At 48.5% G+C, this 144,179-nt stretch overlaps 1 protein-coding gene and 1 non-coding gene across 2 annotated transcripts; one reads left to right on the top strand and one right to left on the bottom strand.

Moving 5' to 3' along the window:
• Nucleotides 1–39,442: 39,442 nt before the first annotated feature.
• KCNK10 (potassium two pore domain channel subfamily K member 10) lies at nt 39,443–117,873 on the bottom strand. Its single transcript, XM_066341370.1, has 7 exons — nt 117,685–117,873; nt 110,896–111,230; nt 91,551–91,668; nt 80,629–80,789; nt 47,038–47,224; nt 42,904–43,046; nt 39,443–40,322 (listed from the first exon to the last, which is right to left on the bottom strand). Exons 2-7 carry the CDS (start codon nt 111,118–111,120, stop codon nt 39,702–39,704), a joined length of 1,455 nt encoding a protein of 484 aa, XP_066197467.1. The 5' UTR covers nt 111,121–111,230; nt 117,685–117,873; the 3' UTR covers nt 39,443–39,701.
• TRNAS-GGA (transfer RNA serine (anticodon GGA)) lies at nt 77,841–77,916 on the top strand. Its single transcript has one exon. It is a non-coding gene; the product is annotated as a tRNA-Ser (tRNA).
• Nucleotides 117,874–144,179: the final 26,306 nt, after the last annotated feature.

The following is a 144,179-nucleotide window of genomic DNA, read 5'->3' as shown; positions in this document are numbered from 1 at the left end:
TTCTTCAGGTTAAAGGAAAAACAGAGCTAGATTCTCAGTCAAGAAATTTCAGTCACCAAGGAATAAGAAAGAAAGAAAAGGATATTACAAGTTTCACACTATAGTTCTTATAAAACCAGGGTCTTCTTACCAAGATGCCCAGTGGCCCTCGTCCACTGTCTTTTCCGAACACACGTTGCTGTAGTTCCTCCCATTGCTAACTTTTTGGCTTTGGGGAGGCAGGAGCCTGTCTCCTATGCTTTCCCACATTGTCAAAAAATTGCAATGTAATCTAAAAGCAATTTTAAAAATTGTGTTAGTAATAAGAAATCTGACTAGCCCTAGAGGAGAAAGATGAAAGGAAGGAAAACCAGATTTTGATGGCTGGGTTTGAAAGGAAGGAAAAGACCTTATAAATCTGAATTTGGGTTCTTCCCCAGTGAAAGGCAACATGAGCACAGCTTTCACAAAAGCACTGACCAGCTATCGAACAGCTCCCTCTGGGTTTAAATTACTTAATAATGTAATTGGCTTTGAGCCTGAGAAGTACATTGGAAGTACATTGGCCAAAAGAACCTAGGACCCCTCACTTCTGAAAGCCTGCTCATCTGTTTCTCCTGCGCCAGCTTCCACGAGGAAGTGGTATGATTTGGGCAATCCCTTGTCATCTGTAGAAGAAAGGACTATCAAAGAACAGCTCCAATAAAAATCCTTGGGGACCTAAGTGACTCCTTACTATTCCCTGGAAAATATTCTGAGACTTTCACATGGAGCTGAAAGCAAAGAAAATAACTCTGAAGTTGAAATATGATCAAGTAGAGCAATTTGAGAAAGGAAAAGACTGAACCAGGACCATCAGCATAAATGACTATTGATCTGTCTGTCACGAAGGAAGCTGTGGAAGCTTCTTTATTTCTTGTTTGTGCTTACTTGCAAAGCTCTTACGAGCTCTGAGAAGAAAGAGGGAACTCTTGGAGCAGGTGAGACAAAACCTCGTCTACTTTCGATTCTTCGTATGAATACACATAATAAAAGACTTTCTAGGTTCTTCTTGGGGGAAGAGTAAGTAAAGGTATCCAAAAAAGTTCCCAAAGTCATCATTGGCTTTTGACTGTCCACAAAGCTCAATTTAATCCTTTGGACCCTCCGAAGTGAGTCCCTTCCTGCAGAAAAAGCAGACTGAGCAAGCACTGGGTTGTTAATCCCAATGGGAAGAAAGGGAGCAATGTGAGTCCTTGAAGAAGGACTGAAAAACTACGTGGGAAAAAATCCAAGAAGAGCCCCAAAATTCTTCTCCTGGCCTTGATTAAGGCCAGGTGGTCTGAAATGGGGCACCCCATGCTACTCTTGCCTTGGAAAACATTATGTTTTCGTTCCCTTCAGGTGAATGCTTGCTTACCCTTAACTCTCCAGAGCACAGATAGACATGTTGTGCCTGAAACGGCCACTATCTTGGTAGGTCTTCAAAATGAAGCCAGTGTGGGTGAGAAATATAAACGAGCTGCATTGGTCATTTGGAATGCAGATTTTTATCAGGTTTCTACTGGGTTTAACTGGGTATGATGTAATCAGGAAATGGTTCTGTTAAAGCCCACCAATCCCTGGGAGAGAAAGATTTTATCATTTTCAAGTCAATTTCAGCCATTAAGAACAGTCCCACCTTTAGGAATTTAAAGATCCAATCCAGACCGTTGTGAACCCAAACTTAAACCTTGCATCCAATTGGAACTTCTTTACACACCCGACTCAAGCTTGATACTAGGTTTGGGAGTCAGTGTATGAAAGGGGGCTATTTTCTGGCCTTCTCTCTTTGCAATTTTTCCGACCCCACCTCACTCCCTCCAGTGCCTGCCTCTGGGTTCTCCAGATAGGAGGGGGATGAGAAGAAAAAGATCAAAGGAATTTGTTACTTAATTGATGTTGTTTGCACTGTTCTCTTGGCTCTTAAAGTGCCTCCTTCATATAAATACTGGCTTCATTTTGTGGGTGGCAATTACGGGCGTGTTGAAGGCCACTCTAGGGGATGTCCTGTTGCACCATCTCCTAACTCTCTAACCCAATTCTCCTCTGACTGAGCTCCTGTGGCCGCAGCCCCCTCAGCGCCCGTCCTATTGCCCCTCAAAATTGTATAAAAGCAGCTTACTCAGCCAACTTGCTCTTCTTGTTTACTGAACCCAAGATGGCTCCCAGAAACCTATAAAATGGTCATCCTTCTAGCAGACAACACCAAAGTCTATGAGAAGTTCTTTTTTATTTTATTGGGTCTTCTTTGTTTGGCTAATGAATGGGAGCTAAAAGCAGCCACACTTCCTCTTCTCCTCTCTTCTTTTCCCCCCAGGAGGAGACCCATAAGCTGCCTTTGCTCATACAAAGTCCCTTCAAAATAATTCACACAAGAAATTCCAATCTTCTGACTCACAAGGTAAAACTTAGATGACAGGTACAAGTGTTCAAAGGACAAGTCTGGTTCTTTGGCAAGTTCTGAGTAAATGGGAAGTTATTTATATAGCCCGTTTCTTTCTAATTTAAGGCTTTAGCAAAAAGTTCAGTGTAGAGAAAAAAAAGACTCTCTTTTCATAGGCCATTACACAGATTTTGCCTCTTTTTGAATGAGGTCTACTTCTACCACAATAAAAAAAGAAAAAGTCTAAAGATGAGGTGACTCCTTCAGTTTTCTCCCCTCATCTGTATTGGACTTCCCTAAGGCTAATGCCAAGGAATCCTCAACACTGGCCTTCACTGTCCTCAGAGTCACATGTCCAGCCCCATCATGTATACTTGGATCTCTCCACATGAGGTTGGGTCTTGTTCCACCAAAGGAACACCAACCAATTTTCAAGGGTCTTTTTAACACTTAGATGATTCTTCAAACCTTTACGCCCATAAGGCACTGAAGCATCATATACAGACAAGAAATAGAAAATCCTTAACCAGTAACCTATGTTAGCTCAGGAAACAAGAAATATTTCTTCTAACCCCAAAGAACATCATCAAAAGTAATCAACTTAAGACACATCAAAAGTTCAGGAAAACATGGAACTTTATGACTAATGTCCACTCCCGGTTACCCTCTTGTGATTTATTGAGAGCAAAATGTTTGTCTTATCCAAGCTCAGTTTGTGTGCCTGGCTCATGTTACATCCTAGCGAGATAGACTACAGCAGACACAAAGTAAATTTTATAAGTTTTATTGCAGACCTGCACAGGGACTGCAGGCAACCCATGCAAGGAAGCACTGCAGCCCCCCAAACCTGCGCAGGGACTGCAGGCAACCCACGCCTCCAAAGAGACTGGAGCACTGCAGCCCCCCAAACCTGCGCAGGGACTGCAGGCAACCCACGCCTCCGAAGAGACTGGAGCACTGCAGCCAACCAAACCTGCGCAGCCAACAAACTGCGCAGGGACTGCAGCCCCCCAAACCTGCACAGGGACTGCAGCCCCGAGCTTCTAAAATGGCTCCTTTTTATAGGGTGGCTGTCTAGGATGAGCAAGCATCATACAGAAGCTGATGTGGCTGTTAGTCATTGGCTAGGGAGGTCGTGCGCAGTTACGGGGGGGGGGGGTATTACTCAGTGGAGAATTTCAAACATAAACTTCTGATAAGGGTCTCTGACTCAATGCAGGATGTTGCTGAACTCTTTGTTCTCAGCGTCACAGGGACCTTGTACACTCTTGGCAGCCCCAGCATTCAGTACTCCCTGAATCTAACAGCTCACCTGCCCCTTGTGTTGGTGTGACATCAAGAAATGTAATCTGAGTATCACTCCCCAAATGAGGAGACACCTAATATGCTCAAGAAAAGAAAAAAGCCACATCCGATATCTTAAGCCAAATATAGACTGTTTCTAGAAATTGTGTTATATTCAATTGTCCACAGATAACATAGTGAATATGATAGGGATAACAAAGCATGGCAAATGCTTGAATTTTCTTACGCATTAAAGCACTTGAAAGTTAGAGTGGTGGGGATATACTATAACCGTAGTAGAGGCAACTTTGACTCTTGCAGAGTTTCCAGCACTGACAAAGCACGTGCACATAGAGATGATCAACTGGGGTCCATTCTGAACACTCAGACACATGGTCACCAGTTATGGTGATCACGAGAAAGACGTGGTGAGTACGAGACGGAGGAAGAGGAAGACCTGAGCCTCACCTAGGGCACACCTCTAGAACACTTGCCAGTCTGGTCCAGCTCCTTGCTATCAATGGAACAAAAGAGGAAGAAAAAAAGCTATGCCCTACATTATCCAGCACCTCGAGCATGGCCAGCTCCACATGTCATCTGACTGGTGACCAGTCGAGGCCAGCCATTTGCATTCCAGCTCTGTTCATCATGCTCACGCGGACAGCTGCCCAGCCTCAGGATTCCCATGACCTCCAGAACCCTAGCCTTTTCTCCCCTTTCAGCCTACTCTTATTCCCTGGGTTCCACGTGTCAATCTGTTTTCCACATTTAAACCTTTTTTAAAGGGCTTATAAAGGCTCAGATTTTGAGGGGAACTCCCCAGTGTTGCCAGGCCAGTCAATTCCTCCCTCACCTTCCTATCCTCCTCCCACTGAGGACTGTGTGAACCAAGACAGGACCAATCCGAGAACGTCACCCCTAACTGATTCACATCCTTTAAAATGCTAGTCTTTTCCCAACTATATTCAACGCTATTTGGAGTTGACGCTCAAAATACTTAACAATGGGTATATAGTGTGGGCACCAAACAATCAGAACGGATTCCAACAGTAAACAGTCTTCACCAAAGGGCTAGTGCATGCCCACTGAATATGGACCCCAATATAAGGATGAGGAGACTTAGGTGTGTGTGTTGACCAGTGACCTTTCTTCTTTTGTTAGCCCTGATGTGCTTCAGAAGTCCCACAGCTGTCCAGGGCAAGAGCTAGCTTGACTGACTGCATCCTTCAAAGAGGAAAACTCCTCTGTGTGGGAACAAGACATGCCTACCTCTACTTTTTGTGGAGGGTTTTTTTTGGGGGGTGGAATTGTTGGATTATTTTAGACATTCAGGGAATAGCTTTCTGTAAACAAACATCTCCACATCTAGAAGTTCATCAATTGTATTTTTCTGAAACAACTTTCCTTCCCAAGGACAAGCCCCTTCCATATTGCCATCCTACCACGAACTACTAAGAAGTTCCAAGGAAACCCATCACTCTGAACTGCGGCCCCTTCTACACTCAGGGGGCTCAAGGAAAACGACGCCAGTCCTCACAGATTGTCCACTTTGACCACCGCAGTGGGATTGTGCCAACTGTGATCCCTCTCCAAACAAGATAGGCAGACTGGCATCAAAGGGAAAACCACATCAAATAAAGATTCTTAGATATGAATTCTATTTCAGTAGGCAAAATAAGAAGTCCTAGCAAAACACCAGCCATTGCCTGGAGACAAAAGCCCACCCCCGGAGGTGGCGGGGAGCACAAAGTATCGCCAACACCAGCTCGCAATTAATCTCAGCAAAAGGTTTTCTTCAAATGTCTCTATTAGAGGCTAAGTGTACCCTAAATATACTTGAAAGATGAGCTGTGACTTCCTCACATCCAGTGTAAGACCAGGACCAGCTCAGCAGCACTTGACATTGAGAAAGGGCACTGACTGTCTCAGCCCGTCAGCGTTCCATGTCTGCTGAACTTGTCTGGACTCTGTATATTTAAATACACACAAACACACCAATGTCTCTTCCCTCAAAACTATCCATACATTTCTTGAATATTTTTTTCACTATTGATTTGGTATAACAAAATATGTTTACATCGGGGCACCAAGTTTTGTTGCAAAACTGCATTTATAAACCTCCCTGTTTTTAACAGAATGTCTTACCACTTTTGAAGCTTTGGACTGAAACACATACATATATATATGTATTTAGTCCAAGTCACTGAATTAACCCAAAAGGTCCTGGGGTCTGCCAATGCAGAGAAAGTTATCACTTGGAACCTAGGGTAAGTTGGCCTTATCAGAGACTGAGGGCCTTTCTCATTTAAGTTAGCATTTTTGGTGAGCATCTCTGGGGTATATAATAAGGCCAATCTGGTTAGATTGGTTAAAGAATAGTTCCAGCCTGATTGGGAAAAGTTTGCCAGGTTTTCCTTCTGCTCCTGTTCAACTTGATTCTCCATCTCCACGACAGTAAGCATTCATTTGTATGAAACAGCCAGCACCTCATCTAGTCTGTTTCCAAACCGAACCTGCCGGATCTGAAGAAGTAGAGGTTCAATCACTCTAGTTTTTCCCACATGTTACATCCAAGCGCATGGCCCATGTAGTGGAGCTCAGCTTTAGGTTTGCTGCCTGTAGACTGACAGGGGAGCGTGATACCCGTCCATGGTGGCTAGGATACCATCCTATGCCTGAAAACACCCTGGCTGCCATCCCAACCTGTGAGCCACAGGACTGACCCCTGAGCTCCCACACATCCCCTGAAACAAGTTCACTATCTCTTGTGTGTGCGTTCTACTTCAGAGGGCATTCAGGGCCCCTGCACCCTTGTGTATCCAACACACACAATCTTTATGTGACCCCAGGTCATAGAACTGAGTACCCTGAGTTCCAACAGCAGTCTGATTCTCCAATCTGATTCTCTAGATTAGCTGCTCTGGGCAAGGGGTATGCAACATAATTTAATGACAAAATAACCTAGACATGTTTTCTTTGAATATATGTACCCTGATTTATTAATGTCATCCCATTACCATTAATAAAAATTTATTTAAAAAAAAAAAAGAACAGAAATCATGGCCTTAACCAACCACCACAAGCAAGTCAGGGCTGCACAGTCAGCAGTGGGTACTCTCTGCTGGAAAGTGGGTCCCTAATCTTTTCTCCCAGCCCTCCCTTGGGCCAGATCCAGATATAGAGCAGAAACCCCCTCCTCCTTTGGACGCCTTTCCCAACTTTCCCCACCACAGCCAAGTGAGGAGACCTCATCCCTAGGACTCAGACGCCCAAAGCAATTCACCTTCGATTCACCTTCTGCTCCAAATGGACTGCTATGTCTAGTAGCCGTGACCTCATTGAAGGCAGGGCTAAAGTTTTGATAATTTCTATACAACCTTAGTGCAAATATGGTACCTAGCACAGAGAAAGAACAAAATACATGTCAACTGAAAGAATTTTGGATGAACGAGTAATAAAATGAATGAGCCTTCTTATCAATAATAGACAGCCCATCTGGACTTCTCAGTGTTTCCCTAATTTCCATGACCTAGATCCCTCTTCATGATGACAGCTTCCCAGGAATGCTGAGCAGCTGTAGCCACCTCGCTGAACCTCAGCCGTAGGCCTCTGTTGCTTAGTGCCCTGGAACCCACCCTACCCTACTGGTGATAGTGGTAGGATGTCTAGTGCCACCCCAGCCCTCCTGACCACTCATGAGCTTGACCATGTCTCACAGAAAGCCTGTTGTCTGGTCACGCTAACGAATTCTGACATGTAACACAGTACCCCATTAAGGGATGATATAAGCAGGTACCATCTTTAGAACAGCATTGACACATGTCTCCTGAAATAATATTCCAAAAGGAACTGACTGTGTTTCATAAGTAAAAAAGTTCACAAGCTATGGAAGAGAGGGAGAGCATTGTATAATACACCCAAATAACAAGTTCCCAAACCCTTTTAAAATTCTTAACCACTGAACACCAACAACAATAGAGAATTGCATCTAACCATGACTACAGACAGGTTTTGCCATATTCTGTGTAGTTTGTCCCAGTGCCTCATGAGAGTCAATAGGTAAATAAATAATCAGGGAACTTTCAGTTCAGAAGAGCCCATTCCATTGAAGGGAGACTTGGACGATTGCCAGGGCCTGAATATGGGACCCCACCATCCTGGACTTTCCAAAACAGTCCTAATTTCAAATATTCAGTCCTCAAAAAAATTTTTCAACACTTATTCATCTAAATGGCATCTCCTGGATTATCTCGCACAATAAAAGTCTATGTGTCTTCGTTTGAAGGTTTGTAGAGAGTGGTACCCATTGATAATTCCCAGTAGATATCCTCTAACCACACACTCTGTGAGGAGCCCCTCACTAGGTAGATCAGAAGGGAGCTTCTCAAGCTTTTCTGAGAATCCTCAAAGTCTGTGAGCAACATTCACCTTCCGGCAGGAGTGAGTAAATACTAAAGCAGAAGGCTATATATAACGAGCACCCACATCAGGAGAAAGAGAGCAGAGGAGGCGTTGCCCTTGGACAAGTCTTACCCAAAGGGTAAGAAACCAGAAGAAACTCTGGGCACTGGAAAAGTGCAACCACTGGCAACTCAAACGGAGCTGCCTACTAGGATCACTGAACACCTCTTTGGGATCAATGGGGAACACATTATTTCAGGTATGAAGTACCAAACTACCCAATAAGGTGTATCCACAGAGTCTCTAAATTGGATTGCCCAGGCACCCAGGATTCTAAGAGGATCATTTAGGAGAATGTAGCTCCTCTGGCTCTTCCTTCATTGGTCACTCATAGGCCTTGCTCTGGCCATTGCCTGTGTTAGCACAGTCCATCTTTCTAAGTTATGAGTTTCGTACATTTATTCTTCTGGGTCTGATTGCTGGCACCTTTATTTTTGGAAATGGTCATTCAGCTTTGCCATCTTCCCTAATTCATGCAGCTGCCTCGGGACCAACAGAGTACAGGCCATCACCCTTCCATTCATTTTGTTGGCGTTAACCCAGCTGGTAGGGTTGTATCAGTTGCAACCACCTAGAAATGTTTCTGCATTCACCACATAGCTAGCACATCTCTAAACTTAGCATTCAGTAAGTATCACAGTCTTTGAGTAGCTATGAAAGGCATCTATCCATCGATCCATTCATTGTCCTCCAGCCAGAGTCCAGTGAATAGATGGCATGTATTCTTGGGAAAAAAACCAACAATCTTGTTACATGCCCCCCAAACAAGAAACCCAATCTTCTAATGAATGGGAAGTTGACACAGCTCACTACATTCCTCCACCCAGACCACCCCTTCTGACATAGCGCAATCAGATCCTAATATTCCCATCTTCTCTGTGGCACCTGGCCACTTCCTTACAGAATTCTTAAACACCTTCTTGTGTGAAAATTAGAATCCATGGATTGGAACCAAGGAATTTGAGATTGTATGCCATGCTTTTCTTTTTTATTTCTGTAAAAATGACCCATAGCTTTCATCAGCTCTCATAGGGATTCGTGACCCAAGTGATATAAGGTATATTCCACTCAAGTAGGTGTAGCCCTCTGGCTCTCCATGGAAAGTGGAAAATAAAACTGTGCCTTCCTGTGCCAAAGCAGGAAACCACTGGCAGGAGCTTTTGGAGGTAACCCACAGCCTTCCAGTCCTGTCAACCTCCATTCACAGGCACGCACCCCATCTCTCTCTGGGCACCCCTATGTCTGACTCAAGTCCCAGCTTATTTCCCACACATTCTGGGGATACAGTTTGGAATCTCTGACTCCCTCACTGGGGAAGCATCTGCTCCCGTAGACACCATGGACAGTTTGGTACCTACTTCTACCAAAAAGAGCACAGACCAGAGGTGCCGTTTCGGGGTGTCCCCTTTTTCCAACTTCAGAACACCTTTCCACTGGGGATCCTGGAACCACATGTTGTAGTCTGCCGGTAAGAGGGCAGCCAAAGGTTGGGGAAGGGGCATGTGCCTTGTCCCTGAATGTTTAAATGCAACTAAGTGCACCTAGGCAATTCTCTGCAGAGTATGTTTAAGACCATGGCAAGCAAGTGGTTCATCCAGAATAACTCTTCTGCTTCTTTTCTTTTGAAGAGGTGAGGAAGCAGAGACAGACTCCCACATGCACCCTCGATGCAGGGATACTCTGCTCATCTGGGCTGTTGCTTTGTTGCTCAGCAACTGAGCTATTTTAGTGCCTGAGACAGAGGACACTGAACCATCCTCAGGGCCCGGGGACAACTCTCTCTAGCCAATCAAGCCATGGCTTCAAGAAGAGAAGAAAGAGAGAGAAAGAGAGAAGGATGGGGGGGGGGGGAGACACAGGTGCTCGTTTCTCCTGTGTGCCCTGATCAGGAATCGAACCCAGGACTTCCACACAATGGGCAAACATTCTATCACTGAGCCAACTGGCCAGGGCACCCTCAACTCTGTCACTCCTTCTATGCCAACTGCCCTCTCCTCTTCGTCACTGCCACTCTAACTCACCTCTCTTCTCCTTTTCCTTCCCCTCTCTTCATCATCACCCAGATCCAAATATAGATCCACAAAGTCTGGGCAGGAAAGTGGGGTGGTGCTGGGTAAGGGAACAGAGGTAATAAGAGATTCCAGGTCCTAACTCTTTATTCCGCTGCCAGAAACCCCAGCAGGCTGGGGTTTTATAGAATGAAGATGGCAGAGATCTGTGTAAGTCAAGTCTGCAGAGCTCATCACATCTTCACTTTTAGACCATAACATGCCCCTCTTTCACTCACCAGGAGAGACATGTGCAATATGCTTTGTCGTTCTAGCCAGGCAGCAGATCAGGGGAGAGTCCAGAGCATCTAGAGTCCCAGGACCCGTGCAATATGCTTTGTCGTTCTAGCCAGGCAGCAGATCAGGGGAGAGTCCTTAGCATCTAGAGTCCCAGGACCCGAGGTTGCCATCTGGCTATAAAAACCTGAATCACTGAACTGTGGGTCCACAGAATCAGCTCATGCAAGACGACCCACACCCCCACAGCACCCTCCGGGCCTCCCACAACCCTGATGCCCAAAGGGGTTGAAACATGAGTCCTAAAAACATTATCCGAATCCAAATTCACACAAATTGAATTGCTGCAGCCCTTTCCAGACATCTGGCCTGGGCCTCGGTGCTTCAACACTGGATGCCAGGAGAAGCGGGGCAACAAGAAGCCGAGCACCCCTCAAAGACAGCGCCTTTATCAGCGGGACGCCATGAGAAACCCGAGCAGCATTCTGCAGGGCTCTGCTCCTAGTTTGCTCTGCTCCTAGTAAATATTCCTTCACTCTTTCTAACCCCAGATGCCTGTGTCTATACCCGTAAAGCTCATCAGACCATGACGAAACGCCTCCCAGATGAGAACGCTCTGGGACGGCCAGGGCAGTGTGGCTGCCGAGGGGAGCTTAGCAGGCACAGGGGCTTCTCCAGGCAGGACTGGAAAAGCAGAATACCCGCATCCTTAAGACAGTCTAACTTGTCCGCAGCCAGCGGCTCAGCCCACACACGTTTCTCAGGAAAGGAAGCTTGTCTAAAGTTCAATGAACTGATGCTGAAAAGAAATGGCCTGTGTAACTGACAACAGAGACAAAGGAGGACAGAGCGCCCACTGAGCCCGGGACGTGCCTTTTAGCCACGTTTTCTGCAGGTGGAATCGGGTCCACAGCGGTTCCACCCTGGCTCAGGGGCTCTGCTCACGAACCCTGCACCATGAAGGACAACTACAGCCACTTGCGACTTTGGTCCTCCGCAGGCAACCACGGTCATCACCCAGCAGGCACGACCCTTGTCGCTAAGAGCGGGACAACTAGCTAAACTCCACTGGGACGTGCACGGGTGTGTCGGGATGGCAGGGTGAGCCCTGTACCCCGGAAGGGGAGGGGACAGGAAGAAGAATCGGACTCGGAGCCGCAAGTTAGGAAACGGCAGGAAGAGCTGGCTATCGGGGAGGCCAACAAGCCTGTGGAGTCAAGCCAAGCCCAGACCCCGAGAGGGCCCTTCCTTCTCTACTGTGTTCACCTAAGCATTATTGTCGCCCAAGTCCTGCCCAGACAGAGCACACACTCTATGTGAGAAGACATTTCGGCCCCTGATGACGGAGTGTGAAGTGTGATCCTGGAAGCAGAGGAGGAGGCGGTGGGGTCATGCGATCCAAGGCCCCAATCATAGGAAAGATATTCTGCCATTAACGGGCTGACTGCCAGCTGCCAAAGTCCCTTTTCCTATTTGTCAGGGACTCAGCTAGGGTCATGTAGAACTGAAGTCGTAAGTCCTCAATTCAATGCATTTCCCAAGTAACACACCCACCACCAAGCCATTCGCCTCTCCCAGGGGCAAAGGCAGTAAGCCCAGGAGGAAACCCAACACAAGGAGCCCCCAGGGGCCTCCACGATTGGCCGACCTAGGAACCCCGATATAATTTTCACCCTCTCGTACTCACTCTCAACATCAGAAGAAGGGGAGAAAATCTATTTAAAACAGTAAGGGATTGCAATTGCTTCTGCCTTCTAGAGACATGGCATGACATCTCCCTAAAAAGAGTGTATCTGCAGAGGTATCAGTGAGATGGGCCTCTTGGGATGTGACAAGTGAGGCCACTGAGCTAGCCCTGCTCTTTGGCTTAATCTAGATGAAGACTGACAGATGCTCTTGGGAGAAATGGGAGGCAAGGAAGTGTTTCCCGGGACCTGGGGCGAGATGTGGCCCATGACAGAGCCAGAGCCTGGCGGAACCAGTAGATTTTGTCTCCTAGTCTATGAAATTATGAAGTGCTAACATTTGTACTGACCCCAAACATTCAGAGAGGAAGCAGCGAGGCTTCATTCTGGGGTGACAAAGGCAAAAAAAAACCAAAAAACTAAAACTAAAAAAAGAAGAGTCAGAAGAAGCCAGGGAAAACGAAAGCTAGCATTCGGTAGGGTCTGGACATGAAAAAGGGAAGACCTAGAGAAATTCAAAGCTGACGGAAAGCCCCTGGATAGATTCGAGAGGGCTCTCGGGACCTCAGGGGCCCGCAATGAGAATTCGCATCTGGTCATCTGGAGACTAAAGGAGAGAGCTCCGGACCTGGAAGGTTAGCAAGACCACAGGTCAGCTCACCCTGGGCCTGCTTTCTCAGTCACCTTCACGCCTCCTGGTACGCCTCCATGGCGCCCACTACCCTCGGGCTCAGCCAGAAGTCTGCTCCGGGAACTCCGTTCTGTTCACGCTGAGTTAGTCACTGTCCCTGACGCTGGCAAGTGTCCTTGTACCTTCTGGGTCCAGACGTTTTCATCCTCGCTTTCCTGGAGCACCCCCACCCCCCGCCCCCACCCCCGCCCCACCGAGACCCTGTGGCTCCCTCTCCTGTTTGCATGGAGGGCCTTCCTTCTCCTCCCCGGGGTTTGCTCACGCCCCTTTCTTAATAGCCGACCCACCCCAGAGCGGGGACCCTTCGCGGGCCCTTCGCACAGCTTTCCTGTTCAGTGCCATTTCATTATAAAGGTGTTCATTGACGTGAACATTGTATTTCCCCCCAGACTCCTTAAGCGATCAAAACACAGAAGGAAATACCCACAACTTTTTTTCTGTAGTTTGCAGGGGGAACATTGCCAAAATACTCATCCATCTTCGTCCTTCTAAAGCTCTGTCTCCAAACTATTTGACAGTCAGGAGGCTACCCAATGACGGCACAGACTGGCCAAGTCAAACTAGCGCCATTTGAAGGCACCCTTAATTGCAACCTGACAGGAAACATGTCCTACTTTTATTTCCTAAGTCTCGGTACAAATTTTTATTTTACCAGTCTACCACAGCTACATTGTGAATTAGTTCCCTGACGCTGTACTTCTAAGTATTCTGCTCCACCTAAGCAGGAGAGACCCTCACAGGGTTCAGGGCAGAAAAATACAACAAGGAGTCACGTCAGGAAAAACTGAAAGTCCCATACTGGTCAACATAAAATATGATTCCCCTAACCCGCAACCTGGCGTGTTATTTTCACGTGCCTAATCAAAACACAGAAGCAGCATCAGAGAGGTCCAAGTAAACGCAGGTCAACTGGGACTGTGTCACTTACTAGCCATGTTTACCTGGGGCAAGTTCCCGTATTTTCTCTGAGCATCAGTTTCTGCATCTGTAAAATGGAATTATTCTCCCTGGAAAAGTCCTTGAAGACTTTAAGTATATAATGGATGTCAAGTAACGAGCTGAGTGTCAAGAAGCAAAGAGCGGGTCCTTAATGAAGGTGACGGCCCTCCCCTTCCCCCTTCCCTCTTTTCCGCTCACCAGACTGCTTCCCTTGTTCCTCTGACATGAAGACTGTTTCCCAGTCTGAAGGGGACAGTGTTTGAGAACCGGCTTGGACTTTTATTTTCCATGTCCCCAAAACGTCTCAAAAACCCCATCCTTGCATTCCAATGCACGGAGATGACTTTGGACCTCCAAATGCCTGACAGTCAATACACGAGCTTATCTTCTGGCAAATGAAGCTGTGAGTGCCAACCCCTCATTAGCACTACTTTCTGTAACACTTGGGTTTGCCATGAGTTCTAACATCATCGATGCTCCCTGGCCTCATCCCACCCTGATGCTCTGCCTGCCTCCACTGAGCTAGCTAAGTTACCTCTTCCAGAAAGAAGAGCAAGTCAACCAAAACACCAAATCCTTGCATCATTGGACAGTAGGCCACTGGTGGGCAGACTGGGGGGAAAAAATTTAGACCTTCGTGAAGCCCTAGAAAATTGAAGAGATCATGACATTTGGGAGAATGCAATTACAGAATCATTCATCAGACCATGAGGCATCCTGGACTGGGTTGTTTTCTAAGCAGACCTGTCACAAGTAGGCATCAGCCCTCCTGAAAGGAAATGCTCTGAGCGGGGAATTCATGCATGGGCGTATTCAACGTGTACTCCTTGAGCACCTGCTTCCCCGTGGGCCCAGAAGATGTAAAAATGAATCAAACAAGGTCTCCGTCCTCAGGGAGTTCTTGGCTCTTACGGCTCTTACAGGGTGCCAGTATGTAAGCAAATAACAGTAACAGAAAAGGGGGTAGGAAAGCGCTCCCAGGAGAAGCAGCATCTGAGTTCATCCGTAAAAGAAGACACGGAGTCTGCCAGGGGCAGAAAGTTGGACAGGTCATTTCAGGCGAAAGAAAAGGAAGAACAAAAGCCCACCAGGTGAAGCAGCAGAACACACCCAGAATGTGTGGGAGGTTTCTCTCCTATGGCTGAGAGCCGGGAGCCCCCAGGGAGGCCGGACAGCGAGGCAGCATCGGGGCCACAGGGCAGGCCCGCGACGGTGCCCAGGAGCAGGGACAGAACCCCAGGTAGGTGACGGGGAACCACAGGAGGAGAGAGGCAGCCTGAACCGCCTCTGGCTGTTGTACCCTAGTGAAGGGTGAGCTAAGAGAAGAGAGGCGCCACTTTGCCTTCTGTGGGGTTCAAGCCTCAGGGAGGGGGAGCTGGGCAGCAGATACCCAGCACACTTCTGCTCAAGAACACGAACCTGCCATCTGCAGAACATCGGGCAGGGAGGGGTGGGATCTATTTTGCTGATCGCCCTTATGTCACACTTAAAGCTCGAGGGAGTAGGAGAGTGTGTAGATGACGGTGTTCGCAGCTTTAAGCTTAGACTGGAGATGATTCCAAATGATTTGGCTGAACTGACATCTGAACAATTCAGATGCTGTGAGCAAACTGTCAGCATCAACATGTTATCCATCTGCTAGCTCGGCTCGTTACTTGACATACATTATATAATGTGAGTCCAAAGAAACCCAGGGAGACAACTCTCGTCGAAGTATGTTGACAGAAAGGCAGCAGGGAGAGATGCCTGGCCTGACCTCCCAGGAGTGCCTAAAAAAGTCATCTAACGTCTATAAGATGAGAAGAATGGGCCAGAGAAACAGGAAGCTCTCCGTTCCCTAAGATGGTTACACCACTGTTTTTGGGAACAGTAGAGCTAGAGACTGACTTTGAATTCACAGAAATTATCTGCTAAGAAATGGGGTGTAGGAAGGATCTGGAAAGAGAAGCCTCCAGATGCTCTGCCTTCAGAAAAGGACCGACCGCCGGGAGAGGTCTGCTTAGCGGAAGCAAGTAACGCATTAAACGCAGGTGCCCATCTCTTCGCGTCCCGAAGATTCCACTTAAAAGTGGAATGTTGATGCCGAAATAAATAAATAAACAGGAGGGAGGTTTGTGCTTTTTAATACTTGGAAGACAGAAAAGAATTTTCCTCTCCTTAAACCCAAAGGGCCTCTGGGTTTCTTGTTTGTGCCTCTGGGTTCTTCTCTTATTCCACTATCTGTAGTGGATTTTCTGTACCCTCAACATTAATCCGCCCTTTTTTTTCAGAGTGAGAAAGCCCCATCGATATCAGACAATCCACCCATCTTGTAAAAAGCTACTCCTCCACCCTATGAACAAAAAGTGCTACCACAAGACTCAACGCCAGAGAGCTTGGCCCTATGTTCCTGGCCCCTAGCATGGAGCTTCTGCTAGCAAGGGGCTCCAATGAGCTGCCCCATGCCCAGCTTCTCCAAAGAAGGTGAAACTCCTTATGTGTGGTCTCGGGCAGGGTTGTGTCTGGCAGGACATACAGGTATATACAAGTTATACTTCTCCCACAGACAGCTCGTTTGAGAGAACCCCATAGCCTTCTGTTGTCCCAGGTACATTGACCTTATTAAAAACCTTGGGTCAAACTGCCACACAAAGGCCAAGGTCATTAATACCACCCGCTAGTGGGAACGCTAGGGGATAAACAGCATGACCTTCTCGGGGGAAACATTCTAGTTTAGCACCACAGATGTTCCCTGGGTCATGGAATACCCCTGGGAAAATTTTCTTCTTACACCAATTGTTGCCAGAGGTACTAACTACAATTTAAGAGATGTGTGAAATTTTGCATTGCTCAAGTAGAAACAAAGTCATCTTAAGCTGAAGTAAAAAAAACAAGGAGAGAGAGGAGGGGGGCTGAGCGAGAGGAAGAGGCCTTTGCTTCCCGCTCGTGCTCCAGGACCGTCCGGCTTCTCCCTCCATCAGCGCACGTTATTTCTATGTTTGTGAATTCCTCCCTCTCCAGCTCCCCACGTGCACTCTGTTATTCCGTGTTCCTTGGGATTGGACACCGCAGCTCAGGAAAAGGGACAAAATCTATAAAGGCAACATGGTCCTAGTTCATTCTGCAGCCAGTCATGACTGATTCAAAAGGTTTAACATCCATTCCCATCTTTTTGATGCCAAGGTGATCTGTGAGCCTTTCGGGCAGCCACTACGAAAAAAAGAGCAACATAAATATTCCCTAAAGCCTTTTTGTCAACTGATGGGAAATCTGACTTGTATGATCAAATGGTCCCAAGCTTTTTAAACCACCTACAGATTGTTACCCACAGTCACTGAAGACAGCAAGTGAGGGCAGTCAATTTTTACAAACTGGGATGGTTCTTTTTCTTTGGCTAGTTTCTCTCCCTACCCCATATTAACTTATATAAAATAGGCTTTGCATTTGAGACAGTTCCTAGAGGAAGACGGAAAGCAGGATAGGACATCTGAGAATCTCGGGAACAAGAACAAATGTGGAGTCTCAGGTCATTTTCAAAAAATGATACCTGGAGTCAAGTGTGTGCAACTGGACAAATGGCGGGACAACAAGATACAAAAACAACAAACCGAGTTGTCATCGAGTCACAGTCGTCACTCGAGGGCTATGAAGTTAGCATGCTCCTGAACTGAAGGGCCTTTTCTGTTCTTGTTCCTTATTTTAATTAGACCAGCAACTAGGGTTACACTCACTCCTTAGAAGATCTGAACTACATAGGATGAAGTCATTAAAAATCATATAAAAAAGGGCATTTATTAGTGTGACAAAATGGCATTCATTGCTCCATGTGCAAACAGGCAAAACAAGATAGTAGTATAGTAAAATAATAGAAATATTGTGTGCATTTCTATTTATAGGTAGGTCTGAGAGGGGGAGAAGCTAAAGATAAATCAAGGTATCAAGTTATCTTTGCACAGAGGTCACTACAGGTATATTCTGTTGCCTTTCTTAATTTTTATACTACTCAAATTTAATATTGAGTGTGCATATTTAAACTATTAAAGGACTTAGGCCCGGTCGGTTGGCTCAGTGGTAGAGCATCGGCCTGGCGTACAGGAGTCCCGGGGGGTTCGATTTCCAGCCAGGGCACACAGGAGAGGCGCCCATCTGCTTCTCCACCCCTCCCCCTCTCCTTCTTCTCTGTCTCTCTCTTCCCCTCCTGCAGCCGAGGCTCCATTGGAGCAAAAGATGGCCCGGGCGCTGGGGATGGCTCCTTGGCCTCTGCCTCAGGCACTAGAATGGCCCTGGTTGCAACAGAGCAATGCCCTGGATGGGCAGAGCATCGCCCCCTGGTGGGCATGCCGGGTGGATCCCGGTCGGGCGCATGCAGGAGTCTGTCTGACTGCCTCCCCATTTCTGGCTTCGGAAAAATAAAAAAATTAAAAAATTTAAAAAAAAAAAAAAAAAAAAAAAAAAAAAATATATATATATATATATATATATAAACTATTAAAGAACTTATTCTTTTAACTGCATAGGAATTTGGAATGAGATGAGGCCCAAGGATTATAGTTTTGATTTAGAGGAGATTCCTGGGTCCTTTGCCCTTCTCCTTCTAAGCAATCTGACCATGTATATGGTAAAAAGAATTCCTCATTTGACTTAAATCTGTTCCAAGCCCTCCATAATGCCAATGAGAGCATTTTTAGGGTGTCCCTTTGTGATTTCTGCAAGTGACTGAACTCATCTAGCTATAACGAGAGAGAAAGCAATGGACATGCACTTACTAGACATGGCTATGTTAAAAGGAAGGCACATGGGAATTCAAAACATTTCCTCCGAGGTTTCTGTATATTCTCACATGCTCCCACTTTGTCACCAACAAGGACTCTCTAAATTTGTGACTGCCAAAGTGATGCGGCTTTCATGTCAATGGTAGAAGGCCTGCTTCTTCACTATACAAACCATAAGCAGTTACAATCAGTGTGTCTCACTGCACTGCTATGCAACACAGAAGAGAAGGGCTTCCTGGTGAACAGAGGTTCCACTTTCATCCGCGGTCATCACCCGACTAGGCCCTCAGCAGCAGACCACAGTCAATGCCCTGCCTGCGGCCAGAATGCCACACGTGCACTAATGTTTCTCTTAATGGCTTTCCTAACTGCTGTTCTCTTAACTGCTGTCCAAAATGAAGCTGCTAATATGCAACAGGCGCTATCAAAACGGGTTTCTGTTTCTTCCTCATTACTCCTCCTGAAAACCCTATGGTCATTACCATTACTGGGTGGCATTTTGCATATGTAAACCTTAGGATGGGTACTAGAGCTGTCATACATGTCATCTACCTACATGTTTTTGTTTTCTTAGAAGTATCAGCAGGATTATTCCATACGTAGGTGGGACATAAAAGTGAAACTAAGAGACATTGATAAGAGTGTGGTGGTTACGGGGGGAGGGGGGAAAGGGAGAGGGAAAGGGGGAGGGGGGAGGGGCACAAAGAAAACTAGATAGAAGGTGACAGAGGACAATCTGACTTTGGGTGATGGGTATGCAACATAATTGAAAGACAAGATAACCTGGACTTGCTGATCTTTGAATATATGTAACCTGATTTATTGATGTCGCCCCATTAAAAAAATAAAATTATAATTAAAAAAAAAAAAAAAAAAAAAGAAGTATCAGCAGGAAGGCAGACTAGGTCACCAAGCAGATAGGGCAAATTCCCACAATGCCGGCACCTCCAAGAGGGTTCTTTGTCCTCTTTAATGGACTTTCAATGGCCTCAGTTTCTCTCTCTGGATTAAAACAGAATAGCTTCTGAGGTTGGCCAACCCTGACAGTCATAAATCAGATAGGGAAAAATAGCCAAACAATATTTGGGCCAACGGGCTTCTCTTAGCATGCCATTCTCTTATTGTTGCTTTTCCAGCTTTAATGTGTACGTGAACCACCTTGGGATTCCAAAAAAGGGCAGACCCCCCAGGTCTGGGCCAGGACCTAGGATTTTGTATTTCTAACAAGCTCCCGCGTGATGCTCATGACATAGCTGCTCCACAGGTCGTGCTTTGGTCATCAAGGGCCTTGGCCTTCCCAGCCTTGCCACCTTCTTGATCCCATTGGTCGAGATAATTCATTAAAACCAACTTTGCCTGATGGTGATCCAAGGTAAGCAAAATCTAATCTGGTGGTAAAGGTCTCACTCCTGACCAGGACCTTTGTGCCCTAATGACTCGACAAAATGCGGGAAGAATAGGGAAAAGCAAGAGAGACAGCAGTGGACATGCAGGGAGGACATAGCCAAGGTCCCACCAGAAGCTCAAGAGGCTTAAAAAAAAAAAAAAAGCAGCATAGGACTTTCTTTATTGAAGTTTCTCCCCCAAAACAGGCACCAAAACAGAACCAGAACAAAACTGAAATATCACTTCTTTATTTTCATTTCATATATTGATTTCTAGAGAGAGAGAGAGAGAGGCAAACATCCTGCTTCCTATATGTGTCCTGACTGGGGATCAAACCTGTGTATTAGGATGATGCTTTAACCAGACAGGCTGTCTGGCCAGGGCTTGATTTTCTTAACTACTTTCTCCTTGGAATCCAAAATGTCGGGGAAAAGGAGGATTATCGGGAGGAGAATGACATCATATTGCCAGTGCCTCTGTGGGCAATTTGTGCCTGCTGAAGGCATTAGGAAATCTGCAATGAGGCTCTCTCTCTCTCTCTGCATTCAACAAGAGAAATGCAATCGTATAGATAAAGGAATGAACGATAAGACAGGTTAATTCAATAGGCTACAGTAATGCGATGCCTTCGTTCTTAATTTCCAGTTTCATATATGATTCCAGGACATATATGAATTAGTATGCCTGGGCAAGATATATTTCCTTCCTTCCTAATGAAGCATGTGTACCCGGTTCTCCTGAGTCTACCAGAGAGACCCATTTATCAATGAGTGCCATTTTCATAAAATGGATAAGCATGGGCAGGTGTCCTCTGAAATCCCCACACCACAAAGCATCAAACTTAGAAGGGATCATAAACCCAGACTCGCAGACCCGCAGAGGACTCTGAGGCCCACAGTGACTTGTCCAAGTCCAACTCTCAGGCGAGGGAATATTCTACCATCCCAGAAAGAGGGGAGTCACCTGGGGAAGAGTCACAGCACCTCCACACAGTTTGGAAGTTTGGACTCCCTTGGGCCCAATTCAAAACTAAGTGGTAACTTGCATTCCCAGTTTGCAAGCTTCAGTGAAAGAGTAAAAAGGCCAAAGGGGGAAATTTTAGTAAAAAAAAAAAAAGTGTACTTCCTCTGCTGCTTATAGAAAGAGGTACAGAACCTGAGGATCTAGCTCAAATCACAGTCTCAGGGACAGGGACAGGAATGGAGTACCAGACTAAGGACTGAGCAATAAGTCTGCATAGCAGGGAAGGAGTTGACCTCTGGCTCCTACATGAAAGAGCGTGCTTTCACTTGAAGGATATTATTTTTTATTGTCCCAGATTCCCATAGTCAGAAGCAGAGATTTGGATCTGCCCAGATGGGCAAGAATTTAAGAATGAAGGTAGAGGGATGGGTTAGCATATATGCAAGATCTGTTACTTCCTGTAATTGTCCTGGTGATCTTTTTAAAAAGTTACTCAATGTCATAAAAAGAAAACATGAAAGACCGAGGGGTCCGAATCCCTAAGTGCTAGGGAAAGAATGTGTGTTGGTTGCCCTGACCTTGACTTCAAGAGATTTCTTGAGGAAGTAGTTTTCACCATTAAGATACAGAGGAATGTGATTGTAATACCGGCCTGAACAAAGATCAAGAGTGATAAAATCTGCTGGACGAGTCTAACTTAGCCAACAGCCAGACACTCTGTGGACTTGGCCAACCCATGAAAGAGCACCATCTTTGAAAAGCTGAATTCCAAGTGCTGGTCACCATCATCCATGACCCATCCAATTCTTCCTTTACATCAGCAGTGCAGGCTCACTCATTCTGCGCTCCTTCCTCCTCCTCCCCTCCCAGCCAATCCCCTTTCCATGGCTTGCCATCCTCTTCTGAAAGGACTCATAGTGAGACTCATAGGGAGTCCCTTCCTGACCCCTCCTCCCAACATAGTTGATGCCCTAGCCCCTTCCCTTCCAGCCCCACCAACACCCGTTGCCAGCCCTGGATCCATCCAAGCATTCTCTTCTAACTATACCTCGACCCCTGTGCTGCTCAGCACTGCTTGAGAAAGCCACTCCGGGAATCTCTGTCCCATACACAGCCACCTTCTCCCATTCCCAACCACAACTATTCCAAACCTTCACCACTCTTACCGAACCCCATTGCGTTCCCACCTTCCTGCCCTCTGCAGACAAACAGTCTGGCCTCCTACTTCAGTGACGAAAATCAAGCCCTGAAAAGGGTCAGGCAAAGAACCTTAATGCCAAAGAAAGTATCCAAATCTGAATCCATTTTGATTCCATCTCTTCCAGGGAACATAATCTGCTCTCGAGTTCAAGGCGATCTTGCCACCGGTGCTCTGCATTTATTCCCCTTTCGCCCCCCTTTCTGGGCCCAGACCCTGTCCCTCCCCAGTGTTTCTTCTCTCGCCATATTTTCAACCTGTCTCATCAGGTCCCCTTTGCACAGCTTTAAAACGTGCCCTGGTGCGTGCCAGCCTCGTTGAGAAGGTCCAGGTCACTCTACTGAGCTTCCTACCATTCCCCTCGTGCACCTGGCTCCATCTGCCCTGCCAAGGAGGCCTAAGAGCCGCCCTTGCTCCCTGTGCTGTCTCCTTTAGCTCACTTCTCTCTTCTCCGCTGCTGAAAAAAAATGCCCTGGAAAAGGTTATAGGTCACCTAAATAACAAACCCAGGCTTAACAGATACCTTTCAGACCTTACTTGAGTGGCCTAATGCTCCTATCTCAAAACCCCTGGCCCGCTTCTAGCGCCGGCTCTGGCCGCTGTGGTCCCCCTCTTCTGTCTCCCCCCTCCACCTGCTCCTCTGAGTTCTGTGGGTTTTGCTTTTTCCTTGGGCATGCCCCAAAGTTCTAGTCTTTTCACCCCACATGCTCAGGTAAGAGGGCTGCTACCACGCTCATGGCCTCATCTGGGAGGACCCAGAGGAAACCAAGTCCTTTTCTGACCATTTCCTGGTGTAAGTTTTCTAAAGACACTACGGGTTCCTCCTTTTCTGGCTCCTTCTTCCTTTCACACAAATTCCAACTTTCAAAGAGACAAGAGACCCCGCTCAGTCTGGAGGACTTCGTGTAGAAGATGATCTTAGTTAGAAAAGCTGAAGACTCGAGAGGAGGAAGGTCTCCACAAAAAATCAGAATGGGATTATTCAGGGCAAGGTAGAGGGTTTAGCTCTGGAAAGAACAGTTGTTCTTCTGAGAAAAACAACTCAGTGTTTCTGGATTGCCTACAGGTGCCAACAAGCACTTGGCATGTAATAGTTCGGTTTACCCACAATAATCTTATTTTTTTGTAGAAGAGAAAATACATGCCAAACAAGGTTAGTTAATATGCCCAAGGTCATAAAGCCCGTAAGTGCCAAAGTTGAGACTCCAACCCAAACCAGCACTCTCCAAAGTCATTGTCCCTATGGCACAAGATAAATAAATACACAAGGATCCTGAGGGAAAAGAAATGGCCTCGCGGAGAGAAGGGACATCAGGAGGTCTGACCAGCCTCTGAATGTGAATCTGACTGGACAAGGGAACGTCCCAAAATCTAGTCCGCTCAGAAGCGTGGGAGAATCTGTCCCCAGATCTAATCCACTCAGAAGCGTGGGAGAATCTGTCCCAAGATCTAATCCACTCAGAAGCGTGGGAGAATCTGTCCCAAGATCTAATCCACTCAGAAGCGTGGGAGAATCTGTCCCCAGATCTAATCCACTCAGAAGCGTGGGAGAATCTGTCCCCAGATCTAATCCACTCAGAAGCGTGGGAGAATCTGTCCCTCTGCCTCCCCACTCCCTCGCCCCTTCCTCCAGAACACCCAGCAGTGTTTCCCATCCAACGGATGGGTTTTTCTTTATTTAATGTATATGTTAAGTCTCATGTGTGGCCTTTTCCTTATGATTATATTGAATTTTGAGTGGAAAATTAAGACAAGAATGGAGAGTCTTTGTCCCTCCATCTGATTTTTTGGCTGTCTGTCCTCTTCTCCCCTCTCCCAACCGTCCTTGTCGCCTCCGGCGAGGGGGGAATTGTGGGCACGGATATTGCTCTGGGTCTCCGCAGCCTGGGCATCCAGCGCTCACAGCAGATACTCCCTGGGGAGCCTGGGGAGATCTTCCTGAGGCTTCATCTTGGCCACCGCCTTTCATCCTCATCGCTGATATTTTAAGTTAAAAATTTTAAGCATTTCTATAATTTGATTGGGCTCTTATGGGAGGGTGGAGGAGACGAGAGAGTAAAAAACAAAAAAATCCATATTTTTTTTCCTGGCTTTCTATCTAAATTTACTATGATTTTCCATCAGCCAAGACAGTGATTGCTCCCTTTTTGCTTAGCTCTGGAACTAGACTGTGCAGACCAGCGAGTGGGGGGGGGGGGGGGGGGGGGCCTCACGGGTGCGGGTGCGTGTGCGGGTACGGGACGGGCACCTGTGCACAGGCTGTGGGCTGAGGGCACTCTCTCAGAGGGAATAACCAATCAAACACTTTCTCTTTTCCCTAGAGAAAAAAGAAAAGAAAAAAAGAAAAACTATTTCTCCTGCAAGATTCCTTTCCCCCGGGGGCAATTTAAAACCCAGAAGCCAGATTCTCTCTTTCTGACAGTGAAAACGGGGAAAAGATGGACTAATGATATCAAAATCAAGACGGCTTCTAAATTTGGCTTTGGTTAGCTGTTCAATAAACACGTGTAGAGTGCAAGAGTAGTTGGAAAATGTTTAATTTAACCGAAGGGCACTAGGTGGATATTCTGTTTCTCTCTTCGTCCTAACAGATGCCTCCAACTAGACCTGAGGTGTGGGTGCTCCGCCTGGCAGGGACGCTGGTTCTTGCTCCCTCTGCAGGCCCTGTTCAGTCACAAGCTGCCTAAAAATAGCCACCTCTGTGCCAAACTCCTCAAAGCAGCTCTCCCCTCAAGCTTGTATTAAAGAACAGGCCTCCTGTTGTTCCCTTGGCAACCCTTTAACCCCGAGTCATTAGGAAGTTCATACTGAATGAAGCATAGAGCAAACCCCATAAAAATGACAGTAGAGGGGAAACGTTGATTAAAGTTAGAGAAATTTTATCTTAAGCTTGAGGTTCAAGGTGTACTCAGACCCAGAAAGTTTGGTGGAATTTCTGAAAAAAATTCAGTGGGCTCAGTTCAGTGGAGAAGAGATCTAAAATGCCCTACTTGGCTAAGACAAAAAGGGAAAGCCTGAGGCGGGGACAGAACAGTGTCCCCTAGTCCCTTTCCGCTGAGAGAGCCACTGCTGCTGTCTCTGCTGGGGACTCCAGCATTGAGTGTCGAGAGAAGCAGCCCAAATGACAGTTTAACGGAATGGAACTTTGGCGAAGGCAGGGTTTCAACCCCTGAATGGGGGGGGGCTTGAGGGAGGGGGCTTCCGAGTGTGCTCGCAGCACATCCCAAGTGAACCTGTCACTCTTGTCCCATAGTCACAAGATGTTTTTTTTGTTCATCTCCTACTTGATAATAAGCTATGTAATATAGCTCAGTGCTCCAGCTGAGCTTGGCAGATGGAAGGGAGGGAGGGAGGGAGGGAGGGAGGGAAGGAGGGAGGAAATAACAACTGGAAAGCCTACATACAGACACAGAGGAGCCAAGAACTTAAGATGGGCAGCAGGACCTGTCTCCAGTAGACAGCTGAAAGACCCAGAAAGTTTGGTGGAATTTCTGAAAAAATTCAGTAGGCTCAGTTCAGTGGAGAAGAGATCTAAAATGCCCTACTCGGCTAAGACAAAACGGGAAAGCCTGAGATGGGGACAGAACAGTGTCCCCTAGTCCCTTTCCGCCGAGGGCCAGGGCCAGAAGTTAGTGGAGCCTAGCGACAGGTGTCCCCCGAAAGCATGCCGAGTGAACGTCAAGTTCGCCTCGAAGTCCCTCTCCAGCTCTGGCAGGGGGCTGGGGACTCGACCTTATGGGGTTTCCTGTGACAGGCAAGTCCCTGTGACCCCATGACTGGGCCTGGCAAAGCAGACAGGACTGCAAGTTAGAGGCTAGAGGCAGAAGCAAAACTTGATCTTGGGAAGCGGCCTTACACTTCCAGCATGGGAGGCTCTCTGCACTGCTCACCAAACCGATGCTTTCTCCAAGACTAGTCTGCCAGTTGCTGACAGCAGCCACTGTATTCGGAGAAGAGCCGAGATTCAGAGTCTGCCCCCCCCCCCCGCCGCCGTGACCCATTCCACTGATGGTCTAGAGCTCAACCCCCAGTTCCCCAGCTGGAGACCTCCGTAACCCAGTGTGTAAGGAGGGGGGCTGGCTCCCCACTGAACACGTGTTTCCACTCTTCTTCCATTCTCTTCTGTGCTTACTAACGAAGGAGCCCAGCCTGGCTGACCTCACCTGCTGATTTAGGGACTCTTCTGTGCTCTCTAAGTAGAAGGCAAGCAGTCTGCAGTGGGAGGAATTACTAATGGGGTTTTGTCTGCATTTATGAAGAGGCAGTGGAAGTGGAGGGAAGAATGGGTGGGGGGAGAGAGGCAGGGAGAGAGGAAAGGGACGTAGGGAGAGGAGGGAGGGGCTGGCAGGGGAGCCGGCAAGGAGGAAGGGAGGGAGGGAGGGAGGGAGGAAAGGACGAGGGAGGAAGAGGGAAATTGGGGGAAGGGAGGTCCTATATACAGACATAGGTGAGAACTGGAATGCTCAGCAGCCCCTGTCTCTAGTCCACAGTAAAAAAAAAAAAAAAAAAAAAAAAAAAAATCAGAGCATTTGTTGAATTCATTTCTGAGAAAGGAAGACACTGAATCTAAGCCATAAGTAACTGCTCTGGAGCTGGCTGAAGTTCCTTCGACGGGAAGGTCAGATGTGTGACCTCACTTTTCACCCAGAGGGACTGGCAACGCTTTGTTCATCCAAGGACTCTTCCTTCATGAGGTCAGGCATGGTGTTCCCAACGTATTCCATGGGTCCATAGCTGAGTCCTCGTCCTGGCCCAGCAACCTTCAGCGCACGCGCACACACAGCCTGGGGGATGGAGTCCAAGTTCCTCCACGTGGTGGTTCAGGCTGCCCCACGCCCTCCCCTCGGTCTTCCTGTTCTAGCAGTACTCCGTGGCCCCCGGACCCGGAAGCTCCGTGCTTGCGCTCCTGGTTCTGATCTGCAGGGAACGCTCACCTAACCCCTACCCCCTGGGCCAGCTGCTGCTCACGCCTCTTCCCGAGGCCACCAGGACCTCTGCCTGCACAGTAGGTGGCAGAGGGGACCCTTTCCCGGGGCATGCCTCTTTCAGTGCACTGCCACATTTGAAGTCATTTATGGGTCTCACCCCCTTTGGGGCAGACACTGACCTCCTCTCTCGAGCACCACGCCCAACACACAGTAGGCATTCAGTAAATGTCTGTTGGGCGAAGGGGTAAATGAATGGTCACCTGCTCCCTGCACTGGAAACCCAGATATCCTTCAGAAAACGGAAAACAAAATTGGAAGCAAGCCCCTCTGTGTGCCGCTCCTCCCTACAATCTCTCGGTGGATGTACATTTTTGATGTTTTCTTCTTGCACCCTCTCCTTTTTCTCATTCCCCTTTGTCACTTCAATGGCATGCCAGCTCTGTGAACGTTGGCAGCAGCCCAAAGCCCTCACCCAGCCAGCCAAGCGGCTGCAGAGCAACATAAGGGGTACTGGCAAAAGAGTCACTCTCAGGGGGCCCGAGGGGTGATCTGAGAGGAACATGAGGGGCTTATCCCCATGGGGTGGCTGCTGGGGGCAGGACCAGGGGAATGTCACTTGGTGGTGACTGCTACAATTCTAACTCCCATTGTAATGGGTGGTTTCCCCACCTTGATTGCTTGCCTTCAGAATAGCTGGGCTAAGATGACTCCTGAGGAAAAGTTTGGGAGCAAGCAATTCAGGACTTGTGCATGGGCCCTGAATAGTAGGAACGGCAGCTAAAGCCTGCTCCCCCCCCCCCAATGCAGGGCTCAGGCAGCTGGAGCCTGCACCCCCCCAATGAAGGGCGCTGTCCCGCTGGGGGATCCCTGGGGAACCTGCTACCTGACAGCAGGGATGGAGGAGAGGACACTTTCAGAGACGGGGGGGGGGGGGGCACTTTTTATTAAAATTGTTCAGTAGTGACTGGCAGGGAAGGTTTTCCTGTCCCACCCACATGAGCCTAGGAAATGAGACCTCTGAGTGCTTTGTCCAGCTGGGGAGGACAGGTGAGGCAGGGCCAGTGCATGGTGGGACGGTGGCATGCAGTGCTACTGCTTGTCATAGCCCTGCTTAAAGAAGGGCACAGACCCTGCCTGAGTCTAGAGTCAGGTGGGTCCTGCACTGCAGCACCAACCTGCCCCTCCCCCCAGTCCCCTTCCCCTGGATCTCAGCCGAGGCACTGAGTCTCAGCATCTCACCCCACACCAACCAGTACCACGCACATGACCTTTACAAGGTCCAAATGGCTTCCCCTTGTTCGTACTGGTTTGACTTACCCGGCCTTGGAGCCCGTCAACTCCCCACAGCGAGCATTCCTTTTCGGCGTTGACTGCGGCTGGTGCCGCGCCAGGCCGGCAGCGTAGATCAGAAACGCTGAGCAGCTGTGGGAATCCCCACGGTCCCCGCCAGGCTCTGCTATCTCTGCCTCCCACCCAGTTCCACCCTCCTCTTGATTGAATGGGGGAAGGAGGTGTTTGCACATAGACGATGGGCCAAGGAAAGGATTAGGACAATTTAAGGAGAGAGAGAAACTTTTTAGACTCCACGGCAATCATGCAGCCTCCTTTGCCACATGCTGCTGACTTCTGAAATGTTCCTTTCCTCCAGGACAAGCTCCTCAGAGGCCTGCGGAGGGCAAGGGGGTGGAGGGGCGGAGAGGGGGGTCGAGGGGAGGAGGCGGCGGGTGTTTCTCTATTCCTCCCCTTCATGCACAAAGGCCTGTTTTCTGAGATAAGTCCTTCCTGATGTTGGCCAACACTGGTCGTGGATCTCTGATGCCAGCTTGGTGGGCTAGTGACGGGGACAGCAAAGGGGTGGGCCCAGGATAGGAAGGCAGGCAGGCCAGGAAGGGTCTGGAGTCCGGTTCTGTGACCCAGTTTGGTCATGGGCTGACTGGGTCCCTCTCTCCCCACAGGGAACCCGCAATTCTTCCCACACACACACACACCCTCTTTTCCTGAGGGGAGAGGTGAACCTTCCATCTGCCACAGAAGGAACAGGAAGGGACAGAAAGCAGGAGCTCAGCTGAGGGTGTTCTCTGCCTCTAGTGACAGGAAACCTCGTCCCCATCTCCTCAAAGAGGGATTATTCAGCCCAAGGCAACCCATGTATACGAAGCGTTTCTAGACCAGGAATCTCCCAGAAATCAGAAAGAAGCTGAGCTTCTGTTCCTAAGTAAGAAACAAGATGATCGAGGTGCAAGCCAAGAACAATTTAAAACAGGTGGTAAAACTCTTTACTTTCTGTCAATCGACATAATTTTATTTTGAAGACCCCTCCTACCAGGAATGTGGGAAATTCCACTTCCGTGGATGGCATGGGCTGGGCTCCTGGGGCCCTGTTGCTGCCCACAGCGCCCCTTGTGGCAAGGCTGACCCATCCTGCAATTTCTGCACTTCAGAGGTTACACACAGCCCCCTACCACTGTGTGGGACTTCAGACTTCTCTCTGCCCTGTCCCCAGACTAAGAAAATCTCTTTTGACTCAGGGAAACCTGTTTCCCATCCAAGTGACTATTTTTTCCTGCCAAATGAAACACTCCTGTGGGCCTAGTTTTTAAAATAGAGAAAAGGATACTCTTGCTGTTCTATCCATTCCTTAAGAAAATGAAGCCAAACCCTGGGACCTACTTGGCATGAGACAAGAGGGAGGGGGAAACACAGGGAAAGGGGAGAGAGGCTAATACCCCGGATAGTCCTCGTCACACTTGCTTTCAGAAGGAGTTACAATTTCTGTTGCAATCAGTGACTGGGAGAGCTCATCTTCCGTTCATTTTGAAGTTTGGCTTAGAGTTTGTGACTTCTTTCAGTCATTTTAAAACATGCCTCCCTTATCAGAAAATGTCTTTCAACAAGAGAATTTCAAGTGAGGATTTATTTGTATCCTGAGAACAAGCAGACCAATCCTGGATGATGTTACACAGCATTGTGCTCTGGACTGGAGCCATTCATGTTCCTCTGCTCCCTATAGTCTTTTAAGATGTTGCTTCTTACAGGAAGGCTGCTTTGACTGCCAAGGTGCACTCCAATCCTCATGCTCTCTGAATTTGTAGTGTGTTCTTATGATAATTCGTTTTATTTTTGAACCCAATGTCATACAGTCCTGTTATTGTTCTTCCTCTAACCAGACTGCAGGATTTTTCTTTCCAGGGCACATTGCACAAGGCTGCCTAACTCTACAACATGAGATTCTTGAGGTCAGGGACCAGGGCTTTTCCATCTCGACATCATTCTCTCAGGGCCTCGCGCACAGTAGGTCTTCATAACTGTCTGTAAAATGGATGGATGGGTGGATGGATGAGTGGATGGATGGATGGGTGGATGGATGGTACAATCTTAACCAATTACCATTGCATCACCATTAGCTACTTCTCCCATGCCCTGTAATAATTCAATAAAGAAATTGTTTCAGATTCATTTTCACTGACAGGTATAATACAACGACCCTTTCCTTTTTTTCCCCTGTGGAGTCAGGCAGCTAGCCAGAGGCCAGGATGTTCTTTAATGCACAGATTAATGTTCTATATACAATATTGAAATATACAGCCATAAATTAGGCTGGCATTATGCATATTTCTGTTTTCTTCCATTTGCAACTGTTGTTGTTGATTCCAGAATGTTAGGGTTCTCCAAGGTTTTTTTTTTTTTTATTTTTTTTCAAAGCAAACTTCTGTCTTACTAAAGTCTTGTACTTGTTCTTTGTCTCAGGTGTTTGCAAATAATTCAGAAGAGCCATTGATGTAGGCTGTTTATAGAGAACCATGTGGATTCCTATATTGGAAAATACTATAATGTTGTCATATTCCAAGTGAGGAAAAGTCCTTATTTATCCTGAGTGATTTCAAGCAATAAATGATGATCTTTGAATTCATTTACTAAATGCGTCTCGCTCAAATAGTGAGACATTTTAAATACTCTTTGAAATAAGTATTCAGACTGAGACATTTTAAGTACCTTTAGCTTTCGATCTTTATATTTTTAAATTGACTTCTAAGAACAAGTCATCAAAAGTTTGAACTCTCTCCCCTAAAGGCAAGGGGCGGAGGATATTGACTTAACTGCCACTGTCCTACAGACATGTATGCAATAGCATTTTCCACCTGGAGTCATTTTCTGGTAAGGGTGTTTGCACCACTCTGCTTTTCTGGGTTGCTGTAAGTTCATGCCAGTGACCAGGTTAAAGTTGCCATTCGGTCAGCATTCTGTCCCCAGAAAGGTCCCAAGGTACTTTCTATTTGCCTGGACCTCAACCCCTTGCCCTGGGATCCCCTCCCACAATGCAACCTTCTAGCCTCCCCTCCGGCTCACCCAGCCTTGGGTGCTCTTCCTCTGCTCCTACCCTTTGCAGAAATGCTCTCCTCAACAACATGGGTCTGAGATGCCTTTGTTCCGTGCATTGTATCAGACCCATGAACACAGTGAGGGAAAGGGAGCTCTCTCTAGTTCTCAACATAGAGAAGACGGACAATTACCCAAATGGAGCGACTATTGCTACCAAGGGATCCTTTGAAGGCTATCTCTAACCCACTCCGAGATGGGGAGGGAGGCTCCTGGGAAGCTGATCCCCAGGGCATGGTGACCCAGATATAGAGAACCTGTGAGACCACCCTCTGGGATTCTCAGGGCTAACTGGAGAGGAATTTGAGGAGCTGGACCACCTCAAAGCAACTAGGAAGGACCAGAGAAATATTATTTTGTGAATGTTGCTAGATCCATTCCTACAAGGCTCATCAGGAAGCCCTTGCAAAGAAGAGTATTATATCTAGGTACTTTGGGGTTCTCTAAGAAATGCAGGTTCATTCACTATTACTCTGGAAAATTCTTTAATGTTCAGCAAAAGGAGTCACATTACATTGCCTCTGTTCTCTGAGTGCCTAATGCTACTCGATTCTAAATGCTGTACACTCATGAAAGAATAAGAGAGAAAAAGGAAAATAATGTCTTAATATTATATTGAAGATGGTCCTCACCTCCTGGATCCGATGAAAGCATCTCAGGGACCTACCAGGATCATAGATCCTATGTTGAGAACTAGTAACCTTGAATATAGTCTTAAAATGAATTCTGAGAATGTTCCTGGATTAACAGGGAAAGAATTCTGTGATTGATGAAGATATCTGCCTTGGGCCCAGACATAACAAGTGGTGGCATATTTGTCACATATTTGACATCCCCACAAAGGGTAACATCATTTCATTACGCTCACAGACGTTCAAACTACCTGAATAATATTGATTCTAAAGTAAATATTCCATTATCTATACATCTAAATGAGAGCTATTCTTCACAAAGCAGTCATCTTTAGAGGCTAGTTGTTTCAACAACTGTCACTGTGATTAAAATGTTGGAGTTCTTTTTTTACCCAAAACTCAAATCAAACTGACCACTTTGTCTGCAAACTTGGTTTTGACCAAGATGGTACTAGGGGGTTGGATAAATTACTTACTCCACCAGTCTTGGCTCCAAATCAGTTCCAATTCATGAAAAAGTTAAACCTGCCTTGAAGGATGCACACGAGCTATTCATGGTTCCACCAATGATGGGCTCAGCTATGTCGTATTGGGTACCGTGCTCAGTGCTGGGAAGGGAAAGGCAGGGCATCATTCCTGCCCTGAGGAGCTGACAGTTGGCATCACACAGACAAGGAAACCAGCAGTTACAACCCAGTAGTTAAAATCCCGTATAGCGCCTGACCAGGCAGTGGCGCAGTGGATAGAGCGTCAGACTGGGATGCGGAAGACCCAGATTCGAGACCCTGAGGTCGCCAGCTTGAGCATGGGTTCATCTGGTTTGAGCAAAAATTCATCAGCTTGGACTCAAGGTCGCTGGCTCAAGCAAGGGGTTACTCGGTCCGCTGAAGGCCCATGGTCAAGGCACATATGAGAAAGCAATCAATGAACAACTAAGGTGTTGCAATGCACAACGAAAAACTAATGATTGATGCTTCTCATCTCTCTGTTCCTGTCTGTCTGTCCCTGTCTATCCCTCACTCTGACTCTCTCTCTGTCTTGGTAAAAAAAAATAAAAATAAAAATAAAATAAATAAAAAACCCGTATAGCAAGTGCTGTAGTTAAGGGGAGCTCCCGCGAAGGCAGTACCCCTTTCAGAGGGATGGGAAGGAGTGTGCTTGGCACCAAGGGACTTGAATGAGTCAGGTGGTCCTGAACTGGGAAAGGGGGCTCATCAGTGAGGAAGACTTTCAGAAGGGACAGCCTATGCAGAGACCTGGAGAGAGAAGACAAAATCCTGGGCCATTTGGATGGCTTGGCAAGGAATTCAGAAACGGTGGCAGCAGGCGTTGGTGTACAATGAGGCAAAATGCCTACCGGCCTGACAGACCAGCGCTGCTGGGTTTTCTCCTGAAGGGCAAGCATATCCATGACCAATCTGCATTCTAGAAAGATCACTTTGAGCTCCTGCCATGTGCCACGCACCGTGTCAGGTTTATAAAAACAATAAAAATATGAGCCAGCTCTGTCCCTGCCCAGCCCATGACCAGCAGTCGTGTTTGGGTTAGCCTGCGTGAGGTTACTAGCTTTGACTGTCATCACGTTAGGCCACTTGACCATTCCGCGCCACAGCCGGGAATTCACGGCTGACATCACGGCACGCCTTTCTCACAGGTGGGGAGGGGAGGCAGTGAGGGCAAGCCAGAAAGAACCGCGTCACTTTTCCCGAATGCAGCTGCATCCAGCAGAGCTGATTGACTGAGGTTGGGAGCTTCTTATTCCCTCCAAACCTCAAAGCCTTCACCTACAGAACGAAGAAACCCACCTTGTTTCATTCGGAAGACCCCCTGGCATGTTTGTAACCCCCCTAGCACAGAACCTGACACGTGACAGGTGCTCGGAAACAGTGGGCATTTTCTCTCCACGACTCATTATTTTGAGCCCATGGCTGACAGGCACACGGCAAGGGCAAAAGCAAAGACAGCCTGGAAATCTGGGCGCCGGAGGAGTGGTACACTGGACACCGGTGGACTGAGCACAACGTCCAAAGGCAGCGCCTCACCTGGGTCCCAGATGATGCGACGTCATGCCGCCCGGCCTCCGGGAGCCGGAGCACGCGCTGAGGACCAGATAAAACCGCAGAGGGGCACGCAACAATGCTGGCTGAAGACGCTCCTCTTGGGCTGCAGTGGGCTTGTCCACCTACCTGCAAGACTATGAACTGTCATGGGCTCTGCCCCAAGGAGCACATGTCAGCGCCCAGCCAGGCAGCAAGCCTGTCCCCAGAGGCCCTGGGGTCCGGAACGCAGATTCCAACCCAGCCGCTATCAACCACTGAGCCCCACGAAAGAAAACAGGACAGACATGGCATTGGATCTTCCAGAAGGTCTTTGTTGCAATTTTCTCCATCATTGAAAAAAAAAAAAATTACATCATCAAATAAAGACAGTAGCAGCACAGCTTATTGAAATGTTACAAGCAAAATCTGCTTTTTGTACTTTTCCTAAGAACATTATGAAATTCCCTCCCCCCGACCCCACATTATTTTCTGTAAAATGCCTTTTATTTTTTTAAAGCACCATGAAATCCTACAGAGAGAAAAATAGGTAAAACACCTCCACACATGGGTTTATCGTGGTCATTGTCCCCAGGGCCCCTGCCTGTGACTCAGGGACGGGGGGGGGGGGGGGAGCCTGAGGCTGGCATGTGGACTGGTTTGCATATCTCTTCTAGGCACCACAGCACCTCCCCCCTTCAAGCTCACCGGCCTGGTGGCAAAGGAGAGATTTTCCAATGACCCTCTGCAGCACAAGTCTGTGGCACCCACAGCGCGGGAGTCTTCTCGGGATTTTTATTTGTAATGCACAGGGAACATATTTGAGATTTTTCTCATAAAAACCAAGAACAGAAAGGAGATTCCAAACCTCTGAGGCACCTGTGAAATGATCATCACCTTTAGCAAAATCAGAGACACCTTATTTCTCACTGATGCCACAGCGCTGATGTCATGTGACTTAGCCCCCCCCCCCCCCCCAGGAGGATTGAGGTTACATGGATAGCAGACAGGAGCAGGGAGCACAGGGCGGCAGGTTTATGGAACAAGGACAGAGTGCCGGGCTTCCTGACGGCCGTGCCATTGGCCTGCTCTTCCAGCGGCCCTGTGCGGAATGAACAGTATCCACTGTGCCAAGTTAAAGTCAACTTTGTTTCTGAGAGTTACCGTTTTTATTTCCCTTAAGGCCATGACTAATTATTAGCTCTTCCGTCATTCAACCAAAAGCTCCCTGTGCTCACACAGCCACTGCTTTGCACACAATTGCATCATAACGGTGAGAAAGAATGGGCCCCGCTTGAAACATGAGCGGGATGGATGCAGAAAGCAGAGACGTGGAATGCAGCACTGGCTTTTGTTCTTTCCCTCTTCAGAGTCTCTGCAGGCTTGTTTTCCTGTGCCTTCCTTACGGTTCAGAATCCATGGTGCACATGGGATGGTCTATACTCTACTGTACATTCAAATCGGCCCTACCCAAATTCTGGCCCCGTTCTCACGTGTCCCCCAAACCAAGCACACAGATGAGCCGCGCCGACTCAGCCAGGAAATGCTATCATATCAGATGGAGGCAAGGGGGTGTTTGCTAATGTCGAGCACAACCAAGACTTTCAACACGAAACGGTCCCCACAGCACCCAAAGCAGCCATTTCCTGTGTGTGTGTACATGTGTACGTGTGTGTCTGAGTGAGAGACGCCTACAGCAAGTGAATTTATGAAGTAATCACAGGGAACCTGTACTGCCAGTAACAGCAAATAGCGACAGCTTAAAATTCTTCACATAGTCTTAACACCATGCAAAAAATGCCCGCATAGCACGAGCCCTCAGGGTGACAGTGTGTTGCGAGGGAGGACAGCCAGCCTACACAGGGCACGATGCTAGTTTGGACACCAGGCTCTCAAATACATCTGGTGTCCGTCAATCACCCAGAACACAAATCCCAAAGAGCAGGGGACTAAGCTCTCTTCTTAGCCTTAGAATGAGGGGACCCATCAGTCAGTATTCACAAATCCAGCTTAAAAACCTTCATAATAAGTTTAAGTCGTAGACCAGGGGATGTTGGTCAGAGAACTGCAGAACAAAGAGGGACTTTGACAATTATCTCTGTTCAACTCCTTCGACGTGCTGATGAGGTAACAGAGATTGTAGGCGAGGGGACAGAGGTACCCACAATCACAGGCTAGGACTGGTAGAGCACAGCCAAATGGTCCCAGTCACCTTAGTGGCAGGCCAAGGACTCCTCTACCTATACACACATTAAGGCCTGACCCCCAAAGCGATCAATTCCTAGAGTCTCAGTTGGGTTAGGGTAGGTACTGAGCTACAGTCTCTTCAAGTTATCCCTTGGCTGTCACCAATAAACTGCTGTTTTGGAAGAAAAATTCTGGACCTGATTATAGGTGAAGCTATAGACACTGGGCGTGTGCCCTTTCTGTGGGGCGGGGCGGGCAGGTTGGAAGGGCAGGGTTGTGCTGATAGGTGGTCAGACTCCGCAGCAGCTCTGCCTTCGCCACACGTTTTCGACATGCCATTGGGCCCCATCTTTAAAAACTACCATTCAAGCTACTTCAAAAGAACTGGGCACCCCCACATCTTTGCTTGTACACAGAAAAGCAGCCTAGCCTCTCATTCTCTCTCGGCTTCTCCTTTGGAGATTACATAGTTTGTCAAGCTCCTTGCCCATATACAACTAGCTCTATCTCCATGGCGAGGGGTGGGGGGGGCGACTCTTCTTTGATCTGATTCATCAGGGCCTTGCCTCATCTGTCCTCGGGGAGAGGGTTGTATATATTGGAGATTTCCCCACTCTCAGGCATGAGCTATTTTCAGTGCCTTTGACTGAGCTCACCTGGGAAAGCATCTATGCACATGCCATCCCCTGTTCTATTTGGTAGAGTATGCAGCTTAGTGTTTTGAATTGTTTGATTCCTGCTCTAGGCGGAGTTCCTGCAAGGTAAGCAAGTAAAGTGCGAAAGAGTGCTTTTGAGGGGCATTTCAACAACACAGAAAGGGTGCCACACACAACATTACCAAAACCAAAACGAGAATGACGTACAGCAAGCGTCTTCAAGGACAACATTTTAGGCCACATTCACACAAAGACCTTGTATCCTCTTGGTAGAGAGATCTCCTCCCCACCTCTGTCTGCTGTGCCCATGAAACTGGAAAGACACGTGTGCACACGCACATGCACTCACAAGGGTGCCCGCACTACATGGACGTTGTAGCAGAGTCGAAAGCAGACTGTGGTCAGACAGGTCGTGAACACCAGCTCCACTTTCTGGCCATTCTGTGATTACTGAGCTTCCCTGTGTGAGGGGTTTGCAAACATTTCCCACAGAGTGTCGCTGTGAGGTTTCAGTGGGCTAATGCCCATAAAGTGCCTAATCTAGTTCCTGGTCCACGGAAGCCAGCGGATCAATGACAGGGGAGCCTTTTGGACAGCTCCGGCTGCCAGGTCTAGAACTTTCACACACTGACTACCATAAAGAGGGTGCCAAGGAGTAGAGGGGTGCAAACCTAAGTGAATGAGACCCATGGACAGTTAAATCAGAAAGCTTTTCACTTGATAGGAGAGAAAATCCCAGTTATCTACCAATTTCCTGAAAAACACCTCTTCGGGCTGCAGTGATCCCATAGTCAGAACCACGGTCCACACCTGCACACACGTTTCTCAGTCGTCAGTTGACTACTGTGTGGACACAGGATGTCACCCGTGAGCCACAGCTCCAGCCCCATGGAGGCCTGAACCCAAACCCACCTTGCACAGGAAGGGCCTCGTCAAAGTTGATTCCTACTTGGCCCTTCCCCAAAGCAACGCCAGAACTTTAACTAGAGCCTAAGAGCTTGTGGGGCGAGGGGAGGGCGTCGCTGCCCGTGCTCCAGGCAACGGAGAGTTGTGCCCTTGGGAGAAATGGTTGGGAAGCGATCTCCAGGGTAACCAGCGGTCAAGGATGCGGTGGGTATAAATTTCCCTGGAAGTCTCCGCTCATCCCGCGATATTCTGATCAATCCCTTTGTGTATGAATCGTGTAAAATCCCCAAAAGGTGGCACTGAGCAGCAGAGGCCCATAACCAGCCGCTTGCTGTTGTCGCCAGGTCCGGTGCTTGAGTGTGTGGCCCAAATAGCTAAGTCTGAACCAGTATAAGGACCAGCCAGTTATGAAAAAAGCTGAGGCTCACAGAGGCTGGTTGCACTAGCACATATTTTTTCCCCCTCTCTGATAAAAATCCATTTGAAATCTTCCTCTCAACACTGATGTCTAGCCATTCCCCTGCTTTCCTTCGCCGATGTTCTAACCTTGGGGAGCAATTATCGTGTGTTTATTACTGTTGGCCTTGAAACAATCACATTTGTATTCCAACTGGTGTTGCAATGGCAGGTGTTAGATATAAGAAAACACGCAAGGAAAAGGGATGCTTTCAAAATAAAGAAACGCCCAAACGTAAAAGTAAAATATTTGAAATACTTTTTTTAAGTATACTTTTTTTTTAAAAAAAACGGCATTAATGGCACTTAAGCTGCAAGCAATTAAAACGACTCGATCGTCTTGTACAAGGGCTGGTTGAGGGAGTAGTTTTCCTTCTGTTTGGAGACAGCAAGATTGGCTCTCGTAACTACGTCTACCCTAAGACACCCAAAGGGACAAGAAGCCCTGAGATGGAATGATGCCGTGGTCCTCCTCGGTGTGTCTCAGACATGCAGGATGTCTATTTTTTTATAAAAATTTAGGATCAGCTAGACAGAACAGCAAGCCACTGGCATCATGCAAGGCAATAGTTTTGGTATTTATCCCCCCCGCTTAACAAAACGAGTTAAAGTTCCACTAGAAAAGTGAACATGAACATTTCAAAACCAGTTTATTCTCACCGCTGTATCCACTGAGGAAAATGCGTGATTTCTGCCTGCAACCATGCAGCAGCTGAGGTTGCGCTTTCCACCGATGCTTGCAAGCCCATTTGGACCACCTACCCCTGTGGGAAAGACCAGACGCAGTGGGCTTCTGTCCTTAGCTGAGGTGACATCCACAGTGTGATGTTTGTGAGGATTCTTTTTTCTTTGTAATGAGGAAAGCAATGGCACCTTCTCACCACGTGTGCTCTAATCGGCTTCCAACAAGTTCCAGGTGCTCTCGGGTCCCACAGACATTCATTTGGAGCTAAGAAAGACTAAGTACGCACTAAACGGACCAGAACGCAAGTTCAGTGCAACCTGCCAAATGTCAACTCAAAACCCTAGTTACAGGTACAAGTGTACCCCCAAATCCGGTCCCCTTCTGCGTGTGCACATGTCGCTAACGGAAGGTTCGGAAAATGAGACTCCACATGAAGGACACCTCTGTCCCCTCCAGAAGGCTGGCCTAGGGAACAGCTGCCCTTCCCTGTGTGCCATCCAGGGCGCACTGCACCCCACCCCACCCCGCCCCGCCCCACCCCTAGAGGCCCGCGACATTGGCAGCCACCACCTCCAGCGCAGGCGAACGCTCCCTGGCTGTCCTGCGGTCCCTCCCTATCAGAAGCAAAGTCCTTTGATTTGGCAGAGCAAGCTTTCTCAGTCCTTTATGGCACAGTGAAATATATTCTTCAATGCTATGTAATTCCAGACTAACGAGAAGTCTGTTTTAAGGCACGTGTCTCGGGGTGAATATATATTTTAAAAAACAAAAACAAAAACACAACGCTTCACCAAGTCCAACGTCCGGGACGTTCAGTCTCTGTCTTCAAGTAACGCGTTGTTCTCGTGCTCCCTGTCTTTGGTGTCCGTGGGGACCATGCCGTTCTCCAGCCCCGCGGGCTGCTGGGCGCAGTCCGTCAACATGGCCGTGCTGGAGTGGGCCGAGTTGCACATCTTGTCCGTCTCCCCCTCTTTCTTCTCCTCATCCAGGGAGTAATTGCGGAAGGTCTTGTAGATCTTCTGGACGTCCTCGGGCAAGGTCTTCTTGATGTCCTTGTTTTTCCTCTTGGTGAGCTTGGCGGTGGACCCGAACTTGTTGATGATGTTGTCCTCGGAGGCGCCCTGGCCGTGCTTGCTCAGCTGCTCGGCGCCCTTCAGGCGCAGGTTGTTGGGCCGGTTGTTGATGCTCTCCTGGGACGAGGCCTTGAAGCGGCCGGCGTCCAGCGCGGCGAAGACGGAGCGCTTCTCGGGGGACAGCATGTCGAGCGAGTGGGCGCGCTGGTCCAGGCCCAGGCGCCGGCGCTCCATGCTGCGGATGGTGGCGGCGCGCTGCAGCTTGTCGTGGATCTCCACGCTGAGCCGGCGCCGCGTCTCCCGGAACTCGGCCGTCACGTTGGCCTTCCACTCGGCCGCGTGGGCCTTGATCTCCCCCACCTGGCCAGGACACAGAAGAGCGACAGCACGCTGAGAAAGTCCTCTCTGCCCGGGCCCCAGCGCCCACAGCCCTTGGGTGTCCCAATGGGAAGGCTGGCTCGGGGCGGGGAGGGAGGGGCACGCAGACACGGGCGGGGGGGGGGGGGGGGGGGACGCTGCTTCTGCCCTGGTCCCTCCTGCCCCCTAACTACTCATCTCAAATCGGCTCGTGACTAATGTGGCTCAGGGAGGCACACCTGCTGGAGAACCCAAGGGAAGCCTGAGATTTGGAGTGGACTGAAGGACAGGCCAGTGGCATTCTGGGTGAGAAAGCCGTATTTTGAGTTGGACAGGCCTAAAGGGTTTCAGGGATGTGTCCACCCCCTCCTTAACAGCGCAGCCCCATTCCTTCTGCGCTGCTGGGGTAACCATGGCCAGCTGACAGAGGGCATAGGGCGGTGGTCGGCAAACTCATTAGTCAACAGAGCCAAATATCAACAGTACAACAATTGAAATTTCTTTGGAGAGCCAAATTTTTTAAACTTAAGCTATATAGGTAGGTACATTGTTATGAACTTAATTAGGGTGCTCCTAAGCTGGCCTTTGCGCCTGCACGTGGTATTTTGTGGAAGAGCCACACTCAAGGGGCCAAAGAGCCGCATATGGCTCACGAGCCACAGTTTGCTGACTGGTATAGTGAGATAAAGATGTGCACTTAGCTCAGTCCTACACACAAAGCAGATGTTCGGAAGGCCTTTGGCCCTTCCCTGTCCCTCCAGTGGCTTATCTGCGTAGGATGACCAACCTGTTCCAGTTAGCCTGGGACCCCTGATTTTAAAAGGTAAAGTCTTGCATCCTAGGAACTCCCTTAGTCCTGGGGAAACTGGGCCTGCCGGTCACCCTGTATCTGGGCCATGCTGTGGTTATGTGCTATCGGGCTTCACCTGGTTTAAGAAGACCCCCCCAGGGTGCCTGGTAACCAAATCTCCCTGGTCAGGGTGCAGAAAGAGGACATGCTCAGAGTGAGGTTCTGCACGCAGATCACTGTCACATCTCTGGGCTCTTAGTCAGCAGGGCAGACAGTACATCCCACGCTTTCCTATACAGAGAGGAATTCACACTTCTGCGTTGAGGAAAGTCAATATTTATGGTGCTACTTTCCCTTTTGTTATAGCCGATTTTCAGCAGTTCTGTTAGCTACCTGGGGAATCAGACTGGACAGAGGCTGCACTGCCAGTGTTCCTGTGTGCCAGGAAAATTCACATCGTGCCCAGGAATGAGACTGCACATTTCTACATTCAGCAACTTTCTCCTGAGCCCTTCTATATAGAATGAACAGTTGCTCTTAAAGAAGCTACCCCTCGGCCCTGGCCGGTTGGCTCAGCGATAGAGCATCGGCCTAGCGTGCGGAGGACCCGGGTTCGATTCCCGGCCAGGGCACACAGGAGAAGCGCCCATTTGCTTCTCCACCCCTCCGCCGCGCTTTCCTCTCTGTCTCTCTCTTCCCCTCCCGCAGCCAAGGCTCCATTGGAGTAAAGATGGCCCGGGCGCTGGGGATGGCTCTGTGGCCTCTGCCCCAGGCGCTAGAGTGGCTCTGGTCGCAACATGGCGACGCCCAGGATGGGCAGAGCATCGCCCCCTGGTGGGCAGAGCGTCGCCCCTGGTGGGCGTGCCGGGTGGATCCCGGTCGGGCGCATGCGGGAGTCTGTCTGACTGTCTCTCCCTGTTTCCAGCTTCAGAAAAATGAAAGAAAAAAAAAATAATTAAAAAAAAAAAAAAAAAAAGAAGCTACCCCTCCTTTTATTTCTTGGTCTTTTAAATCTTCTTACCTTTCTTTACCTCTTTCTTTCTCTTTCCCTTGCCTCTTCCTTTCTTATTTCTTTTCCCCTCTTCCTAAAAGAACTACATGGACTTTTTTTTTTAACTCACAAGATTCTACCTTTCCTTCCTAGGCTTCCTTTTCTTGCCTTTGTGTAAGTTTCCTGCACGTTTATATGCAGGAGTAAAGGCTGCACGCTCCTGGGGTATGCTTATCTACTCATTGGACAACCAGAAGGGGATACAGGCGACAGGGACCCCTTGAGTTCACTTTCCCGTGGCTGCCTACTGCTCAGTGACTTCAGTCTCACACAGAATCAAGAAAGATTCACGGTGTTCCAGCGCATTTCCACACAGACCCCGGGACCTGAAGGATAGGCAGGCTTTCTCAAGCTTTTTATGAATTTTCTAAGCCTCCCTCACGTATTTCCTGATGAGGGGAGACTGCACGCCTCCCTCAACCACAGTCGGCCTCTGCTGACTATATCAATATTTTTCTTTTAGTTTTCATTCCATGTTTCAAACTAAGGTATTCTTTATTAGCCTCTCCAAGATCCATGGGTTGGGGAGTAAGTCACCAGATTTTCCCACCTGCCAAAAAGGGACCCCAGAATAATTGTTACTCCATTTCACTTGGCTCTTAGGTAGCGGTTCCAGACCAGGAAGCCTCGTGAGCCCTTCGCTGAGTAAGAAACACTCGAGCCCACAGGATAGAGACAGGACGTTCTTGACACGAGCGCATCTGATCTCAGGAACATTTGTAGGATCTGGAAGGGGGTCCTACCTCTTCTTTTGTCTTTTTGGACAGAACCCGAAGCCAATCTCCGATCATACTGAGGACTGCTGCAAAGTAGGCGAGGCCAACAAGGATCCAAAACCACACTAGGGGCTTGTACCACTCCCGGTAATTGATGCCAGCATTTCCCCCTGAAAACAACCAGACGTTACTTTAAGCAGGATCCAGCAAATGGTCTTTGCAGAGCAAACAGAATCCGGTCCATGTAGCGGAGATGTCACCCCATCACTATCTAACAGTCAGCCATTAGGCCTGCTGCGTACAAGACGTGGCAGGCAGTGGGAGGCGAGCAAAAGACGTGTCCCGTCTCTAAGGAGCCTGGCTTGTGGATGATCTTCCTTTGCTACTTGACCACTCACCACAGCTCCCATAGCAAAAACATGTCAGTGGCCAACCTGATCTGCCTATTCTCCACCTGAGCTTGACAGTGAATGGCTTGAGCTGGAGGATCAGGCCCAATTGTCAATTTTTCTTAAACTTCTTTAAATTTAATAGAAATAAAACACCATGAAATCCTCCCAAATGGTTTGCAATGCATGGAACCGGGTTTTACGTTTTCTTCTTAAGCACACGTGCGTTTACCACGAGGCTTTACAGCATTTCCGAGACGTTGGTCCAAGCCATAGTGATTTACTGCTAACGGGGCTGGTGTTTACATGGTGCTAATCCAAAGGGTCAATTAGACTGAGTAATTAGAACCACCACGACCACGCTAGAACTAAAAGGGACCTTCCACGCCAGCCAGAACAATCCCTTTATTTTATAAATAGGGATTACAGAAAAAATCCATCAGACCAGACTGGCCAGTTGCCTAATTGCATTGACTGGCTGTTTTGTTGAACGAACCAGTCATTTATTCCAAATAATTAGCCAATCTATTCCAGCTCTCCCACAGACACTGCCAAGGGTAGCCAGGCAAAAATGGGTTCCAAGCCCAGCCCCTCTTCTAAAGAAGTGGGGATATTCCATGAAAGAATTGATGTCAGCCTTGTTCTCTGTGAGACGTGCTGCCCAGTGAACCAGGCAGGTGGCCATTACTAAGACAACCGACATTAGCCATGTATTGGTAATTGTGCTATTACGTGATGAATGATTAGTCCTTCCTGCTGGGTCAGGGTTGTAACCACCACCAAATCCATATTAAACTCTCATGGTATCAGCTGTATTTCCCACAGGCACCGGGGCAAGCATTGTGGCCTGTGGTTCTTCTCAATGCAACCGAACCCTTTTTTTTTTTCATTTTCAATTAAAGTTTATTTTGTATTGGTTTCAAGTGTACAGCTTAGTGGTTGGACAATCATAGATGTTACAAAGTGTTCCCCTCAATATTTCCCATTCCTAACTGGTACCCATACATGGTTATCTCAATAATGTCGACTGTATTCCCTGTGCTGTACTTGACATCCCGGTGACTATTTTCTAACTGCCAGTCTGTACTTCTTAATCCCTTCACCTCTCTCTCTTGGTCCCCCAACCCCCTCCACCCTCTGGTAACCCGCTTTTCAATGCAGCCCACCGATGTCTCAGTATTTCTAAATGTCTACCGCCACTTCTTAAAATTAGAATTCCAAACATTGCCAAAGGGCTCCATAACAAGCCCTCCTGAGTTTGGTTTGGCTGCCTTTGTCCTTTCCCTTTAGGCGACTGTCCCCCACAGCTTTCTCTAGGATGCTACTGGAGCTCCTGCAGCATTAAGTGGCTTTTGAGGTTCATTTTGTTTCTGCGCCTAGCCAGAGAAGTCCTCAGCCTTCTCCTTGAGGCTGACTGAGAGCCACTGTGTACCTTAGCCAGCCACCATCGCCCAACAAAGATCGTCACTAGGGTGCGCCAGTGAACAACGCATTAATCACCTTTCTGCCTGTTCCTCGATTAGCCGTTGCCCACAATTGGAGCTTTCCCTGTGCTCCTGGTCAGGGTTGTGAAATGCTACAGTGTTGCTCACTGTCCTAATGCGAGTCAGCTACCAGAATAAACCAGCACTTAGTCCTGTGTGGAGATCAGTGTTCCGGTTCTATTTCTAGTAGAGTTGATACCATGTTAAATCACAGCAACCATCAACTCTTGTTAATATACCTTTTAAAACAATCAGGCATCCTTCCCTGTCATTCTGAGAGTGTTGGACAAAAAGGTTGTGATAAACAGCCAATCTAAGGCATGCAGTCTTTGGACCCACCCATGTAAGCCTAGAAATTCGAGAAGGGCCTGGTCTAACTAGTCAGCACTGTGAACTGCAAGAGATCCCTGTCTGTGCAGACCTCCGGACAAAGGAAATACGGCTCTGTTATCAGTGGGAAGTAAGAAAGTGAAAACAGTGCCACACCTGTGACTGTGCTGGTCACGCCCTCGCCCGGTAAGTAAGGATAAGGTCAAGTGCTGGTATGTGCTAAGTGCTCACAGTCTGTAATACAAATAAATAAAGTCATATATTTTTAAAATAACGTATTCCCAGGGCTCCGCTACTCATGCCCCAGGTTAATAGAGTAACAGACTGAATTGAGCACTATTAGAGCAGGGGCCTTTACCAGTGTCCTCTACCGGGCGATCCTCCAGACAGACCAGGATCTGCACAGAGCTCTCTGAGGCACGACTAGCGCAGATTACGCTAGGGGCCGGGGTGGGGGGACCTCAATGCTCTCTGTGAAATGGTTCTGCACTGCAGCTGCCAATACCATCACAGGAACCCCAGTCTGGTATCCCACAGACCGGCGCCGGGTGATGCTCAGGGACTAACCAGACGACCGTTCCTCTCCCTTTCCTCAGTTTCCCTGTGGCTTCAGTCCAGAGCTCAGGTCCCTAATCACATGGCCCCAGGTGCCTTCTCCCAGCCCCAGGTGGGGTGAGGAGCTACACAACGACTGAGCACTGTGCATAAGGGAAGATTCATAGGATCCCAGGCTTTTTTAGAAACAATTTTTAATCCCTTCAATTTTGCAATTCTTAGTCCTTAGTCAATAAAAAGAAAGGCAACATGAAAACTGGTATTTCTACAAAGTGGACATCAGTCGTCACCTGCCCGGTTGGAAGAGCTGCAACACCACTGTGCTGTGTCACCTGGGTCACAGAGTTCACGAGGAGGCACTCGTGCCTTTTGATGAGCCTCCACCATCCCCCCCAGAATGTCCTGTCTTCCAGGTTCCCGGGGACAAGGTCCCTGTCCTCGTGGGCTCGTGCTCCACGGGGAGGCCCAGGCACAGCCAGGATCAAATGCCAAATGAAGGACAGTTGGTCTGGGAGTGCAGCTTGCAAATGTTCAAGGGTCAATGCCACACATGCCACACACACACACACTCCATCCAAACAGTTTGAACTTATGACAGAGGTGTTTAATCAAAGCACTCGCCTCTTGGAGTAAAAAAAAAAAAAAAAAAAAACTGATAGTCTGACCTTCTGGACCTATCTTATTAGAAGGAGAGGGACGGCCACCTCTATGCCCGCCTTCCTGCCACCCCCTGGGAGCACGTAGGAGGGCAGCTCTCCCTTCATTGCCAGCTGCCTGCCCCGGGCTGAAAGGAACGGTGGTTTCCTTCCGCTTCCATACACCCAGCCCGCTGGGGTCTGTTTTCACAGTGCAGGCTATTGCCACCATACATTCATGCAGACTCCATTCTACTCTATTCCCTCAGGGGGCAGGGCTCAGCTCCTGCTTGTCAACTGAGTCCTAAGCTTTGTGGGTCCACCCAGGACCATGTCTGAGGGGACAATGGCCCTCACCTCTTGGCAGCAGGAAGGTTAATCTGCAGATCGTGGCAGGCTAAGCTCCGTGCTAATCTCTCCAGAGTTTCACATTTGCCACTTGCTAATTAATACAGCCTTTTTCGACAGATTCGAGGAGCCTTAATACAATTCCAAAGTCCAAAATTCAATGAGAAATTCATTTCGCTCGTGCATAATTCATACGACAATGAGGGCGGCGAGCATCCTGGGGAAGGGGGGGCTGGCGCTCCTCTCACGGCAGGAGCCCGATGCTGTTTAGATCACAGAGGACCACGGGCTCGACCTGAGCCTGCGCACGGCAGCGGGACACCGAGCCTCTTCCACTTGCTTCTCCCACAGCTCACCTTCTCGTGGATCTGGGAAGCACCACCCACGGGGCCTGGCGACCGGGACGCCCAGGCTGCTTACCTGCCACAAAGTCCCCGAAGCCCACCGTGGTGAGAGTGACCACCACAAAGTAAATGGACTCCAGGGCCGTCCACCCCTCGATGTATTTGAAGATGACGGCGGGGATCGTCACGAACACGATGCAACCGGCCAAGATGAACAGGATGGTGGAGATGACCCGGATCTTGGTCTGACTCACTTGCTTTTTCTGGGAACAGCGAAGGAGAAAGACAAGTCAGCTTCACCACCTCGGACCCAGAGGACAAGAGATACATTTTAAAAAAAAAATGTATTGCATCAGTGGCTTTTACTGTACCTCCTTCTGGTCATGGGCAGCTTCATGAGAATCTAATGAAAGCTGCAGACCTTCTCCTAGAAAAATGCACCTGCAGATGTTTTCAGGTGTTCTGGGTGCTCCTCAGGCCCTGTGAAGCCTGCTGATAGGCTCCTGATCAAGTCGCCCCACTTAGCTCATGCTGTGACTGTCCCCTGCCCGGGTCCGTGACCACAGCCCGATGGCGACGCTACCTCCCTCACCGGTGCCAACACATCGTTTCCCAAGGAGGGCCTGCTGCCGTTTCCCATGGAGGGCCTCGGTCTGCAGCTCGTTCCTGGGATGGGGACGGGCCTCTCCCTCGTTTCCCTCGCCTCAAAGGGAGTATGCTGCGGGCGGGGTCTGACCTGAGACCGGCCAGCGTGCTTGGCTGCAAACACAAAGCCTAGCCACCCCACCCACGTGTGTGGCAGAGTCCGGGCATGTATTGGGGTGCTTCCTCACCGCCTTCCCCTGCTGGGCTTGGACATTCAGAGCACACTCCTTCCTCTCAAACACCCGTGTTTGCGCCGGTGCTGTGGTCATCATGTTTGTCGGCTGTATTACCCGCAAGGGTCGGGACAGGAGTTGAAGTCAGAATGACAGGGTCACTGTCTAAAGTGAGTGGTAGAAACTGCAGTGCACACCGGCTCCCGGAGGAGTCACGTGCAGAGGTGAAAGTGCACGTGCAACGGGAGTGCACTGATCCTGGGGTAAAGGAGTCACACCGTGGAGGCCAGAGGACCCGAAGCATCATTAGTGTTCTCCTTCAACGCACGCAAGACAACCTGGCATTGCCTCCAAGCTGAGTGACCCCTCAGGTCTCAGAGCCCCAGAACTGGCCCTGGAGATTGTTTCAGGGGGCCCTAGGACCAGCACCTCCCCAAACCAATATCCTAGCATACATATATCTGTAACGCCAAAGTGCGTGGGCCTTTCTACACTGCCTAGATTGATTTTCTGCAAAAGTACACCACATTTAGGGCAATCAATACAGGAAATCCTTACCGTGTGATCTATTTTCTGGTCATTGCCTTCTAGTGAATTAGACCTCAGAGTGCAGACAGACGTTTGCATTCATAAACCTCACTCACAGATGCAGCAACAGAAGCCCACAAGGGTTAAGGGATTTGCATAAAATGATGCGGCTAATTAAGGGCAGAGCCGACAGTAGAATTCTGATGTGATGAACGCTCAGTCCAGGGAGTAATGAAAAAAGACCACAACAGCTTTTCAAGTTATTCAACAGTTTGCCAGCTCAAAGTTGCCAGCATCCACCCCTAACAAAAGAAGCCACGAGGAGGAGGCACCCTGTCTCCCTTCCGGGAAGGCAGACTGAGAGTAAGAAATTGTCACCATCCAGAAATTCTGAAGCTTCGCTCACAGCAGGGACATTGGGGCCAGGTTTCCCAGGATGGAAACAGTCCAGAGAGACTCTGGGAAGTTCACCCACGTGGCTCAATCATGTAAGTGTTCATCAAAGAAATGGCTAAGTCTCAGTGACAGAAGGTTGATTCCGGCTCTGTTCCCCTTCTTCCCACCCTCCTCTTCCTCTCTGACTTTTGGGGAGAAACATCAGTGCCTCCTCTGTATAGGGAAGCTCCAAGAGACAAGAGCTGAAAAGGGGGGGGAGCTGCCCCCCGCTGTGATCAAGACTCAAAACCATTCCGTCCCACTCGACTGGGGTCTTTGGTCCTAGGCATAGTCCCTACGGCAAACCAGAGAGGGCAACGAAATGACTAAGAATAATTACCGTGGAGAATCTTTATCTGCACAATCTAAGTCAGCACTATTCATGCTCCAGTTCCTGGACCAATATATTCCCTAAACTCGCACAGGACAAGCTAAAAAATCGCCATCCTTCTTTATAAAAGGAAGACATGAGCTCTAACTCCAAAGAGGACACTCAGTATGTAAAGTGGGAATAGGGAAGACGAATATGGTTCCTGTTCTTATATAGTCCCCGCCTACCTCCTCAGAAAAGCCAGCTGGAAAAAGAAGAAGATATTTTATTGATATTTCTTAAAATGTATCTGAAATACCATTTTTCCCACAAATGAAAGTATCATGTCAAGATAACTTGCCTGAGAAGCACAGGGAATGCTCTCTCCACTGACTGAATTTCCACATTGGATATTAAGGACTCTGGGTGGAAGGGCACTTGAGCCCCTCTGAGAATCCAGGAACTTAGTTATTATTCATCTAGTTTTGTTTTCAGACAGGTGCAAAAATCGAGAGCCCCAAAGCAGATTTTACCAGATCGTTAAGTGAATTGAATTGCTGGCAAAATTCCCCACCTCACCGATACACTGTCCTCCTCAAACGCATAATGATATTAAAAGTGAGTTGGATGTTTCTGCGACACTTGTTAAGTCAAAGTGGGATGTGAATGTAGCTCCAAACCAAGTGATTTTGAGGCTGGAGAAGGAGGGGGCTCATCGGGGGGGAACTGGAGACCCTTCCAGGCTTCAGCAGGAGGTCAGAGGGGAGGTGGCATGGGGCAGGATTTGTTTGGTGGCAGAGAGAAATGTGTACAACAAAGCCTAGATCCTGGTGTCCTGATTGCATTATCTGCTGGAGAGTTTCTCAGCAAGGTGAACATGTCAGCACTGCTCACTGCCCACGCCAGTGGGTCCCTGGGCTGCTTCCTGCAGACAACTTGGGGTGATGTTCAAAGAAGGCTTGGAGAGCGTAATCACTGGGGGCCCTGGACAGTTGGCTCAGTAGCAGAGCATCAGCCCGGCATATGGAAGTCCGGTTTGATTCCCAGTCAGGGCACCAAGAGAAGCCATCTGCTTCTCTACCCCACCCCTTTCTCTCTCTTGATCTCTTGCTCTCTCTTCCCCTCCCACAGCCACGGTTCAAATGGTTTGAGCAATTTGGCTCCGGGCACTGAGGATGGCTCCGTGGCTTCCTCCTCAGGTGCTGAAATAGCTCAGTTCAGAACAATAAAGTAGTGGCCCAAGATGGGCAGAGGACTGCCCCCCTTGTGGGCTTGCTGGGTGGATCCACATCGGGGCACATGAGGGAGTCTGTCTCTCTGCCTTCCTGCCTCTCACTTAATAAAAATTTTTTTAAAATCACTGGGGTATATTAAGGACTTAAGAAATCAAGTGTTGGCCCTGGCCGTTTGGCTCAGTGGTAGAATGTTGGCCAGGCGTGTGGAAGTCTCGGGTTCGATTCCCAGACAGGGCACACAGGAGAAGCGCCCATCTGCTTCTCCACCCCTCCCCCTCTCCTTCCTCTCTATCTGTCTCTTCTCCTCCCGCAGCCAAGGCTCCATTGGAGCAAGGTTGGCCCAGTGCTGAGGATGGCTCCATGGCTCTGCCTCAGGTGCTAGAATGGCTCCAGCCACAGCGGGGCAACACCCAAGATGGGCAGAGCATCGCCCCCTGGTGGGCATGCCGGGTGGATCCTGGTTGGGTGCATGCTGGAGTCTGTCTCACTGCCTCCCCGCTTCTAACTTTGGAAAATAAATAAATAAATAAGAAATCAAGTGTTTTGTATGTGAGTGTGCACACTCTTCCTTGCATACATGTGTGTGTATGTGCGTGTGTAAAAATATGAATACCCATTTTTCACTATAAAAGGAAAAGGTATAGGTGTTAAGGTTTTAGCAATATCCATTATTCTGGATACTCATGTTTTTGCGGCCCTCCAGAGATCTATATTTTTTAAAGTTCCCTTAATTGAACCTTTGAAACTGTAATTTTCAAGGTATAACCAAAAACTAGCTTATACTTCATCCAGTGATCTTTGGGCTTCATAGTCTTGTTAGCCATGCAACTACTCAATACTACTGTAAGATGGTGTTTAAGAACCTAGAGTCCTGAGACACACCCCATCCCCAGTGCTAGACAGCTGGGCGATCTCAGGCAGGTGTCTAAACTTCTCTGTGCATTCATTTCTTCCTCTATACAATGGGAATAAGAGAATCTGCCTCATAGGACTGTTTGGAAGATCACATAAGTATGGGAAAACCTAGCACACAGTGCCTGCCAAGTGCTCAATGATTGTTAGTGACTGTTTTTGATGTAAAAGATCAAGTATTTTTTTAGATGTGGACAGTCCCAGACTTAATGCTGCCCCTTTGCCCTGGTGGCTGGCTAAGATCATCTTTGTTTAGCTGCAGGAGGTCACTGTTGGCTGTTCCTTCCTGGATCCATTATCTCATACAATCAGCTCATTTTCAATATGAGGGGAGTCTTCATTGGTTCTTCTATGCTGATTCCGGATTGAGCTGTCAGACTGTTTTAGCTCACAATCTTGAAAGCTTTTTTTATTTGCCTTCCAGTTAATTTCCCTCTAGTTCTTGACCATCCTTCAGAAACGGCCAAGAATTGCAGATTGTGTCTGTGACGTCACAAACAAGCAGTAGAGGGACCCTCCGAGTCCCTGTCTGGCTTTCCTTGCCTCGCCCCCCGCCCCCACCACTTACAGAATCAAGCTGTGTTTCCACGGTGGGGTTGCTAGGCAAAACCTCATTGCTTATTTACCAGTAAGCAGAGCAGCTAGAAAAAGGCTTCAGGAGGACCCAGATCTGACTGGGCTAATCTTGGACTGACAAAATGGTTATCCCAGAAAAGATGGTTTGATATAATATTTGGGCAGAAGTGACAGGATCATTGTGCATATCGGTCCAAATCTTCTTTTCACATTGTGTTGATTAGAATAATGTTTTCTTTCCTTCTCCTTGTGCAAACAGTATTATGCAAAACGATTTCCTGTGTCCCACTGACATTTACTGCAGGAATTTTTGAAGAACTCAAAGCCTATCTCCTGTAGCGTTCATTTTAATTGTCAAAGTTATACGTGCAATTATTTCAAAGAGCGAAATAAATCTCATAATCAGGAGGCAGGGGAGCCAGCCCCAGGAGCTCTCAGTAGAGAAGGGAACATACATGCTGACAATTGTGGAAGTGCAGACATGTTTCAGACCTCAGAGGGCGAAGCCAGATGCCCGGTTCTCATGAAGCATAACACCCGGCCAGTGTCTGTATACTTCCGCATCTGATTTTAGAGAGCAAGTATATTTCTATTCAGCCGCAGGCTATTTTTTAACTGGATGTTTACCCCTTTCCCAATGGCCTTTTTTTTTCCCACCACTTACTTTTATGTGATTTCTTAGAATTCTGAGAATAGCAACCCGAATTGTTGTGTCTGGCTTAGAAAGTGGGTACTTGTTGTGACTTTTCAGCCAGAACATTGGACATGGCATACAATGATCAAGGTACTGGGATAAAGACCCCAAGACAGGAGCCAGACATCATGAGCTCTCGCCTACAGTTCCATTTGTTTTGTTGAAGGGCGGCCCTATCACCATGGTAATACCATCAAACTGAGAATAATCTCTCAAAATGGAAAGATAGTAGGAACTGCCTCACAGAAGAATTGACTTTATTTTCTCAAATTAGGATGCATTCCACAAAAGATTTCTTTTTAATCAAAGGGCCAGTTCTAACACTTTCAACATCACAACAAATATCCGCGTAGCACTGTATAAACTGCGAGGAGACTTTTTACGTACATTTAACCTATAATCTTCATGGCAGCGGTACTGTAACACACATTAGTGAGAAGCAGTAAAGTCTCCATGGAAACCATGAGAAATGTCCTCCTCAAAAGCCGAATAAATAAATGGATCATATCTACACAGAATGATAGCTAGCACCTGACTCTGAGCCACACTACATCTAAGAGATGACTGGCCAGCTCAGTATCGTGTTGGTATCACCATGCAATGTTTTTGAAAAAGCTTTTCATATATATAATTCAATTGCCTTTATTACTGAAATGCCCATGCAGGTGTGTCCGGGATGGACAAAAATTTAAATCCACAAACAATAAAAGTCCTCAGCTATTCCACTCCAAGTACACCTCAATTAAAATCTTTGGCCCTACATTGCACTTACAAGTTCCTGTACCTTGTGATCAGAAATAAATTATTTTTAAAGAAAAAAAAAAAAAATCTTTGGCCCTGGCCAGTTTGCTCAGTGGTAGAGCGTCAACCTGGTGTGCGGGAGTCCCGGGTTCGATTCCCGGCCAGGGCACACAGAAGAAGCGCCCATCTGCTTCTCCACCCCTCCCCCTCTCCTTCCTCTCTGTCTCTCTCTTCCCCTCCTGCAGCCAAGGCTCCATTGGAGCAAAGGTGGCCTGGGCGCTGAGGATGGCTCCGTGGCCTCTGCCTCAGGCACTAGAATAGCCTTGGTTGCAACAGAACAATGCCCCAGATGGGCAGAGCATTGCCCCCTGGTGAGCATGCAGGGTGGATCCCAGTTGGGCGCATGCAGGAGTTTGTCTGACTGCCTCCCTGTTTCCAACTTCAAAAAAAAAAATACAAAAAAAAAAAAAAATCTTTTTAAGTTTTCTGTTCTAAAAGTCAGTGTTTTTTTTAACATTTGAAGGTAATACTCTATTGAAACACAAGATTTTACATTCCAAGTTCAACCAATTAATTTAGGGCACAATTATTAAGAGCTTTTTATATGTTTGGGGCTGTCCTGGTTGCAAGGACACACCAGTTGGCAGGGAGGGAGGGAAGGAGGGAGGGAGGGAGGGAGGGAGGGAGGAAGGGAGGGAGGGAGGGAGGGAGGGAGGGAGGGAGGGAGAAAAGAAGGAAGGAAGGAAGGAAGGAAGGAAGGAAGGAAGGAAGGAAGGAAGGAAGGAAGGAAAGGAAGGAAGGAAGGAAGGAAGGAAGGAAGGAAGGAAGGAAGGAAGGAAGGAAGGAAGGAAGGAAGGAAGGAAGGAGAGAAAGAGAGAAAGAGAGAGAAAGAAAGAAAGAAAGAAAGAAAGAAAGAAAGAAAGAAAGAAAGAAAGAAAGAGAAAGATAGATGAAGGAAGGGAGGAAGGAAGGAAAGAAGGAAGGGAGGGAGGGAGGGAGGGAGAAAGGAAAGAAGGAAGAAAGTGGGAAGGAGGGAGGGAGAAAGGAAAGAACAAGTCTCTTCGTCATGCAGACAGTTTGGTAGACACGGGCAGGGTGGATCCAGTTCCATCTTTGGCTGAAACAGCGCTGTCCATGGTGCCCAGTCCTGTCCCAGCTGTTGAGGGCAAAGACTTCTGCCTAATGACATAACACGGATTTAAAAACACATCACCTGAGAGAGAATAAAGGAATATTCTTGCGGCTCTGGTACATGGAATACACAAGTATGCCGAGTGCAATGGACTATCCTTGGATCTTCGTCAGCTAAGCATTCAGAAACTATGTCACATAGGCAATCACGCTAATGTAGGAAACACCTAGATGTCACCCTGACTGAGGAAGGGTCCCTCGCACTAGTTGAGGTGAGAAATGCAGACCCCTGGAAAGGAGAGGAGAATGGGGCACCTCCTGGTGAACTCGGTCAACAGAATAACTCCTGGTCAACCCGACACACGCCCTGCCCAGCTGCCCTCGCAACCAAACCCCAAGTTTCTTTTACCCAGATGTCAGCAGCACTTGAACAATGTCTCCACACTAAGAGGAAGCCTTCTCCACCAGCACACACTCAAGTATACAATTTTATTACTAGAATCCCAATGCTACAGAAAACTCAAAGGTAGGCAGGCTCATGCTTTTCCCGCCACTGTCTAACAAAGGGTCACGATCATAGCTCATTGGCCAAGCAATCCACAATAGTCAGGGCACTATATTCCCCCAAATAGGACAAAAGTTCCTTCCCACCCCTAACGCTTCCCTCCTTGTGCAAGGAACCCTACCCACTATAACACACGTGGCCTCCAGCCTCTCACTCTGACCCAGGGACTGAGGACCCGGCCTCTCCCTCTCCCTCTCCCTCTCTTTTGGGAAGCGAGTTGCCCTGAAGAAGTATTCCTTGTAATCCTTTCCTAATTCTGGGGTTATACTAGGAAACCCCCTTGTCCACAGATAGAAACCATACCCTCCAGTGTCAGGGGAACGTGGTAAAATTAGACTTCAATCTGTTAACTCTTCTGTCTTATTTCTCAGCTGGGTTCCCACTTTGGGTGGGAAAGAGGGGGTGTTCTTTACTGGGCTCCCTCAAAGACCTCAATCATCTCTACTCTTCTTTTTCCACCTGGTGCCATGGTTTTTTATTGTATCAGAGAGTTCCATGGTTATTTCACCATGAAGAAAGGAGGAAGTCAGGCCATCTTCTCTGGGGCAAGTTCTCCTCAACGGAAGATGAGCTTCCTTCTTTAGGTAGTAGCAAAAGCAGAAAAGAGAGAATGAGATCACAGTGGGACTGCTGCTGATAGTGCCCTCCATAAAGGAGATAAGGAATTGGGGGAGCCATTGGCTAGACCTGTCCAGGAAGAACAAGAACCTTACACAGAGAGGAGTTGAGGACCAATGGTCACAATACAGCTGCTTAACACACCAGGTGAAGTAAAATGCTCACTTGCCCCACTGTGACTTATCAAAGAGCCCTTTACTCTTCCTCCTCCTTCCAGGCTATCCCTCTGCCATGTCCCTGTTCCCTGGTACCAGCATCCAAGAGCACCCAGGAGTGTGGGAGAGACCCATGAGCACCCAGGAAGTGTGGGAGAGACCCATGAGTACCCAGGAAGTGTGGGAGAGACCCATGAGTACCCAGGAAGTGTGGGAGAGACCCAAGAGCACTCGGAAGTGTGGGAGAGACCCAAGAGCACCCAGGAAGTGTGGGAGAGACCCATGAGTACCCAGGAAGTGTGGGAGAGACTCAAGAGCACCCGGAAGTGTGGGAGAGACCCAAGAGCACCCAGGAAGTGTGGGAGAGACCCATGAGCACCCAGGAAGTGTGGGAGAGACCCATGAGTACCCAGGAAGTGTGGGAGAGACCCAAGAGCACCCGGAAGTGTGGGAGAGACCCATGAGCACCCAGGAGTGTGGGAGAGACCCAAGAGCACCCGGAAGTGTGGGAGAGACCCAAGAGCACCCAGGAAGTGTGGGAGAGACCCAAGAGCACCCAGAAGTGTGGGAGAGACCCATGAGCACCCAGGAAGTGTGGGAGAGACCCATGAGCACCCAGGAAGTGTGGGAGAGACCCAAGAGCACCCGGAAGTGTGGGAGAGACCCATGAGCACCCAGGAAGTGTGGGAGAGACCCATGAGCACCCAGGAAGTGTGGGAGAGACCCATGAGCACCCAGGAAGTGTGGGAGAGACCCAAGAGCACCCAGGAAGTGTGGGAGAGACCCATGAGTACCCAGGAAGTGTGGGAGAGACTCAAGAGCACCCGGAAGTGTGGGAGAGACCCAAGAGCACCCAGGAAGTGTGGGAGAGACCCATGAGCACCCAGGAAGTGTGGGAGAGACCCAAGAGCACCCAGGAAGTGTGGGAGAGACCCAAGAGCACCCAGAAGTGTGGGAGAGAAGAAAGCAGCATATGCCCCTCTGTCCACTTTCCGGTATCAGTAGCTCAGAGAGAAGGTACTTATAAGCCTCTGGCGACTGCCTGAAATGACTGTCGCTAGGCCAGGGGACCAAGGTAAGTGACAATCACACATGCATTTTCTGTGGCCTTATTTATTTTGCCTGTTAAAGATTTGAAAAAAAGCCCCGAGGATTAGCCAGATTTAAGTCGATACCTTAAAAGGTACCTGTGTATTACTGAGTCAATATCTGTAAAAATTTCTGGGTCTTATACTGAATGTTTACACCGTTTCTTTCTTTCTTTCTTTCTTTCTTTCTTTCTTTCTTTCTTTCTTTCTTTCTTTCTTTCTTTTTAGACAAATACTTTTTAATAAAAGCATGTAGGGATGCGTGTGTACATAAAATTATTTTTAAAATATAAGAAATCTCATGGGGAAAGGATTGTGAACTAGAAGAGAAAAAGGCAATAAGCACCAAGATACATTAAGAAAGCCGTTGAGAAGGATGAGGGTAACTGAGAAAAAGACTTTGGAGCATAGAAAGCAGAGGTGGACCCTGGGCATTGGCTCAGTGATAGAGCATCGGCCTGGCATGTAGATGTCCCAGGTCTAATTCCTATTTAAGGCGCACAAGAGAAGCAACCATCGGCTTCTCCACCCCTTCCCCTCCCTTTCCCTCTCTCTATCTGGATCCCCCCCACACACACACAGCCATGGCTGAATTGTTACAAGTGCACTGGCCTCAGACACTGAGGATAGCTCCATGGAGCTTCTGCCGCAGGTGCTAAAAATAGCTTGGTTGTGAGCATGGCCCTCGATGGGCAGAGCATCGGCCCCAGTCGGGGGGTGCCAGGTAGATCCCAGTCAACACGCATACAGGAGTCTGTCTCTCTATCTCCCCTCCTCTCACTTGGAAAAGAAGAAGAAAAAGAAATAAAGCAGCAATGGAGCAATGACTTGGAGGTATAAGAAAACTTCCCATCTTGGCTTGTGCCTGTTTGGGAGATATAAAGAGAACAGAAAAAAGAGAGAAAGCTATATGGGTGAACTTCATAGTTAAACTGGGAACAGAGCCTGACCAGGCAGTGGTGCAGTGGATAGAGCATCAGACTGGAGATGCCGAGGACCCAGGTTTGAGACCCCGAGGTCGCCAGTTTGAACGCGGGCTCATCTGGTTTGAGCAAAGCTCACCAGCTTGGACCCAAGGTCGCTGGCTCGAGCAAGGGGTTACTCAGTCTGCTGAAGGCCCACGGTCAAGGCACATATGAGAAAGCAATCAATGAACAACTAAGGTGTCGCAACAAAAAACTGATGATTGATGCTTCTCATCTCTCTTCGTTCCTGTCTGTCTGTCCCTATCTATCCCTCTCTCTGACTCTCTATCTCTGTAAAAAATGATAATAATAAAATAATATATATATATTTTTAAAAACTGGGAACAGAGACATTTAAGAACAAAACACAACTTTATAGTAAGTCACTCAGAAATACATCCTAAACTGGGACGTCTTGCATTGCAGTGACTTGACAGAAACACCCAGAGCTGAGAAAATTTCTTTAGCAGAACATTTTCAAAGCTGTGAATGGAACTGAATCCTGTAACTTTTCTATTCTTCCAATCAATCAATATTTACTGTGCACCTCCTCTCTGTCAGTTACTGAGCAAAATTCTCTGGAGAAAACAGCATGGCCCCAGCCTCGCTGAGTGACTGGGGACAAGGTGAGCATTAAATAATCACAGAAGCAATACATAATCAGAGCTCGAGAGAAGTACTAGAAAGGGAAAAGAACCCACTGAGTGAGAGCATTTAGCAGGGGGCCTGATGACACTGTTTGTCCCTTATAGATTGCCCTCACCTGCAGATTCCCCCACTGTAGTGACGGGAGTTGTTGCCAGCGAGTCAGACAGAAGACTGCTCTGGAGGGACAGACCCCCGCGAGGAGGTGCCGATGCACTCAGAAGATTGCACGGGCACCAGCTGCTTTCCGGCCCCGACAAGGTCTTTATCGACAGCCTCATGGCAGAATCGCCCAGCGTGGCTATACTGGCATCCTAATAGACTCGTCCTCTCTGTACCTTACTCAAGTCTCGTACCAACGTCTCAAGGAAATTTCGGGTTCCAAGTGTGCATGAATTGTAAGCAAGTAAATGACGATGTCGCCATCTATGTTTATCCATCTATCGTTCATCTACAATTATTAAAGAGCAGCACTGTTCCTTAATCTGATCAGAAAGAATTTGATTAGAATGTGGATTTGATTAGAATAATCAGACAGAAGCTTACTTAAATTACATGAACACACATGATAAATGTCCTTGTTGTTAGTTAATGGATACATTTTTTTCCTTTTAAAGGAATTAACTTATATGCCAACCCTTTAACGGAGCTTAATGTAATGACGGAAGGATACTTTCATCTTTGGTGAAATGACTGAGCTGCTCAGCCATGCAAACGAGAGGAGGCAGGGGCCCCGCGTGCTCCACAGGGTCAAGTGGTGAACACTGGTCCGCCCTTAGGTAGGGTTGCATCTCTGTGGATCAGGGGTCCCCAAACTATGGCCCGATGCGGCCCCCTGAGGCCATTTATCTGGCCCCCGCCGCACTTCTGGAAGGGCACTTCTTTCATTGGTGGTCAGTGAGAGGAGCATAGTTCCTATTGAAATATTGGTCAGTTTGTTGATTTAAATTTACTTGTTCTTTATTTTAAATATTGTATTTGTTCCCGTTTTGTTTTCTTACTTTAAAATAAGATATGTGCAGTGTGCATAGGGATTTGTTCATAGTTTTTTTATAGTCCGGCCCTCCAACGGTCTGAGGGACAGTGAACTGGCCCCCTGTGTAAAAAGTTTGGGGACCCCTGCTGTGGATAATATGTGCTTAGAAAAGTATTATCTTTAAGATGTAGTTTTTGATTGCTTCACTCCTGCAAAGAATGCAGCCCACCTGCGCACGGCCTCGTTGGAAGAGTCCTCCACGGAGGACCAGAGACAGAGAGCACAGGAAAGGACTCTCGGGCCTCCTGAAGCCCTCCTTGCGCTGGAAGAAAACTTACAAAAAGGGACTGGACCAATGCTGCCGACCCTCGGCCTGCAGCGCTCTGTTCGCAGCCATCAAGGATGCTTTTTAAGGGCAGTGACACCACCCTACAGCCACGTTGTGATGGAATTAAGTGAACGAGATGACAGGACACTGTCGTCGCTCTAGAGGGCCCTGGTCATTCCTTTTGTCTTCCCACCATCTGAACGCCCTTCTTTGCTTTGGTGACGGACAGAGAACTCTTCCCAGCACAGCAGCTGAACGAGGCTTGGTACTCACCTTCTGACCTCCCCACGGCGGGGACGCAAGCATGCCACCCAGGTTCCCCCAGCCGGGGAGACCCTAGTCAGACTGGAAGCGGGACACTGGTGAGGCAGTTGGGACAGGCTTGGCTTTGAAGTAAGCGCCTGATGGTTTTCTGTGTGTCCTCCTCCGCCTCCTCCAGCTCTCCGGCCGCCCAAGGGCTAGCTCTAAGGGAGGGGTGGAGACTCCCAGAGGCATGCCCGCAGAACTGCAGTGTCCTTGCTGGGAGACTAGGTAAGACTGGGCGAGGGCTGGAGGCAGGGAGAAGGCAGAAGAGCCACTCACCCGAGAGAGGAAGGAAGTGCGAAAGGAGGTGCACCTTCTTAGGGACCTCCAGGTGGGATCCGCACAATGCTGGCCAGTGGGCCCAGAGGATAAAGAGGAAGGGGTCAGAGGTGGGGCCCTCTTTCGGTGGGCACCAACCGCGTCACCACCTGTGCGCAGTCTACCGCTCCTAAGTCTCTTGAACAGAAAGTAAGGGACTTGGACCCTAAGTGGGATGGAGAAGTGGAGGGAGAACCATTGCCCCAACTGGGGTGGGACTAAACAGCCCCAGGTGGGAGCTTCCGTAAGGGGAGGGAGGTGGCAGGCAGAAGTGGACATGATACTGGCTATCGGCAAAGAAGCAGGAATCCTGTGAAATGCATTCCGGGGCTGGCGACCAAGCAGTGGTATTATATCCGCTTTCTGGGGAAAGTCACAAGGGTCATTCCAGCAGCCAGAATCAGTGAGGTCAGCAGGACCAGCTGCTATCTGTACCAAGCAGACATGGCAGTGGCTTCTTCCAGTACCAATTTGTGGCATGATTTGGGTCATTGTTCTTAGCTGGTTACCTTCCATGTCCGGGTCTCCAACCATCCCAAGGACTTGGTAACTATTCAGTATCTTCCTTAAAAACTTTCTTTTCTGCTTAAATCACCAGAGTTGGTTTATCTTGACCCAGCTAAGCTGCTGACCCACAACTGTGTCTCCTGGAGGTCGGGGTGATCTGCCCTCTGCCCTCGGAGGCAGGGCAGGGTCCCAGCCCCACAGGGACTGGCGTGAAATTCTGTTCTAGGATCACACAGAACTCGAACTAGATCTGACTTAGCTGCTCTGGTGGTAAGCTGCCAAGGAACTGTAAAACTCAGCATTAGCAATGCCATTTTATAGAGGAAAAGTCAGGCTTCTTACCCCCTCCTTTCTGTAGAGCAGGGATGGGGAACCTAAGACTTGCGAGTCAGATGTGGCTCTTTTGATGGCTGCATCTGGCTCGCAGAGAAATCTTTACTAAAAAAAATAATAACGTTAAAAATATAAAACATTCTCATGTATTACAATCCATTCATTTCCTACCGCTCATGTTCATGGTTGCGGGTGGCTGGAGCCAATCCCAGCTGTCCTCCGGGACAACACCAAATTTTTATTGGATAATGCGTAACATACATGAGTCATTGTATGGCTCTCACGAAATTACATTTTAAAATATGTGGCATTCATGGTTCTCTCAGCCAAAAAGTTTCCCGACCCCTGCTGTAGAGAATGAAAGAAGAAGAATGCAGGAGCTTCTTGGTTGACAAGGACAACTGGGTCACTTAGTCATAGTTCAGTTAATTCCTAGAATTCTCTGAGAGGGTGCCTGGGGCCATTTGCCACACAGAGCAAAGGATATAGAATTTATCTAAAAACCTTAGAAAATAATGTTTATGTACCTTAATCAAGATGAGAGTAACGTACACCTCTAGACAAAGGGATCACAAGCCCCTCCTTACCCACTCTAACTGGTATGTGATTCGGTCTATATCAGCCGCAGAATGGTGGGGACTTTCTACCTGATTTGGGATTGTGCCCCGTGTAGCTAGCCAGCTAATCAATAAACTCCTCAAAAATTCATCTGGACTTGGTGTCTCTGTGTAACCCGCAGATTAAAGTACAATTACTTTACAACACTTTAATGTCTCTGACATTCCTATCTATACCTTCAGAAAAGTCTTATCAAAAATGACAGCTCATTTCAGCTGTGGTGTGGAAAAGGCTATATCTGTTCCTGGGATGGGCATTCCAGGGGGAGCAGTGCCAGCTCCTCGCCTGGGGCCAGCAGGGCAGTCGCCTCCACCACCCGAGCAGAGGGCTCTGCCACCCTCAAAGGGAGCCAGCAATATGGCCAGGAAGTCGGTGGTTAGAGATGGGAGATCAGAGGAGCTGACAGAGACAGGCTGTGGCCAGGACAGACATGGGTGACATCCCCTACAAGTACTAGAGGGCAGGGACGCCACATGGTTCCCTCGAGAAATAGCAAAACACCCTTGAAAATCATACAGTTTGTCTTCAAATTATATAACCATGACCCTGAGGGAAAACTAAGAGGAGAGTAGATATCCACCTCCTGTAAGGCCAGTAGCCGCGGCCACCATCACAACCGCCTACCAGGGGTTCCCAAACTTTTTACACAGAGGGCCAGTTCACTGTCCCTCAGACCGTTGGAGGGCCGCCACATACAGTGTTCCTCTCACTGACCACCAATGAAAGAGGTGGCCCTTCTGGAAGTGCGGTGGGGGGCCGGATAAATGGCCTCAGGGGGCTGCATGCGGCTCGCGGGCCGTAGTTTGGGGACGCCTGGCCCCTGAAGGTTCACATTAGATTCAGACAGTCGGTAATGAAACAACAGAGCCAAGAACTGGTGGGCCATCACCTTTAATCCTAGCTTGCACCCAGCGGGCAAGTAAAAACACACACTGGGCTCTAAAACCCACTCATTCAGTGCTCACAAAGCTACTGACTTATCCAAGTCTCCTAGAATCAAAGGTTTCTAGCACACCAGACTTATTCACCTCTGTTTCCCATCTCCTTCTCTCTGCATAAACTCTGCACAAACTGGCTTCTCCTTCAGCAATCAACCATCTTGGCTGCTTCTCCTGGCCTCCTCCACGTGGCCCTTCTCTGCTCTCCTCTCTAATGCCAATCTCAGGAACTGAGAGAGAGAGAGCCCACCCCACCCCCTGTCTGTCCCCATTTTATAGTGTAGAAATCAAAACCTTTAATCCAATATACAAATAAGGAAGTCTCTGATACAAAGTCACTTATCTGAGGCATAATGGGATTCCTCATGAGAGTGCACCACCCCACATCAAAAAGGGTGGGAAAGGCTTAGTCTTAAAACTAAGCCTTAGGCTATAAGGATGGGGCCTGCTTACAGCCTGTCCCCCACACATAATGCAAACTATAAGCGAGCAAACATATATATCATATTTACAAACTTATTTGACCAACACCCCCACACACACTCCAGTAAGATAAGAGAGAAGGGACTTGTCTGAGCCCTCAGAATCCCGGGGACATTGGCCTGTGAGGTGGCGGGGTGAGGGGGCGGAGCTTGGAGGAAGCCTTGTTCCTATATGGTCATTACGTCCTACTAGCTGCCCGGGGACACCTCCTCTTCCCACAGAGTTCTACAGCCTCCTTCCCAAGCAAAGGGGCTGGGAGCCCTGCTGTCAGCAAGCACTTGCCTTCCCTCTCTGTCTGGTCTGTAACACCAGCTGATTTGCCCCCACTCTCTAAAGGGACTGGATCATTGATTGGCGTCCACACGCAGCAACATCTCTCGCTTCTGTGCCTTTTTATTTTTTTTAATTTTTCTTTTATTAATTTTTTTTTAGAGAGTGAGAGAGAGAGAAAGAGAGAGAGAGAGAGAGAGAAGGGGAAGGAGGAGCAGGGAGCATCAACTCCCATGTGTGCCTTGACCAGGCAAGCCCAGGGTTTTGAACCAGCGACCTCAGCATTTCAGGTCGACTCTTTATCCACTGCGCCACCACAGGTCAGGCGCTTCTGTGCCTTTTTAAAAGGCTGTTCCATCTACAAAGATGTCATTCCCCTTTTCATGCTCATCAAACTTCTGTTTGTTCTTCAAAACACAATTCCAACATTGCCTCCTGCAGGAAGTCCTCCAGCCTTCTGGTTAGAGTTACAGCATCCTCCTCCCTGCTGTCTCTGTTCCTTGCATGTTCCCCTGTCAATAGACCCACTCCTTCTGAACTGTTATCTACCTGCAGCTGTCTCTCTCTATCTTTGTATCCTGGGTGCATTTTTCTACACCTGCTCCGTCTTTTTTAGCGCCTGAAGAAAAACCGAGAGGAACTGTTTAAAGTAAATGATTTTAATAATATGGAATGCCAATAAGAGTGGAGTGCATATGAGAGAGGCACAGGGACAGGCATACACACACACGCACAATCTGGATGTGTTGAATTAAATATTAATACCACAGGAACTGAGTCAAAGAGAGAGTCTTTACTATTGGCCAATGACAAAAGAACAAAAATTATACATGTGAATTCCTGAAAGTTACACTGGAGCCCCTGCAAGTGTATATAGAGACCTATATCTATATATAACCATTTAGATTATAACACCCTGGGAAGTGATTGGTAAATCTGTGAGGGTGTTTGTGGCTGTCACACAATTGGAGGGACACTCCTGGCTAGGTAGTGTGGGGTGGGGGGACTCCCTGTAGCAGAAGAATTAGTGTCACAAGTCAGAGAATTACCTCAGATTTGGCATGAGTTTTCAATGACCTACTGGGAAATAAAAAATTGTTTATGATTAGATAAGCTGAGAACGCCCTTTACACATCAACACACACACCAACACACACACACAACTTTCTGGCACTGTGTCAATACTGGCTGAATCGTACAAGACTGTGACTCCGATGTAAATTGCAAGAAGGCTGAATTTTGATTAGTTGGAACCTTGACAAGAATTGTTCTCCATTTTCGTAAACCACATCCCTGACAGGAAAGTCCCTGGTGGCACCTTAGTCACTGATATGACGCTCTTGAACCAGCCTGCATTTGCAGGGACAGGTATTCTATATATAGAGGCAAGGGGTCCCCCGGGGCTCCGTGACCAAGCACCTATTCCTGAAACATGTATTATTTATTGTAAATGACCTTTCTTTTATTTCTCCTTCATCCTGTAGCTAGAAAATAGTGTTGAATCTTTTCAAAATTAGATGTGTTGGTAAGTTGCACTATCTAATGCAAAATTTATTTCAGTGTGGTAAAAGCGCACTAATAAGTATTTGCTATAAAAAGGGGTGGTGGGTATTACAAGGCGGAAAACCACTGCATAAAAATAAACTGTGACTGCATTTAAGGAGCTTCTGTCAGTTGCCTATTTTTTTATAACCTTGTTGAGAAGTCTATAGAATTACACTTACAGATATCACCTGATGAGAAGAAGGTCCCTGTGCAGAGGAAGACCACAGGCACTAATCATTCTCAGGGGATTGCTCCCTACTAAAAAGTCCTTTCATCAAAATAATTGCATTTCAACAGTTAAGACTTCCCCCCCACACACACTGACATTTTTTGCATATAACACTATTTTTGGCTTCAAGGTCATTTTCTACATTAAAATGGACGAGGTCATATCTAGCAATGCTCATTCATTCATTCGCCAGGTCGAGGTGCCAGGCCCCGGGCTCGAGACTATGCCGACCGGCAGACAGGACCTGTCCTCACCCAGCTCTCAGGCTGACGGGCTCAACAAGTGTCACACACACACTCTGACCAAAGAGACAAATGTTATTCTGGGGGCGTACAATATGTGAGGGGAGGGGGAACAGGGTGCTGACCTCATTTATGAGTCAGAAAGAGCTCCCTGAAAAAATGACACTTACCGTATTTTCCCATGTATATATAAGGCACACCATTTTCCGAAAAATTTCAGGTCTAAAAACTGGGTGTGTCTTATGCAGTGGTTGTAGGTTTTTTACTTGCATTTCCTGCTTTTTCATGCTTGTTTTTGCACTCGTTGTAGATGAATAACAGGCCCTGACCAGTTGGCTCAGTGGTAGAGTGTCAGCCCAGCGTGTGGAAGTCCCGGGTTTGATTCCCAGCCAGGGCTTCCATCTACTTCTCCACCCTTCCCACTCTCCTTCCTTTCTATCTCTCTCTTCCCCTCCCGCAGCCAAGGCTCCATTGGAGCAAAGTTGGCCAGGGCGCTGAGGACAGCTCCATGGCCTCTGCCTCAGGCACTAGAATGGCTCCAGCTGCAACAGAGCAACACCCCAGATGGGCAGAGCATCGCCCCCTAGTGGGCATGCCGGGTGGATCCCGGTCAGGAGCATGCAGGAGTCTGCCTGCCTCCCTGCTTCTAACTTCAGAAGAATACTAAAAAAAAAAATCCTTGAGTTCAATAACTTTATGCAATACTTTTTTTCAAATTTCGGGGCCCCCAAATTAAGGTGCATCTTATACACGAGAGCATCTTATACCTGGGGAAACATGGCATCTGGAGAGCAGGAGGAGGGTGGGGACACTGGAAGCCCCATAAACATGCCATGGAAAAGTCTGGAGGTGACAGGGTGTGACACATTTAGTGCAAATGCACAGGCCCCATGAATTTCTCCTGTGCAAACAAATTTCTCCCCCCAAATATGGTCCTCAAGGATCTAACTCCAAGAAAGAATGCTAACTGTGAAAAAAAACATTTAAGTTTTTTGGTTATTATGAACTTTCCACAAAATCTAGTTTGTGGATTCATTTCCTGTTGTTTTTCTAATCATAAGAGAGAATGTGAATTCAAACCATATTTAGAAATCTTATTAAAACTGAAGGCACGTGATAATTTAAAAAAAAACAAACCAACACACAGACAAGATGGAAAGCAGTGTACCCGTTTTCCAGGCGGGGGGCAATCTCATCCACCTCAGGCTCCCCCAGGAGAGGCTCCCAAAGCAGGTGGCACATGTTTACGTGGCCATCTGGACAGGTCCTCTCCCTTCCCTCCCGTGAAGAAGAGGTTGACAAACCTCCAACGGAAAGGTCGGAGGGAAATACATCAAACAGAAAGACAGAATCGCAGGGCTGAGGACCACTGAGATGGGTTCAAAAAAAAAAGGAGCAGAGGCGAGAAGCAAAGAGCAAGAAAAACAGCCACAGACAAAGTGGTGGTAACACCGCGGGGACACCATATGGCACGCCCACGGCACACGTTTCACTTGAAATGTTGATACTTGCTTTCTTCTGGCTTTGCTGCCAACTCTGTTACAATACTCAGTAAAATTCTTTTTTTTAAATCACATAGAAGCTTTCTGCTATCCTTAAAATCATACAGAGAGCCCTTTCCTTTCCTTAACTGCATGCCATATATATATGTGTATATATATATATCTATATATATGTAGTATATATAGTATATATAGATCCCTGTTCCTAACTCTTCAGACTGAACTGTAAAGCGATGTTCAGGTAGAGGGGACAGTCCTGATAACTGACAGGAGACGCCCCAGGCACTGGCTGGTGCCCACTCAGCAGTAAAAGGGAAATGGGGTTTCCTTTTTGAGACAGACAAATGTTAATAAATAATTTACCACGAGCCCATTCAACCGTTCCCCAGGCTCGTGTGAAAGACTGCTGCTGTTTCGAGTTAAGTTCTTTTGCCAAGGAACGGAAGAAATTGACCGAGCAGACACTGCTCCACCTACCTGGACCCAAGGTGGCAAGAACACAGTATCTAAACAGCAGCGCAGCAACACCTCTTGCTGAGGCCCCTTTTGATATTTCAGGGCCCGTTATCTTTTGGAGAAGAAAGTCTAGGAACACCTTGATGCTTTCTAAAAATATAAACTGGTCCATGTGTTCAAGAGCTAGTAAGGCAAGCTGAGAGGCAACCAGCATGTGGCTAAAATGGATTCTTTCTCATTTTTTGACTTTCCTCTTACTAGAATCGATGCGTGAGGTGGGTTATCATGGACATATCTGCAAAAACAGTGGCTGCCTGTTAACTTTAGCCAAGGAAACAGCACAACCTCCCCACCCCCACTCTGCACAGACAGAACAGCAGGGGTACACTCGGACCTTCTGACTCTTCTTGGCTGCACCATGGCCAGTGCAATTCTTCCTCCAAGGGCAATGACTGGTGATGGAAGTTGAGTCCCAGCCCCAAGCCTTCCCACCTAAAAAGCAGGACTGAGGGTAACATCAGCTAGCACCCCTTCTTCACTAGGGTTCGTTGGAGGTGCTGCACAGCCTACCCACCCTGGGTGCGTGAAAAGGAGTCTAGTTCATCTCTCTCTCATTCCCAATGAATTCACAACCAGGTATTTACTGAACGCCTCCGAAGTGCTTAGTGCTGGACAGGGGTCAGGAAAAGGACATGGCAGCCCTTGTTTTCAAGAACCTCATGCTTCCCTCAAAGAGCCCAACCTATTAGCAACCTAAGACAGGTGCACCATCTCGGTTTAGGTGATGACAAGCTCACAAGCTGGCATCTACAAGTCCCTCCTCTGCGCTCCCATAGCCGACAGTGTTGAACATTTACTGGTGCTGACGGGATGCCAGGCACCAGCTAAGACCCCATTTTTCAAAGAAGGAAACAGAGGCCCTGGCCGGTTCGCTCAGCGGTAGAGCGTCGGCCTGGCGTGCGGGGGACCCGGGTTCGATTCCCGGCCAGGGCACATAGGAGAAGCGCCCATTTGCTTCTCCACCCCCCGCCTTTCCTCTCTGTCTCTCTCTTCTCCTCCCTCAGCCGAGGCTCCATTGGAGCAAAGATGGCCCGGGCGCTGGGGATGGCTCCTTGGCCTCTGCCCCAGGCGCTAGAGTGGCTCTGGTTGCAGCAGAGCGACCCCCCGGAGGGGCAGAGCATCGCCCCCTGGTGGGCAGAGCGTCGCCCCTGGTGGGCGTGCCGGGTGGATCCCGGTCGGGCGCATGCGGGAGTCTGTCTGACTGTCTCTCCCCGTTTCCAGCTTCTGAAAAATACAAAAAAATAAAAAATAAAATAAAATAAAATAAAAAAGAAGAAAATGGAGGCACAGCCTGAGGTCACGTGGCTTAGGTACTGAGGGAGTGTGGTTTCAGAAGCTGCCTGCCCCGGCCTGGTCTCATCAGGGACATCGGTCTTTACACATGTCTGTTTCCTTCTCACGTGGAAAGACCGCCTTGTGTTTACTGCCGCGTACCCCACCGTGTTGCGAACACAGAAGGCGTTCCTTGGGAATCGGTTATTAAACCAGCTGGGGGAGAGGTGTGAGGGAGAAGCAGTGAGGGGCAGCTGGATCGTGAGCCCGGAGGAGGTGAACAAAGGGATGTGCGCAGCAGCAAGGCAAGGTGGAACCCTGACGTCGCCAGCGTGCAGCAGCCCGAGGTGGCCTGGCGTTGGGCCGCCCTCTCTCCGGTGGCTCCGCTGCAGCCAGAGCTGAGGAAGCAGACGGGAACAGGCAGGGACCACAGCGGAGGTGAGGACAGGAGGGGACAGGTGCCAGCGGGAGGCGGGGCTCCGGGCGCCGCCTCTCGCCTCAGGCCTCAGTGTAACAGAGCGGCAGCCGGCGGAGCAGCCAACACTCAGGGGCAATCAGACGGCAGGTCAGCGGACGCTGTCTCCGTGGCTCATGAAAGTTGAATAAGCAAAAGCAAGCAGAAAACAACAAGTGTTGGTGAGGAGGTGGAGAAATTGGGAATGTAAAGTAGTGCAGCGCTGTGGAAAGCAGTATGGCAGTTCCTTAAAAAATTAAATATAGAATTACCGTCTGACCCACAATTTCACTTCTGGGCATCTATCCAAAAGAATTGAAAGCAAGGACCTGAGCAGATTTTTTTATACCCGTGTCATAGCAGCATTAGTCACAGTCGTCAAAAGGTGAAGCAAAAGCCCTGGCCAATTTGGCTCGGTGGTAGAGCATCAGCCCGGAGTGTGGCTGTCCCAGGTTCGATTGCCAGCCAGGGCACACAGGAGAAGCGCCCATCTGCTTCTCCACCCCTTCCCCTCTCCTTCCTCTCTGTCTCTCTCTTCCCCTCCCACAGCCAAGGCTCCATTGGAACAAAGTTGGCCCAAGAGCTAAATATGGCTCCATGGCCTCCGCCACAGGTGCTAGCATGGCTCTGGTTGCAATGGAGCAACGCCCCAGATGGGTAAAGCATCACCCCCTGGTGGGCATGCCAGGTGGATCCCAGTCGGGCATATGCAGGAGTCGGTCTCCCTGCCTCCCTGCTTCTAACTTCAGAAAAATACAAGAAAAAAAAAAAAGATGAAGCAACTTAAGTGTCCATTGACAGATAAATGGATAAACAAAATGTAGTTATATATCTAATGGAATATTACTCAGCCTTAAAAAGGAAGGAAGTTCTGACGTCTGCTATAACATGCATGAACCCTCAAACACAGTTTTCTGCGTGAAATAACCCAGACACAAGCAGACACAGAGGACAAAGACTGCATGATTCCACCTAGAGCGGCCACCTTCGCAGAGACAGAGGGAGAACAGAGGTCACCGGGGGCTGGGGAGAGGGAGAACGAGAAGCTACCACTCCTTGGGCACAGACTTTCGGGTCTGGAGATGGGTGGTAACGATGTCTGCACAACAAGATGAATGTATTTAATGCCACTGAAGCGTATATTTTAAAGCAGCTGAAATGGTGAATTTTACATAAGTATATTTTGCCACAATAAAAAAAAAATAGGCACAAAGTAAATGCAGAAGCCAGCTCTATCGTACCCCACTGGCTCCTGGCGTTACCTTACCTGAGAACCACTCTGAAACTGTGTGACCGTGGCCAGGACAACACTGCTGATTCTATGGGGAAGAGTCCCCAAGCGACATGGGGACAGCACTGATCTGAAAAGCATCAGATGTTGCTCTTTCCCCTTGTTCTCAACATCTCTGAGTGTGGGGGTCCTTTCTGGATGTTAAAAGAATGCCTCCATCCCCACAGAACAATAGAACTTCTGGTATTCACTGATTGTGGAAACATGTCATGAAAAAAATGGTGCTATGAATTTGGGAATCACCTTTTAAAATGAATTTCAGTGATGACAATCCCGCTACATACTCTTGGAAAAGAACTGTCGCTCTGTGAGGAGACATGTTGTTTATTCGTCCCGGCAAAGCTAGATGCACAAAAGCATTCTTGGGCCCTTTAAAACAGCACTAAGGTCCCTGGAGACCCGGCACTCACCGGGGAAGTACCGCCGCTCTGTACTAACCAGAGACTAAAACCCGGCAGTAAACTCCGAGACATGGTTCAAAACCATGAAGTCCAAAATGCTGTGACACACAAACGCAGCCCTTCTCAGAAAATAAAAAGCAAAGCCCTCCCCCCCCCCCCCCAGAAACTTGAAATGTATTTTCTCTAACAGGAATGCACATTTCCTAGGCTGGACTTGCGCTGGGCAGCCCTTCCTCACACAGAGCCGCCAGCACCTGCACCTGCTTAGCAGTGTGACCACACTATGCCGGTCACACTGACACCTCCCAAGCTGCCTCTTTGGGGTAAAGGTCCCCAACACCGGCATGCCTCTCAATAATGACGTGTTCCAAACATTTGCCTTTCCTAAAGTGAGAAGTTCTAAAACTATTTTTTATCCATGACTATGGGCATACCAGTCATTTAGAAATGTGCCACCGTAAGTGTTAGCCCATAGATCACTCGCCCAGCTCCCAGGTGGGCAGACTCAGTTCAACGCAGGCATCTCTCAGTGTTCAAAAACCTCATTTTCCAGAAGCTACACTAGAATGGTTCATGACTTGCTTAGCTCACAAAAGTAGCATGAGGCTAGAGAAAAATGATAGGTTTTTTTCTTTTTATATTAATAAATATAATTTTTTTTGGCCCTGGCCGGTTGGCTCAGTCGTAGAGCATCGGCCTGGCGTGCAGAAGTCCCAGGTTCGATTCCCGGCCAGGGCACATAGGAGAAGCGCCCATCTGCTTCTCCACCCCTCCCCCTCTCCTTCCTCTCTGTCTCTCTCTTCCTCTCCTGCAGCCGAGGCTCCATTGGAGCAAAGATGGTCCAGGCGCTGGGGATGGCTCCTTGGCCTCTGCCCCAGGCGCTAGAGTTGCTCTGGTCGCAACAGAGCGATGCCCTGGAGGGGCAGAGCGTCGCCCCTGGTGGGCGTGCCAGGTGGATCCCGGTCGGGCGCATGCAGGAGTCTGTCTGACTGTCTCTCCTCGTTTCCAGCTTCAGAAAAATACAAAAAAAAATAATAATAAATAAATAAATAAATATAATTTTTTAAAGTAGAGTTCTTAAAAGGATTTTATTAAATCGTGTGCCTCGCAGAAGACCCAAACTAGCTTTGAAAATGGTGAATATAGGAAATCACCCACCTATTAAGCTGATTTTATGATCCAAATAAAAATGGCCGCTCGTAAAATTCTTGCATGGAATTCATAACTCCAAAGTACCTGGAAGCTTTAGAGCCAGGTTACCAGGTGGTAGACACGTCTCTGGACTTGTGGTAGCCCCCAAATGCAAAGATAGAAGATGCTTTAATTAACAAAGCCCATGTGCTCACCTCTTCAATGGGCACAATCGAGCAGATAATGAACACAGAAATATTCCCGAGACTTTCCTCCACCAGACGACAGTTTAGGAGGAGCTCACTCACCGCTTTCCTCGAGTTTGGGACTGAGTTCAATCCCCAGTACGAATTAAAATCTCGGCGCTGATGCGCTCAAACTGCAGGTCCTAAAAACCTCTGAAGCCAGGCGCTGAGGCCCTCGGTGGAGCCCAGAAGAAGAGGTATGTTTACTAGGGGCAAGACCCGCTGCCTCAGCTCACCAATGGCTTGGCTGTGAACTGGGTCTCTTCTTATTGTCAACACTGAGTGGTTTGCACAAAGCGAACAGAAGTAGAGGCTATCATTGCCTGGCAACTTCTCTCTCGGAGGTGGGTCAAAACGATTCAGCCACTGGGACAGTACGGTCCCCTTCCTTAGGCCCGCCCTCACATCAGTCACACAGTGGGCACGAGCAAGGAGGCACGTCAACCCCAGACTCCTCTCCAGGAGTGGAGAACGCCCAGAAGGAGATGCTTGCTGATAAGGACTCAGAAGCAGGGAGCTGGAGCAGGTGCTTAGAAAAGAATCAAAGGCAATGGTCCAACTCAAAGCAGCAACAGATGACATGGTTGGGAAACCCTTTGAGAGCAGACACAGGGTCAACATTAACTTTTCCTCAACCATCCATCTTTATCGGTCCCCAGGTCACACTAACCTTCCTGAAGACCCTTCTGAATCTTCGATCCCTGCCTTACAAGAGAAAGAAGGAAGAAAGGACAGCGGAAAGACCCTGTCTATGCATGCGCACTGGAGCAGGGAGATCTGGTTTGACATCCTGGCTCTGTCCCGTATGGGCTGGGTGACCGTGGACAGGTCACAGAGCCAATGTGAACATTCTGATCTCATAAAATTTAAAAGGCAGTATGGTCTTTATGAGAGGATTACTGTACAACTAACTCCAGGCAAAGCCAGCAACCAGTGTGTAGCATAGAGTAAAACCTCAAATCAGATCAGCATCTTAGCTCTAGACTTCAAGACTAGAGTGCCACTGTTGGCCATCCGACTTAAATCAAATCCTATTGGACAAATCCAAGTCTCCCTACAAAGTTTCCTACATACAGAAGTTCACGCGTGACTTCCCAGAAGTGAACTGAGTCCCAGAAGTGCATGACCTGTGATCAAAGTTTGCAAGAAGGAAAAGGAAGCTTTGTGAAAGCTACCATAAAAACGTTGAAATGTTAAACACTATCCAGGCAGTATTTTAAGTGGTTACATTTTAGGCAGAGTTTGATAGTTTTACTGTTTATAGAAAAGAGGGAAGATGCATTTTAAAGGCCATTAAAACCTCCTGTAATGATCTCAGATGGCAACAGGAAACACCAAAAAGATGCTGGCCGGTTATCAAAGATAAACTGAGAAGGAGGAAGTATCATGCATTAGATTAGCCCTGACTGAGTCAGCTCAAGTTAGTGCTGAGATGGCTCGTGGGCTGAAGAATAATAGCAGAACCATCTATCTTGATATATTCATCCGAGTCAAGTCCCAGGCGTTCCCTTATCGGTGGAAAATGATCTTAATCCCAAAGTATAAAATCTTTAAAGGCCACTTTAAGGGCCCATCTGAGAGAGGAGAGTTCTGAGCAGGAATGGCACTGGCATGAAGAACTGGTTAAGACCATTGGTAGAGACACCAGAACCCGTGTGAAAGATTCAGGCAGGAGACCAGGGCATGACCCATGGGACCTGTGAGGCAACTGACTCCTAGCTCAGCAGAGTCATGATTCTTAACTGGAATGATTTGGTCCTCATGGGGACATTTAGTAATGTCTGGAGACATTTTGGGCTGACATAACTCCAAGCCCCGACGATGCTGGCTTCTAATGAGTAGAGGACAGGGATGCTGCTAAATGCCCTACAATGCACAGGACAGGTCCCATGACAACTGTTCAGCCTGAAAGTGCCAACACTGCTGAGGCTGAGCAGCCCTACATAGAGGAAGGGAGAAAAGAAGGGACCGCCACAGGCAGACTGTGTCCTGGGCTGTTACTAAGAGATGTCATATAGTCGGGAATTTTTTTCTTCTTTTTCCAAGTGAGAGGAAGGAGAAAGAGACACAGACTCCTACTTGCGCCCCAACCAGGATACACCTGGCAACCCCATCTGGGGCCCAGGTTCTGCCCATCTGGGGCCATGCTCACAATCGAGCTATTTTTAACACCTGAGGCACAGGCTCTGTGGAGCCATCCTCGGTGCCCAGGGCTGATGCGCTTGAACCAATCAAGCCATAGCTGCGGGTGGGGAAAAGAGAGAGGGAAGGGGCAGGGGGAGGGGTTGAGAAGCAGATGGGTACTTCTCCCATATGCCCTGACTGGGAATCGAACCTGGGACATCCACACGCTGGGCTGACGCTCTATCATCAGCCAACCAGCATGGACCATGTAGTCTGTTTGTGGGTGTCATTTATACAGTCTGTCCGAAGTGTACATCCAGACTTATCACTGAAGCTAGACAATATCCTTGAACTAATTTAGAAGAGAACTGGTTGATAAAGGTTTAAAAATATTCGCCACTTTTGCATTTTAAAACAATTACCTTCCAGCCCTTCTCGTCCCTTAAGGAAAATAAGAAAACAATTGCTCACACTGAAACCAAAGTCTTCATTCTGATCAAAATACACTCACTTTATCCATGTAGCACTAATCCTACTGAGTTATTTCTCCAAAGTTTCTAACAGGGTGTGCAGCAGAGTGGCATGTCACGGCGGCAGACACACACACACACACACACACATCCTCAAGCACTCTCAGCCCACCAGCTGGCTCCCCCTACAACACACACACACCTATCTAAGTACAATGCTGATAGGCGTAACTGACTCCTCAGTGAATATTTTCACTACTATTAGGACTTTGACATTGCACTCACAGACCTAAAAATAACACCCAGTTTCCAAAACAAGGATTTTTATCTTCTTGAAATAATACTTTTTTTTTTTTAAGTTAACCCCATTGCTGCTGGAAGCAAGCTCAAAGACTCCTTGTGAGAAACACAAGCCTCCTACCACGGTTTTCCACAAATCTTCCCTAGACTCATGCCGGGCACAGGGCAGAGGCCTCCAGCAGTCCTTGGCTTCCACTGCCAGCCCCTTCCTGCAGTCCAACCTGATTGATTAGCCCACTAATTGAATGCTATTAGCAGACTGAGATTGTCATTGCCTGGCTTTAGGTATTTGGGGGGCTACAAAGTCCCCAGGTAATTATGGCAGCGATAAACCTAGAATAATGTGTTATTGTTTGTCAACCACACCCAGGTGCCTTTGGCTTCAAAGGCAAATAAACACTTCTGCTGTACCCTGAGGGGGAAAAGGCGAAAGGAGAAAAAGAAAAAAAGTGTCCCGTGGTTATAGAAGTACTACCAGAAAGCCTGCTGCTCGGCCTGATAAAAAGAGGCAGCTGCTTCCTACCAGAGGCCAAAGTCCAGCTCGGTGCCAGAAAATGGGGTCCAGTCCAAAGCCCGGCCAGTTTTCCTGCAGCATCCTATCAGATGACAGTCGGCCGGGCCCAGCGAGAGAGCCAGCCCGCAGCAGGGACTGCGAGGCTCCCCACTTCCAGAATCTGCTTCGGAGCCCACGAGCAGCCTGGCTTGGTCCCAAATCGTTATCCCTCCTTGCTGACTGCCCAGATTCCCCCCGGAAACCTAGGCAGAATTATTTTTACTTTGTATTATATAAATACCTCTAAGTCACCTCCATGAATTAGCATGGCATATTGAAAACACTGAAACTCCACACTGGTTTCATGATGGGGGTTAACACAGTAAATATTTTTGGCCCACCTGGAAGGGCTTAAGGCAGCTTTACTGGTCCAAGTCCAGGCTGTGTCCCCAACTCACTCTGTCGCTCAAGGCAAGTCACGGAACGGGTCATGGGCTCCATTTCTCAGATGTGAAATGAGTCCTCACTAGAGTAGTAGTATTCCCCAAAGAGTGAGCTGCAGGCCTTCTACCCTAAATCCTAGGGATGCCTGTCACCCTACAGTGAGTCCAGGACTAGTCCCAGGGAGCTTGCACATGAGATTATTAGTGTTCCCCAGTTTTCCCATCTCCTCCCCTTCTTAGAGATCAAACACTACATTTCAAAAATTAGAGAGGTCCATGCACCAAGTTCAGGCCAACAGGCTGTGACGGGAGGCCAAAGCTCTTAAGAGCTGGTGTGCAGTGCTTAGCTCCGTTCCACCCTCCACCCCACCCCACACCCCTAAAGCCTGGAGAGCTGTCTGGGCCACAGCCGAGCTGCCAGGGGTGAGAGCAGCCTGGCACTATCTGTCACCACAACATACTCCCGTCCCCTCTGTCTCAAGGGTCCCAAAGGCCACCTGATTTCTGACAAAAGGGAGGGAACACAGCTGCCCAGTAAGTAGTCTGTGTGGCTGGCAGTTGACAACACCTGTGGGAAATACTGTCATTTGTTTACCCCAAATTCTTCTTTGCCAACAGAATTGTTACTTAGCTCCTCACAGCAATGTGGTCAGTCCCAGAACGGTGACAAAATAAACGGGTGTGGTTTTAAGCATCTGCATTTGTGATCTGCTGTTCCATGGCAATTTACAACCAACACATCAGGGAAGGCCACCTAATTTAGGGTGAAGTGATTACTAAGTCCCTCCGGCATCAAAGCTCAAGCGACACATTCTCTGCCTTGGGCGGATAGCTTGGTTAGAGCACCATCCCGAAGTCCAGGGATTGCCGGTTCGATCCCCAGTCAGGGCACATACAAGGACAGGTTGATGTTTTTGTCTCTTTCTCTCTCCCTCCCTTTATCGCTAAAATCAATAAATAAATATTTAAAACAAAACCTCAAGCTACATCCTCTGATGAGCTTGTCAGCAATAAAGCAAATATTTTAGTCTCGATATGACTCTTATGCCTATTTCTCAATTAGTTCTAAGCTTCAGAGGGCAAAAAAGAGTTTTCTGTTAGTCACCCCATAAGAACCCCACTAGTCGAGCATTCTATTTCTCTGTAGCCAGAAGCCCTAATAACGCAGCTACCCTCAGCAACTCTTTACAATCAGACTCAGACGTGGTAGTAGGACCCAAACCGTGTCACCTCAGAACACAGGCACCCGGAAGGCTGATTTTCTTTCTTTTTTTTTTTTTTTTTTTTTTTTTTTTTTTTTTTGTATTTTTCTGAAGCTGGAAACGGGGAGAGACAGTCAGACAGACTCCCGTATGCGCCCGACTGGGATCCACCCGGCACGCCCACCAGGGGGCGATGCTCTGCCCACCAGGGGGCGATGCTCTGCCCCTGCAGGGCATCGCTCTGCCTCAACCAGAGCCACTCTAGCGCCTGGGGCAGAGGCCAAGGAGCCATCCCCAGCGCCCGGGCCATCTTTGCTCCAATGGAGCCTCGGCTGCGGAAGGGGAAGAGAGAGACAGAGAGGAAGGAGAGGGGGAGGGCTGGAGAAGCAGATGGGCACTTCTCCTATGTGCCCTGGCCGGGAATCGAACCCGGGTCCCCCGCACGCCAGGCTGACGCTCTACCGCTGAGCCAACCAGCCAGGGCCTGATTTTCTATTTTATCTTTACTCCACAGAAAATCCTCTTTCCTGCCCTGGCCGGTTGGCTCAGTGGTAGAGTGTCGGCCTGGAGTGCGGAGGTCCCGGGTTCGATTCCCGGCCAGGGCACACAGGAGAAGCACCCATCTGCTTCTCCACCCCTCCCCCTCTCCTTCCTCTCTGTCTCTCTCTTCCCCTCCCGCAGCCGAGGCTCCATTGGAGCAAAGATGGCCCGGGCGCTGGGGATGGCTCCTTGGCCTCTGCCCTAGGCGCTAGAGTGGCTCTGGTCGCGACAGAGCAACACCCCGGAGGGGCAGAGCATCGCCCCCTGGTGGGCAGAGCGTCGCCCCCGGTGGGCGTGCCAGGTGGATCCCGGTCAGGCGCATGCGGGAGTCTGTCTGACTGCCTCCCCATTTCCAGCTTCAGAAAAATACAAAAGAAATAATAAAAATTTAAAAAAAAATTAAAAAAAAAAGAAAATCCTCTCTCCCAAGAATAGAGAAAAGAAAACACCGCAGCATTTGAAGGGAAAGGCCCGACAATCACTGAGCAATGAAAAAAATAAAATAAAATAAAATAAACCTTCCCCATGAGAACCAGAGATCACAACCCTAAGTTTTGTTGGTTTATAATTTTTAATTCTCAGATGATCACCTAACAGTAACCAGCCTTTCAGATGTCGTTTCAATGAACGGCAATGAGCTTGGAGCTTTTCTGCCGAGACTGCGGGCAGCAAGCCGAACCGCTGCTTCATCTCCAGGAGGGACACTCGTCACCCTTCCAATGGCAGCCTGCACCGCGCTGCAGACACCTGCAGTGGGCGCCGCCGAGTCCGCAGTACACTCTGTCCGCTTCCCGGAGGACTCCCAGTCTTCGGAGGCGCTATCAGGAACCCAGTGGGCCATCAGCATAAAAATGAAACGTGAGACGTGTAAGGCTCTGTCCCAGAGCCCGCTGAATGACCCGCTGGGAGGCAGCTTTCAGGGCAAGGAGAACAGGACTCGGCCTGAAGTTCAGATTCCTTAGGGGAAACTAAGCCCCCCAATTGGTAGCAGATGTCCTCAAATGAGTGCAACCTCTTCCCTTGTTTAGAAGACAGTCACTCATTTATATATATATATATATATAAAAAGAGGAATTTCAAAAGCTTATAGTCCAATCCTTTCTTTCTACAAATAAAGATGCTGCAAATCCGGAGAAGCTACCTAAATATAAAAATGCCTGATCTCCATCTGAATCCTGTTCTTCTGAGTGTTTGATCCGCCTAGTTTATCTTTTCTTTAACTCGGAGGGCTAAAAGGGCTCCTCTGAGAACAGCTATTGGAGACATGGCTGCCCCGCCTGGTTTAGGGAGGCCAGAACCTCTGAGAAGCAGAGAAGCTGAGCGCTGGCGGTTTCCATGGTGACCCCTGAGCCCAGGTGCACGCTCTAATGAGGCTGGTTGACCAGCCGGCACCCAGGGAGCAAAGGTGTGGGGCAGTCCAGAAAAACCCCACATGCCACGAGCTGCTCAGATGACATCTGCGTGGGTCCCGCCTGCCGACAAACACTTCCTTCAGGAGACAGACCCCGAGTAGCTCTGACCTGTATGCGTCTGACCCTGCACCAGGCTCTTCCCCATACATTGTTTCACTCAGCCATTACCAAAACATCCTAAAGTAGATTAGAATTCTATCCCTTTTTTGCCAATGAGTAAACTGAGGCAGCTCACCCAGGATGACTGAGCTCGTGAAAGGTGGCCCTAAGTCAGCCATTGTGCCTTATTTGTCCACTCTAAAAAAACCGAACTGGGAGCTCCCTTGCATTTTCCTAAAGGAAAGTTGAAGTCATGATTCCCTGTCTCGGGGGGGAAACAAGTCCAGTTGCAGAGCTTACAACTGATCTATCTTTCCCATCATTCCTAGATTCTGAAAAAGATCTCAAACTGTCATTTTTAAATATTAAGTCATCATGAGAAAAATTCCTTCAAGAGGGTTTAAAAGACTTGACAATTAGGTCAACAATGAGAAAGAGAGCAAAAAATGACCACCCACCAAAGCAAAACGAGTGTTCTGTCAACTGATACAAATGGGTGTGAGTTAAAGGGCCCTGGGAACCCCAGTCCAATCACATTTACTTCCCACGCTTGTTCTTTTAGTAAATAAAAATGATGTCAGGAATGCCATCTTTAGTAAATAAATTGCTTGAGTTGAGGAGTTTTGTGCCTTACATAAAGGTAAGTATTCTTAAGAGGAAAACAAAATCCCACTAACATAATAGCAACCATCAGCACCTTAGTATGAATTAGTATGTTGGTATACTATCGCTGAGGAACCACTCAGCAGTGGGAGGAGGAAAAGGGAGGGGTCACAAAGAAACAGATGCAAAGCACAAAGCAGTACCTAGAAAAGACAGGCTCCGGGACAGATCCGAAAGCCAGCGTCATCCTGAAGACACTGTGCTTGCAAATAAAACAAGAGGAAGAAGTTCCAAAAACAAAATGCATGAATTTACTGTTCTCTACTTTATTGCAAATATGCTAAGGAATCTATCTTCCATCTTTCAAAATAAAACAGAGTATGCTTCACATCTTCAGAAAATCTATGTTGTCAAATCCACACTTAACCCTCTGGGTTGTGATTCCAGAAATACTACTGTACAGAAGGTGACTACTGAAGAGGAGAGTTTAGGCACAGGACCTGTGACTCCCATCTCCCAAACAGGAACTATGATCAACACAGTAGACTATTCCGTTAGAAGTGGTAAGGAGATGACGGCGCCCTGATGATTCCTTCTGGATCCCCGTCAGGCTGAAGCCAATTGGATCACAGAGGTTAGGGTTTACCCAGGGGCAGTACTCACTCGAAAGACCTTCTCCACTCTTGCAATGCTTTTCCCAAAGATGGTTCCAAGTTGGTCTCCAATTCCAGCCAATAAGAAACCAAAGAGTGGGATTCCAAAGATGGCATATAAAATACAAAAGATTTTGCCTCCTTCAGTGCTTGGAGCAATATTCCCATACCCTGGTGAGAAATATTAAAAAGAGAAAGGGAGAGTGGGTGGTGAGGTCTTGGAGAAATGAGAGTATGAAACCAAAGACTCCACAGGCCCTTAAAAACGCTTCTGCACTCCCCCCTCCCGCTTGATGAGCTTCAGAAAGTAGAACTTCATATCAAAGGCCCATAAAAGGCAGAGCGCTGTTCCATTGCTTCCTTCCCTTCTAACATATTTAGCTTGATTACATTTTAGGAGATTTGTGGTCACGCAGAATTACATTCATAATGGAAAATGGTACCATCCATTTCAGCAACACCAAACATCCTGGACCTGTCTGGTTTAGGGACAGCTGCACCTGCAAAGGGCTTGCCATTGTCATTTTTAGATCGAAAGACACTCCGTCCTTTATAGCGTCATCCCACAGTCAGCCCCTCCACCGGCCAGACTGCGGCTGCCTTCAATATTTGCCTTCCTAGGTCATGGGTGCTCTATATTAAGGTTATCTGGTCTAGCATAATTCAGAAAGGACCCATGGAAGTCTGCAAACAGTAAAGGGTGGCGGGGGCAGGAGGAGGCATGCCTCCTCCCACACTGACCGTGATGTTCAGTCCCGCCTGTCTGTCTCCTGTTCTCTGCACGGGGAACCCTGCCTCATCTCTGTGTCCAGTCGACCCTCCCACTCACTTCTGTCACTGAGGGGTATCAGTTGCTGAATAAATATTTGTTGTTTTTTTGGGTTTCGGGGGTTTTTTTGGCAGAGACAGGGTGAGTCAGAGAGAGGGACAGATAGGGACAGACAGACAGGAAGGGAGAGAGATGAGAAACATCAATTCTTCATTGTGGTTCCTTAGTTGTTCATTGATTGCTTTCATCATATGTGCTTTGACGGGGGTGGGGGGAAGGCTACAGCAGACCGAGTGACCCCTTGCTCGAGCCAGCAACCTTGGGATCAAGCTGGTGAGCCTTGCTCAAACCAGATGAGCCCATGCTCAAGCTGGCAACCTTGGGGTCTCGAACCTGGGTCCTCTGCATCCCAGTCCGACACTCTATTCACTGTGCCACCACCTGGTGAGGCTGGATGTTTAAATACAAAAGAATCCTTTCTTAGCCAGGTCTACTAGTATGTTTGTCAAATAGTGCTTGGAAAACACCAACACTTGCATTCTTAAGAATTCTCCAATTATGTAAGTAACTTAGATATAGTGAATAATGGCCTTGTTCTATATGGATGGGACTAAAGACAGTGATGTTGGAAGAAAATCGCTCATGGCATTAGCGCAGTTTATATAAAAATGAGAGTCTAAATTACTTGTTTGTTTTCATGCCAATGAGTATCTAGATAGTCACTTAACTATTCTCCCACATTAGAGTAACTCACAGGAGGTCTGTTTTTAAATCCACCAGTGGGTGAGTTACTGGGTTCACGGTTATCGGTATGTTGGGGCTGCAGCACAGTGAGGAACGAGGCTGACGACTGGTCCCTCATCCATCCGCCTGTGCTCACAGAGCACTTACTGCTGCTCTCTGCCCTTGAGGAATGAGTCATCGAGCTATTTTCCTTTTCAATGTCCCACTCAGAATCATTCGAACCTCTTATCACAGATTATCTAAATTACAGTTTCCATTTCATCCATGACTGTTCAGGCAAGCCGCCTAATCTCTTGTTTCTTTCACTCACCACCATTTTGATTTCATGATGCAAAAAACAAAAACAAAAAAACCTCTAGGAACTTTCTCAGGTGCTTTCAAGAACTTGGACGAGATCCCTTTTCTAAGCATTGCCCTCTAGAATAATTCGATCTCCATTAACAGAGACCTCCTGAACCGGGATAAGTGTGCTCATGCCGCTTTCACAATACTGTGGGTTTACGAGGACTCTCGGAAACATTCGAGTAACTTCTGGAAACATTTCTGACTCATAACTGTCTGATTCCTGTCATGGAAGATAGGTTTTCTTTTGGTCTAGTAACTCAGAAGTTCAGAAAGAAATATACTGCAGATACTGGCAAGCAAGCAAACAGAGGCTTTGAACTTGCTGATGAGGCATCCTCTTAGCCCCAACGAGTGACGCACACCCTTCCCCCAGCTCTCGGAGAGGGTCTGCCCCAGCCCTGCCTGGGTCGGGGTCCTTCCGGTGGCACCAAGAGCATGAGAGAGAGTGGGAAGACAGAGCCCGCAGGCCGAATCTGCCTCCTTCTACGTGGCTGTCCTTACACTCACTCAGCCGCCACACACCCTAGGGCTAGAAGGATTCAAGGACGACATGGAAACATAAGTCAGTGGAATGTCGAGTCCTATACAATGTAAAGTAGTGGAATTATTATTGGCTCCTTATTTATTCAGTGTTTCTCAAACAAGAACACTAAAATAAAATCGAAGCCGAGTTGTTAGGGAAGAGCACTATGAAGTGGTAGTTAAATACGTCTTTAAGTGTATTTGGGGCCATCACTTCGTATCAGACACGGAGTCACCGCCACTACTGGGTACGGCTGTACTTTGGGCATGCGTGTGTGTGCACGGGCATTTCTGTCCCCCCTCTCGTGAACTATTCAGAGAGAGTGCTCCAGTTTGACCAGCAACACTGTCGCTCTAGGAAAATCCCGGAACTTACAACTTTGGGACTTTGCTCTGAGACAGTAGGCTGGCCCACTTCCTGGGTTTGGGGCTCTAGCTGTTAGGCTGCCCTGCCCAGCCTTCCAGAATGCTTGGTAGAACTTGGAAGTGAGGTGTGAAGATTGCACGTAGGTTCTAGAACCAGGGATAATAACATGGATCCTTGTTCCAGTTCTTCCACTTACTAGTTCTCGGATCTTGGGCCATCTGCCTAAACTTTCTGCCTCCCTTTCCTCACCTGAGCCGTGAGGCCTTTAACAGCACTCACCTTACAGCTCTTAAAGGTGAAATGAGTTGCATGGGAGTGCGTGCGAGGCCCCTGTGAAGATTAAATGCAGGTATGTGAATCCCGACGCCAAGTAAGCACTGGGTCGCGTTAGCAATGATCACCTTGCCCCAGGTTTTCTGTAGGAAGAAATCACTTCTGAGCACTATGTCTCCAGAGAAACTAAGCCCCAGGAGGGAAACCTTCCCTCCGGAAACTCTGTGTTCTCTACAGCGCCGGGACAAGGGACAAAGTATCTGTGCCTCAGGCTGGCTGGCTCAGTGGCTCCGGTGGGCCCGTGATTGGGCCTGGGGTGTGGGTGTCTCTGGGTGCAGCAGGGGCAGTGAAGGCTGGGGAAGGAGAGGGGGTGCACAGCAGCTAGAGAAGCAATCGGCCGGGCAGAACCAGCCCAGAAGATTGGCACCAGCTTAGAGTAACGCAAAAGACATTCAGGAGCTCCTCCACCAACTGGCTCTGAGACTCTCAGAGGAGAAGACCAGCCCAGCAAGAGCAGTCTGTTACAAACGACAAGGGCCAGCGTGGAACTTAGTTCAGTTCACCCCCCAGCTAGAAAAGAGTCCCAAGCCCTTTTAGAAGAAAAAGCCCATGTCTGAAGGGGACGTATGCCTGAGTAGTCCACGTATAATGCTCCTGTTTGCTATTTACGTGCCAAAGTCAAATCTTTGCCAAACCATGTGCTATGCAGCCCTGGTATTTGGTGAAGAGTGTGCATTCTAGACCGGAATGTCTGTGCACACAGGGCTAGCTGGCTTTATGGGGGGGTGCGACCTGTGCAAACAGGACCCCCATCCGCCACTTAGAAGGGCCCCATGCTGGGTTTAATGCCCTGCTCTTGCCATTTTGACATTCTTAATCAACCATTTTTTAACAAGGGACCACATTTCCCTTTGGCACTGGGCCCTGCATATCATGTAGCTGGTCCTGGGGAACGAAGCAAGGTCCCACTGCTTACCAACCGGGAGCTACTGGGCAAGCTACTCAGTGTCTCTGGGCCTCAGTCTTCTCATGGGTAAAATGAGGCCAAGGACAGTACCCACCTCGTTGGGTTAATGAGAGACGGTTGTAAGGCACACAGAGCACAGCACCTGGAACCTAGTAAGTGCTCAATGAATGTCAGCCACAATGATGACTATCTCCAAAACCACGGGTTAAACTGCCAACTCAAGTGCTGGTTAATCAGAAGGAGCTGCCCAGGTGCCTTGGCGGGTTGAACTCTTGAATGAGGTGGCCAGACAATGGACCTAGTTCCTAGCTGTCACCCGGAACCCACCGAGGGCTCTCACTGCTGTGCTGGAGTCAGGGAGCTCGATCCAGAAATGCCTCAAAGACCAAAATCCAACTGCATCCCAGGGATGTCGATAAGAACGCCATGGCTCGCGACCTTTCCTCAAAGGACGGTTTGTGGGAACGTCTCCGCACACAGGAGTGTGTGTCCTGCCTCCGGCTCAGGAAAGCCAGTTGCTGGGGACCCACCAGCAGAGTCCACATTCAAGAGCAGGGGGGACTCTCTCACGCCAGCGTGAATTACTGAGAAAGGGGCGGGCTCCAGGGCAACGTCAACAGAGACGGAGCAGAGTCCAGTCTGGTTGGAAACCGCCTGAACGCAGGCCCTTGGACCAGACACTTGTAAATCTTCCTGTATGTCTGAGTACCAAAATCAGCTCTCTAAATAAAAAAAGGTTTTTTTTGTTTTTGTTTTTTGTATTTTTCTGAAGCTGGAAACGGGGAGAGACAGTCAGACAGACTCCCGCATGCGCCTGACCGGGATCCACCCGGCACGCCCACCAGGGGCTACGCTCTGCCCACCAGGGGGTGATGCTCTGCCCCTCTGGGGCGTTGCTCTGCCGCGACCAGAGCCACTCTAGTGCCTGGGGCAGAGGCCAAGGAGCCATCCCCAGCGCCCGGGCCATCTTTGCTCCAATGGAGCCTCCGCTGCGGGAGGGGAAGAGAGAGACAGAGAGGAAGGAGGGGGGGTGGAGAAGCAAATGGGCACTTCTCCTATGTGCCCTGGCCGGGAATCGAACCAGGGTCCCCCGCACGCCAGGCCGACGCTCTACCGCTGAGCCAACCGGCCAGGGCCAAAAAAAGGTTTTGATACCTTGAGATAAAAGGCACTTCTGATACTGAGGAGGGTGGCTGCTCTTCAGAAAGGCATCAATTACGGCTCAGCGACCCCCATCCACACTGAAAGTAGCGAACACGTGTTTGTGTGTGCAAAAAAGGACATAACCTGCTCGGGCTCCCGAGGGTCCTTCTGGAAAGCATTTTGGTAAGCTTTTAAAAGGCCCGGGACCTTTGACACAGCAATCGCTTGGGGCTCTCTCCATCCGTGGAAAGAACCAGAGAGGAAGACCACACCTCCCGCACAAAAGTTTTCACCGTGATGCTAAAAGCATAAACGGCTTCAGCCTCCATCGATATGGGATTTTAGCGTGGATATTAGGGCCAGTGGAACCCATCAAAGACTGTTTCTCACAGAAACTTAGTATTATGGGGAAGTGTTTACAGTGTTCTGTCGGAAATTAGGTGACTCGGGCAAGCAGGCTAACGTTTGTGTATTTCACAAACAAGGGAAAGACAGCTCCCTAGCTCCAGCTGCTCCACTCCCTGACTCCTAAACTGTGGCAAATGTCTCAGGAAAAAAACTAAAAGAATTAGTGAGTTCATAGCTTTTTGTTTTTTCATAAGCCTTGCTACCACAAGTGATGAATGATGAAAAACCATTACTTCCTCTCCTCATTATTCTTGGAAACATTGTATTATGGTTCTCTTTAGAATTTCTAAAGTATGACTTTATAAATAGACACCACTCTGGAGTCAAAAATCTAGCCAGCTAAACGGTGTTCAACTTACAATACAGTATTTTGTGATGTGTTTAGAAAGAGAGACACAATAGCGGGTTTGGGTTTTTTTTTTTTTTCATTTACTAGAAAACCGGGACCCAATCTCTAGCGTTAACTCAGAGCCACGACACAGAAGCGGGCTTGTGGTTTGGGGTGGGTTTTATTTTTGTTTGTTTTTGTTTCATGCCTGTGTTGCTGTTGTTTCTTGTTCAACATCCACCTCCCTTCAGATTTGGGGGGAAGGTTCCTATCCTGTGCCCAGGTATGACACGGTCTCCTGCCTCCCACTATAGAGGCGACACCTTCCCAGGAAGCCAGGACACAGCACATGAAGCCAGAGGCCCATCCAGTAGGATGCTCTGCCTAAGACTTTAAATCCAGAGTAAGTGGTCCAAAGGAGGTGGGGGGTGGCAGCTGCAGTGTCTAGTAAGGTCAGGCACCGGCCATAAAGGTCAGAGGAGACTTAGTGGCCTCCCGTGATCTCTGACCCATAAGTGCGTGTTAGAATTTCTCCGTGTTCAGTAGTAACAGGAAACCCAATGCAGCCTGGCTTACGCAGACAAGGGTGTGCACTGAACCTGGGAAATAGGAGAGTTAACATTTATTCCCAACACTTCACGGGTAGCTCCATCTAAAGCTCGAAGGATGCGACAGGACTCCATTTCCCACTCCCCTTTTCTTACTCTGCTTCTTTAGTGTTGACTGAATTCCAGGCAGAGCAACCCAGCAAAGAAAGACAATGACTGGCAGGATCCTGGGCCTCTTTCTAGATTTACCTCCAGTGAGAAATGAAGTCACTTCCTCTCAAGGTCAAGGAACAGCCCAGGAACTGAGTTTCCTGATGGGCTAATCCAGACCTCGTGTCCGTCTCTTAACTAAGGTCTGTGGCCCCTCACATGCAAGGTAATGATTCCTTAGTCTAGACAAGGTGATTCTGCCCCTGGGAGCTGGGGGCCAAGTGTGGGGAGGAGGCCCACTGGCGAAATGGTTATCAGAATAAGTAAAAGCGTGTCAGGCCTCAGAAACCAGAGACTACATTTCATTTGCACAAATTCAAAGATTCTAGTATTAGCATTTTAAAAAGGCAGAAAATGTTACATCTCAAATGTTTCACATTAGAAGCACTATTCCTTAATTATATAATGTCATGTGGGTCAATGAACACAGTCATTCAATACAGCAAGCCCCTGGCTTCCTAACTGGCTAACTAGTAAGTAACATCAGTACTCATATCAATGTAGCTACAGTGTTTTTCAATGCATCCTACAGATCACTCATTTAGCCATCTTATAAAACAAGAAAATCCAAACTTTTTTGTCCATTGAGAGCTATGAAGCTGTGGACTAACATGACCCAATCTGGTCTCGAGTGTCTGAAAAGTCTTCTAGGCCCCAGACCCACTAGTGTGATGTGCACCTCTAATATTTGTAACAGCTGATCTTAACAGATCTGCAGATTTGCAAATGTGAACCTGGTCTGCCATATGATTAGATGAAGAGTCTTTCTAAAAAGGAAGGATAATTCTCTTTCACGCCAAACTTTCCTATTGCACATAACTTTCTTGATTGCACTGATGTGGAAACAACACATGTCCTAAAGGTTAAGTCTAAAAACAAAAACAAAAATCTGTGCCTCTAAAACAATGCTTAGTCTCTGAAATTTTGGCCAAAAAGAAGTTAAGCACCAAAGACGTGCATCCCTCCCCCCAAGGAAAGCGTCTTCTCCGGCACCCACTAAACACGTGGTCACGAAGCATAAGGGAGAGAGAAGAGCCAATCAGATGGCCGAGCTGTCTACAGCGTGTTAATGAAGGGGTCCTCCCATTGCAGGGGCAGAGGGGCCTCCCCGTGCCGGTCCTTCACTGCTCTGGATGGGTGACCGCTGTGTGTCTCCCGCCCTTCTGAATGAGATTGTCATTGCCGTGTGACTTCGCTAGTCTATGAGGCCAGATAACTGTCAAACCCATTCCCCGCAGAGCTGGGAGAAGTATCCAAGCTAACAATTCCACCAGATAGGAACAAAAGTAACGAGCAGAAATACAGAGAATGATAAATGAGCCCATCGGTGGCAAATCGTACAAAGTGCCAACAAAAGTCCAGTTATGAAGGTGAGGGTTTCTCCTTGAACTTCAAAAGAGATATGTCTGTTTGCACCAGGTGCGGGTATAAGCGGAAGAGGGGTAGCCCCGGAACTTCATCTGGTCCAGGAAAGCAGACGAGGCAGGACTGCAGGGAGACGAACACAGGCGGACCACGTTTCCGGGCTGCACTCTGCCTCCTCGGCAGCAGGAGAGACGGGAGTCTTGGGAGGTGCTACCTGCAAAGCAGCTGCCTCTCCCTGCTCTCCTGTCCCCAGCCGCAAGGAAAATGAGCAGATAGCTGGTACAGGAATATTCCGTTTGTTTTGTGTTGAGTATTTTTAAAAAAGAAACTGGCACAGCATAAATATTAAGCTTCCATTTAAAAAAAAAAGTGAAAAAAAAAAGAAAAAGAAAAAAAAGTGAAAAGATCAGCAAAACTTACCAATGGGTGAAAGACATTCAGTAGAAAAACGTTGCCCCAAGCAGACAAAGTTGTAAGGAACTATGAAGTGATCGCCTCTGAGAATCGTCACAGAGAAACCACAGAGCAGAAATGCAAGAAACCAGGGGGGAAATAGTGAGATAACCAATGAAGATGAAATGGGAGCTAACGGAATTCAGGAAAGAAACAGGAAGGGGAAGAATCCAGTAATGATCACAGAATGAAAATAAAACGGGAAGGAACAGATGGCCGCAGAGGCACTGCGAAGAACACAAGGAAAAGGAGAGAGAGGCTCCCATCACCAAATAAAATCCAACTCCTAAGGCTTACAGGGAGACGAGGGAAGGGGACAGACATAAATACAGGCAAAGTGATGGCGTACATGTACTCGGAGTCCCCAAAGGACAGAAGTGAAACCATGCCACAGAGAAAACATTTAAAGACGATAATCAAGCAAACTTCCCTGAAATCAAAGAAACAAGAGCTAATAGTGTGGGCTGACAGCTGTCGGGGGCGGCAGAGCCCTGGGTGAGGAGGGTGGAGGGTTTGGGGGGAAAAAAGAGACAGGAAACATTTTGGACACGACAACAGTGTAACGATTACCTGGGGTGGGGCCAAGGAGGTGGACGAGAGCGGGGGTGGGGGGGATAAATGGTGATGGACAGAGAGTTGACTTGGGTTGAGGGGTGAGCTACAATATGGTGTACGGAGATGTGTTGTAGAATCGGGCATCTGCAAGCTGTATCTGATTATGTTAACTAGTGTCACCCCCAAGAAAATCAATTTAAAAAATAAATTGATTAATTTAAAAAAACCCACAAAACCGAATAATGTTATCTGATGAAAGGTAAAGACACAATCTTTTGCATTGGTGGGCAAAGGATCAAGACACTCACAGAAGGAAAAGATATCAGGTGGACCTCACGTTTCTCCACAGCAGCAGCAGCAGCAGAGAGTAAAATAACAGTCACATCACCCTGTAAAAGCAACGTGTGAGTCAAGGATTTCCTTCCCAGCCAAACTGCCGCTCAAGGGTAAAGTGAGCATTTAAACAACACAAGAACTCAGAGAGTGTTGCTCCCATGAGCTATTCTGAAAGTGACTACTTGACGATGAGTTTCAGCCAATCAGGTGAGGATGGGGAAAACTAGGGAAAAGGGACTCAGGATGAACACTGACGATATTTAAGTAAGAACAACAACTAAAACAAATGTGTGTGTGTGTCAGGCGAACAGCCCAGAATGTGAATTATACACCCTGACGTCACAGAACGGCACAAAGTAATACTTGATGGCGGAAGAGAAAAGGAAGGCAAGATGCTAAATTCACTGCCTGCCTTCGAGCCAACAGCTGAGGGCCCAGAGTTATCATCTAAGGGGGACACACCATCCAGGAGAAGCTGGGGTAGATTTAACCATTTAAAAGTGAACATTAAAGGGCTGGTGTCCAGAGGGAGCTGTCATCATCCACGACGGGGAAGAGATAGATACTGCCTGAAGACTAGAACACTAAGTTGTCGTCAACTATTAGAATTCCAAAGTTGACCTCCAGGATAAAAATACAAAACTCCCCAAATATTAGAAAAAGATAAACACACCCAAGTGTTATAAGACAAAAACTGCCTCAGGAAAGTAGTTATAGATCACCAAAATGATCAGTTCCAAAGAGCATGTATCAAGAAAAAAAAAATGTAAATATTCACTTTTGATCTAATTAAACTATAGTTGGGAGGATGGAAAGAGAGCCCTTCTCCAGTGGAACGGATGAGAGACCTAATTCCTCATCTTCCATTGCAGGGAGTCAAGACATACCGCATTTTTTGCTCCATAAGACGCACCTGACCATAAGACACACCTAGGGTTTTAAGGAGGAAAATAAGAAAAAAAATATTCTGAACCAAATGGTGTGTTAAAATATTTAATAAAATACCGTATTTTTCACTCCATAAGACACATGGGCATTTTCCCTTCCACTTTTGGGGGGGAAAGTACGTCTTATGGAGCAAAAAATACGGTAATCCCTAAAACTAGAAAGTCAGGAGGCGGTTAGACAAGCGTCATACTCAGAGACCCGGAGATGAATTATCGGAATAACCAAGCGAAAGAGAACCAAGTGGTTGCCCTGGGGAGGTGGGGGAAAAAAGGTTGTTTTCATTAACAAACTTTCTAGAACATTTTGGGTCTTTAATATATAACTGTAATGGAAAGTACAATTTTCAAAAAGGAACTTGAGTGTAACCGAGCCGTCTGGACCGCTTCGTATTTTGATTTTCCACTCTAACCTTTCCGTGAGGTCCTTTCAAACTAAAGGCTCCCGAGTCTTTTGCTTTGAAAAATGAAGTTCATCGTAGTCGTTGTGCCCTCTGCTGAAAGCCACAACCACAACCGCTGCATTAATGTGACGGTCTCTCACAAGCCTCCTGGCAACCTCAAGCCGCCACGCGCTCTGCGAGGACAGACGTTTGACTAAGCACCGTCACTCAGGATGGCCTGCGGAGGAAAAGAGATTAGCAAGCGAAGATACCTATGGTGGTGATGACGGTCCCGGCAAAGAAAAAGGCACTTCCGAGGTCCCAGTGACTGCTGTTGTTGGAGGAGTTTCCTATCGGACTCACTCCTGCGTTGTCAGCGTCGAGGGCGTGCTGCAAAGGAAGTGAGAAAGCAGGACCTCAGTTAACAGAGTTTAAAAACATAATAATAATTTTCCTGCTCAAGAACCTGCAAGGACCTGGTTGCATAAACGAGGGTACAGTCACAAAGTGAAACGCTATACACCCACTAATTAAAGTTAGAAAATTAGTTGTAGGTGTACATCTGTGGCAGGGAGGGGTGGGACTCGGGTATATTTTATGGAGCCATTTATGTACAATTTGCAGGCACAGATTTATGCAATCCAGCCCTGGGTTATGCAGGTTCCATATACACTGATTTGCATATACATAGGAAGATGTCAGAAGGATTGTCACCCAAAGCGCCATTTCTAGAAGACAGGGTTTCCGCTGCTTTGACGCTTTTCTGTTTTGTTAGCATGCTTTACACTGAGCTCGCTGTGAGAGTACCATACAGGAGGTCGGAGCTTGGGCTCCCAGCTCAGACTACACCAGCTCTGCCTGTTACTAAGTCCAGAACCTTGGGCAAGTTATTTTAACCTCTCTAAACCCAAATCTCCTCCTTTGAAAACTGGAATAATAATACTTTTCCCCACAGAGTTGTTGTGAGGATTAAATGAGATGGGCCATGTAAAGCACTTAGCTCAATGCACTTGGCCAATTTCACTGCCCCCCCAACACACACACACACACACACACACACACACAGTGTTCCTTTTTAAAATAACGACAGTGACTCCTTCCTGACTGCTGGATTTGGAATCTCATACTTCTTAAATTCCCAATAAATCGACACATTGATGAAACACCCTCATCTCACACCACCGAAGCCTCCAGCCGGGGCAGGACACAACACAAGACGGTCCCTCACACGTCTGGACCTTCGCTCATGCCCTCCTCTAAAGTTCCACGCTGCAGGGTCCAACCCAGGCCTGCCTGCTCCTTCCGGGAGGCATGGGCAGCGTAGGGTGAAATCTCTCAGCAGGCCTCTGAGCTGGACCCGCCAACCCCTTTCGGGCCAGAGGAGAGGGGAGGAAGAGCAAGCAGGTGAGCGGTGGTGAGGAAGGGACAGGTGGGAGCGTCAGAGGGAGGGGACCGACACAGAGCTGCTTCTAGAACAAGAGACTCTGCTCCCCGGGACAACCCCCTGGGGAGCTAACAAGACACAATTAAATATTGAAATGGGATTATAGTTACCCCGCCAATGCCCGTGTGAAAACAGACATGGTTGCCACAAGTCAGATTACAAGTGAAAAAAATCAGTCACCCTTCTATGTGGCCCTCATGCATCGGAGATATTTCAGACTCTCTAGACCAGGGATCGGCGACCCTTCTTCATAAGCCAGTGATGGGCAATCTTTTGAGCTTGGTGTGTCAAAATTCGCCAAAAAAACCGAGCATAACTCGGGTGGTGTGTCACTTCGAGAAAAAAACCATAATTTCGCGATATTTATAGTTTAAATAACAACAATGTATAATTGTAATATATAACTGTATTTAATAAACCAAAAACTAATTATTTAACTTACCTGCTTAGTGACTTCTTTGTTCATCTGTCAGTTGGTTTCTTTTGTTGGTCTTGATATTATTTAACTTGTGTGGGGTGCCCGTGAACTAAGATAAGTGAGGGGGAGGGGGAATTCTTTAACTAACCTGCCTATTAGTGACTTTTTTGCTGCTGAATTTCATTGGCTAAATCTTCAATTGAAGGTTGGTATTTTGTACACTTCAAGCTCAAGCAAGCGCTACTAACTTCATCTGTCAATCTGTTTCTTTTGTTGGTTTTGATATTATTTAACACTGAGAATAAGGTCTCACAAAAGAACGTAGAGGGGAAAATTGTGAGTAAAGCCATTGTTATATTTTTCAGGGTGCTAAAAGTGTCTGGTAATTGGTTCCAGGCACTCTAAATTTCCTGTTCATAGTGGCACTCCTCTTGATTCTCCAAGCGGCACCTTTCCAGATTCTCAAGCTTTGACCTCAAGTCGACAAACACCTGAGCCCAGATGCTGTCTTGAAATTCTGCAAGTTGCATCTTATGTAAATTAAGATGGCTGCTGCTATTTCTAATGGTGGGAAATGGCACCCATAGCACAGGCCCTCGCCTCTCCCAGCCTCCCCCTCACTTATCTCAGTAATGATGGTCAATCAGAAATCCACAACACCCCAGAACAGTAGATTGGATGATGGTTGTTGAGGTTATGTGGTTGCTGGTAACGGGGATCACAGGGCCCCCAGAGATGGGTCCCCCGCGGCATTCCCCTGCTCCCTGCTCCGCCAGCTGGAAGTGAGGTCAAAGATCCCCTAACGGCCTAACCGGAAGTCCTAGAACTAGATGCTCTGTGCCGGAGTTCTGTTGTTTTGGCCTACAGACCTCCCGCACAGAGTGTCTACACTACAGCAAATGTTTTATCCTCGGCTACGCACCTGGCCGAGCAGGAGCCGAGGATGAGACGTCCTTCTCGGCATGCAGCCCCATACTTCTCTGGTATGCGGCCACATGTGGCCACGTGTCATCAAAAATGGCTACATGTGTCAGTGCTGACACGAGTGTCATAGGTTCGCCATCATGGTAATAAGCACTAGATAATAAATATTTCAGGCTTTTGTGAGGGATGCATGGTTTCTGTTGCAGATTTTCCCCTTCTTACAACCTTTTACAACCCTTTAAATATGCAAAGACCGTTCTTAGTTTGTGTGTTGTACAAAACCAGGCTGTGGGCTAGATTTGGCAGACCCCTAGACAACTGACAATAGAAAAAATTCTCTTTTGTTTAAGTCTCTAATTGATTTGTTCCTACCTCTAAGAACATGAACTACTATGCTGGCCACTGTTTCTGCCACACACCCTGGCACCCCAGAATTTAAAATCCAGCTGCACAAGGCGCGTGTGGGCTGTCTTTGCCAATGGTCTAAATTGGCCTCAGCGACAGCAATCATTTATTCATCAGGTGCTCTGCTCTGCTTTAGAGAAAAGACAGATGGCGAGTCCTTTCTGCTAGCAGAATATCCACTTTCCCTGCGTTCCCAGTGCCATCAGGCCGAGCCACAGGCCTTACCTGTGTTTATCTCCCCATTATCTATTCAGCTCTGATGGGCCCACCTGGAAATAACACCTCAGTAAGAGCTCTGGGCCTCTGTCACTGAAGGGACCTCAAATCGCACCATCAAAGCCTGATATTTACAACTGCTATGAAGCTGCAGAGAGAGCTTGGTTTCCCTCAAGTCTCACTGTGCTGAGTGTTGCATAGAAACATCGTAAGCTGATCCAGTGCCGCACAGATTTGCAGCAAAGACAAACAAAAATGATCGTTTCATCAAAAAATCCAAAGCAAGGTCACTTTTCAAGTTCCGTGGGTTTTTTTAATTATGCAATTTATAAATATTTGATGTATACATATGTAACCCTTAAGGAAAGTGCTTATCAGTTGAAAGGAAAGGAAACTAACGTGTGAACTGTCTGCATTGAGCCAGGTAGATGGAAGTGTTATTTCATTTCAACCTTTGTACAACTTGGGTGTTACTCAGTTTTATTCTTTCTAAGAGTTGCAAAAAGAAGTAAAATTATCCTCCACTGGAGTGGTAAGAAAACAGTCTCAGGAAAGTTACCATATTTCCCCATGTATAAGATGCTCCCACGTATAATATGCACCTTCATTTCAGGGCCCGAAATTTGAAAGACAACAAACGCGAAAAAGCGGGAAATACAAGTAAAAAGTCTACAGCCACTGTATAAGACGCACCCAGTTTTTAGACCCCAAATGTTTTGAAAAAGGGTGTGTGTTAGACATGGGGAAATACGGTAGGGAACGTGCCCTCGGTGACACAGCCAGGAATAGAGGAGTCAGAATTGAAACCCTGCCTGAGGTAGAGCCAGGATTTGGCCCTTTCCTCTGCCTATAGTACCCAGAACACCCTCCTCCTCTCGCACAGCCTGCTCACCTCCAGACAGAGGGGAGGGAAGAGGACTGCCTTTGTCAAAGAATTCACAGAAGGGACCTCCCAAGGGATCAGTTCTCATCAGACCACTTCCTTAGAAGTGGAGGCACCCAACTTCATTTTGGCTCTTGGAGCTGATGAGAGCCTAACTGTGCTGCATTAAAACTTAAATTTAACCCTGGCCAGACAGCTCGGGTGCTTAGAGCATCGTTCTGAAGTGCAGAGGTTGCCAGTTCGATCCTTGGTCAGGGCACATACAGGAACAGATTCATGTTCTTGTCTCTCTCTCTCTCTCTCTCTCTCTCTCTCTCTCTCCCTTCCTCTGACAATCAATAAAATAAACATTTAAAATTTTAAATTTAAAAATAAATAAATAAAAATTGGAAATGGTTGATTGCATACCCTGAGAGGGAGGCGGTACCACAGAGCAGAGAGAGAAAGCCCTGAGAAAGGGAAAGGGAGAGAGAGGAAGGAGTGTCAGCTAGCACGTGAGAGGCGCAAGGTCGGTTCCAGGACTGTCCAGGACTCTTGAAGAGCACATCCATCCATTATCCAACTTTAACTGCTTCTTCTATGATATAAATTCCTCTCCCATTCCCCCCAAATCTTCAGTAAAGTAGGCTACACACGCAAATGCCTTTGGGAACCAGTTTTGTAGAAATTAAATATAAGGTTTGTTACGGGCACAGTGGGTTCAGAGCATGATCTAGAATCAGAAGTAAGAAGGAGAAAGACAAGCCTTTCAATGAGTCACTGAGCCCTTGCTAAGGCTTTAGACCAGTAGTGGTCAGCGTGGTCCCTACCATCCCCTAGTGGTAGTCAGCCTGGTCGCTCCCGCCCACTAGTGGGCGTTCCAGCTTTCATGGTGGGCGGTAGCGGAGCAACCAAAGTATAAATAAAAAGATAGATTTAACTATAGTAAGTTGTTTCATAAAGATTTATTCTGCCAAACTTGGCGAAAATCCGACATAAAGTACTTGGTAACTAATTATTATTATATGCTTTAACTTGCTGTAACTCTGCTTTATAAATGTTATAAGGTAAAGTTACTTCCCTACTTTATAAATCACCATTACTGTGGAACTGGTGGACGGTTAGAAAATTTTACTACTAACAGAGATACAGAAGTGGGCGGTAGGTATAAAAAGGTCGACTACCCCTGCTTTAGACAATCCCCTATCCTGGGAATGAGGCTTGATTCTATCAGATCTGATGAGTCAAAAAGACTCCAACAAATCACCAGCATTAAAATCAATCAGCAAACTCAGGTTATGTCCATACAGGGAAAACGCAATAAGAACGACTATCACTTGAATTAATAGCATAATTTTTAGTTTGATAAACACATTTCTGATGGGGTTCCTAGTTCTAAGTTTAGCTGCTAAAATATTTTCTAATGATCTCAATTGTTTGAACTCAACAAAACATTTTAAAATTAAATGCATTTGCTTTTAAGCTTCTCTCTCTCTCTCTCTCTCTCTCTCTCTCTCTCTCTCTTCCTCCCTCTGTCTCTTTCCCTGCATTCAGGCTGTAAAAGTGAAGATAAGCAAGCCCATTAGAAATGTCAGAACACATAGATAGTAGATGATGCAACTGAGCTGTGTACTCTTCGGCTTAAAGATCAGAGCTCTCCCTCTCTCCATCCTCCCCCTACTCTTTGCATCAGGACCACCTGAAAGGTAAGAGAGAGAAACCGCAGCCTCTCACAAGCGAGGCGGGTCTGAGGTTGACATGAAGGAAGAGAGAAGGGAGCGTAACAATTACCTGACCCCCTTCCCCAGCTGCCCCTAGTGCTGTAATCCCATAAGGCAACGCCAGGCTGCGTAAATCACTCTCTAGATGGCGTGAGATACCATCCGTGAGTGTTAGCACTACACTGAGATGAATGATGACCCACAGGGGACCACTAACTGTCTGTGGCTTTTCTCCTATGATCTGTGTACTCACTGAGATAATCTGTTTCCTTATGTGGCACCAAAAAGAAAGACGCACAATAATCACTCAGCTCGTCTGAGATTGGCTAAAGAACACCACCGACGGGTGCCACGTGCGTGGACGCTGATGGCTAGGGTGAGCCCTCTGATTCACGGCTCAACCCAGGATACCTGCAGAGTGAAAGGGGGCTCTGTTCCTAATCGGGCTGCAACCACAGGGCAGGTGTAACCCAGGATGTACGGTCCCTTTACTCCTAGCTTACACCACTGGGACAAAAGGAGAGGACCCTCCATCAGAGGGCACAAAGGTGGCTCTGTGTCTGCGGTATTCTCAGTCCCCGTCAGCGAAGAGATTCATGGCACAGACAGTGAGCCAGGGGTTGTGGCAGCATGGTGGGGTGGATGTGACAGTGGCTTCATAAATACATTAAAAGTAAGCATGCTTTGCACCGTTAACGGACAGGAGAAGAGCCACAGGCCCTGGGAGGCAGACAGAGGTTGGCAGACCGCAGGCGTTCCGCCTTGAGGTCGCCCCTAATGATGCAAAAGCCCACAGCACCCTTCCTCACACAGCGGGGAGCGGAAGGGCCTCAGGTAGGAAGTGGAAGGATGCTTTTAATCTGTTTGCCACAGGTGCTTTTTATTTCTCCTGCTTCAGAGGTGTTGCACGTGTCAGTATTTCACCGGGGACTAGGCTAGCGGGGGGGGGGGCAGCCTCACTCCCCGGCCAAGGCCACACACAACACATGGTTTCAAACAGCAGAGGGAGGGGATCAGAGACAAAATCCGCCCCCACCCCAGCAAGGCAGTTCTGTGGCCGGTGCCAAGAAGTCTGCTTCCGTACAGACAGGTACAGCGTGTAAGCAGCTCGTCTTTCTCTTGCAACAGAGAAATGCTGTGGATAAGAAGGCCAATGTTCGGCCTGTGCAAGTCACTAAACTTCTCTGAGACTCAGTGCCCTCATCTGTAAAATAAAGGACCTTCCTTGCAGGGATTTTTTTTTATGGGTATTTGATTTTGGATAGTGTGCCTGTCATTTCATATATGATAATACTAATAATCGTACAGAAATCCCTTCTGGGCGCTGACGAGCACACAGGTTAACTCAGCGAATCCTCCTGAGGACCCCTTGAGATGGTCGCTGCTACCGTCCCCACGGGACACATGGAACCTGGACAAGTGTCCATGGGCCCACATCCAGTGCACGGCAGAGCCGGCGTGTGGATGCTGTCAGCACTGTCAGGAGGAAGAGTGCCGTCCCAAGTGCTGGGAAGGCGGCCCCTGTCCACCCTCCGGGTCCCCCTGTCTCCCATCTCGGACCCTCCCGTCTCTGGGGAGAGCCCCTGTCCACCCTCCGGGTCCCCCTGTCTCCCATCTCGGACCCTCCCGTCTCTGGGGAGAGCAGCCCAGCTCCCACCCAGGCTGGGCACCTCGAGGGTCCAGGAGAGGTGGGGGGAGAAGGGGAAGGGGACTGATGCAGCCGTGCCTTTGACCCCCGCCCAAGCAGACGGCCAACGTGGCAGTCAGGCCGGTGCCGGCCTGAGCGGACAGGCCATCCTACGGCCGCATCACCTCAAATAAACACGAAAGCCAGGCCGGGCCATAAAAAGGCCATGGTGGACATCACAACAGTGTTTATTTTCCTGCTCTCCTAAGTATCCAGTTATGTGCAAACATTAGCCTTCCCGCGGGTCCCGGGGGCAGCCAGGCAGCAGGCCTCCATCAGAACTTCACAGCCGGCCACAAATCTGGGGTCAAGGCCAGCTGCAGGACGCACGGGACACATGGGAAACCCGTTTCGGGAACAGGGAGGGAGAAACCCGAGGTGAACTGGACCACACACCCAGAGCTGAGGGTCTCGGACAAGCTCACTTTACTTGTTACCGCGAGTTCATCCTCTGGGGCTGAAATGTTCTACAGCTCAGTTCATCAGCACCTCGGTCTACCCCCGGGACTAATCTATCTGAACAAGTTCATGTGCGAATCCAGCTGTAATTGGGGGGAGCTCTTCTACCTTCCAAACTGAGCCGAACAGGGTAGACTTCACTGTCTCTGTCTTTCGCTAGGTGGAAGGATGAAATAAGAGAAAGTTTCAGCCAGAAGGAAAGCGTCAAGCCCACGAAGGAAGCGAGCAGAGGTGCTCAGCTAAGATCAATAAACTCTCAGCCTGTCACCTTTTATCTCCGCTTGGACTCAAAACTCCACGGACTCAATAACAAATCTGCCAAGCAAGGTTGAAAAATTGCCCCGGTCCCGGGGAGCATGCGTGATGCACGCCCCGCGATCTCTGCACTGAAGGTCATTCCTATCACAGATGAATCTAGCCAATTTCTGGGGAAACATTGTTTGACTGGGCTGCCAAAGCAGCCCCTGGAATTCTGAGTCATTGCGGCGTGAGCGAAATCAAAGATCACCATTCCTTCCGTTGCCGCTGCCCTGGGGAGAGTCTGAACTTTCACAGGTGATTAAAACCATGATGGGGTGGGGGGGAACCAAAACAAAAATAACAATGCTCCTGCCATCTTGTTTTTTTTGTTGTTGTTTTTTTTTTTCTGAAGCTGGAAACGGGGAGAGACAGTCAGACAGACTCCCGCATGTGCCCGACCGGGATCCACCCGGCACGCCCACCAGGGGCGACGCTCTGCCCCTCCGGGGCGTCGCTCTGCCGCGACCAGAGCCACTCTAGCGCCTGAGGCAGAGGCCAAGGAGCCATCCCCAGCGCCCGGGCCATCCTTGCTCCAATGGAGCCTTGGCTGCAGGAGGGGAAGAGAGAGACAGAGAGGAAGGAGGGGGGGTGGAGAAGCAAATGGGCGCTTCTCCTATGTACCCTGGCCGGGAATCGAACCCGGGTCCCCCGCACGCCAGGCCGACGCTCTACCGCTGAGCCAACTGGCCAGGGCCCTGCCATCTTGTTTTTGCTGTAGCTGTTTACTCAGACTCTTCTTTGCTCTTGAGCGTTCAATCTTAATCCCAAATGAACATGTCATTTCCTGTGCGCCCTCAGAGAAGGTCAGCACCTCTCTGATGACCACAGTGTCGATGGGGGACAGAAACAGACGTGGAGACACTCTGGGGGACTCCGAAGGAAGTTCCAGAAGTCTCATAAAAATAATTATAGTTGCCAGCACTTGCAACGTGCCGTTTTATTTTATGCAGCCCTCACAAAATAATCTTGTCATAATAAACCCTATTATTATTCCCGTTTTCTAAATGAAATCACAGAGCCGGAAGTGATTTGCCCACAGTGGCAGCAGCTAGTAAGGGGCAGAGTGGGGACCCGGTGAAGAGTCTGCCCTTTTAGCTCTGGCCTGCTCCTGTCTCCCTCAGATGTCTGTCCGGCTTTCAAACATTTTTCTAAAGCTCATCTGTTATGTCACCTCCGCACCTGCAAACAAAAAAGGCAATCTAGGGAAGTGGCGATTTGTACCCTGGTCCTCATTTTTCAGAGAACAAAAGGTTACACCCTCATTTACTCAGTAAAGTTAAGCTGCGTCAGCAAGCTTTTTCATCCCTTCTGCCCATTTTCAGCAAGAAGGAAAGAGAACAGATGTTCACCATATGGACGGATGCAGACCTGGATGACAGATAGCTCGTGGACAGTGGTTTTAAAGAGACTGTATTGTGTGGAAGTCCAGGGTTCGATTCCTGGCCAGGGCACACAGGAGAAGTGCCCATCTGCTTCTCCACCCCTACCCCTCTCCTTTCTCTCTATCTCTCTCTTCCCCTCCCGCAGCCAAGGCTCCATTGGAGCAAAGTTGGCCTGGGCGCTGAGGATGGCTCCATGGCCTCTGCCTCAAGCACTAGAATAGCTCAGGCCACAACAGAGCAATGTCCCCGGTGGGCATGCTGGGTAGATCCCAGTCCGGTGCATGCAGGAGTCTGTCTCTCTGTCCCCCTGCTTCTAACTTTGTTAGAATGGAAGGAAGGAAGGAAGGAAGGAAGGAAGGAAGGAAGGAAGGAAGGAAGGAAGGAAGGAAGGAAGGAAGGAAGGAAGGGAGGAAGGAAGGGAGGGAGGGAGAGAGGGAGGAGACTGTATTGACCCAGCCTGTGCCCCTGACGTGGAGGCGAAAAGCCATGTCCCCACAGAGCAGAGCTGACAGATAGTCGTTGTGTGCTCGGTAGTCTCGTCACAGGTGAATGAAGGTACTTCTGGGGGTCTCACGGGTTGAGTCAGAGACTGCTGCTCTGTGCAAAGAAACCTGAGTGTTTCCTTATCTTCCAGCACCAGTCAGGTTGGGCTCGAACTAACTAGCCAAGCCCAGCCAGTCTCCCCAACCAGCAACAGAGCGTTGTGGTTAAATCCATGGATTCTGGAGCCCGTGACTAATTCTGCTTTTACTTCTCACGTAAGCTGGGGCAAGTTATTTCTTTTCTCTGCTCCTTGAATGCTTAACCCTACCTCAAAGGATTGCTGTAAAGATTAAATGACTTAAAATACAGAAAGCACGCAGAGCAGTGCCTGGCCACAGCCAACACCACATGAGGGTTAGCTAGCCGCACGACTATACTAGACCAGAAGCCCCCGGAGGACATCTTGCACCTTTCGTGATGTTTTTCTCTGATCACCAAAGCCTAACACAGCACCTGCTTCGTGACAGGCATTCAGGAAATATATATTAGTTTTCTAAATGAATAAATTTGATTATAAGGAATGGAAGTAACTGCACGAGCCACACACAATCAAAATCTCACTAACAGGGACCCTCACTCCACTTTAAAGAAGGCGTGAACACGTGCACATTTGTATATAAATGTAAACACAGTAGCATTCATCTCTGAGTTTTTGTTTTCTTTTTATGGGAGTTTTGTGGGAACGCTGAATTCCCATTTGAAAATTCATTTTTCCAGCGACCTGCCAATTTCCATTAGCTCTTTAATTTCTGGCTTAAAAGCTTTAGACCTTCTTCACTAAATGAAGAATCAGGGATGAAAACAATAATAATGATGAAGCGGAGGCCTGCAGAGACAGGCCAGAGGCGGCAAGCCCCATCCTGCACACCGTGAACGGTCTCTTCTGCACGACAGGGTTTCGCTGGAGAAAGGGCAGGCCTCTGACTTCAGGGCAGCAGCTGGGGGAGGTCGCTTCCTCTCAGCAGAGCTGCGTCCTTGGGCTCAGAGAGTCCTAACCTGCACTCACCAGAGGTCACCTGCCGCCTGCGTTGTGGCCTAAACTTCCTGCACAAAGGCCACTGGGCAAGGCAAGGAAAAACTCCTCCAGCTCTGACCTCCCACTCACGGCAAGGATCTCCACGGCTGGTGAATGGGTGTGTCAGGTGCCATGCTCTCCTCAATCCTTCCAATCCTAACTCTGTAAAGCTTTAGGGGTTAGAGACACTAGGAGAACCCACTTCTGCATAAAGAAGACAGAGAGATGATTTGAAAGGAGGACTCTTGACAACCGGAGGGAAAAGAAAGGTCTTCTCTTGCACAGAAACAGTATCATCTTCTGCGTTGTTGCTCAAAGGTTTTAAAGGAAGGGCTCTTGGTCTCCAAAATGGATTGGCACGGCCCCATTCATACCCTCTTTCCTCAAACTGGACGTGTCTCCTTTGGGCCGGCCACAGTGCCAGGCAGCAGGGACATATAAAAGACACAGACTCGACCTGAAGGAGCTGACAGTCATGGGAAGGGGACAGATGAGAAGAATGATGATTACCTAACAGTATCTAAAACAGGGGTCTCCAAACTACGGCCCACGGGCCACATGCGGCCCCCTGAGGCCATTTATCCAGCCCCCACCGCACTTCCAGAAGGGGCACCTCTTTCATTGGTGGTCAGTGAGAGGAGCATAGTTCCCATTGAAATACTGGTCAATTTGTTGATTTAAATTTACTTGTTCTTTATTTTAAATGTTATATTTATTCCCGTTTTGTTTTTTTACTTTAAAATAAGATATGTGCAGTGTGCATAGGGATTTGTTCATAGTTTTTTTTATAGTCCGGCCCTTTAATGGTCTGAGGGACAGAGAACTGGCCCCCTGTGTAAAAAGTTTGGGGACCCCTGATCTAAAATGTATAGAGGCAAACATGAGTGCCTGATGCTACGGACCCGAGCATGGCACCGCTCACCACGGAGGGCCCACAGAGGCGACCCTCGGACTTGAGTGTCGGCACCTCTGAGGATCAACCAGTTCAGAAATCCAGATCAAAACCCTTAGCAGAGTATCGTAGCTGCCACTCCATCAATGCTTAGTTGTTAAATGAATGAATCCATGAGTCTATGGCTTCAAACCAGCTCATGATTACCACTGCCGCCCTTGAGGTTGTTTACATGAGCGACCAAATGACAATTGATGGATCAGATCGTGTCACCCGGCCATCTGAAACAGCCACAGCTTCACGGTGCTCTTAGGATAAAATCCAATGCCAGGCCTGGTACGGTTTGGCTCCTGCCTGCCTCCAGTCTGATCGGGACCCAGTTAGCTCCCTTTGCTAAGGGTCTCAGGCCACACTGCTCCACCCTGGGTGCTCAGACAGCCCAGCCCCCTGCCACTGCAGACCCTCTCTCAGCTCCCTCTCCTGGAGCCCCGTCCTGCTGAGTCCCCTCTGGTGCCCCTGGCTCTGCCTCCCTCTCCTTTGCCGCGTCCATCCTGGGGTTATTTACACCTATCTGTGCGACTTATAGGCATAAGGTGTGCCTCTCCCCCCACCTGTCAGTAGAGTGACCACAGAATTTATCTTTTCAACCGGGACACTTTCCAGAAAGGAAAGAATGCTATTAACAATCACTCCAGGACCACGAAACCTGGGATGTTCGGTCACCCTAGGCTAGCGAGGAGCTCCAGGAGGACAGGGCCTATGTCTGTCTTCTACTCAGATGATGTCCCCAGTACTTAATGTTGTGTCTGGCTCACAGCAGGCAATCAATACATTCGTTGAATGAGTGAATGAACGAATGAATAAGCAAGGGGTGAGTGACTTGGGACGGGACAGAAGAGAAGAATGGGAAAGGTCACAGCCTTGGGAAGTGCACATGGGTCACGGAAATGAACCAACACGTCCTGCTTCTGGAGAGAACGGTTTGGCAGCTCAGAATCTCTGACTCTCCCCTTTCTGCGGAACTGCAGCCTTGGTCACCACGACAACAGCACGGGTCCATGCCCGGGACCACAGGATTGTACCCAGTCCTCTGACCACATCGAGGAGGAAATCCTGCTCCACTAAAGCATGGTGGAGTCCGGCCTGAGGAGCAGAGCCAGTGAACGGCGTGGGTACGCGAGGGGCCCACAGCCCAGCGTCCTAGGCGTATGCATGGTCGCTCTCTGCAGGTTGGGAAGGTCATAAATCCAGGGGAGAAAGGAAGAGGGGGCCCTGTGTCAGAAGGGAGCCTTCCCAGTCTGTCCTGCGAATGGAGTTTCCCTTAGGAGGGATTTGTCTTGATACAGTTACACATTCTCTAGCCCCACCATGTTGAGCCAAGGATAGGCCTGAGAAAGAGAGTGCGGGGTCCTGGAGTCAGAGAGATCTGGAGTCCAGAGACCCACTTTTGCCAATAGCTAGCGGGGAGAGCTGAACCAGGCGCCTCGCCCCTGCAAACTGGGCGGGAACAGCAGCTGCACGTGGGTAATATGGGGAAGGGGAGAGTACATGAGGCTCAGGGGTAGACGGAAGCCGCCCAGCCCCCAGCCTGCAGGGTCAGTGCTGAGACAGTGTCAGATGGTCTCCTCAGAACCAGCCTGTGGCTGAGTATCGAGCGAAGCATCTAAGACTCCAATCATTTATTAGCAAAGAATAAAAATCCCTTCCCGATGTGAAACTCAGCGGCAAGGGTTTTACTCACCAACATAAAAAGTCACAGAGCAGGCCCTGGCCAGGTAGCTCAATTGATTAGAGCATGGTCCCAATACACCAAGGTTGTGGGTTCAATTCCCAGTCAGGGCACATATAAGAATCAACCAATGAATGCATAAATAAGTGGAAAACAAATCAATGTTTCTCTCTCTCTAAAATCAATAAATTTTTTTTTAAAGTCACAGAACAAGTCAAGGACAGGGAGATATCAGAGGATGAGAAGGGAGTCCTCCCCACCCCACGAAGGACCATCCTTCCAGGAAATTCCAGGCCTGGCCCGTGCTAGGCAGATGAGAGCTTCATCCCGTCTTCAGACAAAGAAGCTGCCATGAACAGGAGTGTACCATTTTGAGGTCAAGAGGATTCTGAGCAATACAGTGACTTGCTGAGGCAGAGGCTGTCGTGAGCTGAGGGCAAGGTCGGCCTCCGAGGCAGTGGGACCCTGCGAACTCTGGGTGGGGAGCACGCCAAGCTACCCTAGGACACTCTCCACGCGGGGAAGAAGCCTGCTGCTTTCGCTACATGTAGACACTCCAATGGGAAGCCCCACATCCTCCCTGGTGGGTACCTCATCCAACACTGAACCCACTCCGATTCAATGCCCCGCCCTTCAACGTAGCCACTACCTGGAGAAACCACAGCCAGGTGACCACAGGAGCTACAGTGAAGACACACAAAGTCTTCAAACCTCTAAGAACTCACGGCCTGAAAAATGGCTATCACAGATCACCGTCCACACAGGGGCAAGCCCTCGTGCCGTCCCATCAGTCAGTGAAGCCCCCATGATTTTAGCTCTGAGGATTACAGTCATGGCAGAGGTTTCTAAGACAGCCACTCTGGGGACAGGGAGACGAGCAACTGTGGCACGTGAAAGCATCAGACAAAGAAGTTCTGGGACGGAGTGACTGTCAAATCGAGTTCTCCGAAACTGTGACTTCAAAAACATATTCGACTTACTTTAAAGAAGTGCAAGAACCCCAGATCTGCTTATGATTGTCTATTCAGTTCCATCCCCTGCCCTTCTTCACCTTGGAGAAGAAAGCGGGAACAGGTGGAAGGCAATAATGTTCCCTAAATGCCCACTACATGCCAGGCACGCCGTTAGACACCTTACGCACTTGATGTGGTTATCTCATTCACTCCTCCCAGTATTCCGAATGAAATGGACTGTCCGGTACTTTTACAGGAGGAGCCTGATGCTCAGTGGGACAGGGACCAAGTCAACTGACTCTAATGCTTCTACCCCTTACCTTTCTTGACACGCACACCCCGTCTTCGAAAATACAATAGCCCACATTTGGAGTGCAGAAATACCGTGTCAGACAGCCAGGTTTCCCTAATAACTCCTCCTCCTCCCTCCAGTCTTTTCCTTGGAGTGGCAGCTTTGAGAAAAGACCCAGACATGGTGTAGCGGGCACTCGTCACTGACACGAGTGAGCAGGATAACACAATGGCTGGGCGTCTGAGCTCCGGAGTCCTGCCCCACAAGGCTCGAATCCCAGTTTAACCACTCCCTGGCTGTTACTTAACCCAGGTAAGCTACTTCACTTCTTAGAATTCGTTTGCTCATCCACAGAATGGAATGAGGATGACAGAACCTACCTGTAGGCTTGCGGCAGGGGTTAAATGAGCTCAAGGACCGAGGCACTTAGAACAGTGTCCGGAGGAAAGTAAACAATAAGCAGTAGCTGGTTTTTAATAGTACAACAGCTCTGCGGGATTTCCCTATTACAGCCGTTTACAGGCTCATGTGTCTCAGGGGGGAGCTTCTAGAGATGGATGGGTCCTATGTGTCCTCTGTGGGCTGCACTGCTGTGGCTCAGCTCGGGTTAAGTGACTCGCCCCAGGGCACACACTAGAAGATCCCTGTGACTCATGGGTGCACAAGTGGCGATCGGGCATGGAGAATACAGGCCCTCTCCCTCAGTCACACCTTGGAATCGATGGTCACCACACTGTCCGAGTGCTCTGCTCTTTGGGGGCTGCCTGAGCCTCCCGGGTCCCCTAGGTTCTCTGAAACTCTGTCTCAAACTGCACAGAGAACAGAACCAGGAGGAGCAGAGATCAACTCAGCCAGCCCCAGGGTCTTCCAAATAGATATGAGGCTGAGTGTCCTCACCAGCGCTCGGGATAAGCATGATTGCCTAGGGGGCCGGGGTGGGCCCTCCAAGTGGCACAGGGAACTGCTCCTTTCCCGAGCTCCAGGCACAAGGACCCAGCAGTACGGAGAAGCCCAGCCCAGTGTGGGGGGGGGGGGGGGGACGACTTCCTTGAAGAGGTCTTTACACGTTAATAGTAAAAGCAAAATGAAGAAACTTGTCAATTACAAAATTTAGGATTTGAAGCCCCAAAGTGCTTTTCAGGCGCTTTCTTCTCTTTTCTCTTAGCAGAACCCCCGGAGGCACATAACCCAGGGGCTTTCCGGTTTCTTCTTTCCGCCTCCTCTAACAAATAAACGGTGGCAATCACAATAGCTAAAAGCAACTGAGCTTTCTTTTTTATCTCATCCTCAGAGCACCCGAACAAGTTAATACTATCTATATTTTGCAAAAGGGAAACTGAGGCCCGGGGTGACTCCCCAAGTCACAACACCCACCACAGTAAAGAGATTTAACACGGGAAGGCTGCGTCCATAGTCAGAATGCTGGTCACTAGCTGCCTCTCCTTGGACAGACATGGAAGTGGAGAGCCACCCAGGCACTCAGAAAGCTCCGCTGAATGGGGAATGAGTCCTCAAGTTTTCTTTGTCAGACTCTGAAATGTGGCCCTTTCTCTCTTCGCCTGTCTCATCTGTGATGTTGCATTGTTCTTCTAACGGGTCTTTCCTCCTTCAGTTTCTCCTTCCTACCACCCAGCTTCCCCATTGCTCACCGTTATCCTGTCCAAAGAAAACTTCCATCATGGCGCTGCCTTGCGAAAATCTTTCGGTGCCCCCCCCACTTCCTATGGCATAAAAGCCCAGACGCCCCAGCAAGGCTCCCTGGGCCCCTGCCAGATCCAGCGCCTCTCACCCTCCCCAGCCTTCCTAACATCGCCTCCCACAGCTCCCAGCTCCAGCCACGCCACCTGCTGAGCCTTCAGAGGGCCCACATGCCCTTGGGATGCCCTTCACCACGGCCTGCCAAACGAATCCCTCCCATGTTCCATGTTGCTGTTCAAACGTGTGGTGCCACGAGCCTGGCCAAGAGTGAGTCCTGACCAGGTGACTGCAAACATGTCACTTCACCTCCTGCTGCCTCAGTTTCTTCCTCTGTCAATGAGTCCAAAAGACGATCATCATAGGAGATGGACAACCACAAAATCTTCCCTGTTTGCCTCACTGGGGCTCCAATTTTTTCTTTCACATACTTCAAATAGCTCCATGCCAGTAAGTTCTAATTACTGGTGTTCACGCCTCTTCCCCTAGCATTTCTCACCCTATTGACCTGCTGGACTAGATGGTTCTTTGTGACGAGGGACCACGCTGTACATCGTCAGATGTTTAACAGCATCCCTGGCCTCTGCCAACAACATGTCTGTAGCACGTCCTCAGTTGGGACAACCAAAGATGCCTCCGGAAGTTGTTGTCGGACGCCTCCTGGAGGCAAACCCCTCCACCATTAAGAACCACTGCTTTCAACCCTGAGTACCCTGAACACCAATATCTACAGCAGCAGTATCAACAGCTATCATTTTTTTGAGCAGTCACCAGGTGCCGGGCACGGTTCAAAGCTCTATGCATGAATTATAGAACTTAATCCTCTCAGCCCCCTAAGGGTGGGGGATTTTAGGCACGTTTTATTGATAAACTGGATCTCAGAGAGGTTAATAACTTGCTCAAGGTGTATCTTATTCCCATCTTTTCCATCCCCAACACCCAGCACGGTACTTAATACAATAGGAGCTTCACAGCAATTTAATGAATACGTGAATGAACCATCACAAGAATGAAGGAGCAAATGAAATCGTCTCCTCCACTACAGCAATCCATCTCTCTTCCCCTTTCAGGGACAATGGCCTGTCGGGCTCCCCCAGAGTCCCATGGTGCCCTATAAAGTAGTTTAATTCATTGGAACATCCCTCCCCAGACATGGCTCTTCTAAGCTATCTGGGCATTTCATGGGGGTTATGCTGCTCTGGATACTGTTTTGTTATTAATAACATTAATCACACCTTCCAGCTTAGCTTTATGAAGGGGGGGGGGTCACTCAGTCCAGATAAGAGTCCTGGTATAACCAGATAAATACTATTGATCTAATTTTCTACCTATTGATCACTCCCTTCAGACTTTTAGGAAATACAGTAATAGTATTTTCCAGCTTAGGAAACACCACACTAAAAACCTTCCCAAATACTGTGTGTGTGAGGAGTACCCTATATGGTGCTGCTCAAAGGACTAGCCTGAGAGAATGCTGCCTGGTCTATAAGTGTGGACAGTTTTATCCTCTGAGCGAATCAGTGAACCAATGGGCAAACCATAATGTTTGATGCCTGACTGATACAGGTTCAACATTTAAACCTACAAAATACTGGAGATAAACACAAGTATAAATCCTTTAGTCACAGTAGACGGAGATCTACAAGTAACCCCGGTCCTCATTGACCTGGACAGATGAACACATCCTAGCTTATTTAAAATTCCTTCCTTTTTAGAGCATGTGCACCCCAATGAGCAGCCCAAGTGCCCATCAGTAGACGAGTGGATTAAATAGCTGTGGTACGTTAGACAATGGAATACCACTTGGCCATAAAAATAAAGAAGGCAATCTTACCCTTTGCAACAGCATGGCTGGACCTGGAGAGCATTATGCTGAGTGAAATAAGCCAGTCACAGAAAGACAAGTACCATATGGTTTCACTCATATGTGGAATCTAATGAACAAAATAAACCAACAAGCAAAATAGAAACAGACTCATAGAGAGAGAACAGACTGACAGCTGTCAGAGGGGAGGGGGCTTGTGGGGCTGAGTGGAAAAAGGTAAAGACATTGAGCAAAAAATAATCTAAAAACTCACAGACCCAGACAACAGCACGACGATTATGACGGAAAAGAGGGCGGAGGAGGAAGAAGAGGGTAAAGGAGGTGTAGGTGGTGCTGGAGGGAGCCTTGACTTGGGGTGGTGAGCACACAGGACAATATGCAGGTGTAGTATATTTAAATTTAAATAAGTACTTTTTTATTTTCAAAATAAAATTCCTTCTTTCATTGACTTCTGGGCCCCCTCTTACCCCAGCCCCTCACACAGACCAGAACCAGGACATTCATTGGTGTATATAAGTGGACTTGAATTTGAAAACCCACAGCCCCTTCGTCTCCTGCCACCTCTGGCCACCACAAAGAGCAGGTGCTACAGGTCACAGCCTGCTCCCATCTTAGGGCCAGTGCCTGTGTGGCCGCTCCGTCCCCACTTGTCATATGCCTCACTCTCTGGCTTCTTTGAGGTCTCAGCTCAAATGTCACCTCCCCAGAGAGATCCTCTCTGACCGTTAGGAGCACCAAAACCAAAGGCAGATAATCCTAGAACCAGAAAGACAAGTTCAACGCTGTCTCCCTGTCTCCACGTTGTTCAACAAGGGACAGACAGGTAGTTGTACGGCTGGCTCGCTCCCTGCTCACCTGGATCAACGTCTCCAGCTCCTGTGGGCTCACACAGACATGATCCCGCAGGAATTCTGCCTTTTCCAAGGCGATGGTATTCTTCTGGCTGCTCTCGAAGGGCTGCTCCAGCGCCCGGAAGACGAGACCACCCGTGACAAGGTAGACCACCACAACCACAAAGATGGCAACCACGGTTTTCCACTTCATGACGGTCTGCAGGCCCCCTGGGGAGGCGCCTTCCATCCTGGCTACCACCGTGGCGCGGGAGGCGATGGACAGGCGTGGGGCCGGGTAATGCCCGTTAGTGGCACCTTTGGGCTGACACACGGGGGGCGCTGCAGCAGGAACGGCCACTGAGAAACAGGGGAGGAGACAGGGGAAAAGAGAGTTTGTTTATAAACACAGAACACAACACTGCTCAGAAATCAAGCGCAGAAGTCTTCCTCAAGCCAGCTTTCAAATGTGGGGATTAGAACTGGTTCACCAACATGACGTTTAGGGAATGTGATCAGTTGCCTATTTGAGTTTTAAAAAAAATAATGAGCACCAGGAATCTTAGTTGGGGGTAAAAAAAAGTACTTAATTGAGTCTGAAATGCTTATATTTTTCTACAAGGGTCTAAATTGGAAGCTAGGTCTCCGTCATCATCCGCCTCCTCCCACAGCTTCCTTGTTTAAACAGTATGGGAGACACACGACAGATCACCACACAGGCAGTCCCGGGTTACGAACCACATAGGTGTACGTCTATTTTTAAGTTGAATTTGTATGTAAGCCAGGACGGCTACATTTACCTATTAAATGCAACTTAGATGTTCGTCTTAACATGCAATTTATTTTTACCTTTCTGTGCCTATAAATACTTGCTCATTTTTAAACCTATAAAACCTATCTCATTCATAACTCGGGGACATATGGTTCACCTTGGAGAGGAAATAAGTAAGAGATGGTTACCTGGCTCCTCTGGCCAAGAACTGAGGGCCGGGTGATACCAAAAAGCAAAGAGGAACTGAACAACCAGCAACTTGAAATGTCCCCGTTAGCCAGGGCTGTGGTCACAAAAGAGAGAAAAGAGGGCAAGCTTGCTACAAGGGAGAGGAGTCAAAGATATGACGGAGTTAAGAAAATTTGGGTTTCTGAAGATTACTCAGAAGGAAAAGAAAGGTGACCACAGGAAAAGAAGGAAGCCACGAGAGATGAGAGACGACTGTGCCAATTAACTTGGTTTCCTGAAACATACAAGAATAATAACGCCTCGTAAAGGGATTTCTCAACAGAAAATGTGAGGACTGAGACTCCTGATCTATCAGTAATAACATTTTCCTTCTGTTTTCCCCTAATGAGAAGCCACTGGGAAGGAAATTTCGCCTGATTTTCAGAACACACGACATTCTCGAAGGTCCCTGGTCTCAGCGAGAGCGATTTCATTACCTTGGAAATAAATGCGGGAAGCTGGAATCTCTCCTGGAGGGGCAGGAAGTTTGGGGTCGTGCTGCACAGGTAACGTTATCATGCGTTTCTGGAAAGAGCCATGTCACTGTGACTTTGTTCTCTCTTTGTATCACTAACGCTTATTGTTGTCCTCTGCCATGGTGCCGCCAGACAGTTGTGTAAATAAAGTATTAGGAGACGACAAACCTAATTACCTCGGCGGGGTCAACAGCCTCAGTCGCGAGAGCTACTACCCTGCTCAGTCTCCGCCCTGGGACACTCACGGTAAATACAAGCGCAGGAAGGTCACTCCTTGTTCACAACGCCAGCGACCCGGACGACACCTGGCCACAGGCACGTCCCCCTCAGGGAATCTGGGTTTGTACATCCAGCCTTTTCCTCCTAGAGTCTCAAATTCAGCTTTCCTCTTTGGAAACCAACCTGAGCATCAGCCTTTATTGAATATTATTCCACCAAATAAAGTCATTAAATGTTACATTGCCTTCTCATTTACGTGAACATACAGCTCTCTGGAATCTCTGACTGAAAGATTTAAGAATTAGAATCAGTGCCTGACCTGTGGTGGCGCAGTGGATAAAGCATCGACCTGGAAATGCTGAGGTTGCCGGTTCGAAACCTAGGGCTTGCCTGGTCAAGGCACATATGGGAGTTGATGCTTCCAGCTCCTCCCCCCCTTCTTTCTCTCTGTCTCTCTCCTCTCTCTCTCCCTCTCTGTCTCTCTCTCTCCCTTCCTCTCTGCTCTCTAAAATGAATAAAAAAAAAATTTTTAAATTTAAAAAAAAATCTTAAAAAAAAAAAAAGAATTAGAATCGGCACCCTGGGAATTACGCTCCTGCTAACTAACCCTTCCCTGAAGACGCTACATTCAAGTTCTTTCCTGCCCTGGACACGGACAGGGTGCGCTTTGTCTAGGCAGCTTTCTGTCGACTTTGCCTGCGTTCCCCATCCACTCGCCCTCCTCGTCGTATCGCAGTCCCTTGCACCTCTCTCCAGACCCACGGCCACCAGCCTCATCCAGGCCACCATCATGTCTTGCCCGGACCGATCCAGCAGCCGCCTAGGTGACCTCCCCTCCCTGCTCTCACCTTCACCCACCTTCTGATCCTTAAATATGGGGTTAAATACCAGTTCTGGAAGCACCTCGCCCCTGTTCCCTCTGTGGTCTGCAGAACAACGGCCCCCAACACTGTCCACACCCTCATCCCCAGGACCTATGCCTGTATCACTTTACGTGGCCAAAGAGGCGGTGCAGACATGATTCCACTGAGGATCTCAAGACAGAGAGATTTTCCTGGATTATCTGGGTCAGCTCAGCTTAAGTGGGAGGGCCAGAGGACAAAGACGTAAGGACAGAAACAGAGGTCACAGTGCGTAGCCACCAGCCAAGGGACGCAGGCAACCTCCGGAAGCTGCAAACAGCAAGGAACAGAATCTTCCCTGGAGCTTCCAGAAGGATCCAGCCCTGCCTACACCTCAATTTCCTCCCAGTGAGACAGATTTTGAACTTCTGACTTCCCATACCATAAGATGATCAATGTGTGTTGCTGTCAACTACTGCCTAAGTAGCAATTTGCTTCAGCAGGGACAGGAGCTAATGTCCCCCGCTCTGGATTAGTCTCCCTTGGCCCACACCTACTGCACTGTCGCTGACAGAACCTGTCTGCTTGTCACTGGACTTGGAGATCCAGGAGGGCAGGCACTGTGTGTCCCCGCTCACCTTTGTACCCCACTGTCCTGCATAGCGCCGGGCATTCCACGGGAGGCCAATCAACGAAAGTTGATGAGATGAATGAAAACTGAAAGGAAGGAAGCAACGTTGGCATGTCCAAACCATACACACAAAGTGGACGAGTGGTGTGCAGTGGAAACCAACTGGACGTCCCAGGCTGCAGATCAGGCCTTCCCACACAGCAGGGCTCTGCTCACACCTCCTCCCCTTCCTGGATCCCCCCCCCCCCGGGCCAGTAGACCCCTCCCCACTCTCCTCTGCCTGGGAGACTCCCTCCTCCTCGGTCTCAGCCCCAGAGCTGCCTCCTCTGTGAAGTTGTCCTGCACTCTCCAGGCAGACTTGGTGCCTCTGTCTCCCCACGAGCCTATAAACTCGGCGGAGTCAGAATGCTTGTCTTTTAATCACTGGATCACCGCATCTTGGCACAATGCCTAGCATAGAGCAAATATTTGTTTTCTGTTGTCAATGCGAATAATTCCTTCAAACTACAAACAAAGCTGCAGCAGCAGCGGCACCACCCTCCATGCCGGGCATTTGTTCAGCACCGCACGGGCACGAGGAGATAGATGTGTGGGGGTGGGTGTAGGTCACCGTCTCTCCCGGCATGGGGCGGGGGAGAGGCAATCCACTTAGGGGACGCACCCCACCATGTCAGGTTACAACCACGAGGACGAAGGCTCTCCGGGTGACAGATGATGGCCCTGACCTTGGAGGCCAGTTGGAGCTGGATGGTTCCAGGCCTTCTAGCATCCCTGAGGCTGAGAAAGGTCTTTTCAGGCCAGTTCATGGTGCCAGTTTGCTAAGGGACTGTTCCTAGGCACAGAGTTTGAACAGAAGCCACCAATCCCTGAGCTTCCAAAGCACCAGGAGCCAAAACCAGCGTTTTAGCTCCCCAAACCCGTTATCATGTGGTTCTCTGTTTCCTTATCTGCAAAACATGAGTTATAATGGCCAATTTTTTTGATACCCCTACAGGGTTCTCAGAAACCTCAGATGAGCTGCCCTGGTTTACCGACTGGAGCGTATCTGTAGATATCAGAAGTACCAGCAGGGACCTCCGGATGTTACAAACCTTTTGTGCATTGGACTAAAAATAGAATTGGTTGCCTCAGCAAAGATGGCTGTGCGTTTCATTGGCTTGGAAAGGATGTGGTTTGTGCCTTTTGCTTGAATTGAATACGTTTTTAAAGGGTGTTTGAATTAATCCATTTCTTCTCCTCAGAAACCATAGTTGCTCTCACGCTAATGCAAAGTTACCTTGTGACCGGGCAGGTGCCGCTGGAGAGCTCTGTGCCTGAAGCCAGCAAAGCAGCAAAATGTCCAGGTGATGACGACTGTGGTGATGGAGCAGGCGACGGGACGTGCTGCTGCCTACTGGGCACTCACTCGGCGCCCGTCGCTCTGATAAGCACTTTGCTCACATCATGGCCTTTGGTCCTCACCACGAGGTATTAGCGCCCTGTGTGAGTCCGGGTCCTCCCAGAAGCAGAAACCAAGAGGGGATGTTGCGCATGGATTTTATTCGGGGAAACCCAGGTGTGAGAGACCATGGGAGCCCACGGGGAGGCTGGCACGGCCAGCAGACACCCTGAGGGTAGCCCCGAGTAGAGGAGAGACGGGGGAAGGATGGACATAAGCATCCTGGACCACCTGCAGCCTAAGGAAGGTTCAACGTGGCCATCCAGGAGTTTTTGACCCAAAGTCGGCAATGTGGAAAGTCCTGTGTCTCCCAGAAAGACACCTGCGTTGGGGTCCCTGCTGCACTCAGTCACCGGCTGAGAGCAGCTCATGGGAAACGGGCCCATGGGGAACGTGCCCCCGAGAAACGGGCTCACTGTGGATTCCACAGCCTGAAGTCAGTCGGGCTCTCGGGCGATCACACTGCCCCCGTCGGACGCCTGCAGGACGCACCCTTCCCTGTGACCACCGCACATTCCCATCTCACAAATAAAGAAACTGGAGCCCAGAGAGCTTAATAAAGGACTAAACCAAGGCCACATGGGCAGAGGGAGGGTGGGGCCAGGGTTAAAGTGAGAGGAATCTGACTTCAAAGTCAGTTCTCCTCTGGAGCACAGGAACAGAAAAATAAAAGACAAAGAAATTCCAGGTGGAAAAGGCTCTTTTATCCCAAACCCAGAAAGGCCGTTGTCTCAGACAGACGTGGAAACACTTTCCAGTCTGTGAGATTGGCCGCTTCCGGCTCCTGGAGGGGACAGGGGTTTTCCCCAGGTAACGAATCAATAACGGATGGGTCGCAGAAGTAACAGTTTATCTGACTTCATGACTCTGACCGACGGGACAGGAAAGGTTGGAAGACAATATCATCTTCTGCTACTTTTCATTTTAAAATGTCTCCTCACAAACATTAGCCCATTCCGTGTTTGCCTAAATGTGGGTAGACAGGGGGGCAGGTGTGGAGCTCTGCTTTTCCTGGCTTGAACAAGTCCTTAGTGATTTCACATGATTCAGGATTCCCCGTGCCCTGTCTCCTTCACTGCACCTCCGTCCGTGCAATTAGACAACATTTGAGTGTGCCAGGCAGGATGCTTGGCACGGGGGCTACAGAAGTGAGTAAAACACATCCTTGCCTTCAGAGTCAGTGGGAGAGTTGACAAAGATCTTACCCACACGTGAGCCTAGTTTACCTTCACAAAAGGGCAGTGGTCACTATCTGTCTCCCTTTGATGGGACAGAAACTGAGGTCCCGAAAGGTGACACTAACTAGCCCATCACAAACTAATGAGCAGTGGTGCCCTTGGACCCGTCCTCAGACACTTGACCCCGAGGGCCACCCCTCCTCTGGCCACCTGACACAGACAGCCACGGGATTCAGGGTCGCTGGGAAACCTCAAGTGCAAGCACTTCAGAGGTGCCACCGTCACCCGGCAACATGACTCTGCCTATTGATCCAGGCAAAGTGCAACCGTGAGGACAACACGCCAGGAGAGGCAGAGAACTTCTACCCGCGATCTCCCCTCGCTCCCCGGCCGGTCTGGGCTCCTTCTGGGGCCGCCTGCACCTGCACCACAGCTCAGCGCTTCCAAAGAGCCCCAGCGTGTGGCTGTGCTCAGAGTCCCCAAAGGCTGCCCTGGGCGGGGAGCCGGGGCGAAGGGGGTGTGGGGAAGAGAGAAGGCGGAAGGAGGAGCAGATGATCCCAGCCCCACCTGCCCCCTTGTCGCAGCAGCTGGTTTCAGCCGTGAGCGGCCCCGAGCAGAGCAGAGCAGAAAGAATGTGTGTGTTCCTCTGATCCCTAACCTGGTTTTTCCCGTTTCTGTGGGACAGCTGTGCCTTAAAGGTGATGGAGCGGGTCCTGGGTACAGTACGCCAACAGCTCAGTCCTCACACGCTAACTGAGCAAGCCGTGTCCCCCAAGTGCCACCGCAGAGAAAGCTCTCTCTCTGGGTCCCATCGCTGCTCTCTCCTTCTAGTCCTCTTTTTTAAAACTTCAGACTTTGTTTCCAGATGGAAAAGACCAAGGTATCCGGAAGTTTCTGGGAAGCTTTAGAGACAGACAGCGAAGGTAAGAGGAAACGAGGCTGACAGGGGGGGAAAAGGGAGCTGAGAGTATGCTGCCACCCTGACTCCCATCTGTCCTTGCCGCTCTCAGTCCGGACTCTGGCCTCTCACCTGAATCAGTGAGACAGCCTCCTCTAGATCCATCTTGCGCAACGCGGCCAGGTGGCAGTCTCAGGGGTGTAAATCTGATCACATCCACTCGGCACTTAAGCTCCGCTGCAGGCACCTCGGAGACTCAGAATAAGTGCAGGCTCTGTGGCTGGCACCAAGACTCCCTTCCAGAACCTGGCGCCTGCCTGTCTCCCCACCTCTCCTGCTGCCACGCCCTCACATGCACCTTTGCCCCAGCCAAACACAGCAGCACCCAGATCCCTGCATGCTGAGCCCAGAGGACTAGGTCTTGCTTCCCAGTTTCCTTTCTCATCCACACTTTTCCTGGGCCAACTCCACCTGATACTTTAAACCTTACTTCATATGTCACCACCGCCAAGAAGTCCTCCCTGACTGCCCACTCCTCAGTAGGATCAGCTGGCCTTCTCTATGCTTTCACTGTGTCTCAATGTGGAGCTTAGTGTAACACCTACACCTGGAAGGCTCCCGGTGACAATTTGCTCCATTCCTAAATTCATTCATGCCTCCATCCATAAATCTGCCTTGAACTGGCATTTATAATACTAAGTTCACCACCTGCCCAAAAGAAGAGGTAACTGCAGCGTTCATTGAGTCTGGTAGATGTGAGCAGCCCTGATACGACTGTGCGCTTTTTTATTCCACAGACAGACATCCTGAATCGAGGTGTTAAGTGCTCAGAAGTCAACAGCCCAAGCAAGAGCTCTTCATGAGTCCTGTGGAGGACTGAAACGGGACAGAGAAGTCATTCAGTTCACTGTGCTCCAAACCCTCAGAGCTTTCTTGTCCTCTTCACAAAGGCTAGAAGGTTCTGTGTTACTCATGGGTACAAGATATTTGTTAGGTTAAAAAAAAAAAAATCTCCTGAATGGCATGAATCACTGTTGCTGAGTCACCTGTCTGGTGCCAAGGAAGCAGAATTCCCCTCCAGTCTGCCTCCCGGGGTCCCTCTGGCTGGGACCACACAGCAGAATTTGGATTTGAGGACCCCAAAGGGGGTGCAGTGGGACCCCCACCCTGGGGAGAGTACAATGGTTGCTGTTTCATTTGGGACCCGAAGGACCAGTGGCTTCCTTCTCAGGACTAAGAAGCAGATGGTTCCTCCTGCTCTCTCCCGAATGTCCTGTAGTTATAAACCAGGGGCGTCGTGGCACACACTCCAAATCCTTTACCAGTTCACAGGGCCCGGAGAACGAGGCTCTTGTGACTGGGGTCTCCACTGGGGCAGCAGCAGAAGAGATGAAGAAGAAGGGTCAGAGACAGGGCTGTGCAGCCCACAGGTCCCGGGGATGGGTGGGGAACGAGAAGTGTGGGAGGGCGGGGTCTGGGATGATGCTCAGGCATCCAGCTTTGGAAGAGCATGGTGTTCTTCAAGACAGAGGGGGGGAGGGGCTTAGATCTGCATCTCCTGCCGCCCACCCAGGCGGGAAGAGCCAGTGGACATTAGGTATAAGGGACAGGAACTTGGGGGTGGCCGTGGGGGATCTAGCTGGAACCTAAGGCTCGAGTGATGGGGTAGAGGCGGGATTGAAGCCAGGGGGCTGGATGAATTAGTCAGAGGCAGATGCAGAGTGAGAAGAGAGTACGAGATGGCGCTGGAGGGGGCGCCGTTCCAGGGACGGCGAGGGGAGACACGCGCAGGGGACCCAGGATGTGACTTCCTGAGCGTCGGGGGTGGCCGCTCTCACTCCGCCTCCCCGTCTGCAGCATCGTTCCAAGGCCAGGCCTGCAGAGGCCTCCGTGTGGGGATTGATTGCAGTCGTATAGCATGATGTGGCTGTCCATTGATGGTTACCTCACATGCCGTTCTCTCCTCCCGGGTGCCAGGAAACTCTCTTCAGAAGAACGCCCGTTCCAGACTGCCTGGACCTTGTAGGTCACTCCTGAACCAGGTGGGATGCCTTTTTTGTTACAATGGAATGGGCCCTCCCCAACCCTCACCAGCACAAAGAGCCCAGGCCCAGGCCCAGAGTCAGTCCGCAGGCGCGCTGAGCTGGTCAGAGCGGCCCTGGCGTCTCCCACGGGGCCGCTCATCTTTTGGGGTCCGGGGCTGCCTGCCTCGTAGTTCTCCCAACGCCTCACGCTCGTTTGTCTTGACTCCATGGCCAAGGCCTCAGGCTGCACAGCCACAGCGGACAGTCTTCTGCCTTGTCCCGAAACGCTTCCTGAAGAACACATTTTGTCTCCTGGCCTAAATTTTTTCCTCCACCATTTAAATTAACCGGAGCACCTTCAAAAAGAATGACGTTTTCCTTTCCTCTGGGGATTAAAAATAATAGAAAGAGCTGCCACTCCCAAAAATATCTCCTTCACCCTGGAGCCAAGTGCAGGAAACCCTACTGACAGGGCCCTCTGCCTCCAGGGGGGGGGGGGTCTGCCTTCCCAGATGTCTTGTTAAAGCAGGTACCGCTCCTCACTGGGCTCCACGCAGAGCACACCCACACCCGCCCCACACCCGGGCCGGATCCTCCTGCACTTCCAACCTTGCCCAGGCTCTTCACCCGGCCCCCCACATGCCGTGTGCTCAAGGCCCGGCTTACTTCTCCAGCCCGACCTCTACCCCCCGCCCCCCGGGGCTTCCCTCAACCCCACCCACTCCCATCAATATCAGCAGTCGCTAACACAGCAGCAGTTGTACCGATCTAACCTAGTCTTTTGAAAGACCCACAGTAGAAAGCAATACTGAAAAAAGCGTGCACCCACCAGCGAGACAGATCCTATGACCAAGTCCATAACCCATGCTACCGCCTACTCCCCTAACCTTAGGGAATCTGTTCATTGCGCCCCACCCAAGGATGGTGACAGAAGTGACAGAAGTAGCTCGAGGTACTTCAGAAAGTTCTGTTGTGGTTTTTTTTTTTTTGAAGTTCTATATTTATCAGAGCATAAAACACTTTGAAGTGATAAGCGCGCTGATGTTTAACAATAACGAAAAGGGAGGCGGCATTTAGAGATCTGATGTGTCATTCATCCACTTACTCAGCCAGGGCGTGCAGCTCTGTGCCAGCAGCAGTACCAGCCTCCAGGCGGTGTGTCCCGGCTGCCAAGCCACCACCCACCAGGAAACTGAAGGAACCAGCTCCTTGAAGAAGTGCAAGGTCACTGAAGCCGCTGCACGTAAGCCTCCCTGGGGCTTTGCTCTCTGCCTGTGTAGCCTTGTCCATCTCCTACGCCCTGCTCCTCTGCTCTGACCCAGCCTTCCCTTTCTCTCCCACCCCACACCTTCCTGAAAACACCTCAGGACCCCCAACTAAAGAACCAAAGACCTTTCCTACTTCCTCAGCCCCTCCGGGGAGACTTCATCCCTGACGCCCGGACCGCCCCTGAGGATGCTGCTCTCTGAGTGTGGCATGCAGGGAGAGGCTGTTTAGTCTCTGTACCCACAACATCAGGGCCACGCTGTCCTGGAAAACCAACAGTCTGTGCTCTGCGTCAATGGTCTACACCCTGTTTATCTGGGACCCAAGCCCTGCGGCTCTCCCACTTCCGCCTGTTCCTCGTGGCTGTTGGTGGCAGAGCTGACTTCTTGCCTAGATTACCTGGAGCCGTCCATCCAGGTCCTGCTTCCCTACGGGGTGACTTCAGTGCCCCACAGACACGGCTATCAATACCTGCACTCCCGCTGCCCTGATTCCACCACTAATAACTCCATTCCTCTTCAACCACTGACTTAGATCAGATTCCAAAGCAGCTTGGTCCATTGAGAAGATCCTGAAATGAACAGCGGTTTGCAAACGATTTCTTTAGCAAGTGCTTCCAGGAGAAGGTCGGAGGGAATGAGGAGGCAGGGCCACGAAGGGCAGGAAACCGAGCAAGGGTGCGATTCCAGGTGAAGCCCCCCTCTGCCCGAGCTCTTGGGGAGCTCGGCAGCATAAATTATGTCTCCGAGTTCATCCCACCTTCAGGCGAGAGGGCTGGGCTTTCATTCTCTTATGCAGGCAGTCCCGGGCTTCAGACAGCCCCTGGGGAATAAGAACACCCGGGACCAGCCTGGAAAGAGGTGCCTTCAGACCAAGGAACGTCCTCTGACCAGGGCTGTCGGTCGGCAGGACAGGGGGACGCATGCAGAGCCTGGAGGACAGGTGCGCAGGCCCAGGAAGACGACCTGCGCTCTCGTGGGTGAACACAGACGGCGTCTACGACAACCTGTCCCCCCTCCAGTGGCCAAGAAATGGCGCTGCCTCTGAGACACCCCGCTAAGCTCTGGCGACCCTTCTGACTGGAGCTTCCCCTCCGTCCGGCTCTCGCCCCCACATACTCCCATGTGTCCTGTCGGACCTGCTCCCCTCTCCTGCGCCCTGCCTACGCTCCCTTTCTCCTTCCCCACCCAGCTGAGATTCCCTGCCCCACGGAGGAAAGGAAGTTCAGTCTGTTCCTCCGTCCTTTCCTGGAAACCAGGTTATTCTCTCCTTCTGCTCAGGGTCCACATCGGGCCGCCGCACGCTGCTGGCCGAGTCGGACAGCCTCGGGGGTGGCTGCCACTCCAATCCCTGGTGTCTTCCTCCACTGCCCCGGATGCCACCCGGCGAGCTGCCCTGTTTCCCTGCTTAGACCCCGCAGTCAGGATGACTGTCGTGAAGCTATCAAGGTGGATCTTACTATAAACAAACCTGAAATCATATATAGAAATTCCTCCGCAAGATAGTCACTTTACAAAAGAATTTTCTGCAGAAGGTGTTGGAACAGAAAGCTCTGTGTGCACACAAAGTGGGCTGCGGCTTCTGTTTTTATTGTTTGAGGAACACACCGTTGATGTAGCAGGTGGGGCACCCTCGTCTGCTCTTCTCCCGGGTCACCGAGGTGGAGTCCCAACGCCCCGGTGCACTCTGCCGGGCGGGCAGTCCCAGCCGGCCTCATCGCTCTCGTGCTGCCGGCTCATTTCACAGTCAGAAAACCGCCTATGAAAACGCTTCGATGGGGGAAAGAAAATTTTTTTAGATGGCTCTTCCTTCAGCGCGCCTACTAAGTCGCAAAAATGAACGAGATCCGTCTGAGGAAGAAAACCGTTTCTATAAAATGCCCTACAAAACAGCTTTGCCTGTCAGCATCACCCTCCAGATAATTCCCTCCGAAGTGGCTCCTCTCAGGCAGCGCCGGAGCTGCTGACATCAGCGACATTCCCCAGATTTCCTGCACACGCAGCCCTCCGAGGCTGGCGGTGCGTGTGGGCGAGCCGGAGGGAGGGACCCACAGGGAAAGAACGCCAGCGTATCCCTCAGGAGGCTGGGGAGAGGAGGGCGCAGGAAACGTCCCAGCCCCTTTCTCCCCGTGGGTGACGTCTTCAAGGAGTCAACAAGCTTACTGAAAAGTTGGGGAAGTAAATTTCAAAAGGCGGGGCAGGGAAGTTTCAATAAAGCAGCTCAGTGTGTTTCCAGCAACACCCGGGTCCGGGGGAGAGATGGCGTGTGACGAAGGCAAAAGTCGCCGTCGCCAGGGGCATCCTCGGAGAAGCAAGCCCCTGGGGAATGTTCCATGCCAGACGGCTGCTAGACCTTCCAGCCAATCCAACACCTCACCCTACCCCCAAATACATGCACTGGTGAGTCCTCCTGCTTGAAGGCCAATTCCTCTACATGCCCTTGGAACAGGGTCCCTGTGTCTCTGAATCTTCCACAGTCCCCAGCCCAGTGGACTGCCTACAGTCAAAGCTCCATTACTGTTCACAGAATGGATCCGACAGGTGTTTGTCAAGAGCTTGCTGTGTGTGCTTCCGGCACCAGGGGTCACAGAGGAGACCGGGCAGAACCCTGCTGTCCAGGAACTCGAGGTTGGATGAATTAGAGTTAGGGGCGCCTTCAGAAAAGGCCCAGCACTGAAGAATCTAGATAGAGAATGCCTCCAAAACCTCAAAGAAAAAAAAAGACATCCTTAGAGGGATTGTGTGGAAATCTGCCAGGCTGCCGTGCTGGTCCTCAAACTGGATATGCAGTCATTCGTTCTCAAGGCTTAAATCCCTCTTCCACACTTCCACCCTCACTCCCAAATCTGTCACCCAGGCAAACTCCGTAAGTGATGGCTTAGTCACAATTAAGCAGCCGCCATAAGCATACTCCCTTGCAAGTGACTGTCCAGTTAGAGGAACGATGGGACATTCTTTGAAAATCTAATTTGGTCAAAACACAAATGCAATACTAAACATTGGCACACAGTAGGGCTCAATCAATTGGTGTAGAACACAAACATTGCCTTCAGCATGCCTGTAAACGAATGTTAACTGCGGATGCAAGATCCCTGTAAACAGCGAAGCTCAGGAAGAGAGCGCCAGAGGAAAAACCCTTTTCCTAGAGAGTTAAGGCTAACCTTTGGGTTCTCCGGTTTTAACCAAGGAATAGAATCTTCATAGAAAGTCCTAGCTGATATTTAATTTGTCATACATTTCAGATTCAATAAACCAGATTCAATATACTTAATTGCTCTGAAATTGATTCTGGAGAGGTCATTGGAAATAGAGTCTGTGGTTATGTCTCCTCCAACTCACAGAGCAGGGGAGAAAGGAAGGCATAGAAATTGGTCTGACCAATTAAAATAGCAGATGACTGGCTGTCTTGGAATTTGTAGGCATTTCCAAGAGCTCCTCGCCTTTTAAAGATGCTTAATGGTCCCTCCAAATCCAGCTGCCTTTAAGCATGTATAACTGGGATGTCCTGAATTCAGCAAAGCTGTTCGCTCCAGAGTCACAAGCCCAAACAGGTGTGTCATGGTCTAAGTACTTGGTTCCTCAGGCACAGCCACCAGTGCCACACGGCACCACGCCCTGAGCACGTCCGGGTGAGGCCCACACCGTGGAGTTCTCTAAGTAGCATCACAGGCACCAGCAGTTTCTTCTCATTCAAGTATCACCAATCTTCTACCAAGCCAGTTTTTGGCAAGTGCCTACTATGTGCTCAGCACTGCGTGAGGCGCCCCAGGGAATTTAACAGAAGCATTAACTATTCTGGTTTAAGGAGAAATAACGCTTCCTTACTGGTCTTGGTGGCTCAACCAGAAGCAGGGCGTGGGGTCGCTCCTACGTGAGTCTAGTCTAGGAGTAGGGTTGTGAGATTTGAAAGCGTGCTAAAATTCACATAACGGAAAGTTCACCATTTTAACCATTTTAAAGTGCACGGTCCAATTTGGGCTGCCAGACTCAGAAAAAAAAAAGGACAAAAGGACAGCCAATTAAATTTGAATTTCAGATTAAATAATAATAATAATAACTTTTTAGCATAAGTGTATCCCATGCAATATTTGGGACACACTTAAAAAACTCTTTTCTGAAATTCAAATTTAATTGTGTGACCTGTATTTTATATCTGGCAACCCTCAGGCAGGGAAACAGAAGAAGAACAGTCATCAACCACCCAACACAACCAGCCACAGCGTAGGCAGTACCGCACGCAGGGTGCCACCAAACTGCTCATGGTAGGGTCTCCGCCGTCCCCACGTCCCCAAGCCCCGTGGACACCATCACGGCACGTCTGCCGTGGCCGCACCGCAGCACTCCACAGTGGGGGCCCTGCTCCTTCTTCAGATGCCCCCCCTTTGGGCCTCTGTGATGCCAAACTCTCAAGATTCTTCTCCACTCTCTCTGGATGGGCTTTTTAAATCCACTCTGAGGATCCCTCGTCCTAACAACCCCTACATGTTGGGCTCACAGTCCCTCCCTACGTGATCCCTTCCAGGGCCCTGGTTTCAAATACCAGCCACTTGCTGATGACTCCCAGATCTTTGTGCCGCGGGAAGCCGCAGGCGGAGTCCAGCAGAAAACTCGGGATCTGGGCGTCGAAGCCGCAGGAGCTGCAGGTATGCGAGTCCCCAGGTGTCAGGCCCGGGAGCTAGGTGTCAGGTTAACGCTGCAAGTGTCCAGAGCACCCTGCTGCTGAATACCGAGGGAGCTCCACTGGCTATCTGGTTAGAGATGCCCCGGCCACCACGGCCATCACCAGTAACATCTGGGAGTTTGATGAAGACGATCTCAAACTCCCCCTATGGGCTGCACGGAAGGCCATGCAACCGTCACCCGAGCGGCCAACCTTCCAAGGACACCATGGGTTTGGGAATGCTTGGGAACAAGGCCCGGCCTTGGCGTGGTACCTGGGGAAGCCCTTCACCCAAATAACAGCATCACAATGGGCCTGGCTGGAAGTTGAGGTCAGAAAAAAGAAATGACCATTTGGAGGGGCAGAACCCCCCAGGAAGACCTTTCTGGACTGTAGGAGAAGAGTCAGACTTTGTTTTTCCAGGAATAAACTTCAACTCTTGAAAAGAATATCCCCTGACCTCTAGTTCAGTTTCATCGTGTCACCTTGACTGTCTCAGACTTGGTAAGTCCAACTGTACTTGACTGCTGACCCAGCCACAAAAGAAGGCTCCTCTCCTAAGGTGGTGTGAACACCCACCCAGTGGGTTCAAGCCAAATGGCCAGACCCTGAGAGGCAGCCTAACTTTCAGCTCCCGCTACCCCAAATGGACCTAGAACCGACCCTGCCCTCCTTCCTCCTGCCCGCACATGGCCGTAGGCCGCCAGGTCTCTCCTAGACTGCACCCACAGCCTCCTCACAGGTCTCCCCACACCCCTGCCCATCCCATCCATTCTCCACACAGAGGTCAGAAAAATATTTTCAAAGCATAGATCATTTCGCTTCCTTCCCTGCTCAAAACTTTCACTGCCTCCCACCACTGCACCTACAATAAAATGTAAACCCTTTGTTTTGTTATGGCTTCCAAGGTGTGATAACAGAGCCCCAGCCCACTTCTCTGACTTCACCTCACAACCCTCGCACACTCTCTGTGTCCCAACCTTCATTCAGCTTACACGGGATCTTCTTTCTGTCCGAAGGCCCTTCCCCCATTCTTCCCATGGCTGGCCCCTTCCCATCCTTTGCATTCGATTTAAATGTTTCCACCGCAGAAAGGTCTGTCCATTCTAAATAGCTCCTTCCCATTATTCCTACCTTAGCAGGCACCATGATAGGAGTGCCTACCTTAGAAGGTATTATGATGGGAATTATATTATCTACTGCTGTGCAGTTCACTGGTCATCTTTCCCAGGCCCTGCCCCACTAGGCTCTCAGCTCCCTGAGGGCAGAGACCTTGCCCATGAGATTCAGTCCTACACACCCAGTGCCAGCACAGCACCTGGCACCTGGTAGGCATTTGAGAAATAGTCTGAATGACTGGATAAAACCAAAGAAGCAGAAAATTATTACATAGAGACTATAAAATTATACCCCAAAAAAACCCTATTTCTTTTACCAAAAAGGGGTCTTGGATATAAGCTGGTCATCCAACCCCATCAACTAGAGGGCATAAGACACTTGCCCAAGGCAAGTGCTGAGACCAGGATACAGCTCAGTGCACACCTAATGCTAAAGTCCATGCTCTATCAAGACATCCTGCTGCTTTTATGTCTGTCCCAAGAAATTCTCTGAGAAAGCAGATCAAGCCACGATTCCAAATCAATCTGAACTTCTAACTTAAGTTCTCGACTTGGTAGTAATAAGTCATTCCATAACCCCACATCTCAATGCTTGGCCTTCAGGATCACATTTAGCCCAAGGGGAGCAGAAAGCAGGTAGCCATGCCCCACCTCAAAGCCCAAAATCTGAAGATTAGAAGACACTTGCATTGGGGGAGGTGCATCCCAGAACAAATCAGCAGCCACCAGCATTCGGCCACCGACACAGAGGTGAACCACATCTATCCCCAGGACCCTCCAGTTAAGCACAACTGCACGTTGTCTCACACCAACTCCTTTTTTATTCCCAGACACTCACCAAAGATTCCAGAAGAAATGCCAAAGAAGGAGAGCAGTAAAGGTACAGAAGGCACTGCCTTGGAAACGACAGCACGTGGTCCCTTCCTGTTCTTACTTCCTCGAAGCCTGGCACCAAGACCCCCGTGCTGAAGAAATGACACGGGCTAGAATCCATGACCTCCTGACAAGACCACAACTCCAGGAGGCCCATGCATGGCAGCCCTACCGCTTTCTTAAAAAATAAAAGATTATTGGCCCTGGCCGGTTGGCTCAGTGGTAGAGCGTCAGCCTGGCGTGCAGAAGTCCCGGGTTCGATTCCCGGCCAGGGCACACAGGAGAAGCGCCTATCTGCTTCTCCACCCCTCCCCCTCTCCTTCCTCTCTGTCTCTCTCTTCCCCTCCCACAGCCGAGGCTCCATTGGAGCAAAGATGGCCGGGCGCTGGGGATGGCTCCTTGGCCTCTGCCCCAGGCGCTAGAGTGGCTCTGGTGGCAACAAAGCGACGCCCCGGAGGGGCAGAGCATCGCCCCCTGGTGGGCAGAGCGTGGCCCCCTGGTGGGCGTGCTGGGTGGATCCTGGTCGGGCGCATGCGGGAGTCTGTCTGACTGTCTCTCCTGGTTTCTAGCTTCAGAAAAATACAAAAAAAATAATAATAATAAAAAAATAAATAAATAAAAGATTATTGATTGACTTTAGAGAGAGGAAAAAACATTGATTTGTTGTTCCACTTATATTTATATATGCATTCATTGGTTAACTCTGGTATGTGACCTGACCGGGGATCAAACCCACAACCTCGATGTAGTGGGGCGATGCTGTTTCCGACTGAGCAGCCCAGCCAGGACCAGCCCTGCATCGGTCTCATCAGGCCGGCTGCAGCTCTGTCGAGCTTGTGCTCTCCCTACAACTTGGACATGAACTAGAAGTGTCCTGGTGCCAGAAAATTCACATTTCCTTTTACCGCAAGTGAGTAATTGCTGGATGCATCCATCAAACTCCGCTGTCTGCTGAAGAAAAGAGTAATTATCACACTTGGTGTTTTTTAATCACTTTTAATCAAGATAACTTGGTATGAAAAAGGAAACTGGAAACAGTGATCACAACACGATCCCTCTTCCTGGGGCATATTTACATACAAAATTAGTCAGGAAAACCTAGAGACAGAATGTCTAAATCAAAATGAACTTTGAAAAAGTGAAAAAAAAAGCCTTTCAAATGTTCAGTTTAAATTCCCAAAACAGCAGTATTTAAATAATTTATCTCTATATATTTTCTCTCAACCAATAATAGGTGTTATTTCACGATAACTTACAATAGTTATGGATTTATTTAATCGTGCATGCAAATGACATCTTGTCTGTTTTTAACCCTTTAACTAAATAAATACTGAAGTAAACTCTTTCTCCCTTCTCTATGACTCTTAGTTTTGTGGACTTGTGCTTGCATGGGCATCTTAAAGGGGCTTTCCTCTAGTCGGCGGTAAGGCAGATTTTGACAGCAGCAAAGATGTCAGCTAGCGACCGAGGTCTTGACCCTGAAGGTGGGACAATGAACAGTAACACTGCTTCCAGACCGAGTCTTTAAACTAAAAATATCCAAGAGCAGTGTGGAATAGACCAGAGGTGTTCAAACTTTTCAAACAAAATCTACCTTTAAAGGAAAGAGTCCTGTTCTACAACGTTGAGCGAAAATTTAATGATAGGGAATAAAATTCAAACCTTAAGTAAAAATGATATAGCAATACAGAGATAGCTCTAGATGGGCTGTAGGGACCATGTAGACAGGGATGGGGAGAGAGAGCTACAGTTCCATTGGATAGCTAGAGAATGGAAGGAGGAAGGAAGGAAAACATACAGACACGAGATCTAAACCAAACTGAATTTTCTTTCGGATGGAAGGGTTTTGTTCTACAAGATTTTATTTTAAGTGAAAATCCAATTGAACTGAATAAAATCCAAGCTTTCAGTGGAAATTATATAAATATAGATGTAAAATTCCATTTGAAGGAAGGGCTTTCTTCTAAAAGGCTGTGACCCCTTCCCCTCTGCTCTTGGATGTTGGCTACGGTATTATTATAGTCATAATTTATTAAATTAAAATATATAATATTATAATATATTTTATATTAAATATAATATATTAAATACTAAATATATTGATATATGTTATTATATATTGCATACTTTATTGTTATATGCTATATAAGTAAAATACATTATAATATAACATAAATATATATTATAATATATATAATACAAGAATAAGGGCCCAGAGTCGTGTAAGCTTGGCCTCCCTCTCAGTCCTTGCACTGGGTGCTAAGACCCCCTCAGGACCTGGAAGATTCATGGAACACAACTGGAAAGCACAAGTCTAGAGGAAAAAACACCAGAGAGAAAAATCCAGAACTTGGAGTCTAGTCCCAGCTTTGCACATACACTGTGGGCACAGAAGACCCAGCCAGGTACAAATGCCAGCCTGTGTCACTTAACCTCTCTCCTAGTCTGTTATCTATAAAACTGACACAGTAATCTGCCTCACTGGACTACACTGCAAATTAAATGATATCATACTTGCAAGGTGCTTCATATATTGAATGGTTATAGTAAGTAATCATTGTTAGTTGTAATAACAATTAATTGATGAAGTCTATAGAATGAGAAATATATTTCTAAATGTTGAGTACAATACTCACTGAATACATTTCCATTAAAGTCACTCCATGTCTTGTCTTGACAAGTTTTATTGTAATTAGCATTAGGGATTGTCGATGGCCTTCTTCCTCTCCGGAGAGAAGTTAATTGAAAGTCAACTGCGTTGGTCCTCACCTTTTAGCTGGCTGACTTTTTGCAGTATCTCAATTTGCCCCACAGCAATTAGCACAGGTCTTGCACAAAAGTATTCCATCAGTGTTTCTTAAATGAATGAGCACTTACCAGTTCTGATGACTCAAACTTTGAACCCTAGTACAAGTTAGGTCAAGAGCAGTCAAGTCCTTTAATAAATAAAAGAGACCTTGATTTTCAGAGCATGTTCAAAATTTAGAAGTAACTAGATCCTTTAAGTCAATTAATTAGCCTCATAAACAGTCTCCTGGTTAAACCTCCTGGCAGACTACATGTTTCCAAAACTGGCCACTACCCCTCCCATCCTGCATGGTCTTCTCGCTATGGGACTTTCTATCCCTCCTAGGAGAAGGCAGAATCTATGCTCCTTCTCACTGAATCAGGACAGGCTGTGACAAAGGCAGAAGCGAGGCTTTGTGACCTTAAAAGTCTACACCACTTCTTCCTCGTTCTCTCGGGACACTCACTCTTGGAACCCAGCGCTAATGCTGAGAAAACACCCAAATTAAGACATGAGATCTCATGGAGTGCTCATACGTAGGTGTTTCAGGCAACAGCCAAGCTAAGGTCCCAGCTGAGAGCCAGCGTTCACTGCTAATCATGCGAGCAAAGATATCTCTAGTTGCTTCCAGCTCTCGATGCCTCAGTGTTCTTATCCTTAAAACAGGAGTAACACCTTTCCTTAATGCCACGATGAAACGTCAGCAAGGTAGTTCGCTTATAGTGCCTAGCACAGTGCCTGGCATATAGTATATACTCATAAACCTCAGCTACTGTGATTATCACTAGTATCATCCTCACTGTAACTTATTTATTTTTTATGTCCGCCACTAAGCAGAGTGCCTGGCACACTGCAGATTCTTAGAAGATACGTTTTAAGTAATCAGTGTGGTAGGCAGAATAATGGTCCCCCTAAAGATGTCCTGTCCTAATTCCTGGAACCTGTAAATATATTAGCCTACATGACAAAGGGCGTTTGCACGCCTGACTAATTAAAGATATTGATTTGGACAGATTATCCTGGACTATCTGAAGGTGCCCTATGTAATCACAAGGGTCCTTATAAGAAGGAGGCAGGAGGGCCAGAGGTAGAGAAGAGATGTGAGAATAAAAACAAAGGTCAGCGTGATGCGGCCACGAGCCAAGCAATGTGGGCAGCTCCTAGCAATGGGAAAAGCGGGGAAAGGATTCTCCGCAAGAGCCTCCGGAAAAAATAGAGCCCTGCTGACACCTGGATTGTAGCCCCTGTAAAAGACATTTGGGAAGTCTGACCTGCAGAATGATACATTAATACACCTGTGTTGTTTCAGGCCATTCCGATAATGGTAGTTTGTTACAGCGGCTGTAGAAACACAGTCCAATCAGAGCCCTTGGGTGCTGCTCTGTGCCAGGCGGTGTGTGTGCTTCACGTACCTTCTCACTCAGCCTCACCGCAGCCCAGGACAGAGGTTCCACTCTCCACCCAATTTTACAGATGGAGAAACTGAGGCCCAGGGAAGTTAGGTAACTTGTCCTGCATCCCGAATAAACAGGAGGAATGGGACTGGCCTTCAAAACACTCTACAATGGCCAAAGAAGAAAACCTCTACAGAAAAACCTTAATGGAAAATTCTTGCTGATTTTCCCGTAAGGAACAAAGCCCTAAGCGAAAGTCCACAAGAGGACAACAAAAGCATGTCTGCAGGTTGTGAAGTTGCTATTTTCAGAGCAAGAGGCAGATCGTTTCATTCATAAAAACGACACTCATTGAGCAAGTTCGTGCAGAAGCACAGTGTTCACCAGAAGTTTCTAGGTCAGCGTCAGGAGACCAGAGAGGCAAGCGTTCGCCTGGCCGAGCTGTGCACTGAGGTGTCCGCTCTCGCGACCTGACCGGCCACCCTCTGCCGCCGAATTGGGCAGCTCCGGAATGGTTCTCATCCCCATACGACTTGCACAGATGGTGATTTTCACCAAAAAGCCATGAACAGGCCAAATACTGTAGAAGGGTAACCAGTGGTGGCCTCTCCTTGTCATGGCGAGCGCGGCAGTCTCTCTGAGCTCACTGGTCCTCACACTGTGCACGGAGCCAGCCTTGAGCACCTGCCCATGGCCCCCACTGCCCACCACGTGGCTCCATGCCTGTCTGCTTTCTATATTGGACTTCTCCGCAAGGTTTTATTTGAAGAAAACGCTTCTGTGCCACCAGGCACTGTTAAGTGAGGCTTTTCCTGTTGTCTTGGTGTTTGTACTGAGGCCCCAGAGCTGAAGACTGTGCATCTATCAATGCAGAAATTGCTAAGATGAGGTCAGACTGGTTCAGAATCCACCTGCCACCTCCAACCCACCTGGAGAATTCACTAGAGAAAAGGCATTTCTTAAATTTAAAAAACATATCTATATATACACATAGTGCTGGTGAGCAGTGGAGCAAAGGGGCAGCCAGAAAACTGCTCAGGGAGATCACAGGGTCTGGCAGAAGGGAGCCTCCTGGCACCTTCGACCCCCTGCCGAGCCACAAACTCCATAGGCTCGCCTGCGATGTTCCAGATGAGAGTATGAAAGACTTGTTAGAACTCCGGGCTGCTCCAGCAACTGCACCACTCCAGCATGCATGCAAATGGTGCCCCCTGGAGTTGAGCGATGAGACAGCCCTGGGGAAATCAGGCCTGCGGCTCCCAGAATTTGGCCCGTAATGGCTGCTTGAGGATGGAGGGCAGCAGGAAGTGGCCTGCTTTTCCCTGAGTTTGGCGGCACGGAGATGCACCATGCTCCTCCTGGGCCAGGTGGGCTTGGGGACTGGGTGGGGGGTAGCTAGCTTAGAGCCTTCATAACAAACAAAAAAAACCAAAAAAACCTTCCGCAAGAAGTTTACCTACTTGCGTAACGAAAGCCCAGGGTGTACCCAGAGCAGGCACTGGAAAGTCGGGGGCGGAGGGTTAGAAGAGACCAGGTGGGGGGCATCACTCATGTCTAGGGGGCATCACTCATGTCTAGGGGGCATCACTCATGTCTACAGCAGGAGGGTCTGGAGGGTTTCACAGGCGTCACCAAGAACTCACAAAAGCTCTCGGATGTCTGTGAGGCAGAGGGCATTCCATGGCTAGAGAGACCCTCAAAAGGCATCGGCTACGCAAAACGTTCTTGCCTTCCTCTCATCCGTCCACCTGCCGCCGGACCCCGAGGAACCGGGAGCCACAAAGGGACCAGGGAGGAGTGTGGACAAGGGGAGAGAGAACGAGCCAGGCCTCCCTTCCCGCTGCCAACCTGCGGCCTCTCAGGCCAGGCCTGGCCCGCGGGGGAAGGAGAGCTTCGACTTGGATGAGAGGTTACTTAAGTGTAGATTAAACTGGACTTTTGAAGACCTGAAAATTATTATTTTCACTTCTATTTTTATTTTATTTTGTTTTAAAAGTGCCCCGAAATGCTGTGGGATATTTCTGGGACAACATCCTGGGTTGGCCTAATGGAACAGGCGTGAAGGAAGCAGTTGAAGAGAAATAAAGCCATTTTCTGTTCGCACTCCCAACAAATCCAGCCCATTTAATAAGCCAATGACACAGCTTTAAAAACTACTTAGAACTCCTGGAGCCCTCCCCTTCCTTATAGAGATTCACTTGCCCATGAATTTGTATTTCCAGCCATATCTTCTGAACTCCAGGCTCCTATCTCCCAACTGTCTGCTGAAATTTCCACTCAGATCTCTGACAGGCTTCGCAAATCCACAGAGCCAGAATAGTGAAGTTGACTAACATAGTAATAATAAAAGGAAAATCAAGTTAAAATCCTTTAGTCTTTCTATCTCAAAAAAAAAAAAAAAATGGTACCACTGTTCCCCCAAGTTGTTCCCTCCACAAACCTAGGAGTCATTTTAAATCATCCTTTCTCTTTGAGCTCTTGGCATGTACCCCATCAGCAAATCTTGTGGATTATGGCTTAAAATATAAATCAAATCTGTCCAACCCTCCCCATCTCAGCTGTCACCCTCCTTATCCAAACCACCACGATTCCTTGACTGGGCTTCCATAATCTCCCAACCAGTATACCCACATCCATTTTCACCTATCCCCTCTCTCTACCTCTTCCATTCGCTCAGCATCCAGGACCAGCCTGTGGCAGCAGCACCCTGCTTTGGTTCAGGGAAACCCCTCCAGTCCCACTGCCACCACTTGTCATTACTTCCACTCCAAAGCTTCAGGACTGAAGCACATGGCCCAGATTAAGCCAATCAACACACACACACTCCCCACCATGACTGGTTAAAGGATGAGTATCTGACCTGAGACAGGCCACTCAAGACCAAGACAATTCATCTGCAAGACTTTTGTTAGAGCCTTAGAGAATTTAACTGTACTTTCCCTGAAGGATGTGAATCTGGAAGGATGAAGCCCTGGAACCATTGGCTGCCATCTGAGAGCCTCTAGGAAGGACTACGCCTAAGAGCAGAACAATGCAGAGGAGAAGAATCAAGAAATGAAGAATTGTAATAACTATGTATGGTGTCGGGTGAGTACTAGACTTACAGGGGCAGGGTGGGGGCATCGCTGTGCAAATGATATAAATGTCTAACCACTAGGTGGTACACCTAAAACTAGTATAATATTGAGTGCCAACTGTAATTGAAAAGTAAAACAATTCAAAAAGCAAAGTTAATAATAATAAAGGGGGAAAAATGAAGAAATATTTGGTCCTGGATGCATTTAGTCCTAGATTTGGGCTTGATTCCACACAAGGCTAGATTCTCTGTCACCTGCAATAGAAATCATCCTAACAGACACATCGGCTGATCCAGTGGCCATGTTTATGCCCACAGGGCTCAGGGCTCAGTTAACCCTTCCATACAAATGACTTCATACTACAAAGTTCCACAAGAAATTCTGATGGGTCTTCAGGTCACCAATTTCAGCAGCAGTGTTGTCTTTAGGATCAATTCCTGACCTAAAAATTACCAGCTCTCTCTTTCTGCACCTAAATTTAACATTCACCTTCAAGGATATTGTCCCAGCCTTCCCTTCTTGGCATATTAAAAATGTGCCTTCCAACCTTTAGAAAACACAGTCACCTAGCACCCTTGTATAGGTTATAAATTTCTCACTGTGCATTCATTAATACCTAATTCAGAATACTCTAATTCGCTTCAATGTATTCCTTATATGTATTTCCCCATCTGTTGGATCTTATATTGGAAACTCTAAAAGACAGGGAACAAACCTCTTTGTGGAACACCTCGTACAAGGCAGTGAGTAGTTCGGAGCTTAACAAATGCTTACTGATGGCAAAGACAGTGGTGACAAGAGTGACATCAGTTGAGTTGCATCATTAGAAACACAACTGTTCTTACCATTCATTGGAGATAGTTCCTCTGAATTAATAATAACAATGTCCTCTTTGTGAGAAATTAGAAACAGGCTTAGATGAACAACTTAGAATTCTTCTCAATGCCCAGATTTTAATAGCTACATTTGGCACTTGACAGCTTGGACTCTTTTCTTTTCTTTTTTTAACTGAATTTATTTGGGTGACATTAGTTAGTAAAATCATACAGGTTTCAGGTGTACAACTCCATGACACATCATCGATACTCTGCACACTGTTCACCTCCCCAAGCGAAGTACCCGTCTGTCACCATCCACCCCCCTCTCCCCTCCTCTCCTTCCCCCCACCCCGTCCCTCCTGCAATCCCCACACTGTTGTCTGTGTAAGGTCCTTACTTTGCTTGATCCCTTCACCTTTGTCACCCAGCCCCCCAGCTCCCACCCCTCTGACAGCTGTCAGTCTGTTCTCTGTATCTATGAGCCTGTTGCTACTTTGTTTGTTAGTTTATTTTGTTCATTAGATTCCACATATAAGGGAAATCCATATGGTACTTGTTTTTGTCTTACTGGATTCTTTCTTATAATTTAAAAAAATTCTTCTTGGCTATTCAGTAATTCTTAGCAAAATAAAATAGTGATTTAAAATAATGAACCAAAACATTTTAAATTTCCTTGAAGTCTGCACAGGATTAAAATCTAAAAGGAACCCATTGATGGCAGATCATCCCTAGAACGATTAGAAGCTTGATTAAAATTACTCATCAGTTCCCCACCATGGACTGTGGGCTCATCTCAACAGCAAGCTCCTCCTGGGACCATGGGCTTGATTAGAGTACCCATCACTGAGTTCTGGAATCTTAGCAACAAGAACATTTCTGCTCTTTGGGGGACTGATTGGATAAAGTACAAATGTTTGGACCTCAGTACTTAACTCACTAGGTTACTAGGTACTTCCCGAGCCTCTGGGTAACAACCCATTCCCAATCAGGCCTTCTCCGTGAACTGGGCCACCGCACACAGGGAAGATACTCAAGACATCAGTGGAATTCTGCTCAGAGGCCCTAATTTTGAATTCTGATGCTACTATATGTCCATGTAATGCTCTGACCCGGGCTGGCTTCCGGGACCTGTCATGACTGGACACAAAGCCACTGCATGTTCTAAGACTTTGGATGTCCGGCAGCGTGTTGGAAGCAGAGTGGATTTTTTGGTGCTCCATAAACAAAAGCCTGAATTCTGGGTCAAGCACTTACCCTCTCTGAGCCCCAATTTCACACACGAAACAAGAATAATAATGATATTCCATAAATACCTATCTTTCGGGTTGGTTACTTTAAAAATAATGCATTTGATTCAAACCACAGTGAGATAGCACCTCACTGTCGGGTGGCTATTATCAAAAAGACAAGAGATGGTGAATGCCGGCGAGGCCGTGGAGGAAAGGGAAGCCTGTGCACTGTTGGTGGGAATGGAAACTGGTACAGCCAGTGTGGAAAACAAGATGGAGGTTTCACATAAAAGACAGAACTGCCTATGAGCCAGTCATCCCACTTCTGGGTACAGAGCCCAAGGAAACAAAGTCAGTAAGTAATCTGAAGAAATACCTGTACGCCCGCATTCACTACAACATTCACAATAGCCAAGGTGTGGGAACAACTTAAGTGTCCATCAACTGATGGGTGGATATTAAAAATTAGACAGATAAAGAGACAGATAGCTATAGATAGATGACAGACAGATGGACAGACAGCTAGATGCACACATACAGTGGAGTACTATCCAGCTTTAAAGGAGAAGGGAATCTGCCACTGGCAACAATAGGGATGAACCTGGAGGACATAGTAAATGAAATGAGTCAGACAGGGAGAGACAAACATTCATGGTCTCACTTACATGTAGAATCCGGAAAACAAAGAGTCGAAGCCATAGAAAGAGAGAATGAACGGTGGTGGCCAAGGGCCAGGGGAAGGAGAGAGCAAGGAGAAACCAGGAGAAGGGGACACTTTCAGCTGTGAGATGGATAAGGTCTGAGCAGCTAAGGAATAACAGGGTGACTATAGTGGATAACCCTGGGTCCTATCGTTGAAATTTGCTAAGGGGATAGAACTTAGGTGTAGTCACACACACACGCACACACACGCACACACACGCGCACACACGCACACACACACAAAGGTTACCTAACTCAGTGGTGGGAATTCTTTCCTAATGTGTACATACACCATCAAATCATCACATGATACACTTTAAGTACATTACAATTTATTTGTCACTTTTCCCTTGATGAAGCTAAATGTAAGGTGTGTTTGAGATGAACAACAGTACCACGCTCGATAAATGAATGGTAGCAGCAGCTACCACTGTAACTTCATTTTTCACTTTAGCATCATCATCAGGTCCCGCACGGACCCTAGCCTTCTCTCCCCCACGCGGCAGCCCTAAGTGCCACTTCTCACACACACACCCCTGCCCCGTTCTGACATCTGGCAGAGTCACACCGCACTGAATTCATGTGGCAGACCAAAAACGGGAGAGGGGAGGCAGAGACTCGAGGTGGCGGAGTTTCCCTTCACCCCGTGCAGCTTCAACCACTAGCATGCTACCCACCTTCTGACTCTTCTCTCCTGACCTGGACATCCTGACATCCAAATTCCGACATCCCTGGACCAACTGCCACGCCTAAAACTAGAGGCTTAACGTTAGCACTTAGCTCCAAATGGGCCATACATTGGTCGAAGAATGGTACCAATAATAGTATTTTGCTAATATTTCCTATCAACTCTAATATACCATATGTTACAAAATGTATCATTATTTTTATGTGCTTCTAAAAAATTAATACTGCCAATTAAACAATCATATATCATTGCTAGTAAGACACATTCTGATTTCAGAAATGTTATGTAACCAAAATAATGCACCTTAGAATCAACGCAGCACCACAGAACATTTTTCTTGAAGAAACATTAGGAAGTACAACACATGGCTCTTATCCTTATTTTCAAGAGTATTACACAGAGCCCGGCAGAGAGTAAATAAATATTTGTTAAATGAATAAATATATGCATGAATGAATGCATTTCCTGGCAGCTGCATTATAATGAATCAATGTACTTCCTAACAGCTGCATAATGAGGTTCTATTACTTAAAAAGAAAATTTGTTGCAACAGGAAAATCATACTAAAACATGAAGTTCAATACATCATTTCACAAAACCTTCCACTTCAATTCACTTAAAAAAAAAAAAAAAAACTTCAGTTTGTTGCCTCTTCAGCAAAATGAAGACCTAGATAGAGTAACAGATTCCAAAAGCTGACTGTCGACCCAACATCCTGTTTGAAGGTAGACACGATTGGTAAGTGTGAGGTATCTGGGACCATAAAACAGAAGGTTCCTATTCAGACACATTGGCAGCATCCCCCGGGGCACACTTTGGGTTCCTACTAGCTAGGACACAGCAATGGCATCCGTGATAACCGGGAGTACAGATCCGTTGAACAGTGCCTTCTCCTTCCTTTTTTTCCACTAAATTGGCCCTAGACTGCCTGGAACGCAAGCAATCCCTGCATGACGATGGGGTGAAGGCGTGTGAGTCACGTTCCTCAGAAGTTTCCATTAGAAGAATTCAGCATCCGCTTCCTGCCCAGAGCAGCTCGCAAGAATCACTTTGTCCTACTCATTGCAATTAAAATTAGTGCATCTCATCCCAGGTGCTACAGAGACAGGCATTGTATAAAAGAGATTAAAAAAACAAAACACAAATAGAGATGGATTTTGGAGATTCCTAAGCTTCGAAGGTTCTCTGGGAAAACAGTGACGAGGACTACCAGCCTCAGCGGGCCACTTCTCCTGGCTCTGAATTCCAGGCCCTGCTCCTTCTAAGCCTTTGTCTGCTGTTCGCTAGAGCATAAAAGTCCACACAGACACGACAGCTGTTTGTCCTTGCGGATACTTAGAGACAAACTAAAAGGAACCAACAGATTAAGGACAGCCTGCCTCTGCTCTTCCCAGGGAGGAAAGGATGCCTTCCCTGTAGGGTGCCTCCTCCCTGACCCTGAGCACTAGGACTGCAGTCATTATCTTTCCCCCCTGCTGTCACCGTTCCGACACTCCGCCCCTCACGAAGGCACCGCTCTCCTTTAATTTAAGAGAAAGAGCTGACTCCAGTTTGCTGGCAGCCAGCAGCCCCCCAGACTCTGCTCTGGCCCTCTATTTTGACCTTTGTTCTTCACCCTCCCCTCCCCCTCCCCCAGTGGTCCCTCCAGCCGGGACCTCGGGGAGGACCTCATGACTCTTCACCCGGATTACTGCAGTGTCTTCCTAACAGTCTCTGGCTTGCGGTCATTCCTCCCTCTGAGTCATATGTGTTCAGTTGTTTCATAAAGTACAGCTTGTCCCACGTCATAGCCTTCAGTGGTTCCTGATCACCTGCTCAGCCTACTGTCTCAGGCGCCGTGGACCCCAACCTTCCTCTCTACCTTCGTCACCCCACATTCCCACAGGACCCCTGGCGACTTGCTCCCCTACCACACCGGTGAGTCACTTCCCCCCTCTGCTGTCTTGTTGATGCCCTCTCCTCTGCTGGACCCCTCCCTCACTCCCCTTTACCTCATCTCAGCCCCCCAACCCCATCTGAAACGCCGTGTCTTCCAGAAAGCCTGTCCTTGTCCCCAGAGCCGGCTATGGAGTGAAATGGATCTGAAGAGAGCTTACTCACCCTGATTCCACGGGGACAGCTTTACCCAGCTGTCCCACTGACACAGCTGATGTCGGCGGCATAATGAAAAGGTGTCCCACACGGCTGGGTCTGGGCTCATCAAGCCTATGTCTCGTCTTCCTATCAGTACACCGTCCTCTCCCTGCTTCACTCCAAACCCATTGAGAGCAAAGACTACTTGTACAAACTAAGTAGCTGATAAGTATAGACTGAACCTGATTTATGCGATTCCATCCCAACTGGAGAGCGGTGATAGTGGCCTGCGTGTTCTCAAAAGTATCGCACAAGGACCTTGGTGGTACACAGATGATGTTAAGTGACACACAGATGAAAACTTTTTTAATGGTTTGCGTTTATTTTAATGTGTCCTAGGAAAACTATAACTATTACAGAATACCTATGATCTCGTAGGTACTGTTGCTTGGGGTAAGGCTACATTTATTCAATTTTTTAATTGGGGGGATTAAGTTAAAGAAAAATGTTAACTAAATAGTGGTAGGCCTTTCTGCTTAAGGCAAAGCTAAATGTATTTAAGTTTTTTTTTTTAATGTGAAATCAACTTATAGAAAAATATTAAGTAAATAGAGTTACAGGTGATATTCAAATATGGCTTAAAAAATTAAAAAGTGAAGGTGGCACAGCAAAGGCTGAAGGTAAGAAACTTGGCCCGCACTCGAATTTCCAGTTTGAATCTCATTTTGCTCCCTAATGCCCCACGCCCACTGCAAGATTTATTCTTTATAAATATTCCTTCATGTCACAGCAGGTCTAGGGAACTCCAAGAAGCTCCCCACAACCAGCCACATCTCACTGCCTCTATTGGCACTTCTCATTTCTCTAATCCTCTTTGCAAACTCCCCTCTGATTCCTCAGGATGGGGGCTCAGAAGAGATCTCGCAAATGCACACCCTTTTGCCTGTGCTTAGAACATTCTCCCCCTACTCCCCTTCCTCTCCACCAGTCCATGTGCATTCCTTCCCCTGAGTAATGGAAACTCAAAACCATCACTTCTGTTCTTATTCTAATCCATCCTGTACTATACCTTCTTTTTTTTTCTGAAGTGAGAAGCAAGGAGGCAGAGACGGACTCCCGCATGCGCCCAACTGGAATCCCCCCAGCAAGCCCACCAGGGGGCGATGCTCTGCCCATCTGGGGCGTCACTCCGTTACAACCAGAGCCATTCTAGCACCTGAGGCATAGGCCATGGAGCCATCCTCAGTGCCCGGGCCAACTTTGCTCCAATAGAGCCTTGGCTGCAGGAGGGGAAGAGAGAGATAGAGAGAAAGGAGAGGGGGAGGGGTGGAGAAGCAGATGGGCGCTTCTCCTGTGTGCCCTGGCCAGGAATCGAACCCCAGACTTCCACATGCCAGGCCAACACTCTACCACTGAGCCAACAGGCCAGGGCCTGTACTGCACCTTCTTCACCCATTACATTAATGGGTTTTACCTGTGACTTTGCACTCACCCACGTACATGTTCATCACTCAATTAGACTGTAAACTGGGCAAGGGGAAAGTCTTTGGCACTGATGTTGTGGGAAGTCTCGATCAGCCTACAAGAGTGCTGAACATACCACACTCACTAGACATATGTCTCATAACAGAATAAACCAAAACCAACACATCCAGAAAACGTCGAACCCTGGACGCTCTACTGCTTTGTCAAACGTGTCCTTGGTCCAGGCTGTGCTCACTCACAGCGGCATCCGAGAGGGGTTCTTCCAGCACTCATCCCAAAGACCAAGTTTTAACCATTTCCCAGCATGATAAATCTGGGTTTATCATGACATAGCCTTACGGTAGTTTAACAAGGACATCACCCAGTCTGGGTTCATCCATAACGCTTTCACAGAGCTCAACTAGCCTCTCAAAAGAATTTGATGGAGTCCAAAAGTCAGAGGTTTTGGGGTCTGAAAACTAATTTTAGTTATCATCTATTTAAAATAAATAAAGAAGTCATCTATCTTATATTAAACTCCTCTTTCTCAATCTGTTAGAGGGTATTTCAGTATTCCAATCATCACTTAAGGAAATACAGCCCAGTGGTTACAGACATGGACTTTGGTTTCACTTAGACCACAGTTAGACTCTCAACTTCAGCATCTGCCAGTTCCAAGACCTTGGGAAGATCCCTTTACTCACAGAGCAAACATTAATTGCAAGCTACTGTGTGCCAGGCACTGTGCCTGACCTCAGTAAGCCTCAATGATCTCCTCTGTAAAAAGGGAATGATAACATTATCTGATAGGATTAAATGAGACAATGTAAACAAAATGCCTGGCATTCTGCCCGGGTTCACAGTGACAATAAATGTTAGTCGTCACTGTCATTATCATTATCGTCATCATCATCATGTTTATTCTTTGTAGAGCATTTAGAGCTGCTAATTGTAGCCCTGGCTGATAGTTTAATTGTTAAGACTGTCGCCCCATTAAGGCTGCAGGTTCCATCTCAGTCAGGGCACATACAGGAACAGATTGATGTTCTTGTCTTTCTCTATTCTCTCTCTCTCCCCCCATCCTTTCTCTCTAAAATCAATCAATAAATTTATTCAAAAAGACATTTAATAAAAAGGCTGCTAATTAAATACCTCTTCTTAAAAGTTTCTCCTCCCTTGACTTCATAGAAATATCATTTTAGTGTCTCCATTTTAATTTTTTTAGTTTATGTTATTAAATTAATAAAGAGAAAATGTTCAGTGAGTGGTGGTATAATGCAGAGAAGTATGACAGTGTGCTATGGCAGCGGGTGGCCTGCGTGAGTGGGTGGCTAGCACAGCATCACTGAAGAGGACACTGGGCTGAGGTTTCAGAGGGAAGGAGGGGCCAGTCCCACGCAGATCCCATAGAACAGTGGTCCCTAACCTTTTTGGGGCCACAGACTGGTTTAATGTCAGAAAATATTTTCACAGACCGGCCTTTAGGGTGGGACAGATAAATGTATCACGTGACCGAGACAAGCGTCAAGAATGAGTCTTAGACGGATGTAACAGAGGGAATCTGGTCATTTAAAAAAAAACTAAAACATCATTCAGACTTAAATATAAATAAAACGGAAATAATATGAGTTATTTATTCTTTCTCTGTGGACCGGTACCAAATGGCCCAGAGGCTGGGGACCACTGCCATAGAAGACCATCCCAGGAGGAGAAAATGGCCCTATGCTAAGGAGGAGCTTCGTTTATTTAAGGGATAAAAAGTAAGTCCACAGGGGGCGAGACTCTAGATGAGGTCTGGAGAGGAAGGAAGCAAGAGCCATCACCCAGGGCTTCGCAGGCCAGTGACAGGAGCTCGGAGTCAATGCCAAGTGGAAAGGGATGCTATTCGGGAATTCTACGCTGTGGGCATGACAGGAAATGATATACATTTTTTTTTTTTTTGAAGCTGGAAACAGGGAGAGACAGACAGACTCCCGCATGCGCCCGACCGGGATCCACCCGGCACGCCCACCATGGGGCGATGCTCTGCCCATCCTGGGCGTCGCCATGTTGTGACCAGAGCCACTCTAGCGCCTGAGGCAGAGGCCACAGAGCCATCCCCAGCGCCCGGGCCATCTTTGCTCCAATGGAGCCTTGGCTGCGGGAGGGGAAGAGAGAGACAGAGAGGAAAGCGCGGCGGAGGGGTGGAGAAGCAAATGGGCGCTTCTCCTGTGTGCCCTGGCCGGGAATCAAACCTGGGTCCTCCGCACGCTAGGCCGACGCTCTACCGCTGAGCCAACCGGCCAGGGCAATGATATACATTTTTAAAAGATCATTTTGTTTGCTCTGTGGGGACAAACTATAGAGAAGAAGCAGAAGTAGGGACCATATGAACCAAAAAGTAGCCCGTGTCAGCCATTTATGTAGCTGAGACAATACATCGGGCTGGGCGGGAGCAGAAAGAGGCAGAAGCAA

The sequence above is a fragment of the Saccopteryx leptura genome, chromosome 6 (assembly GCF_036850995.1).
Source record: "Saccopteryx leptura isolate mSacLep1 chromosome 6, mSacLep1_pri_phased_curated, whole genome shotgun sequence".
Lineage (NCBI taxonomy): Eukaryota > Metazoa > Chordata > Mammalia > Chiroptera > Emballonuridae > Saccopteryx > Saccopteryx leptura.
This window is presented reverse-complemented; position numbering and strand designations above follow the sequence as displayed.

Bases quoted from the DNA above. Each gene is read 5' to 3' on its own strand.
- KCNK10 (XM_066341370.1), bottom strand. From the start codon at position 111,120: ATGGAAGGCGCCTCCCCAGGGGGCCTGCAGACCGTCATGAAGTGGAAA. The intron at 80,790-91,550 runs GTATCTTCGCTT...ATTTCTCACCAG, and splicing joins GACCGTCATCACCACCATAG to GGTATGGGAATATTGCTCCA. The intron at 40,323-42,903 runs GTAGGACCCCCT...TGTCCTGGCCAG, and splicing joins CCAAAAAGACAAAAGAAGAG to GTGGGGGAGATCAAGGCCCA.